At 31.0% G+C, this 144,179-nt stretch overlaps 3 protein-coding genes across 8 annotated transcripts in view; 2 read left to right on the forward strand and 1 right to left on the reverse strand.

Annotated features, from left to right (window-relative positions):
• The first annotated feature begins 9,808 nt into the window (after nt 1–9,808).
• Nucleotides 9,809–65,265, forward strand: LOC111037208 (collagen alpha chain CG42342). Of its 4 annotated transcripts, XM_022319611.1 has the most exons (26): nt 9,809–9,873; nt 11,880–11,915; nt 12,785–12,820; nt 17,896–17,931; nt 30,350–30,421; nt 33,434–33,487; nt 34,131–34,196; nt 35,603–35,641; nt 37,517–37,555; nt 39,337–39,478; nt 42,476–42,552; nt 43,588–43,677; nt 45,319–45,363; nt 45,541–45,573; nt 47,280–47,318; nt 47,411–47,456; nt 47,538–47,590; nt 52,694–52,738; nt 52,882–52,932; nt 57,243–57,269; nt 57,499–57,552; nt 57,725–57,751; nt 60,849–60,884; nt 61,929–62,063; nt 62,245–62,438; nt 64,892–65,265. In XM_022319611.1, the coding sequence occupies exons 6-25, from the start codon at nt 33,479–33,481 to the stop codon at nt 62,407–62,409; spliced, it is 1,218 nt and encodes a 405-aa protein (XP_022175303.1). In that variant the 5' UTR covers nt 9,809–9,873; nt 11,880–11,915; nt 12,785–12,820; nt 17,896–17,931; nt 30,350–30,421; nt 33,434–33,478; the 3' UTR covers nt 62,410–62,438; nt 64,892–65,265. The 4 variants fall into 4 exon arrangements, with proteins under 4 accessions (XP_022175303.1, XP_022175299.1, XP_022175302.1 ...); XM_022319607.1 differs by lacking the exon at nt 11,880–11,915 and having other exon boundaries at nt 9,816–9,873; XM_022319610.1 differs by lacking the exon at nt 11,880–11,915 and having other exon boundaries at nt 9,816–9,873; nt 64,895–65,265.
• A 2,063-nt stretch (nt 65,266–67,328) lies between these two features.
• Nucleotides 67,329–69,711, reverse strand: LOC111037210 (peptidyl-prolyl cis-trans isomerase NIMA-interacting 4). 3 transcript variants are annotated; one of them, XM_022319615.1, is made up of 4 exons: nt 69,562–69,711; nt 69,293–69,470; nt 68,673–68,792; nt 67,329–67,632 (listed from the first exon to the last, which is right to left on the reverse strand). In XM_022319615.1, the coding sequence occupies exons 2-4, from the start codon at nt 69,392–69,394 to the stop codon at nt 67,474–67,476; spliced, it is 381 nt and encodes a 126-aa protein (XP_022175307.1). In that variant the 5' UTR covers nt 69,395–69,470; nt 69,562–69,711; the 3' UTR covers nt 67,329–67,473. The 3 variants fall into 3 exon arrangements, with proteins under 3 accessions (XP_022175307.1, XP_022175305.1, XP_022175306.1); XM_022319613.1 differs by having other exon boundaries at nt 69,293–69,474; XM_022319614.1 differs by having other exon boundaries at nt 69,293–69,488.
• A 29,664-nt stretch (nt 69,712–99,375) lies between these two features.
• Nucleotides 99,376–144,179, forward strand: part of LOC111037206 (cadherin-89D) — a 46,553-nt gene continuing 1,749 nt past the window's right edge. Inside the window, exons 1-19 of the mRNA XM_022319605.1 lie at nt 99,376–99,637; nt 114,712–114,799; nt 137,031–137,161; nt 137,245–137,394; nt 137,588–137,696; nt 137,801–138,138; nt 138,208–138,414; nt 138,582–138,946; nt 139,041–139,167; nt 139,712–139,952; nt 140,018–140,164; nt 140,228–140,402; nt 140,485–140,945; nt 141,351–141,927; nt 142,082–142,897; nt 142,990–143,135; nt 143,210–143,346; nt 143,436–143,654; nt 143,728–143,882. Coding sequence (XP_022175297.1) covers nt 114,727–114,799; nt 137,031–137,161; nt 137,245–137,394; nt 137,588–137,696; nt 137,801–138,138; nt 138,208–138,414; nt 138,582–138,946; nt 139,041–139,167; nt 139,712–139,952; nt 140,018–140,164; nt 140,228–140,402; nt 140,485–140,945; nt 141,351–141,927; nt 142,082–142,897; nt 142,990–143,135; nt 143,210–143,346; nt 143,436–143,654; nt 143,728–143,882 — 4,574 coding nt within the window. The 5' untranslated portion in view covers nt 99,376–99,637; nt 114,712–114,726. The remainder of the gene's footprint in view (nt 99,638–114,711; nt 114,800–137,030; nt 137,162–137,244; nt 137,395–137,587; nt 137,697–137,800; nt 138,139–138,207; nt 138,415–138,581; nt 138,947–139,040; nt 139,168–139,711; nt 139,953–140,017; nt 140,165–140,227; nt 140,403–140,484; nt 140,946–141,350; nt 141,928–142,081; nt 142,898–142,989; nt 143,136–143,209; nt 143,347–143,435; nt 143,655–143,727; nt 143,883–144,179) is intronic.

A 144,179-nucleotide genomic window follows, 5' to 3' on the forward strand; every position in this document is an offset into this window, starting at 1 on the left:
TATGTACGAAGGAGTTTGAAGGGAAACGCCAAGCTTTCACTGCAAATACTGTGGTAAGCGGTTAATCGCGTCTATCATACGCGTATTCTTAACTTCGTGCCGTATAGAAACATACGTATTTGCCGTTATTAGTTGTTCTTATCCTGATCGTATACAATATTAAAAATAACACGTACTTTGTTAACACTGTCCATAACGGCTACTATCTTCTATAATATTGTATTATATTATCCACGGACGGGCCCGCGTAAGACTCCACGATATACGAAGGCGATGAAAAAATTCGTTGCGGATTATACGAATTGTCAATTATTGTTTACACAGTGGATGTATAGGCAAACACGGGGAAGAAATGAGATACATTTATCACAACACCCACTTGAAACAGATTAAATATTCTTTACACCGAAGTAGTATACATTTTTCAATACAAAATCTCCTTATCCGCACTATATAGAATTGGTAAATATATTGATAGGTACTAGTGTACTACTCATCGAAGAAATACGTTATTACATTAACGGTTGTGTACATTTCATTTTTAAATCAAAAGTAATTTGAGTGTTATGCAATTAAGCTTGAGTGAATCGGTTTGATTTCTTATTCTAGATTTATCATCGTTCACATATACCTACATACATTGTAGATCATGTTCAAACTATATACCTAGTTGAGTATTTATATTAGGTGTATCTGATTACATGTTGTCAGCAACAGAAAAATATAAATTATTATTGTTGTTATTTTTACTCTAACTGTAATCTCGTGGTTACGAGAATAAATTGTGGCTCGTACTTAACCTTTCGACCCCTCGATGTTATGTTAGGTAGGTGTCGCGTATATTCGGTGTATTTGCCGAGGTTACCAAACGGCGACCTCCTGGAAAATCGCCAACTGATAACAATAACGCATAATAATACGAACAACTATTATTTAAATATGTTTTATTATTTGAACACGAATGCACGTTGATTTCTTCTATAAAAATCGTCTTTTCGTCTATGTATAAATATAATACTATACAGTGTGTGTACTTAAATATCGTGTATGCGTGTACGTTATTAACGTTCTAAAAAAAATAAAAAATAAAACGCGCTCAGTCATCGTACACCTATTCTATTTTATTGTATGTACTCGGTCTTGTGCTTCGCGTGGTGTGAACCTCATCGGTCACAGAACATCGAGACGATGAATAACGATGAATATAATAATAATATAAAGGTATAGTATTACACTCGGACCTCGATCAATTTCGATACCTCATGCCACTGCATACAAATATTTAGTGTGACCTTTTGCCAACCGATGGTACCTACTGCTGCAGACCATATTGTAATACACACATCTTATTATATACATTATACACCAACAACATTGGAACATACCAGCAAGTATTAGAATATAAGGAATATATATATATATTTACTTTTTGGTGTAGCCGAGTACACAAATAAACGATGTGATCATGCGAGTTGGCCTGAATATTGATACTTTTGAACTTTGACGGTGTTAAAATGTTGTGCACAAATTAAAAACAATTATGCCTACAAAATGTGATCGATATTTTAATATATTTTACCGGCCAGGTTCGAAGAGCTTAACTACTTTTTAAGCTTTTATAGATAATTTGAAACTACTGAACTTACAAATCACCACCAATTTTGTTCATAAATACTTACAAATGACTTAGGTACTCAAAAATTATTCAGAAAACTTGAATTAAAATGTTTGAATTTAGGTGGCTTACATTCAATGATGCAGGTGACGTAACTATAAATAGGTATATTTTCCAGGGGGCGAAATATGTACACTAATCACAATGAGATAAATGAAAACATTTTTATCACTTGAATTATGTACAGCTACGAGTATTTTAAAATAAAAATATTTTTAATAAAACATCTGAAGAGGTTTTCAAGTAGAGCAGAGAAGGCGCACATCCGTATAGTATAATATAATCAGTTAAAGATAAGTTAATCAATTAAACAATAAGGCAAAATAATTTAGTAAAATGAAATATAAATGCTCAATTTGCACCAACGTTGCCTTTGCATGTTCGTATGAACAAGATAATACTTAAAACGAGCTGAATAAGTCATTGATCGTTTCCACCACCAGGAAAACTTTACACAATATATCTTATTTAAAAGGCACCTATACACCAATTTGATGACGTAAATTCGCTTATAACTAGGTAGGTATATTATGTTTAGTATGGATTCGGATTGTAAGTATCACAGTCTTATACACATGCCTGGCGTCTATATTATGACCATGGCGTGACGCCCGTAGACGGCGTCACGACGACGACGGGTAACCCTACCGATCATATATACCGTAGACGCCAATATAATAGGTATATGTATTATTTTATTTTATACCTGCAGTAACGATGACTCACGACGTCGCTGTGGCAATATTAAACGTGGAATGGTACGAAAAAAAAATTATGATATAATGTTAAATATAGTTATGCAAAACTTAAGTTTTATTGGTAATTAGGCCGGTTGATATATATCATTAAGGTATTAATATTTATTACATTATCATTATTTTCATTGGGTCGTTGAATGATCGCCGCTTTTACGTAAATTGAACATTTCTTTTATATTACATCGATATAAATAATTTACTGGACATACAGGGTGTTCGAAATTGTATATCGGCATATCTGCTGTTAAATAAAATTTGGAACACTCTGTATAATATCTCATTGCGATTTTGATTTAGACTACGGTTTCTGTGAAGGCTTAATCCCAAGTTTTATTCTTAGGCTTAATTCGCATGTATGAGTATAATTGTTACTAATTATGATGTAAACCAATCTCAGTGCAGTATGCGACCAAGCCATTTCTGAGATGGGTTCTTATTGATTTCAATGAGCAACGTTATATCATATTATTATACAGGTATATTCCGTATATTACTATGCATATTGCAAAGACACACGATTCGTGAAATCGGGTTTTTTTTTATCAACTATCGCATGCAATTATAATTCTTATTCAGTATTCTATTTTTTTTCGACTTAATTACAGCTCTACGAGGAGACTCACACAGCATATTATTGTAGAAGAGTTTTGTAATTACTTATTAGTTATTATTATAGGAAATATATATTTTCAAACCAAAATACATATAGAAAGTGTATACATAAGGTACAATAAATAGTACAGCTCGCACAAACGGATCCGGACAGAATATGATATATTATTATATATATTCCCGTATATACAACATTATACCTACGTTATAATATAATGATCGGCCCCGCGGTTAACAGGCGCCGGGTTTTTCAGCTAACGAACCGTATCTGTGGCAATTATAATGCGGCCGTGGGTGTGAGAGACAGAGATAGAGGCAGCGATATACGTGACCATTGCAAAGGTCTGACCCTGCACCGGTGTGAGAGTGAGACTGGGTCGCGAAGGAGAATATCGTATACATATATATATATTATTTATACCGGCAGCCGGGTAAAATCTCACTAATGAACGTCTGGTGTAAATTAGAGGAACGCGATTTGGAAAGTAGTGTACGCATGTATATAAACTTCTGGGAAGACTTAAATATAATTCGCACAGATAGAGAGATAGAGAAAGAGAGATATAGACAGAGAAATAGAGAAGAAGATGAAGAGGGACAAGGGGAAGGATGTGGAAAAGGAAACACGTCATCACTGCACCAGCGGTAGCGTGAAGTTTCGAGGGTTTTATACACGTAGTGTATACATGTGTGCGTGCCCGAACAAGCGCATGTATGTGTTTTCGAGGTTTTCAAAAGTGTTTCGAGGCTCGTCACGTTTTGTCAAAAACAAGTCTCCCGCTGGCTATATAATAATATTCAGTGAGGAAACGACGACGACGATGACATCTCGCGGGGGTGAGGTTAAACGTTTTTTGCCTGAGCGTATTTCGGGACTTTCGACCACACACCCACATATACACACACACACACACACGTCTACAAGAGTACAGATATACCGTTTATCGAATCATCTATAGTGACGCGGAATGGGGTATTTCTATACGCGGAACTTTATCGATGATGGAGGAGACGGGAAATTTAATCCGATTTATTGCCGGACAAACTATATAGTACATATATTTATGTATAAAAGAACGAGTGGAGGGGTTGTACAATAACAGAAGTCAGCGAAATAGAAAATAACGCCCAAACTGACTTTAATAATAAAATAACAGAAAAAAAAAACAACAACGAGGGAAAAAACAAACACTGCGGATTTGTCGGGTATTTTTCCGTCATTGCACTAGAGTCGGAGAGGAATCGGATATAGGGCGGGCTTGTCACGCGGAAAGGAGTTTTAGTTTTTAGTTTTTATGTTCATCCGGGGAGGAATGCCGTTGATCCAGACATCTGACGGGCCGTGAGCTCTGCTGTGAGCAATTGATCGGGGGGGTATTTCAATCGGAGAGAACGCATAGAATGTACATAGCTAGCTAGGATGGCTGTTCGAGCTGCAGGGAGACGACGACCCGGCCTGATATATTTTATAAAATATATTACAGTCGTACGAGCATAATACGCACCTATACAGTGTAGTCTAGGTGGTGTCGTCGTGAAGCGCGGGTTATGCGTCTCGTGTTTTATTTTATTCTTCCCACCGAGTGCGGCTCGGATACGACATTATATACTATATACGCGTGTGTGTATATTGCTCCGTTCGGAATTGATGGCAAAACGTCGAGCAGCGAGAGTGTAATATTACAAGCCGTATTATACACCGTTCGTTTAGAAATAGCTTTTTCCCCCTTTTTTTTCCTCCCCTTGACGCGTCGCACACTCGCATATACATACATTTAATGACATAATACGGCGCGCGTATTATAATAAGTATAGTCGTTCACCGTGCAACGCGCAATGCAGGCTGCTGCTGCAGCGTCGTAGATAATGGTATTTTAATAACAAATAGACCACCGTGTGTTCCAGTTTTCTCGTTTGATCAAAGTACCACGAGAAAATGGGAAATCACCCACCCGGCTTATATCAGTGGGCACTGCGTTGCATGATGTGAAAACCACGAAAAGACTAACAACTGATTGCGGTGGTGGTTATGATATGATAATATTTTTGTTGTTGTTTATTGTGTCGAATTATGATCTAAATATTTCGTATAGCGGCGTTCCACCTTACACGCAGTCATGTCTGCTATAATAGACATTATACTAACATGAATCGATATATTATTGATGTACCTACCTACTGTCATAATTTATGGGTTTTGCGATGTTATTTTAATTACATGTACCTATATATCAGTTTTTACCTTGGGCGAAAACCACATGCTTTATGGCCTACGGGACGACATCATTATTATAAATGATCGTAATTCGTATTATTTAAATGTGAATTAATCTTTTTTCTGTTATTTATCAATTTGAATAATTATAGGTATAATTATTAATAAAATAATAGTTTTACTTATAGCATATATATTATTTTATCTCATAACATTTTACTCGAAATATCGTGAATTGTGTTCCATAACAGTCTAAATTAATTTTGTTTAGATTTTATTTTGGGTATTTTTACTGCCAATAATAATTAGATTTTAAATCTATCGAGAATTTTTCCCGTTCTGAATCAATGCTCAACTTGCGATGCGTATGTGCTTGAGAATCATTTTGTAGAGATTGGTAATATTATTACCTTTAACATATTATTATGTTAGGTGTATAATATGTTGGAAGCTTGTCAACAGCAGACTTTGTTCAAACAATGTGGAGTACGTATAATATGTTACAGGCAAAGTAGAAAATTGGGCATCTTATAATATTACTAGACATTTTGCAGATATTTAGACGTATGTCTCGGGTAATATAAAATATGAAGTTATGTTTCGAGTTTTATTCAAAGGTGACTGTAGCTGGCAAAAATGGTTGTATAATCATTATTTATATTATTTTTAAATTAAAAGCTTAAAAAAAATGGTTTTATACTTTATTAAAGATTTTTAATTTTAGCTCGACTCAACATTTAATTTATTTGCACAAATACTTATAATAGGTTTATGATTATATTTTTGAAATTTTGCGGTACCCACGATACATTTTTCAGTCTATTAATAATCGCCAGGTCAATATAGAAAATGTTGAAAACATTTTATTGATCATACTCATAAAAAATGCTTGGGCAATGTATAAAATGATCGGATTTTTTACATTGTCCGTAACATATAATACATTACATTATAGTGTATACGAATAAAAATATAATTATGGAGCTGATGTGGTCACACGACTGAACGGGGTGATCATAATAATGCACACGGAGACTTCAATACGCCCACGATAACTCGAAAAATATGCTTATTTTACCGTCACATCCTCCCCGCCCACGTGGTTTAAATATTATATTTTACCTTCATCCTTGGTCCATGTATTATTTTCTTTTTCAAAAATACGTTATTTATATTTACTTTTACTGCCTGAACAATGTAATATTGTACAAGTGGAACGCGGACAAAAACAGCATACATAGGTATATAAGAGCTATAAATTCAATGCAAAGACCCCTTGTTCGCGTCTGTTTACTCTTAACAGCGGCGTGGAGCGAGCTCGTATTATACGAACAACTCAATTATATCGTATTTTGTACCTTTTATTCTTTTCTCTCCAGTGTGACAATTTATATTATATAATATGTATTTTTTTTTCTTACCCCTATCGGCGGCGGCTGCGTCGCGGGTGTAAAATAAACCAACTTTTACGTAAAGCTCAGGTAATGTCCCTTTTCTCGGTTTCGTATATATATATATATATATTAGATTTCTCAGTAATACGTGTATTGACCTTAGCGAGGCGTAAAAAGAAATCCTATTTCACATCATTTCCACCCCTCTTATCGCGGACCGTGACTAATGTGAAACGATCGTGATGGACGTATATGCTGCGGTCTCCCCACAGAGATTGTGGCAACGATAACACCGGTATAGGTACACATTGTATCGAGATTAGTGGCGAGTATAATATATAACTATACGTGGTGGGATAGCCTGGATCAGTCGTCAGCAAGGTCGAATTACCAACGACCGCCCCAAACCTTGTGTTTTTATAAGCCGCTGGATAAAAAAGATCCCTTAAACGAGAAAATGTCTGTAATTCTCATTTATTTATTTTTTTTTTTTTATGAAAGATTACTTTTCAAGTCGTCTATCAACGAAATAACTGAGTCTGTAAGTAATTTCATTTATTGACCGAGAAACATTCTTTCGTATAAAAAAAACTCTTTGTCTTTGAAACATTCTTATCTATATACGCGCGTATATAGTATAAAGGATGTACTGTGGCATTTTCCCATTTTTCCACGACGTTGAAATAACATTACGCGAGTTATCCACTTGGTGTGGTAAATATTGAAACTCAATATATCGAAATCGTGTAGATAAAAATAATGTATTTACGTATTAACCGGTAAAAGAATATTAAATTTCCAAAGGACCAGCTGCAGATTGAGAGAAGATGATGTTGTTATTATTTGCCCAAAATCGATGGAAAATCTGGTACCCTCGAGCACTTTGGTTGTTCATTAAAATGTGCTTTCGATTATGCGCCAACAACACGATGCTATGGGGTGGTATTTCTAGCGAAGAGTTTAAATTGCTTTTGTATGTATACGTATATATTCTCCACCCCCCTCCCAAACGAGTTAATCGCATATCCCTACTCAGTACTCTCCGATCGTTTAACAGTCCCAATTTAAAAGCCCCGAGGGTAACGGCAGTTTACATACATACACCGCAACTACGCACGGTGCCTCGTCTATATAATATGTATAACCTTTACGCCGAATATGTGTTTGTAGAAAATGGTTTTAATGCCAAAAACACCTAAGATAAACTAAAACTCTATGGAAATGTGTTGCGGTCATAAACGGAAATGCTTTTAGTAAAACACATGTTGACCGTGTTCAGATCTAGCTATATTGAGTGCCTATATATAATAAATACATATCATAACGGTTTGACTACAACAAAATGCATTAGCGAGCTGGTAAGATGACTTCTCTCTCTGCGCATACACACCGTGCTCGGCGGTCAATTCATTGTATAATGACAGGTAAACATCTGGTACGTGATCGACTAGATCTATGACCATATCAAGGGTTAAATGTGTGAATACATACATATATGTTCATGACATATTCTTATACACACTTGCATTTATTATACGTGTATACTATGAAGGCATATAAATTATACATAATATATAATATTTTATTATGTATATTATACTTAATACTTATGTTTTTTTTTTTTATGGAAAGGCTCTTTAAACTTTTGACCACCCGGCGTGAGCATACATCACAATAATATACAGACTTGTAATACCTGTCAAACGTAATATTTTTGTTTTTACACCGTGGTTACAGGTACATCAGAACTATCGGCGAGAGATCGTAAATCTAGAAATGTCGACTTTGAAAAATAATTGAATTATAATGTAATACATAAACACGCATTGAACACTTAGTATCCGAAATGATTCTCTTATCGTGAGCCAGCCAGACAATATTTACAAAATACAACGAATTAATGTACTTTTTTTTATTTCAAGAACATGTTGGTACCGATAGTATTTACTATTTACAATACAATGTGAAATAGTATGTTAATAAACTCGAAAAAATATTTTCTTTAATATTTTATAACCCTGGATATTGCAGTCTAGTTTATGATATAATAATTATTAGTCTGTGTGTTAGTATTTACTATTTAGTAGTTAGGTAGTGTTGGTTCCATGAGATTTCTGTTTATGGTTTGAATATAGTGTAATAAATCGTGTGTATTCTAGAGAAACGTGTTGCGCGTAGTATATTTATATATATATATATATATTATATCATACATATTATGTATACTACACTGTTTAATAGGCATAGGGAAATCGTTTCACAATTCAAAAATATGACAGCCGCGGGGCTAACGCACTCGGACGTGCAACAATATCGACGGTTTCCGGTCGGTGCGTAGTAATCTATTTTATTTTTCATAAACAGACGGTGTTTATAACATTCCGGGATGACAAATTATCCGACGAGAGAAAAAAAGACGGCAGGAAGTAGGCGCAAAAAAAAAATTATAATCGGTTAAACTTTTTTGCACCCTCGTCGCCGGAGATTCTTCTTCTCCAAAACGAATCGCATGTTCACGTGCATTTTGTATATACGTATATAAGAAATAGAGCGAAGACGTAGTTTAATGGTCCTTTGTTCGTTCGGGGTGGGATGAGGAGGAGCAGGAGGAGACTGAGATGTGACTGTTAATGTCGGGCGTCATTGATCATTTGCTACCGACTCCTCCTATACATATACTGATATACATATACACACACACATATATATATATATATATATATTCGGATTACCATATATTTACCATTCATCACTGCAGCGCGACGGACGTCGACAACGAAAGACCACTAGCACGTCACCCCCGGCGCAATTTTTTCCCCTCCGAACCCTCCTCACATCACTATCCGGTCCGGCGGTCGTATCGAGGCAATCCGGAGACTTCGGTAGCAGTGCTATGTAACATTATATTGTGTACATCATTCTCGACCATTATACTTCGAATCCTAATATCCTGAGGTAGTTGGCCGACCGAAGTGCTCGTGGTTATTGAAACGTGCTCACATAATAATATACCTACTGCTGCATTTTGTCGTACCCACAATTATATAATAATACACTATACATCATCTATACCAGTCGACCCATCCGCATTAGATAATATTAATTAATAATTATACGTATACAATATTATACTAATCGGTTGTTAAACGCGTTTCAGGGCCTCCCGGCAAACGGGGCAAACGAGGGAAGAAAGGCGACACCGGTGATCCTGGACCAGCGGTGAGTGATATATGCAATGCTCGTACCGAAACGACCCAAACAACGGACATAATATTTCAATAAAATATCGCGTTGTAAAATATTACACCGAAACCGAAAACCTAGACAGGGGTTTCGTTTTGAACGGAGGAAATTGATTATAACGGCCGGATGACCATGACGACGATTTCGGGTTGCAGTTCACATTATTTAGGGATCCGCGGTCCGGAACGGTCGGCGCGCGCGTTGTCGTAAAAATAGTGCGACGCCGCCGCCGTTGAGTGGCACCGTGCCACTGATGGGATTTTAAGTCGCCGAGTTAATGGCTTAAACACATTTCAAACAATGCAATAATGTGTTTAATTTTAATCACCCGGAGACCAAATTATCTTTTGATTTTGTTTTTTTTTTGTGTCTACAAATTTTAAACCGCCATAGTTAATGTGTTGGACATTATATTATTATTGTAATTATCACACGAGAGAAGAGGTTGTGTAAACATTATGTACCTGCGTACAGCACAGTACATAATGTATGAGTCAGCACAAAACCACTACATTATTATACTTCACGTTCACAAAGCTTGTTATTATAATACATATGTATAGTAATATATTGAAACGAGTGTGTTTGATTGACCTTATCGAGTACAAAGTAGTTAGTAAGGAAGATTACTATTTCGGTCCAATATAATGAATAAAATATAACGCTTCACTGGCTTAGGTGGGTTTTTTTTTCTTCAAATTCTTCGATTATATATATTGGAATACGGAGGACCGCGTCAATTATCAAACATTATTATATATGTTTACATTGTACGTGTGTTTTATAAAAAGTTTCCAGTACAATGCCATGATTCTCAAAATGAATAAACAATTTCAAACGTTATTGTGCATAATTTTTTTAAATGTAAAGTTCAAATGCCGAGAAAAATAATATACCAATTATTACTGTAATATTTTTCTTTTTTTTATCGTGTCACTGTATTTAACAGCATTGCGTATAAATCATGGTGTATTTACTATCCTCACTAATGATTAAAATAATAATTGTGATTTTTTTCACGAAGTAAATAATTGCATTAATATTTTTTATAAAAGGAACTTTTTAAAGACAAAATTATAATTTAAAAGGTTTTTGGAATTCTTTTATACATAATTTTTACTTGGTCGTCGTGAGTATAGGTACTCGTTGACATAAATGTCAAGCTAAATCACCATTAATATTTATAACATTATAGTGTTATTATTTTCAAATTGCGTTCTGATCTGACACCAGCTTCGAAAATAATTCGTGAAACATGTAAATTAATTTAATTTTCTCTAACTGGAAACTCTGTTATCAAAACTATTTATAACAATTATAACTATGTTATAATATATCAAATATTGTTAACAAAATATGTTTGTGACACCAAGCTTGATAGTGACTAGAATATTAGACCACGCTGTATGCTTCCGATGTCTTATTTCGATGAATAATGCGAACAAATTAAACGTTTTAAAGATATGCGCTTTGGATTCAAAACATCTACTAAACATCATTTTTTATCTTACTTACATAATTTTCATATGAATTTTATTTACGTGACACCAACCTCGGCTGCTAAAAGTAGCTTCGCATTACGATGTAATAGAAACTACTCGTAGTGAATGTCAGTTGTTGGTTAGTGCTAACATAAATCGAAACATGGGTAAAGAAATAGAGAAAGAAACTGAAAAAGAAAAATAGGAGTGAGCGAGAAATAAAGATAATTAGGAACTTGACTTACAAATTAACAAGTCTACAAATTTTAAAGATAGTTATAGTTATAGTTATAGCGGGGTCTCCATATTAATAATAATAATATTTAAATAAGGTTTTAAAAGATTATACTGCTGTTACCGAAATTGGTCCTGCTGTTAAAAACAATTTCCACTGTTGTAATAATATAATTTTTTTTTTATTATAATTGTTATTGTCGTTGTTTTCGTTGTTTACAACTTATTAAACTACATGAAAGCAACATAGAAATATATGTTTTACAGGGCCCGGCAGGTCCGCCTGGGAAAAATGGTTTTCCGGTATTTATTCAAGTCAAATTATTATATTTAAAGCATTTTTATATATTATTATTAATTTTATTTTATCATATATTACACATCATATTACTGCATATAATATTATCATATAATTATTAATATTATTTGTTTTGGCACACATAATTTTCAATCACGCTCAAACGACAATCATGCTTGTCAACACGACTATTTTTTTCTTTCATTTTTTTTGGCCCAAAAATCACAAACACACACACACAACCATACACTCAGCACGCACGCACGCATCGAATCCAACAAACAACACGTATAAAACAGCTTTTAGCTTATATTTTATTTTTCATGTATTTCGACATGTCTTTTTGGCAACGTCTATTTTTTCGTAGATATTCCGTTTATTATTTTCGACTCATGCACTCGGCCCACCCAATCAGCACTATGCATCAATTTTTGACAGGTTCATATGTATTATAATATAATATATACAATTAATACGACGTTCACAGTTTCTATGTATTACATAATATTATGTATATTATAGAGTGGAACCCTGCGCGATTTCTTAGTTTTTCGGTGTTAGTTAACTATATGCAACATAATATTTCAATAGGTAATAAATGAAAAACGAAAAACTTTCCAGCTCTTATTATAATATTATTCTTTTGTTATTTTCAAGTATAATGTCACATCCAATACTTACGTATGGCGTGAAAAACTATTTAAAAATTTGACTTTTCCCGCCCCGTATCCACGTATAATAATATACTAGTATTTAGTCCGTTTACTCATCGACTGATTGATTTTGTCATAATAATATACGGTATATTATTCGGTTTTTTTATTGTTTTAATTGTTATTTTTTGTTGTTATGTTTTATTATTTTCCTATTATAGGGCCCGAAAGGAATAAGAGGGACCAGAGGCTCGACGGTAAGATAACCGCCTCCAAATGAGAGTTTATCTTGTAAATTGTTTTGCGCCATATATAACAATATTAATATTTACGCGTCTTCTCTCCGCTAACTAAATTAATGGATTTAATTAATATACTTACGTCTTACATCTATAGATTTGGTGTCGGTAAACTATTTTAACAAAAATAACATAACTTATACAATTGTTAAGCCACACACACCAGCTTTTAAAGAGGATTTGATATGGGTAATTTTAATTAAATTTAAAAAAAAAAAACAATTTATTTTTATGCTTTTTGAAAGGAACTGTTATAAATTATCCACTATTTCTAATTGTTGGTCGTTGTGCAGTTTTACAAAATTGTATAAAAACAATGGTTATAGGTTAGGTAACCTAGCTACTAAAGAGAATCAAAACTCTAGATAAGAAACCACATTTTTACCATACAAAGGAAAACTTTGACTTTGCAATATGTTTTTTATCATTTATACGAAAAAAGTAATTTAAGTTCAAAAAACATGAAAAAAATTGATTTTAAAACAATCATATATTTGCTTGTATTACCGCACTGATGTCGAAAAAACAAAACAGTTTATTACTCAGTCAAAGACCAAAGTGCTCCTTATTTATTGAGAGAATTTGATTTAGTTTGGATTATTATGTAGCCCAAGGTTCAGTCGAAACGATTTTTAACAATCGATTTGTGGACGTTGTTGCTTGAATCTGTCATCTCAAGACTGCATTTCGCAAACTCCATAATGTATTAATCTGTCTGTTTTGAACTGCGTAAGACACGGCGTATTGATTGTGACGTTGGTGACCTAACCTATACGCGGTCAGGTCATAAAAAATGTAAAACTTTAGCTACCTACGCAAACTTATCGTTTCCAAAATTCTTTACTCTCTTTTAAACGCGTGCATGTGTAGCATGAAAAAATAATATAATTTTTACTATTTTATATACTTAATAACTCCCAAATCGGACCCGGACCAAGAGATTATTTTTAGATTGTAATAGGCATAATATTATACTCTCCATGATATTGTATGTATATATTATAAATCAGTGGAGTATATACAGTTCGGTAGTGAAGGGTGGGCCTCATTAAAATTTTTTCCCAGTTGCCTCAAATATTAATCAAGACCTTCAATTTTTTATAATATTTAGGTGGTTATAATATAAATTTTTATTTTTTATGTTATACCATTTTATATTTTGTATTTTATAATTTTTTTTTTTTTAATTGATCTTAACCATCGGAAACTATGACCATCAGCAATTTGTGGTGTGGGGGGGGGGTTGATCGAAGAACACGTTTATTTATTATATACCTATATATACCATATATTAAATCATAAAAATAAACCAAGGTCCAACTCCCTGGAGGGAGGGGAGCAATTTACCCTCATCACCCCACCCTCTTCCACTGGTTTATAGGCATATTATATAGTACTATTATTCGCCTGCTATAGACGCTATACTTACTTACAAGTTACAACTCACTGCGTGCGTACGATATAAATATATAATTTTATTAAAACATTTTCGAAGTGTTTCAAATATTTTCTGATTTTTAGCATGAACTTTAACTTTTCAATTATTAAGTATGTGGTTTCTTACCGACAGAGTTATGTGACGTTCATGAGGAAAATTACGAAAATATGTTTCCAATCTCTAGCTATCCGTGGTCACGACGGCGGCAGAAAATAATACACGACGGAATATTTTGAAAAGAAGACTTTCCGGTTTCGATTAAATGTTCATTCATTCCGTAGGTAATAATATAATATGTTTACTGCTTTGGACAGCCCGGAGATGAAAATTAGAAATCTATAAAGAGCATACCATAACCGAAACACTGTTCAAATGTATTTAAATTTTACTACGTAGGTATTTAATTTTCTTGTGGATTTTAATAATTATTTCGGTGTTATTTAAATATTGACAGGGTTTAATTGTGCTGTATTGCTTCCGATTAAATTCGCCAGTTTAATACATCACAATAATTGAGTTAACTTTAATTTTTGACCATCGCGTGGTTCCACGTTCCTCATTCGTTTTAAATTCGTTTCTCATTAATTTTAAATTCGTTTCTTGGACGTATCATCCAAAAACCAACCTTGTTGTAATAGTTGCGCAAGCCTTGCTGCCTTCGGTTATTGTTATTTCAGATAAAACCACTCGTGCTGTATAAAAATCTAGTGTAAAATAAGTAAAATAAAAATTATATATTATAACATACATTTCTACGTATTATTGCGAATCTTTAATATTATACCACATGGACGCTTAGTAACACTTGCAACGATCAGTTCGTGTTTGGAAGTCGCGTGTCATGGCTATTATGTAATGCTTTGTATATTTTATCGTTGCTCGGTTCGAACGATAAACGTTCAGAGAGGTCCGTTCGTAATCCGTATAATAATATTATATAAGGATAGTTTTGAAACCCTGTTAACCGAATAGTTTTCCGACAGTCCAATTACACGTTGAAATAATATAAAACAACAAAGAACGGGAACTGAACAGATTTGTTCAAGACTTGCATCGTATTTCACTCCTCCGTGTACCAGGTATCTTCTTCTCATACTTTGATTTTTAACCATGTATTTTCATAATAAGACCAAAGAATGCAGTAAAATTACTATTACTAGGTATTGTGGTATTATCCACAGATACTAATATATTAATATCAACGGTTTAAAAACTAAAAAACATTCTTTATCGTGTCTTTGTTATCCTGTTCAGATATATTTTTTTAAAGAAATATTAACATAAATTATTATATTTCAATCATAAAAATAAAATAAAAAATTGATTAAATGAAAAGGCTATGTAAAAACCATAAAATATGTTTTAAATCTTACATTTTCTATGTAAAAAATGAGATGTAGGACGACTTTAATAAATACGATATTCTTTAAGAAAATAGCATCAACATAGGGGAAGTCGTAAACGATAAATGAAAATAATTTTTTTTAATTTGGTCTGATAGAGGAAAGCGCAGGGAAATTGATTATGTAAGTCACGTGAGGCACCATCACAGTTAAAGAGAGTATACAGGTATAATTTAGCAGCATTTGAGCCCCAATTTTAATGAGTGAACAGAAAAAAAGAGAAAGTACATTATGTCGGTAATGCAGCCCATCACAAGTCACAGCTACAAATTAATTTAAAATGTTTTTTTGTTTATAAGGCAGACAGCCGGGTTCTGACGTTCCGCAAGGTTTTCCCACTCTTCTAACTTACAAAGTTTATTTGTGAATTGGCGTGTATACGTTCCCCCGAACATACTACACTCAATAATATACCACTGCACCAATACGCATTATAAGATTCATTCGTTTTTCGCACATGCATCGTTTTCTATGAAGTGGTCGTGGACTGTCTTTATCGCTGTACTCGTAATCTTTCCGAAAACTGTTCATTCTATTGTATGGTCACGAGAATGGTGGGTTTGTGGGTGTATGAGGGCGAGGGCATGGCGATCGCGTACCCGCGGTGCCGACCCCAGTCGATAACAATAATATACCGCAGGGTTGGCCGCGGGGGACGTGACAAATAAACGACCTTATAGGATTTAAGCAATTTTTTCCGAGTAAATCACAGTGGCGTGTAATATTTGCGCGCGATACGCCATAATTTGGGTGCATAATACTCGTTTTCGTTTCGCGCACAGTAGTACATCCAGGCCACTGCAGAGTAAAGATCATGATGCAGGAAATAACAGTATACAGTAATATAATGAGTATAATAATATTATATATAAACGCGACGTCTCACAGCGCATTTGCGACCAGCCGTATTATAATTTATTATTGACGTAGGTGAGCACATGGTACACAGAGCGGTAGTCAAGTCGGTGTTTTTATTCCATTTATTATTATTTTTTTTTTCCTCCGTCCGTAGTTATATTTTATTCGACCGGCACGCGCGTCGTGCATGGGCGTAACAGCGAGCGATATAATATTAAAATAATACGCGCTATTGCAGCGTACGTGCAGTGCAGTTCAGTACCCTATACCTATACTGCACATGGTGCAGACACTCTCGAATGAAATACGCGCGTATAAAAATAAAATATATATTTTGCAGGGTAATTCTTGTATCGCGGACTAAGTGTGAAATGTAAAGGATTTTTATAACGTTCGATAACAAACCGTTATTCGATATTCTGCAGTATTATTAATTTTTCTCGAGATATAGAACTTTTTTTTTACAAATTCCTCGAATTCTCTAGGATATTGCTCGATTTTCGATCAAAAAATCGCTCTGTATATCTCACGAGCTTCAAACCATATTATTCAGCGTCTCGTGCGTGGGTTTCTCGCACGCAGCAATGAGCTGATAACGACGTCTTCGTTCACGAAGTTTAATCCTATACGATATATACCTACATAATATTACATCATGTACATGCGAGAAGAAACGCACCTCCCCACGCGTACTGCAGACCGTTGGCCGTCGCAGTTGCTGTATAAACGTGTTATGCGTATACGCGTGATCGAAACCTCATAATATCTCGATCGCCGTATCATTACACACACACACACACACACACACACACACACACACACACACACACACACCCAAGCTAACTCGTGCATGAGCTTAACGCCAGATTAACCGCATGCGGATCCGACTCTTGGGCCTTTAGCGTTTGTCATGCGCTCGACGTGCACAAACTTTAAGTGTAACACATTAACATTACTGAGGTAACAAGGGCTGAAAGGCGTATATCGTATATTATAATATAGTGAATAATATTATTATTATGATTATTGCATACGATTGCGCCGTCATTTTGTGTACACTGCACCGCGAGTCGTATGTATGCATGCATATTATTATAATATATTGTGCACGTATATTATAAAAACGCCATGTTATTATTGTGATAATTCGTTATAATTTATTGTTGTGACGTTATACACGTGTAACGCGTTTTTCACAGCATTGTCTTTATCAATGTCATGTATTGTTATTATTATAATTATTACTATTTTGATCAAAAATAATAATATGTTGTAAATCGCGTAATCATTTTATTAACTTGTCTTTTTTATGTGTTTGTTACGCATTTTTACAGGGACCCATTGGACTGGACGGCCCGAAAGGCGACGTCGTAAGTAATTTATCATAAAACAATATATATAATATTTATAATAAACACGTTATGCTTACATATATACTTATACAATATACACACATAACGTTGAACGACCTATTTTACCCTATTGGTATTTTTACTGCTGCCAGGTATAAATATTATTATGGCGAGCCAACTGCATGTTAAAAATTACGCAATATTACATTATCTGTGAGGGTAGTAGGCGGGTAATAGGTAGTCTAAACCTAACGGATAATACTTATTAGTGTTATAAATAGTCACAATGACAACGACAACGACCATTATATACTATATGTCTATATGTATAGTATATTTTTATTTTGCTTATGGTTTTATTTTCATTACAGAACTCGACGAAAATTATTATTCTAAAACGAAATTCGGTTCGTCATAGCCTTAACTGATTATTTTTGCCATGATGTTCGTTTGGGATAATTACCTTACGTGTTTTCATGTTAAAAATAACTATAATTTTCCCAAATCGATAATATTATTATTTTGATACAATTTTTCAAAGTGATATAATTATATTATAGTATGGTTGTGTTATAAACCTAACCTACTATTGCAAAATACCTCAACGGCGTGGGCCAGTATTGTTCTATATGCCTAATATAGTCAAGGGGAGATAGGGAACAATTACCCTTTTGAATTGCTAACAAATACATTAATGTTTAACAAAATTTCAAAATAGGGTAAAAATTTCAAAATACACTTGGTCTCTCTCTACCCCCCCCCCCCTGCCACGCACTTGAATATAGTGTGCTATGGCGCTCCTCGTTCTCGTCGGCGCTAACCGAACCATTAGCAAATCAAAGACATCTTTGGATCATTGTCTGCAAAAATTACGTCATTTGCGAGCAACAAGTATTAAACGTGGATTTAATGATTGTGTATGATTATTTACTGTTAAATATTGACCATTATAGTTATGAAAAATCGACAGTGCGTCGTAGCTTCGCACCTACGTTGTCGAGACGTCATACTATTTGATTTCTCCATGACGTGAAATCATTATTTTATTATTATTTTTTTAACAACCAGCCAAATTATATGTTTCACCTTGCCCACGCGCTTATAATGTCTAACGAATATAAATTGATCTGAATATTTTTTTATTAAATAAGATATTATTTAGTTATTACTAGTTAGTTCCTACCTATATATTATACTATCTAGTTAAATGTTCACGTTTCGTACGTAGCATCATGTGCATTGCACACGTTTTTATAATAATATATTTGTAGGTCATAGGTACCATATATAATACCACAGGCTGAGAATAGCACAACCTCCACACCACCGTTAGTAGTTATACCACCTCATAGTCCTATCCGGCGTCTAGATAAATCGTATAATGTATAAAGTGTGTTTCTGACTAATTTGCGGTCGGCTGTACATGTATACATATATAATATAATGGTGACGTGAAAATGGAAGCCGTTAACGAGGGTTTTTTTTTTTACCCCGTGTATATACATATTATATAAGTGAAGGAACCTCCGGTGGCTGATTTAATGTATACCGGCTATTACACGAAGGTAGCGGCAGCACTCGCATCCGGTACAACATCAAAGGATAACCATTTAAACGGACCGATTCGTTTTTAAACCAAACCTTGTTCGCACCCTCGTTTATACGTCGTCGCGCGTACATTATAGCACCTCTATATATATTATACACACGATGTGATAACAATATATATACGTAACAGGTGTGGCCGATCGACGAGTGCAGATATCGAAAGCGAGAACGAATTTATGATCTTTTTGGCACCGTAAGTAACGCGTGTTCCTCGTGTTGCAGATAAGTCGATTTCGTATACATGATTCGTTAGAATATATATATATATATACAATTATATAGTATATATGTATGTATGTATGTATGTACCGTGTATGTATTCAAACGCTTTATAGCACGCGCGTGTAAACGCGTTCGCATAAAAATGTTTTACTAGGTTTTTCCGCGAGGAAAAGTTTGTACGGCGCATACAAAACAGACGACCGCCACACTCATCCCTCCCACTGCAGTATACTATGCCACCCCAACGTGGAAGTACAATATAACTATATGTACAGTGCTCTTCGATCCGAAGTTTTTAAGATTCCATGCGACTTCTGCTGTGAAACACGCGCATATTATAGAGAATTGATTTCACTCGATACCTAATTTATTATCGCCGATAACCCTCGGCCAGATACATACAATGCAATAACTATTATAATAATATGATATGTATGTAGGTAGGTCCACTGGAAACGTGCGTATACAGGGTGTTTCTACAACACATATAATTATCACCGCTATGATGATAAGCATATATAAAGTCATTGAGGTTGTCCTTACAAATTAAATTTTTGGAAATGCATTCTCTCTCCTAATCATGAAATTTTTAAAAAATTTTACTGTTAAATTAATAAGGACTTGAACTAAAAAATAGATATTCCATGATATTCTCTAAAATTTCCGTGTGCAGATAGATATTTCACATATTATTATCAGTTTCTAACTGTCGATAACTGCCGATATTTGATGTTCCGTCATAGATTACTTTTTTTATTACCTATTTGTGATAATATATCGACTTGGTTGTTTATATTATATATTGTGATAAAATATCGTTGTGTAGCTCATTGAAATGTGTAGCTATACCTAATGCACAATTTATCTGGTTATTTTACTACATAAAAACCACATCTGGTGGATTTTTATTCTACCAAATCCTCATTTGAAACCATGGGTCACATAACTATTTTACATTTTAACACCATATGGTTGAAAAATTCGGAGTCTTTTTTAATATACATTGCAGAAAATAAATAAAATTAATTCTGGAAATCTTTTTTTGGACACTTCATTGAAAATGTTAATTTTAATTGATGACATTTGTATTACAAACACCCTGTATGGCTGTATGCGGACGTCATTACGTCAACGAAATACTGACAAGTCCTCGCGCCCACAGACATAATATATACATTTATCCGCATACGGTTACGGCATACACATTTTCCAGCTTATATGTGATATGTCAATATTCAGGGTAAAAAATAAACGGTTTAAATTAAAACTAGTGTTAATTATTACTTTAGTTTTGATTCTTAAATCTGAACCGATTTGTGGGCACGTGTAGGTTTCACGTCCAAACCGCGTCGATCCGTGAGTGAAACCGATCTGCCTTTTTTTTACTGATCTAAGTAGACATATATATATATATAAATCGTTTGAAAAAAAGTAATAAATAGCTTAGGCGAGGACGACATACGCACACCTTGATGTTTTTATTACACACCGGGACGTCCGCCGCTATAATATAATTGTCGCGTTTCCGGCCTTCTCGTGTACGATCACATGATAATAATATAGGAAATATATATTATATCGACAATGGCGCGCTTTTCACTCGGCCGTAACACGACTCATAAGAATTGTTGTCGTCCGCCTACACAATATTCGTATATTTATTATTATACACTATTCCGTTTTCGTTTCGGCGTAAAAAAACAAACTCACATAAAATAAAATATACAAAAAGAATAACTACGTGAGGATGTAGTCGTCAAATAAAGAAGAACGCGACTAATTGACGACTATATTAGTATGCACTATGTCGTAACACAATATGCATACCTATACGGACAGAGACATCTAAACCAGAAGTGTTCGTTATAGGAACTGCGGAGAGTCACAGGGTTCCAACCGTTGATTTCGTACATTTTAAATTATGTTGCACATTAGCTTTTAGTGATCATTAGCTGAGAGTTCACAATATAATATATATTATGCTTAGGCCCTCCAGTGATGTGTACAGTATACTGGGAACCATCATATTATAAGCGGTGTCTGTATCGAACACAACATTAACACTGTTATAATATAGTCAACCTTAAACACACGTGTTTTTATTATTATTACTATACATAATGTACTGTAGTTACCTATAACGTCATCTGTTAAAACTTTATTCGAGTGTTTTAGATTAAAAAAAATGTTCGGTGCATACCACATACCATTTGATATAATACGTATATTGCTGCCGACTACTGTACGCCATTAGTGTGCAGTTGAAACCTGTACTCACTTAATTATGTTTATGTATACGTACACACTATACGCGTTGTCAAATTTTAAAATCGAGTTTTAGCTTTTTTACGCGTAATAATATGATAATAATAATATATCGTTATCATAGGTATAAGCAGAAGAATTTATACTATTATAAGATGGTATGATGTATTCTGACAGGCGAGATAAGCCGTAAGAAATATACAACACTATTTTAATTATTTATTGATAATAATGAGAAATATTAAAATGTATATAGAGACGTTAAACAAGTAGGTTTTCAAAATAATATTTTATAAATTCACACGTAAACTTTAGCGTGCCGAGCATAATAATAGTAAGTATTAGTACGATGAATTCCAGTAATGTGAAAATTTAAAAGTTTTCTCATTATCTTCTACGACCTAATGTATAGTTGAGTTGGTCGGACTCAAAGTTTATAAGTCTGCTTTTGTCTATAAACTACAGAACTATGTGGTATTAAACACCACCAGGCCAAAGTATAAAACCGTAAAATGTATTTTAGTTTAAATATCATGTTATTATTACATAATATTTAATATTTATCCTGTTGTTAATTAGTTGATTTAATCTCCGGAAAGTTGTTTTAAATTAATTATACGCGTCTATACACACATGTGACTAGGTATGTGAGTTGCATTATGTGTGTGTGTGTGTGTGTGTGTGTGTGTGTGTGTGTGTGTGTGTGTGTATCAGGCTTATAAATAACGGCGATTTTGTTTCCACTTTGGTTTATTAAATTACGATTATTATGGGATACCTATACGTTCTCTGTTCAGCCAACCAATTATACCTATACACGTTCCTACGTAAATATAATGCGTGTAAGTGTGTGACTGCGTGTAACAATAACCGTGACGACATTAATAATTTCACTTTTATTTTGAGATAAAAACCCCAAACTTAAAGTTGACCGAAATATAATATTAGGTACATTGTATTGAATTAAAAATTAATTCGTACCGTGTGAAACGAAAACAAACAACGGTCAGCTGCAGTAGAACAAAATAATTATGCTATAAGTTATTATAATATTATTTATTATAATGCTATACTCACACCGAAACCATCATAACAAACGCACTCGTAAACAAACTGCAGTTTTCCGTCCGCAATAATAATAGAACCTATATTATATTATTATTATTATTATTATTATAGGTAGGTTACGTGTGTAATATATAGGTACGTATTATTGTATATACCGCGGAGATGTATCGTCGTACGTCCGCCCCACGTCGGAAAACTAATGCTTCCGTTCGTGTTGCGAATACATTATTATTTATTACTATTATTACCAGGTCGTATCATTATTTTATATATTATATGCGACGATTGTCGCTCCTTATAATATATATTATACAGGATGATTGTTCTACAGTAAATCTTTTTAGGATATCTTGGGAAATATATGACACTTATTATTTCTTTTCCTACTCGTCCAAGGACTTGATTCTTTTGTACACTTCCCTACGATTATAGTACCTGTGATGAGCATTGTTATAGTCCTAAAAAAAATATAAACATTTCTTATATTTTTTCCGAGACATTTCCCGCGGGTTTACGATGAAAGAGTCATCCCTGTATCAGTGTATTATGTATGCTGGGTATCCTGCACCGTACTAGTAGTCCCTGTTATATCTCGGAAGAATGATTGTTGCATCAGATTGCTACAGTTCGTTATAAATATCCAACATCATAATACCTTCTTTTTTCTGTTCTTCAGTAACTTCTTACAGTCGAAGCTGTAAAGATTTAAAAATCCACATGCATCAAAAGTGCTTTATTGCATATGAAAATTGTCAATTTTTGACTACAGTTCTATAGATTGATCACTTAGCAGAGTAGATGTGATACAAAATGGTTTTTTAGAATTTTGACTTTTAACACTGTAAACTACACTTTTCTTATCAGACACTATTATCTCTTTTAAACATATTATATAGATAATCGTTAGAGATACAAATGAAAAGGTTAGACCTCTGTTTTATTTTTAAATTACTTAATGGACAAGTTTATTGTCCAAAGTTACTTTCAAACTTAAACTTTTTGTTTCCTAGTCGATGGTACTAAACAATTATTACTTTTTATGTACCATTCCAGTTTACGAATTACGGTCAAAATACTCCTATGATTAGATGGAATTAACTAAGATATATCTTTCCTACTGATTTATTTTCATGTACGGGACGGTATACAATATACATAATAATATATTTTTTTTCAAAAACTATTTTTATTATAATATTGTTAATGCTGTTGGAGCACCTTATATTTATGTTTATAGGTATATAACTCCAACTCTTCGGTACATGATTACTGTTTTTGATGTACACGAGAATATTAATTTATTTATTTTATAGAGAAGAACCTCTAAATTATGTGTGATAGGAAATATATTTTTTGATTTTTGAATTTAACATGCCATAAAATTAAAATTATTTTTTAAATAATAAATCTTAACAATTTTTCTATTCTATATAATAATACATATTAAGCTGTAGTTGTTAAATATATTCCATACATAACCTACTTAAATGGTAGATGAATACAATTTTTTGATAACATTGAAATCTGATCACTGGTAGTAAGTACTTGAAAAAGCCTTTCTCTTTTAGCAGTTTTCTTTATTAAATTGGGTGGTTTAGTACGGGTAATTTTAAGGAGCATTTAATATATTTTAGAATTTTAAGTGATTTTAGCACTAACGCTCATTACACATTATCATTCCTTATAAAGGTATAAAAAATTGCTATTATTCCAAATTTCCAAATTACCAAATGTTCTGATCCAACAGCATTATCAACTTTTTGCTGACCATTTTGATTGCACATGGTATAGATAAATAGATGATATCAAATCGAAATTCGATGAGTATTTTATGCGTTATTAAAAACTAAAACGTAATTCTTTATACACACCATAGCAATTCAGGTCCAGCATACATCATTTGATCCACGATAATTGGCTTGGAATATAGAAGATCTGTATTATTTCAGGTGAATCGCTCCGTTTAGTTGTACGTGATTTATAGAAGAGTACAGTACAATATTATACATATATATAGACATTTTGAATCGCTTTCACGCGGTGATCGTGGACACGTCTTTGAAATCTGGCCGCGTAAATGGCCTTTGTCTTTTTCGTTTAGTCGGGGTAAATCCAACACGGCGTAGGTATATATTATATAATATAACATTATAAAATATTGTTTATCCGAAATTCCGAAAGATATCAACTGTGTTACGTTTCAAATGCTACCGTTTTTTTTCGATGTCCGAACTCGTATTATTGTCGCAGACCGCAATCGTTGTTTTATTTATATAATATATTATGTTTGTCCCATCGCCCGCCTCCGTGACTTCCGACGATTCGTCTTCGCGACCTTCCGGTAGGTACCTAGGCATACACTCGCAAAACGCCAACCTTTTTTTATTCTAAGCTGCTCGCCACAGACGTCGTATATTATATGACGCGAGGCCAAATCATATTAACTATATACACACAATTCATACACATTTTAATGTATGGCGTATGTATACGAGCCGGAATCTCTGAAAAGATTTTGTCGGCGATTTCCTCGAATTCTATTAGTAGTCGGTGGTAGAGGGGTGAGAGGCGGAAGAGAGCCGGGAAATGCGAAACATTTACTTGCAGAACATCTGGCGCATATTATTTAATAGTTTGTTCGGGACGAATAAATATTATCAAGAGAATCTTATGATGATAATAATGCAACGAAGCAGATTTTACCTACACAGATTTTTTTTTCGTACACAATTTATTCGGCGACATGTGTATAATAAATCGGTTCGGATGTTGAATAATTGTCGTTGTCGCGTGCGATTTATAATATCGATACAATTAATAGTGTTTCGTTTTCGGATTTCGCGCCAAATATTATATTATATACTAAACAGTTCTCGAGTGTACATTATATTTATCAAAATATATAATTTCTATACATTAATATATGTTCAAACCAAAAATAACAGTTTCAATTACATGAAACGTAAACCACGTCTAAAGATATGTCGACCGGTTAAATTTATGTGAAATTTGGTTAATTGTCGGTAATTTGGTTAGTATATTTTGGTTTGATTTTTGATTTTTCAAATAAATTACTATAAAATATGTCAAATTTCTTACCTTATCAAAACTTTTATTAAATGTGTACTCAAAGAATATTTTTTTCCAATTCTACTACCTATCCCTAAATTAACAAAATGGGAAATCTTAAGTAAATATTATTTCGCTGGTGAAAAGTTTAATTATGATGTTCACTTTTGTTTAATATCGGTAAAATTAATTTGGTTAATCCATATAACTATGTCCTTATAATATTATACACGACGAAATAATTTATTTGAAATTTTTATTAAGTGACTGCAAGCGTGGGTACCGAATTTAGGTATAAAATAAAAGTATGACAATGTTCTATAGTTTGTAGAAAGAAATTTCAACACTTTCAACTTGAGTTTTGATTCCAAACGTTTATTATTGCCGAACCTATTCCATTCAATTTATTTAACTGCATGAACGAGCTTATTAAGGAGAAAATATAATCGCCCACGTCGCATTAAAAACGTCGAAATGCTTATTTGATTTATAAACGTTTTATTTTAATTATTATTGCAGTAATAAATTGTCAAGTGCTCTACGTGTGAAAGTCTGAGAATAATAATATCAATTTATTTTAATATTTATTATATTATATTACATACAAGTATAATATAATATATATGTATATATTGCACATTCCGTTAAAAATTAATAATGATTTATACATTTCTGATATTATTTACGATTTTTATAATTAATTATTAGGTACTAATAGGAATAATAGTAATAACAATATAACAATATTGTATATAAATCGATTTAGACGTTCATTCGTTCGTTTCGATTACTACGAGATGTTTATTTAATCATCGCTGGTGGATCGTTTCTGCGTGGGTCGCACGACTCCTTTTTAAGAAATTAAAACCCGTTTTTTTTTTTTGCTTTTTGTCACTGTAGAATTATAATGATATGTAGGTACGGTACCTACACAAAATAACAATAATTATTATTATTACAATACGGACGGTAACGCAGACCATTTACATAATATTATAGTCTATTATTAAACGTTTTATTTTATAAATTATAATATATTATGGCCATTATGATAGGCTTGTATACTAAAAGAAAAAAACGTACATTCTTAATGCCGCCTAAATCTCATAATAATTATAATTCACTCACGCGTGTCGCTGTCGTGTGTTAAACTTTCAAATTAAAATATAATAATATCGATACTGTTGCCTGTAAGATTTGGTGGCCATTGAGTAAATATTAAAATTGTTGAAAAAAAAACTTTAAATATTGGTTAAATTTATCATAATATTATATTAACGTATAAGTTGGCCACCGATGGAGAGTGGTACCCACTACCCAGTGGCGTATTTAGGATTTTGCTGCTCAGGGTACACATTTTTTAATGCTTCTTTTCCCGGAATCGCAAGTTTTTTATGGTGGCAATTTTTCTCACATAAAAAGAAACTTACAACACTCCCTAAACACACCACTGGTAGTACCTATAATAATTTGAACTTCATCAACTGCTAATCTCAAATCATAATCGTACAATAATAGCGATTTTTTACTTTAGAATATTCAGCTATCTAAGTATATGTACCTATGTCTTTTTAACCTTTTAATTTCAGTCTTTCGCCTTTATATCGAATTTCATCTTACTCATACACGTGTAATACAATTTAAAGTTGGGTTTCTACTTTACCTTGTCATGTAGGAAGAGTTGAATATTGTTCAACTTGTGGGTACCGTACTACCAACATTTTGTCATATACGTATTTCATACAATAATAAGATGTAGTATTACGAGAAGCCACACGGAATAAAATATGATATTTAAACATAAACATATTTAATTAAGACGTTTTAGAAACAATGTACTATTTCAAAAATAAACAGTACCCACTTGGTTACTCAACAATTCATGTAACGTTGTTAGTATTTAAATATTACGAGTACATGGGTATAATAGTGCTAATATAATAGTAGTCTGATGAAAATCAAATTGTATTCAAATATTAAATATACATACATGTAAACAGAAGAACTGCCCTTAGAAACCTAAACAAAGTATACAAAAAGGTCTCGATACTTTCTTATATGGAATATTTTGGTTTTTAGGGGTTTGGTTACAAGTTTTTTCTTTTGTAGATCACCCAACAGACAATTTAAAGCGATTTGTCGGTGTTATCCACGAGAGCAGATACTAATATTACTCATGGAAGTATAATATTTTATAATATAAATGCTGAACACCATAACTGATAATAATATAACAATACGGCATGTTGATTCTGTGGAGTATGTCAATTTTAAATAAGACTACTGTTCTGTTTCCAAAAGTGGTGGACAGAGCTTTGTTAATATTTAGTATAACCCCCTCTTTCTCAAAGTCATCGAGTTGACTCTAAAACTGCGCCAAGAACAAATATTTTGCAAATATTTGCGGCTAAAGTTTTATAATTATTTATTTGCCATCCAATATTTTCATCTGAAGTTTTGATGGATGGGGCCTACTTTACTTAACATTAATTTTAATTTATTCTATTTTCATATGTTCTGCAGTGCAATAAAGAACATAAAATCATATTAAAAATTACATAATAAAAATAAATTTTATGTTGAGTGGCTCATGATATAATTTATACATAATATAATATTATAATGAGCATAATAGGCACTTAACAAAATATTAATGTAAAACATTTCCATTTCAATTTATTATTCATTTTATAATTTCCTATCACACTTATTATTTATTTCATAAATTACTCAATCACTTAATTATCCAGATAAGATATTTTTTTAACCTTACTACTTATGTATTATCTCACCTAGAAAATTTTTATTGCAAAATTGAAAATGCATATGCATGATATTAATTTAGATAGCAATTTAATTATCTATGCTTATCACTAAATTAACACTATGTCATCTTTGTCGAGCACTTGAACCAAATAAAAAAGTATCAACAGTTTATTGCAAATAACATGTGTTTATTTTGAACACATTACCTACATTGACACATTGTATATTTGTGTGAAACGGTGAGAGAACAAATAATTAGACATGAATAAAATAATTTATGAGTTTGCCAATAGAAGAGTAAATCAATAATAATTTTCTGATTGAAATTTGTTTGTTGTTACTTTGTTAGTAAGAACTTGTTAATATTAGAAAATGTGTTGGTTTTAATTAAAATGTTGATGAAGTGATTAAAAGTTATTAATGTATGCCTATGTAAACAATAAATAACATTTATTAAAAATTTTTACGGTGATTTTCCCCTATATTGAAATACGCTTGAAAAGTTAAACAATCTTTGATCGTCTATAATAATTGTTTGTCTTACGAAGTTTAGCTACGCGCGACCATATACCAAATAATTGTTTTGAACAAGTGTTTTTAAATCATGTAATTGGGCCTCGCATCTGTTAAAAATTAAAAAAAAATGAAGGGTGCCTATATTGCAGTTATTGATTATTATTATTTTTTTTTTTGAGGGGGGGGGGGGGGTTAATTTTAAGCTGGGGAGTTGAGTTATTTGCACATAGGTATGTCGATGGGGTGAAGGCTTCTGAGTCCTAAGATATTTTCACACCGGAACCTCAAAATTACGGTCATATATATATGGCGTATACGTCGTACGATTTACGCTAAACATATCGTTCGATCATATCGCCGCGATAAAGCTGTCGAGTACGTTTATACGACCGTTTAACGGTCGTAAAAGTACGCCGCCGCTCGAGGGTACCTATCTATCTATATTATTATTATTATTATAATATGTTTACATATGCATATTTTATAATATCGTATACACGCGATGTGTACGATGTGTATAATATGTGTGCTTTTTTGTTGTTTATGATGTACACCCTTTACAAAATAACTTCCACCGCCACCCTCACCGGCCATAATTTTTCCGCCGTTTTCCGCCCGTACGTATATTGTACATTATTATAATATATTATTATAATATTACAACGTTATTTTATCGCGTAATATAATAATAATATTTATGTTTATACATTCACCCGCGGTAATTATTCATTATACCGCGGTTGTGGTTTGTGGCAAAACTGCTCTAAAGCCTAAAGGGTATCGTATAATCTGCAGCCGGAGCGCATGTACCGCGGTATAATATGTGTGTATGTGTGCGTGTATAATGTATGTTGGTATATTCGTGTTTTATTATACCGCAAATCGTTTAACGTCAAACATTTAATGTTTCGTGTGTTTGCAGGGTCATCCGGGCGACAAAGGACAGAAAGGCGATTCCAGCGCGCCGAATTTCGACATATACGCCGCGGTTAAGGTAAAACGAGACACATATACCTGATATTGTGTATTATTTTTCTTTTCGCCTACAATATAATATTATGTTGTTACCTATCACTGTTTTCCTCGATCCTCGCCTCGTTCGCCTCGTGTCTACACGTTTTTCTTTTACATTTTTAACGTCGCGTATCACTGACCCGCAGCGGTCCTCGCATTTATTATCATGTACTTAAAAGTTAATATACGTGTTCGCAACGAAAAAAAAAGGTCGACGTTCCTATATATTATTTACGCTGCACCGAATGCATTTTCGCTTTTCGTAGGTATATAATATGGGGTTTTATTTTGGTTTACGCGATAAAAGCGAGATAGGGTACTGGACCGATGCAGTAATATAGGCAATATAACGCCAGGGTCTCAGAGGGTTTTACCGCGAAAAGCAATATTATACGCATACACAAATACCTATAGAATACTATTATATACGTATATTGAACGACTGGCGTTTCCGGTTATTTTTTTCCTTCGATTCTCTCAATCCGTTTCCGCGTAGCGCCGCGCTAGTTGATTTCAACTCAGTATTATTTTTTTACCTTTCGGCCCGCTACGTTTTTCCGTAAGCCTGTCTACATATTATAAACATAAAAGTCAATTCACCAAACATCCTCATCTCCCATTTTTTCCTACGATAGTTAATTTATACAAATTATGATTTTACGATTTTTTTTAGTAAAAACGACCGTATTTTTAAATCCTTTCAATTTTTTTTTATGCCATTTAACAAGTGTCCCTGGTGGCTGTGTTGGTACAAATTTAATTTTCAAACAAAAATCGGACTTTTTTTACTGTAAAGTGTAAAGCAGTTTATTTTTTATATTGAATTTTTGATGTATATATTAATCGATTACGATATTCGCAAATTTCAGCGGCTAATTTCTGAATTATTTAACTCAAAGTATTATGGAAAATTGTCCATATTTATATTGAGATTTAGAAGATAATAATGAGAAAAAATTATGATTGAAGTTGAAAATGATAGTTAATTATATTGATAAATTAGTAATTTATAATTTTAATTATTTACCGAGGCACTAAGTATACTATAATTAATATTACATAACATTGTATATTTGATTCAAACCCTGCGTTATTAAGGACTAATAATCCTTTGTTCATGAATTTAAATAACTCGGGAAAACAATAATAACTCATTTAAAATTTCGATTTTGATGCATCAACATTTTCAAACAAATAATCTGCTTAACAATTCACAGTAATAAAGATTAGATTTAATTTAAAACAAGAAAGTTTTTATCATCGCATGAGTACAGCTGTATGACACTCTATATAGTATGTATAAATGGTATACAAAATCTAAGTACCTGAACACAATATGGTTTTCAAGTAGACATACTAAAAAATTCCAAAAATCAGAATTTGAATAAATGCATTATTCAAGGATAAAAGGGGGCCATTATGTTTGCTTGAATCACTCTGTATAAACAGCGGCACACGTGAATAACATACCACCAATTATTGCAGGGAACCAGCAGTAAACGATCTGTAACGACGCTGAGAGGAGGTACTCTCGGATACGCAGAAATCGTAGCCGTTAAGGTGAACTATTTCGATATAGGTTTTTTTAAATACTTTTTTTTTTTATTTGGTGTTCTTCGTATATAGACTTCTTTGTTTTTTTGTACTTTTATTATTGTTATTAGTATTATTCTATCGTCATCTCTTTTTCATATTCTATGCAGCAGTAGTCATGTAGTATAATAGCTGACATTATATATTATTATATGTATACATAGATGATTGTACTTATTGTATTATCATATTTTATTGTGTGCGCGTGTGCGAAGATTTTATATTATTATTATTTATATATTTTTGAAACTTTTTCTTTTCCTTTTATTGCGATATTTTGGCTTTTTAGAAAAGTAGTGGTTTGGAAAAAGACGATAACATATTATTATAATGTATACGTATAAAGAGAGAGAGCAATGAAACGTGAGATTTCACGATGTATTCAAAAATGTAATTTTTCAAGCAACAACAACAACAACAAAATAACATCATAAACACTATATAGCTATTCTTTACAAAAACATTCGGAATGGTTGTATCGTATTGCATCCTTGCAACTGAATTTAATTTAATAACACTTTCAAGTTTCAGTTTTCCCGTCTCGTGTAGCCGGATATCATTTTTTTCCTCGTAAGTCCCGCGATTCCCCTGCGACACAGCAGCAAACTTTGATATTAGGTACGATATGCGTTCAAACAACACTCTCATTGATACGCAAATATTGTCGAGTGTTGTATGTTTACGATTTACGAAGTACCTACCTGTTTCCGGACAAAACAGTACACGACACAATATATGTACCCACGTCCCACACGAATAATGTATTTTATGCAATCGTTATGTGGAGTTTTTGTCTTTCGGTCAGTCCGTGTCAGAATGATAATATTATACGTACATCGTACTTGTAAATATTATTGTCACTGCATTCGTCTCGTCGCTTTATTGCCAGGACTTCCTCGAAAATCTCGTACCTACGCCGAAACGTGTTTATCACAAAAGTCATATAATATACGTTTCGGTTTTACTCTACGTCTCGACACCATATACGTTAAAAAAAAAAAAACAAAACAATACGGTCGAAGCGTAAATTTACGACGTATCTATAAATATATACATAATACGCGCGTTCGGGATGTTATATATTATTATATATAGTCGTCGTCATCAAGCTGCGGTGTAAAACGATTTAGGTATACGCCTTGAACGCGTTTTATTTTATTATTTTACCGCGTTCGGACAAACGATTAGGAGGTATATATATAATAATGATACTAATATATACATCATCCCGACGACGGGCATATATAAAACACTCTTCCTTTTATTTTTATTTTTTAAATTTTTTCTCCGTTTCCTCTCGCCTCTCTTTCTCTCTTGTCGTTAGGTCCATTTTGTTTTTATTTCGCATGAAATGCTTTGTTTTTTTATTTACGGTAGTTGGTGGCTGGTTGGTTTATAGGGTCTACAAGATCGTGGACATAACATATCGGCGGAAAGCATAGTCATGGTTAAAGTGAGTACAAATACATACAACGTGCATGTTCGTATTCAGCCACAGTTGAATCTTTTATTTATTATGCTGTCACATTGGTCAGTGGCACTACCTACGTAATTATGGTGGTTTTATTTTTCTTATACTTTGATAAATACACTGCAGAGTGTCCGCAAAGTTCAATAAATTTAATAAGTTAATTTTACTACCGGACACCCTCCGTGTTGCGGGACGATGGACCATATTTGTAAAAAAAAAAATTATAATAATAACGCATGGAAAAGAAACAACGAATAATAATACAAAACGGTAACTGCCGTAGGTACACGATCGTTAGGTTTTTTTTTTTCATAATCTTTCCTGCGATTTACATATTCGCGCAGATCATATTACTACTGACTGGTTATAACGACGGGCGTACCTACAATAGCAGCAGGTAGTCGTCGTTGTATATATTTCTATAATACACTGACAAATCGTTTCCGGTTTATTATTTCCATCGATTTATACATTCGATTTCGTCCGATCGGGTTTATTACTTTTAATATTATTATTTTTTTTTTTACGTATACTTACAAATCTGGTCCCCTACCCTGCTACCCACCCAATCAATGGTCGATTGTCCAATAGCTTTATTTGTGTGCATAACGCGACTTGTTTTTAGGGCGAGCCGGGAGAACCAGGACCGCCAGGACCAATTGGGGCACGAGGACCCGAAGGAGCAATGGGGGTAAGTTCAATGAATCCGTTATTATTACTATTATTATTGCTGTACAATGGGAAATTTGAATATTATTATCGGAACAAACGCTTACGATAATGTGATGTACTATATTATATTATACGAGTATTATACGCGAACTGATACTGGTATCATCGACACGGTTTAGCGGCTCTTTACTCCGCAGGTGATTGGAGGGGGGTTGGGGTTGGTAGTGAGGTGACGGACTTCCACACAATCGACATCTGTTCAAAAAAACCATATGGTCAGTTTAAAAAAAAGTTTTTAAAATACGATTCTTTGTTGTCGCTAAATATATTATATACTTATACAGTGACATAAATGTATATGTTCATACATTTATTATACAAACCCCTTGTAAAAAATAAACACAAGGCCGGCTCAACTTATTTACTGTGGTATATATATGAACCCCTTTGTGAAAAAAAAACACAAGGTTAGTCACTATATAGTATATGCGGGAACGAAACATTTTATTTTTATACGTTTGTCTGTGAAGTACGAAAGGCGAAGGTACCTAAACTATTATTTTCAAATAACGATTGTCTTGTAGATTTACTCTGATTTGTCCGAAAAACAGATGGTGCAATAATTATTCGTTTATGATATTTTTCCGGAATTCGTTAATAGTGAGTATAGATTATTAAATTTTTGTTTCAAAAAACCTACTTGCAATAAAGTATTTTAAATTTACTCATAAAATAATCAGCACCTGACCAACATTGCTCACGTTTAAAAATGTTTTGTTGGTTTCAGTTGTTCATTTTAAATCTCTTATTTCGGAGCTGATTAATATAAAATTGTTTACCACAAAAAATGATACCTCAACAAAACGTTGCTTGCCTGTAATTAAATAGCCTCAAGTAAAATCACTACCTTTTTGGATTTTAAAAGCTTTTTAGTTTTCTCCCCGAAAATTCAAATATTTATAATTCTAAACTCTTATTTGTTAAGCAATATCCGCACGTTATTATACGATTTATCTGAAGTCTGATTTTACTAGTAGGCTGTTATTTTTGTTTGACATTTATACCAAAATGCAAGGAAGTTAATTTACATGCAAACCGCATGTTGTAAACCAAGTTGATTTGAACTCGGGTTAGGTTTGCATATACATTAACTACCACTAATACAGTAATACGTAGGTACCACTCAAAAACCTAGTGGGTACCTACTTACATTTTAATTTTCAAACTGATCTTTTTTGGTAACGTTTTATAATTTATGTTTCACGATTTAATATTAGTTTATCTATTATACTCGACGACTCGACGTATAATTGACACGAGTCAACGTTTGTGTAAATAAATAAATACAAAATACGTTTTGCGTATAACCGCAGCATATAATATATACATGAATTCTGGACATTAATTTATTCTCACTAATTACAGGTGGAAGGTAAACAAGGACCACCCGGCGCTCCAGGATTGGTAAGTACCCCGGTATAATATTATTTTGTATTGTGTTTCCATATACATATACCTAAACACACTCGCGTACAACAGCGTAATACGATACTATTATGATATTGAATTATATTCGTATACCAGGTATAAACCTATATACAGCGCGTCCGTTTTGCTTTCACGAGTCTACTTACACATCAAAAAAAATCGTGTCAAACTCAATGAAATAACACATGCGCGAGCGAGCTCGCTTATCTAGAGTATTATTACTATTTACTTGTATTATTTAATTAATAAAGGTATATATTTAGGTTTTCCAGAATAGTTGTCGATAATCTGTTGTCGAATATTAAACTATTATTTGATATTATTTCGGAAATTTTTCGATCTAGCAGAATGAATGACGGCGGCGGCGATACGAAAATAATTCGATTCCACCCACGCTAGAGATTACTGATTAACCTATTATAGGCGTATACTATTATATTGTACCTACGATTTTTTTTTGTTTACTCGCACAGATCAATATTCTCCGCATACCGTTCTATCCCTGATATTAATTTATTATAATGTTTTCTTATGTACCTACCACATTTGTGCTGCAAGAATATCAATTTATAATTCCCATAGGTTTTTAATTCTCAGAGACATTATTTCTTTCCAAAGACATTTATTGATGTTCACGTTATTAAATAGACTTTATTTAATATAGTAATAATAATATGAGTTACAATTTTCAAACATAGAGTCGACGCTCTGCAGACGCGTACTTTTAATAACACTTTTCACGAACACGGTGAAGTGTAGCAATTTCACTATACACGGTCCATTGCGAGGTAATATTGGACGACGACGTGTTTTTCGATTTTTTTGTTTCGATACAATTTGTATGCGTGTAATAAATACATACGACGAGGCGGCAAATGCGTATTTGTCGTGCACGAGGAGAGATGGTTGTGGTGCAAGTGCAATGGGCTGCACCAGGCGGCTTGAATACCAGCCTGTGAATATAGAAAAAGCAGAGAAATAGCAGAAAAAAGGCCGGATTTAGCGTGACGGTCGTCCGTCGTATAACTATTGTGTAAATGCACCGAAGCCGCCACAAAAAAAAAAGATAGAAAAAATGCATTTTTACAAAGAATTACGTACACATAAATAGTACGATGACGCGTGTGTGTTTGTGTGAGTACTACGGTGCAAGCGAAAGAATATTATAACGTGGGGAGATCGTTGGCGAGTTCTAGATCTGTAGCAGAGGAGGAGGTGGTAGTGGTGGAGAAGAAGGGGAACACAAGAAAATATTTACTCAGTTGTGGTTTACGGGCCGACAAGCACGGACGGGTTGGAAAATAAGGGGTCGTATTATATAATAGTCACATAAATATCACATAGTAAATGTACACCCGTGGCCTATATTATAAACTGTAGGGGGTTCGTTACACGCTCGCGTCTCGTTCACACATTCGAGCAAGACGGACAACGACGCGATATCTAAACCAAATATTATAAGTAGGTAGGTACATCTAATTAATAGTATCTGAGCGGTATAATTATGGTGACCTGATGTAAAAAAATAGTACAGTATTCCTTCGCCGCTGTACGTCTGTATACGCCGACACACAAATGAAATAAATGTAGATTTAATAATCAATAATTATATTGTGTCATGGTATGCGAGTATAAATTTGAATCATTCGCGTTGTGTAAAATAATGTACATATTATACATTTATTTTGTATAGTGAAACGCGTTATATATATCACCACTTCACGTGGTTATGTATATTATAGCTGTAGTATTATATTTTCTAGTTTTGTGGAACATGATATGATAGTACAAACGCATATTATTATATATACATTTGACTAAAAAAACTTGTTTTTTTACCCATTAATATAGGTTGGACCGAAGGGTGACCGAGGAGAACAAGGGCTGCAGGTACGTTTTCATTTACCTACTTCTATTTTAGTTTTTACTAAACTAAAATTTGGTTGATTATTATTATTTTATTTTGATATTTCACTAATGAAAATGAATTGTGGCAGTGAGGAATGAAAACAAACTCGTAAAAAAATGATTTGAGTGTTTGCGTTTGAAAGTGAAGGGTATATCTTCAACAAGACATGTTGGTTTCTAAGATTTTAAAAGTACATGTCAATTATTTCATAATTAAAAAGTTTTTTAGAGATTGTATTTTATTATTTTATTTTTATGACACTTTAATTAATAACTTTACACACACATATTTATCAGAGTAGTGATTTCAAGATATTATACACATATGTACAGGTACCTACGATTTTCATAAAATTGTGGTGTCTATTATTATTTGTTATAATACGGAGTTTTTGATTTTATAATTTAACTGAAAATATAATAAACACTTGTGGGAAAATAAATAGTTGGTATAAACTGTTGGTTTTTTAGTCTGATTTTGTGTTTAAATTAATACAATAATACAAATACGTTTATACTTTTATTTTTAAATAATATATTTAAATTTTAAATGTATTAAATTAAATCATTCTGTTACTATATAGAACCTCAAAGTCAGAATACTATAGCTTAACTGTTAAGATAACTACTTGTCTCTGGACCAATTTATTTCAAGACGATGATGAATGTTTTGAGGTTATGGAAGAGATCACTTGTTATATTAATGAATTGATTTGGGACTTGTAGTGGTTTGATAACTCTGAGTGGAAATGTTCACAATGCTTTTTTGCAAGTTGATTAACTGTTTGACGTTTTTTTGTTAATATTTTTAAAATGTCGAAAGGCAGCCTTTATCACGCACCATGGGACACCTGTAATAGGTGTCTATGGATTTAAAAGCTTATAAAGGAGAACAGGACGGTCTTTTTCCGGATTTCCGGGCGTTATCCGATTGCGTCTCATTTCGATATTTTATACTTCTTCAGCGTTGTTTGGATTTCGTCCCTATAAGTCAGATAAATTAAAAGTATGTAGCGTGTCTTTAATTTGTATTGGCCCGGGGTATTATTCCTATATAAATACGATTAGTCAGAATTTAATACCTATAAAATTCATAGCAATTATTAAAAAACAATAATTTATTGATAATCAAATAAGCAATGTTAAAAACAACAATTATCAAAATTATTTAACTTAAAAGTTAAAACCTATTGATTTTAAAATTAATAAGCATCTAGATTCTAGACTAAATATAATTTTTTACATATTTTATAATAGGACGTAATTAGAACATACAAAATATAAAAAAAATGTCATAACCTGAATTTGATTTGAGACGTAATCGACTGTCTCCAGGTTTTTCAGGCGCCATATTTGGATAACATAATATGACCATACTGGTCTGATGATTGATTTCTAAATAAACATTTCATTTTTGAGACTTGTTTGGTTTTAAAATATGGTGATGTAAATTTACTTGAAAGTTTAGTTGATTTTATTTTTTCTTTGTGTGGTTTGACCTGACTAATCTTTTATCTAGTAAATGCATTAATGCCTAGGTATTTTTTCGATAGCTGTAATGGAATTATGTTGTTGTTTAGTTTTAGCGAAGAACTTAAGTATATTTTGACAGTCAAGTTTACTTTTATTGTTATAATTTATTTTTAATTAATCATAAATTATATTACATACGGATTTTAACAATATTTCTCTATCTTATTTGCTGTTCTGTGAACAAACTGTACTAATCGTAGGGTTGTTTTATTTTTGTTTAATTTTTTCAGGGCACACCTGGTCTACCTGGGCCAATTGGCGAAAAGGGTCTCAGAGGTGACAAGGGTGATCGAGGATTGACGACGACGTTAAAAGGCGATCAATTCCCAACAGGCATCATCGAGGGTCCACCAGGACCACCGGGACCACCTGGTAACGAAATAGTTGTCGATAATATTTACCTAGACATTTTGACGAGACATTATCCAGTATACACTGTTAACGTACTGCAGTAGAGTTTTGTCTTGACTTTTTATCCTTAGCGACTTAGCGTAGTAATACAAATCTTTTATATGTATCTACGGAGTAATGCTCAAGCAGAGTGTGATTCCCAGGTCTACAATTTGCTCTACTGAACTTTCAATTATATTTGAAACAATTTATTTAATGGTGTCGGTATAAAAAAAATGCTTTTGTTGTATACAGTACCACCTAGGTATATTATTTATCCGGAACAAATGTTTAAAAAAACGACCGCCGGGAACACACTTTCTGTAGATATATCTTTCCGTGTTATCGTTTTTATGTCGTTTGCCATTATAGAATCTTATACAATACGAGTATATGTACACTATATAGACCATATACGTTATTCGTTTTGCTATCTGTCGGACCTGCAGCACTCATTATTGAACAGCTGCGGTGTCGTGGAGGTCAGCATGCGAGTAATATTTTATAACTTAAACACAGGACAGTACAATATATTTTATACTTTATAGTCGTAGCGTACTGATGATCACACATGTGTTTTGTTTGTTGCTTGTAATTTTCAAGGTCCGGTCGGTTTGCCTGGCGAAAAAGGCGATCTGGGCCCCGTAGGGCCGCCTGGACCCCCCGGCGAAAAAGGTCGAGGGAAGAGAGGAAAAAGGGTAAAGGAATTTAAAAAAAAACAGACACGATTTATACATTTATATTAAATGATATCGATTGACACTCTATAGCCCGAACTTACATTGGACCCGTGTCGTACACGCACACGGCGACAACGGCCGACATGCATGCGCCGATGACGCATCTAATGTCACAATGCAAATTTTATGAATGTGTACTTGTTTGCACGTTTCCATAGGGTTCTTACCGTTATATATTTTGCGGGTTGGTGGGCGTTTCTCGAAGGTGATCAATGTTTCTGTAAACAATATCGATATTTCGATGTGGCGCGACGGTCCTCGAGGAAATATCACCGGTGCATGCGATGAGCGAAACATGTGAGGGTGGAGATATTAAAATCTGATACGTAGGGCCAGTGATTGTCCACAGCAACGTCTGTGCTACGATATTGACTTGTACTCTCCGTAACAGCTAATTCACAATGTAGAATTTATCCGGCATATATGGAACAGTGTACCAACGTTATATTATATACTTCTTTACACTCGAATTCGTATATTTTGCACATACAGAGCGATTCATCAATCACGATCACCTCAATTTTATAATTTTATACTGCATTTATTCAAAATGTAATAATTGTGGATACTTTTAAGTAGGTAGATGACTTATTTAAGATACCATATTTTCAAAAACATCGGTTTTCGTATATGTCTTTTAAGCAGTTTCTGCTTATACACTCTACTTTATTTTCCCTAATTCTTTTTCACTGCAAACTATTGTCTAGACAATTTTGTTTTTGAACATTGTGATGTAATAGTATAAAATCTAAATCAAAACGTTATGCAGTAAGAAGATAATATTTTTTCACCACAATACTATCTTAAAGGCTAAAACACCATAAGAAATCTAAGTATTTTAAAATTCACTTAGTCTTAAAATATAAACACAAATTATTCAAAAATCAAAATTAGAATGAACGAATAATCAAAAATAAAATGGTGGCAATGCTCGGAGAATCACCCTGGTTGTTAATTATTAATAATCGCCAAATGGGAGCTGCGTAAAATTGGAAAAATAATTAATCGATAACTACTCCCACACACTTCGAACATATAATAAATAATAATAATATAATATATTATTGTGAATTGCCCGAGTAATAATAATTTATTATTCTATTTATAAAATACTACCTATAAATCGTACGATATCACACAATTAGATGATTATAACGATCGTCGTGATCATGATCATCACGACGTTTGTACTTGTGTGTGTGAGCTATATAATATTATGAGCATCGTGCTGAGTGCTGGCGTAGGCTGCGAGAAATGTTTGTGCTGAGAAACTATTCTGAAAACCCTGTGCATGCTTATAAATACATACATATACACTCACATACATGTGCGCGTGTGTACGGGAGCGGATATAGTGGGAAGACAAGACGGTGGGGGTTGAATCTACCTTCTTAAATATACCATTTCAATTACACTTTTCTCGTCTATGAGTTCGTTCACAAAGATATGTAATAATTTATAATTGGTATTTGAAATTAACTATCTACGATATTTTATATGGGGATAATTTGTACTACCTCTTATAATCTTTTAAGATAATTTTAAAATTCAAACATCGGTATAGAAATGTCTGTGCTTTATCCGCTGTAAGACCAAGATTACTATGATGGATTTTTGAACCTCGTCTTGACCCTCCACATCGTGTATCTGGTTTAATTTATACCATGTATAATGTTATATTATATTAGGATTTAGGACAAATTATTTTATAGGGACATATTTTATATTTCACCGCCTAGTTTTTTCATTCCTAGATCCGCTCCCGCGTTTAAATGTATGGTGCAAGTCGTGTAGTTAGTGCGTGTACTCGCCTGCGTATGTTTATGTAGTGACGTATAAATAGTGTAGTAGTTTTTGTTTGTTTTTTTTTGTGCACGTGGTAGAAGATTACGTACTTATAATATTATACCTATTATTATACCTGAACTCGATGTGTTATATACTTATATATATTATTTATTATGATGTTTTATTTATTCTCTGTGTACACAATTTATTACCACGTAGCGAATATTTTATGTGTTTAGATCGATACAAATTTGCGTTGTTCTCACACAGTCGTCTTCCGACTGCTACTTTATATTGTTGTTATTATTTTTATTATTACTATTGTATTGTGTGTAGTAATAATATACCAAGATTTTATTATATTATGATATCGCTTAACGGTTTGTCAAGGAACTGTGTCAAATGGTTATTTGTTTTTTTTTGTTTTCTATAATCACTCGCTATTCTCCAGGATTACCAGGTCACAACGGTACGGACGGTATCTCGGAACCAGGTTTACCGGGACCCCAAGGACCTCCCGGCCTGCCAGTAAGTACACCACACACACAATTCGCACACACCCGCTTGCTCGCGCGATAATACTTAATTTTAATAAAGTCTTTACGAAACTCGTATAATCGACTCAGCGCTCGGTGCTGTCACCCAAGCCGACAATTCGAAACGGTTCGCTTGACTGCGTCGCAATATAATAATATAATAAGTATATTATTATATTTAATATTATTAAGCTCGTTGCGATAACAGTAATGTACGCTTACGAAGCTTTTCGTTTGCTCGCGCGTTTCAACCGTCCCTATTTCGACCCTGCGCTCACTTTTAGCCCGATTACTATATACGCAGACTTGAATCGTTGCTAAAATGGCGTACAAATTCTATCTCTTCCAACTGTATTGTATTCTTATTATTTATAAAATAAATTGTATTATAATGTTATCTACGCTGTACGTTATCCGATAAAGTCCAGACAAATGATACCTATATTTATATTTATATTATAGGTAATCATAATCGCGTCTGACATGCGCAAGTATAACACCAGTTGAATCGCTTCGATGGGTCCATCAATGGTCGATTTAAAAATAACACGTTCCGATCCGCGTTGCCTAATAATAATAAAAAATTCGGATATTCGCATAGATTTCATACTTTTTTCCACGGTTTTTTGACGAACGACTTTTGCTGCGCTGCGGGTATCGAAGAATTCGTTATGCGTTCTAAATTTTTTATTCAAATACTATTCTTAACAAAAATATTATCAAGCTTGACAGTCGCGGTGGCGCCGACTTATGTATACAAACCGTTACCGTGTTCGTGGTTGCGTTTATATTAACAATAATTGTTCGTCCACCGCGTGTTTTTTGAGCACACGAAATGTAGTATCGTTCGGCATGAAATTCGATATTATATACCCTTACCTGCTATAAGTACAATAATAGGCAAAACCGTGCTATTAAAATGATAACATCTCGGTATTAAATATATGCTCGAACTCGGAGTTTGTTGTCTTGAACGCTGCCCGCCATCCAATGTAATCATTAAATATAATATTATTGTTATTCGTAGGGCACGTCGGGTCCTAAAGGTGAAAAGGGAGATTACGGAGACATTGGACCTCCCGGTTTGATGGGACCTCCGGGCTTACCAGGTCCACCTGTAAGTATATATATCTTATCAATATAAATATGAATTAATATTTATTATCACGGTGTATATATTATCATATTATTTTGACGTTGTAAGATGTATTGACTAAAATATGACTATCTTGATTATTTTATTCCATGTAATTTAGAGTACCTAACCCCCGATATATACAGGGCCAGTGACTATTAAGCATGTTCACCCTATTTTTATGCTTATGTCATGCATGTATAACAATTTTAATCTTTTGGCATTTTTCAATAAACTTGGAGATCATATTTTCGAGTCTTTGAGATTTTTTGTACCACTGACACTATGGAATTGTGACAATACAAACTTCTGTTTTTCAAATGGTAGCCACTCTAATTCTATTTTAAAGGGGGTTTCTCATTTTAAAAATAGAGGCTTGTATCAGCACAGGACACTACTTGGGTACAGTGAAACTTCTCTTAACGGACATCTCTAATTAGAGGACACTTCTCAATAACGGACAAAATTTCCGGTCCCGGCATAGTCCCGTTGAAAATAATGGATAATGCTCCTCTAAATAACGGACACCTCTGAATAACGGACGCGGATAGGTTTAGGTAGTTAGAAGTGTTTCAATATATCTACTAACGGACAGCTATTCAAAAAATATGAACTTATTGTACATGCAATAAAATATGTACTATGACAATATTATTATACATGATATTATGATGCAGTTTTATTGTCAATAGTTAACCAACTCCAGTCTAATTTTGAGGAAATTGCAATACAAGAAAAAAAACAAACTTATATTTCAGATTTTTTTTTCAATAAGTAATTTTGTATAATGTATTTTGTTACATCTAAATAATTGTAGTAAATTATGTTATGATAAACCTAAAGTAAGATATTTTTTAAAAAGTCAATACAATTTAAATTTTCAGACTTAAATACATTCATATTATTTTATTAATTTTTCCCAATAGCGGACAATTTTGTCGGTCCCCTGAATGTCCGCTATCTAAACGTTTTACTGTATTATAAGAAATATATAAAAAATTTGAAAATAATACGGTATTTAGGTATACTTAAAAATTCTAAAAGTCAGAATTTAATTAATGTACTTTCAAAGAAAAAATGTGTGAGAGAACATGCTTAATAAATCACCCTGTATACTATTATATAATATAAATAATCCTATACATTTAATTATAATTGTAACGAACGTTTATAGACTGTAATTATATAATACGATCCTCTCGTATTTCATAGCATTTTAAGAGAAGTTGAAAGCTTTTGTTATTGAAAGCCCGCAATTCAAAGAATTTGCCATTATTAATTGTTTATAGCTAGTAAACCCTGCAAGAGACTGGATAATTTATATTAATGTTTAAACAATATTCGTGTAGAATCAAAACAATAATTGTTTTCGAGTAACAGCTCCAAAAAAATATATTATGAGCATCAAAAATAAAATAAAATCCAGATATTATGTTGCACAATAAGTGTCTCCTGTGTTACACATAATGTAACTGAAGAAAATCGGAATCTTGATTTTTTAAGATTAGTTTTAACGACGAAAAGCATAATTGTGTGCAATGTGTCATGTATATAGTCAGTATACTTACAATCATTTTATTCTATCGTTTCGTTAAGTGTGTAATAATGTAAATTGTCTAACAGGGATATCCAGGACAAAAGGGCGACAAAGGTGATAAAGGCGAGTCGGTTAGTATACAAATACGTTTAATCTTTAATAATATGACTATTATTGGCGGATATGTGTAAATGTTTTTTTCTCATCATGGACGATTTTCTGCTAAGAATTTATACTTGCTGAACGTCATAGTCGAAATTAAATTGTTGTATTTTGTACTTAACATTTCGTTTTTGTTTTGTTTTCAGAAATACAACAACAAGAAGATCAGAAGACGGCAAGTGAGTGTTGATTTTTACTCCTTTTTTTTACAATATACTTATTTTTCTTCTAAACGTTTTAAGAAACGGGCGTTCTTGCCGCTATATATAATATGTGTATACAACGTATGTTCGCAAAACGATATTTTTTTCCACTCCTTAGCCAGGGGATTGGGGGGGGGGGGGGTTGTCTACTTTTCTCGTCCAAACTTTGCTCATAACTTCCCGAGTGCGAAACGCGCGTGACTTTTTTTCCTTCCTCGTGTTTATGGTTCCGATCCTGTGACATTTTTTTGGCAACGTCTTGCGCACATATTTCGAACAAACTGCTCGTATTGTACGCGTGACGTGAAAAATTATGAGTTTTTGTCTGTAGGCGTTATCCACAAACATGCTGGCCGTCCACTGATTCTGATCTGCTTTTGAAACTAATTAAAAAACTCATCCCGATCACCGAATTACTTTTTGCGGTCGTAAAAAAAAGTACCTATTCTTTAGTAGATTTACATTATACGGTAATTCCATGTACAGCAAATGTAAAATAAACACATTTTTCTCGGAATTTATATAAAAATGTATATTATGTCATTAAAAAAAAAATAACCGATTTAAATACTGATTTTCCAGAAAAAATGTTATGTTTCAATTTTTTCGTCTTCATGTTGACTAACATATAATTTACTGTAATATCAAATGTCAGTGATAAAATAAATACAGCATCAACCGAAACGCTCTCCAAAGAATTCAGCGACTAATCCTTTTTCATCTTGCGCATAATATTATATATACATCAGACACAATTATTTATAAACTCATAGCCGCTGCAGCCACATGCACTTTTAAAGTGTAGAAAACTCGATTTATAATGATATGTTAAAATAAAATTTCGTAACACTTGACCTTTTGTAAGACACGCACTCGGTCTTTATGACCAATGACATTTATGACACTCGACTTTATGCGATACTTGTGACTGCATGGAACTCGTCAGTTCACATGTACGTAGGTTACTTTGTGGTTACTCTGTATGTGAGTTTGACTGAAAATTTTCCATCTAGCCACGCGTCCTTTTTTTTTAAACCACTGTGATTAGGACTTGGAAGTTGTATTAGAAGTTTCAAATTATTGTTTTATAGGCTTACGTTTTTCAGCGGACCAATCTGAAACTTTATTTTGAACAACGATGATTAAAAAAAAACGATATTAATTGGTGATCGTTTTTTAAATTTTTGAATAGTTTTTTATGCATATTCGGTTTAGCTTCTATAACTTCATATCTCCACAAAACAATATGTGTAATTCAATTTTGTTTTAACAATTTTTTTCTAACTTAAATTTTATTGAAACTTTGATATGAACTATTATTATAAGCGACACTAACCTAAATATATCAATTTATGACGATACTTGTCTGGATTTGGAGTATCTCTGTAGGATCAAAACAATTGAGAATTATAGTATCACTTTTTTTATTATTAGGTACCTATGCGTTAAGTTCTCTCCTCTGCTTCAACTTCCCCTCTAGAGGGTTTCTTTGTTCGACGAAAATAATTTATATTCTGTCACCAAGCTTGTGGAACACAGTTCGTTTATTTTATTTTTTAATTGTCGAACCTTGCGAAACCATAACTCAGTACACGGCTTTCGGAAAACGCGATCTTGGAGAAATATTTATAATAATAATATGCTTTTACAAATATGTGACATTTCGATTCTACTTTTTTCAGTTCCAAGGCGACGGCGCTTTCGAAACGATTAATGAACCGGTAAGTACCATGTTAATGTAAAACATTCTTTTTTTTGAAATTTTAATCCAATTTCGTAAGCATTAATGTGATTTTTTTTTTAATCCGAACAGCAGTTAGTGGGACCTCCCGGACCACCTGGGCCGGCTGGATTGCAAGGTACGTCCACACACATTTTACAAATTTTGTGTAACTTAACAAAGACATTAATAAAATGCTTTATTATTGTTGGATACATAGGTCCTCCCGGCATTAAGGGCGAACGAGGCAAAGATGGCGACAAAGGCGAAATAGTGAGTTATTTCCGTTTTTTAAGTGTAAAATTATGCTGTTGTAACAATTGATTTATTGCGGCCGTGTAGTGTACGTTTGTTAGTATAATACATACACACTGTAAATATTTAGTACCGTTAAATTTCGATCGATATAGAATGGTAACATTTATTTTAACACATTATATACGGTGTTGTAAACAGTTTGAAATTTGCAGCTAATCACAAAGGCTGTAAATTGTACAATATTTTAGGCACCTGCTAATGTATTATTATAATAATTATAAGTTGGAATAGACGTAAACCATGAGCACCTCCTGGGGGTTTGCCCGGGTGGCATGCCCTCCCCTCTATTTTATTTAGTATATTAATTGTTTTATCACTTATAAAGACAAAAAAACTAGTATATACTGTTTTATCGGATATTTTCGACTCCCCCCCCCCCCCAGTTTATGTTTCTGAGAGCTCTTTTGAGTTAACACCGTACAATATAGGTGTGTCATTAAAGATAATTACTATGTATCTAGTTAAGATAAAACTCATGTTTTGATTTGAAATAACTGTGAGAGGTGACTGAAAAACTCGTTACGCCATAAGCATTATATACATACATATGTTTATATGGGGATTGGTAGTATACGTATAGCGTTTAAATTATGTTTCCAATAATAGGCAATTGGCTGACAGTCGACAGGTTATTCGGAAGAAGAAAATTAAATCTTTTTTTTTCATTCGAACCGGATATTAAAATGTCTGGAACAAATTGATTCAGTACCTAGTATTTAGTTACCCAATGTTTGTCAGATATCGACCGAGTCAGACGGACTTTTATACCATAACGTCTCGCACGTAACCACGTTACCTGTAGTATAATGACTATAATATAATACAATAATAATAATCATAATCATAATAATATTATGAGCTCACATCGTCGACGGAGTAGGTACCTACCCACATCGTGTGTACGTGCTACGTGTGTATTATTCATATTATAAAACCTGTATTTAGTTGTTATTGTTTTTATAAGTCAACTTGTAAATTCAAAAAATTAATTATTTATAATTCATTTTTATGTGGGGCAGTTCGCTTTTTTTAGTTTACCGAAAAAACACTTGAGCTATACAATACATAATATTGCACTAATATACTAATGTATTCGCCTGGAATTCGAAATGTTCTTAAAAAACACTAATCGTTTGGTACTCTTCCGGAGAAATATTAAAAATATATTGAATAACGATGCGTGTGTTCAACGTTCTGGGAAGTAGAAATGTTTTCATAAAAGACGGCTGATCGGAGTAAATAATACCTAATAAGTAATAATGCACGCTTGATGTATACAATTATTATCTTCTCCAGAACATAAGACACATAATATTATATTGTTATTATTTCTACGAATGAGATGTGTCGTATAATAATATAATATACCATTCGAATACCTTAATTGATCTTCTGAAGTATATATTATATTATAATATACTGGTGCGCTGCTGCATTCGTTGCGTGTTATCGATACATTGTTTGCGCTTATCAAATTTTAAGGGCGCTTTAAATGTTTGAAAAATTAAAAAGCTTATATTTTATGTGTTTAAAATGTTGTGCACCTTCCACGTCCTGCATTTTAAATGTTCTGTAACGAATTTCACGCGTGTACAGGGCAAGCGAGTCGCCATAATAATATTTCGGAACGTTTATAAGTTTTATATTTTTATTTTACTTCACAACGATTTGTATAAATAGTTATGAATAGTGCGTGTGATTTTTTTGAAAATATGATAAATTTAAAACTCTAAATACACCTTACACGATATAAACACATACCTGTTGAAAAAAAAAAATTATAATACTGATAGGTATACTTAATATCTTATATTAAAAAAAAAGAAAATAGTCCTAATATCTCTGTACACAAACACACACATAAGTCGCGCTTACGGGTATTATAATGTGTATATTATGTATATGAGTGCACGCGTGTTAAAGTTAATGTGTATAATCCGTTATTTTATATATTATATGTACGGAATTTCATATACGTTAACGCTTTAATACCTAAGTCCTGCGGACCATACTTTATACATGAGTGTGTCATATACTCATATTTATACATTAATTATACAGCGTGCGTCGGAAAAAAAATCGGAAATCCTCTCTATTTGTGTAATGTGTAGTTGTGTAAATGTGTTACAATATTAGTTATATATTTAACAATAACTTGTATGGATAATATTATTCGTATTGTTCGTATAATATGGGTTATTATCGTTATTTATCTTTAATCACCCCACGTACCACAGAAAAATATCGATTTTCCTGAATTTCTATACTGAATTATTGACTCGCGTAGTCTTTACAAATGGAGATCAATCGTACCGGAAATAGCATGTAAAAATTTTAAATGAGATAACAGGAAGGATTACGCCGATCGATTTCAAAATATTATCTAAGAGGTAATAATTATTTTACCCATTACACATGTTTGTGTTTGGAAAAGTAGTAATATTCATAATATTTATAGCTTTGAGCGTTATCGAATCAATATAGTTCCTTATAAATCATAATGCTATTGATTTTTATATATTCGATTACTTTTGGCTTTAAAACGTTGTCTGGATAAATGTTTTTCCAAAATACAGTGAAATCTCTCTTAACGAACTCCTCCAAATGTTAGACGTTTTTTGAGGGAACAAAGTACAACCCTTCTACTAATTTAACGCTGTGAATAATGGACACCTCAGACTAGCAGACAAAACTTTCAGTGACTTTGTAGTGTTGTTCCGTTATTATTATCGTATATTCATATTACTCACATTTAGCTGTTGTAATTGTTTTTAAATTCAACCTATAAAATCGACAAATAAATTTATTTTTATTATTTTTTACGTGGCGTAGTTTATGTCCACTTTTTTAGTTTATCAAAAATGCACTTGCTCAATACAATATACAGGTTTTTTAAACTGCAAAACATTCGGTAAAATTTACCAACACAAAATACGTATAATATAATATTATAGGTACATAATATAATATACATAATATTGTGTAACGCCGACGTAGCACAATCAACAACGAATATCTGCAAGCCAAGGTGGTGGTGCTGGGGGGGGGGGGGCGTCGACCGGTATTATTCCACTCACGATTTGCGGAGGGACGACTTATTCTGCGATTGCATATTTTTACCGTCCGATTTCCCAACGGCCAAACGTTGAAACGTCGTGGTGATAATAATATAGTTTCGGACACACGCTGCAGTAATAGTACACAGCTTCCTGGCCGACGAAAAATCGATAGCCACGATAATAATATTATGTATTATAATCTCGCGACGTCCAGTCAGTATGGAGGTACCTTGGTGGCTAGCCTGGGCCATATAATATGGTGTACTTGGAATACTTATAATAAAAATATAATATGCACAACGCACACGTCGTTTTTATGACCGCCAGCAGTAGCTATATCCACGTCGCGGTAATCCCGTCAAACGCTAAATAATATTTAAGGCGATTATTGCATTGCAAAATGAGCAACTCAATTATAATATTCACCGAGAAGTGAGAATATTTATTACATTTCCAAAACCGTTATAAATTTGTTATTCCTTTATGTTTTACGCCTGTAAACATCATGTAGATATTATACCCGTTACCCGTATTCGAAACTACACATAATATAGTGACACGGACCACAGACCTAAATTATATTAATTTATAAGTCGTTTTGTCATACATAACCTACTCAGTACTGATATTATGTAACATTCAATGCGGTCTATCGTGATCGACTTGAAATTTTATTGAGAATTTTATTATAACTTCCAATATGAAATTTAAGTTTATCAAAAATATAAACGAAAATGAATTAAGTTGATTTTACTTCAAGGTCTTTAATACATATTTTGCAATAAAAGTATTATTCGATTAAGAACAAACCAAATACATAACATAATTTTTTGTAAAAAAAAACCTTTTTTCTTCAAAGTATATTTGACTTTGCATGGTCTCTCTCGACGTTATACCATCAGCAGTTTTTGATAATATAATAATATAATATTTTAATCGATATTAATGTTTGTTTAAATTTATTTGCGGTGGTATTGTACCTATTGCACTGACAAATTTGTAGGGGTTAGGTATATTTTATATAACCTGAAATATTTTATAGTCATGGTCAGTCGATACAATCAAACTTGAAATACCAAATAGGCAGTGTCCACTAGTGGCACTGTCCACACCATACATAAATAATTATAAATAAGAGACCGAACAAATATCCTAAAATTCACGATTAATATAATTTGCAAAGTATGTAATATAATATTTCCGTCGTCGTTTTGGGTCCACTTAAGTTTTCGAAAACGGTACTCATTCATTCACAGCTGTTGTCTAGTTTTGATTCTATTGCTCACAATTACTTAGGTACGTACTATAATTTATCAAACATTCAATCACATCATTTAAAAGTTTTACAAATTTATATCGCAACATTGCGTGTTTACAACATTTGTTTTGAAGTGGGTGCGATACATACGTTATAATAGTATATATATTATTAAGCAACAGGTTAGTATATGGTTGATCACTACGATAAAAAAATAATATTTTCTTTTAATTTTCTTTTATAGTCTATGAAATCGTATTACTGTAATGTAGAGTACTATTTTAGACGACTGTTTGAATAATATTATTATTTATTTTATACTTTTATGACACAGGCACCTCATATAAAAATGAGTATGAATAAATAATATGATAATATATTAATATTACTTGAATGAGGGTTTTAATTTTTGTTTTAAATTTTGTATTTGTAAAAATTCAGAGAATCGTAAAGTTATTTATGTTATGCATAATAAGAATTGGTTAAGAATTCAACATGAAAAAGGTTCATTTTTCTTTTTATTATTTATTTAAGAGAAATGTTTACTACATTTTTGGGTATTTTAATTATATTCGTTACGTTCGTTATAATAATATCAACTATTTGGAACAAAATATAGAACCGTTTTAAACGACCAGTGTTAATAATAAATGATATCAAAATGCGTGTTTTGAAATAATTATTGGAAAACAATATACAAAGGCACGTGACGATCGATTTAATCATTTTTAATTTTTATAGGGTGAAAAAGGATCCAAAGGCGATCCCGGTCCGATGGGTTTACCCGTAAGTATATCGTACAGCGGCTGTTGTTGGGCCAATCGCAGCCCCACTGCAATGTCATTATTATTATTATTATTATTATTATTACCATGCGCAGTGTGCTAAAATCGAATTTCTTCTGTTTATTTTATTGTTCATATACGTAGGGCCCGATGGGACCAAGAGGAGATTCGGTCCAAGGAAAGACCGGCCCGACGGTAAGGAATCCGCATTAATCTACATAATAATATTATAATACGAGTCACGTGGTTATATTATATTAGTAGCTGATATACATATAAACTCGTTTATCATATTTTTTTTAGTAATTAACATTACACCTTAACATCTCTAAAGTTGATAAAAAATAAATGCTTTTTCTACAGGTTTAAGGCAGTATTACTTCTTAGACGCGTTCAAAAACACTAACATCCGTCTTATAAATTTAACTACCTTTTAGACTCTAACTATATATACACTTATATTATTATTTTTCAAATCCTTTATTATATATAATAATATAATATATCACCATTAGAGTTTTAACTAACCGTTTTTTTAAACATTTTTTTAATATTTAGTCTTACGCTATACCTACCTATTTTCTTAATGTTATAAATAATGATTAATACGTTTTGTAGTCGTCGTTCCACCACCGTATTTATATACTAACACGCGACATATAATATTAATATAATTTAAGCCGCGATATGTATTTATGATTTTCTTTTTTTTTTTAAGTTATAATATTACATTATAAAAAGATTTGAAAAAGACGTGTAAATATTTGTTTTTCGTCAAAAACAAGTCAACCCGCTGTACATGATAAAATAATATTATTATATTCATTTTTTTTATAGACGCGACATTATTATAATTTACGAAACAGGTCGTAATATGTAACTGAATGTGTTTTTTCCGTCAAAAAAGTTTTTATAAGTTTTTTTTTTTTTTTTTGTATATAGGTACCTAATGTCCAAAATCCACCTAAATGGCAGTGGGGCTAATACCGATACATCTCATATATACACACCAAAAACACACATACACAACACACAAACACACAAACTCGTAATTTTTCGATTTTAATAATAACTTATAATATTTTAAGTGTTATGTTAAACTAAAACGATTTTACAAAACAACAATGATCTTATCCGGACGCCACGGAGAGTGGAAAATATTCGATCGGAAGACGATAAACATAATAGTTAAACCAAAAACCGATATACATTAAGTATTAGCATCATCATAAGTCATCATATTAGTCCCATACACCGATCGTTTTTAAGCCAAACACATATATCGCACCAGCGGGTAACGATTTCGGTCGGTTGTACCAAATGATTTGTTCAACGCGCCGATCGCGTCACTGCAGTGGGTCTACTCGATTTACCTGACCCCCACCCCCGTTCTCAACCCACGCCAAAGTTTTTCTTCCTCAAACTCCATTCGACTTAACCGTATAATTATAGCAGGAGACGGACGCATCTTTTTACCGTAGTTCCGTGCAACACCGACGTGAGGGGGTGTTGCGATTGCGACTTACCTATTATATACTATACTCAAACAATAATATATTACCTACCGATCGCTAGGATTTAATCGATGTACAATATATATTATTGTAATCCGTGTAGTTTTCCGGATCCGGAAGCCGTGTCAATGCGTCATCATTCCCACAACCGATTTTAAAAAAATAATCTTCATGATAATATTTTTCAGTAAAGTCCCACCACGTCCCTAACCTTATCTACGTTGTCCACAATTGTTTCCACCCTCGCCACCTCACAGCCATAATTACTATGATGCACTATGTCATATAAGTTTAAGAAATTTGTATTTTTTTTTTTTTTTACATATACGTGTATATACAATTATAATATATTATATAATACATACAAAATTCTGTGTCATATATTATATATATATGTGTGTATATATATTTACAAATATATGGTATAACACTCACTCTTTCGCGAGATGCCTTACGCGAAAAACGGATATTATGAACAAAAAAAAAAGTTTTTCGTTTGTACATAATTTACAAGTTTACTTATTATACCAAGTATTTACCTATATACGCTCTTAATGCTGTATTATGGTTCAGAATATAATATATATATATATAGTATCATATTTTGGATGAGTACTAAAACAAAATTAAGGAGAAATATTATAAATGTATACCATTATATTATATATATCGATAAATTATTATTATTATTATTATTATTATTATTGTAAACATATTAATTTATATTATATAGCCATCTTTTATTACGACTTTTGCGTGTAAAATTACATTTTTTTTTCAATAATATATTTTATTCGAAATAACGATACTATTTACGATTAAAACTACTATGTATATTATAAGTGTATTGTATTATGTTAAATTTTTACTTATAATAAATTTAATATTAAGCGAATGACCACCACTATTATGTTGATATATAATGACTGTGGTATAATATTATAGTAAGTGCGCTTTCCGCGTGTGTGCATCGTCGAGAATGTCACGAATAATAATTGCAGATCCGTGAGTGCACCGCAATAAAATGCACGTTGTATGTTATTTGACTTCTTTTTATCTGTTTCTCTGCAGGACAAATGCACATTGCATTGCGTGCAGCTGCAGCGTTTCCTTCGGTAATTTTACAATACAGCCATTTCGTAACATTTACAGCTAGAATGGTTTCGGGAAATCGGTAGATCAAAAATTGATTGTGTTTGCTGAATTTAAACAGAATAGTTTACCTATGTATATGTAGGTGAATATAATGGCTCGTCGAGCCATTATACCGTTTGGACGATAACAGTTGAGTTTCGTTAATGATCTATCTCTCTCATACATATTGTGGGTACCTCTGTATTATAATATTATTATAATATCAATCTGTATTCCGTTTCATCATACATTTTAGTATTTCACAATCAATATTTTATTCTATGTTTGGCCGGGAAATAGTCTACCAAACGAAATAATGTTGATTGATCTATGTAGCCTATTAATAGGTACATTTTAAGGGTATAAAATATAAATCGTGTATTGATGTTAGAAGACAGTAAAAATTACTAAACCCAATTGTAGCTTCCAATTTATTCGTTACACAAGCGCCAAAAACGTAAAGTATTTAATACCTATAGGCTATAACCTATATTTAATACAACATCATAAACATATTGATTCGAAGCCAATCCATTTATTTAAATCAATATATAATCAAAAGATTATGTCTTAAACTGCGTTTATATTTGGTAAAAAAATATGATAAATTGTAATTGTTTTCCATCATAAAAATATTGAACACACACAAGTACTGTTTTTTAACATTAAATAATTAGAGATATCTGTTTGAAAACGGTAATAATAATTTTAAACCTAGGTTATATAAAAACGTCTTGAAAATAAATCGCTTGACTTTGTTCTTAATTTATATATTATACATGATATATTTTAGATTATTAATAAATGCATATAGGTGCTATAAGTATTTTTTTTTTAAATGCAATTCGATAATAAAAACATATTTTATCCTTATTTTTTTTTTAAACGTTACTCTAGAGATATTTATTGATATAAATAGTTTTAATAATACCATTATTCAGAATAATATAATGTGAAGTATGAACAAATCGTGTGTTAAATAATTCAGTGTTTATAGTAAATTAAAGTGAAAATTATAATAAATTACCCAAAGTAAATAAATTCATATATATATATATATATATAGATGAACGTTTAGAATAATAATTTAAATAAAATTGATTGAAAAAACAATAATTTAAATACAATTGATTGAAGAAACAATAATTTAAATAAAATTGATTGAAAAAATAATAATAAAATAATAGTATATTCAAATTGGGGGCGCATTAATTAGCCAACTTCAAATATTCAAATATGTATTCATTTCTTTACTAAACCTTTTAAATTATATTGAGAAATGTACACTGTCTACCATGATGTACAATGTATTAACAATGATTAAATTTTGAAACTGATGCATGTGAAACAAAATTAGTTCGTATAAAATCCTGGTGGAATAAAAGGGTACTTATAACAACATGACGTGCTTTTAGAAATCGATTTAATGTTACGGTTATGTGGAAATCTGTAATCATAAACGGTATCCAAGAACAACCTGCAAAGTCCAGAGAATGTCATGCCAGAAAATATATAATATAGTAAACTAATTGTACTAATATGATACGATACATATTATATTACACTATTTCCGGGAGAATTCTAGATATTCGTTAATTCCGGCCGCCCATCATTAATGATGGTGACTATAAAAATATTTGGTTAAAAAAAAAAATTGTGTTGTTTTTTTTAATGAATATCCGACTTGTGGAATGCTGCATGTGTGCCTGCGGGGTGAGTACCTATACCTAATCAACCGTTTTCTTGTGATTTATTTTTACTACCTACCTTCGTTCATCACTAACCATCATTTGCAAAACCTATCCGTATCCCAAATGAGTATACGTGTTAATAAGGCTTTGGTTTTTGTTATTTTAGGGTCCTCCAGGACTGGACGGGATGAAGGTAATTATTATCATACATACATTTTAATACCTTAAATATACCACACGCATATAATATAATGCTCCCATCGGTTGGGCCGTTGTCATATAATAATAATAAAATGTTGTCATATTGGTTTTTTACCGAACAATTGTATTAATATAATTGTGTCTTAAAACAGTGTTACACCTTATACCTACTTACCTATTATGTTTCTGTCTCTCTATCGCTTTATCGCCTATATTTCTAGGGTGGTCAAGGGGAGCCCGGTACCAAAGGGGAACGAGGAGATCCTGGCCTGCCTGTATGTATGTCGCACAATATACGCATAAACGTATATTCTATATGATAATATCTTGTGTACATGTTAATAATAATATGTATCCGTGTTTAAATATCTACGTTTGGTTTTTAATAACTAACGCGATTTTTTCAAGGAGATAAAAATACTTCCAGCTGTTTCTGTTCTGTTTTAGGGTACGGATGGCATTCCTGGTGGTGAGGTATAACATTTCAACTATAAACAATATTAACATTTTTATTTTGCTTCTATACATTATTATAACATTATGTGCCCAGCAGAAACCGTTTACAACGACCTGTAGAGAAAGTGCGACCTGATAATATATCTATTATAATAAACGTTATTGTAGATTCGTAAACAACTTAAACAAAAAATAATTTTCCTTCTTATATTAGATTTTCAATGTTAAACTTAAAACTTAAAACGCAATATACAAATATACATAATACATTATGTATCCATCGTGTGATGTGTATCAGTAAAAACTCGAGATACAGTTTAATGAAATAAAACATTGTTATCTTGCAAGTTTTCATAAAAAAAGCGTTTCTAAATTATCGATATTAAGACGTGTATTTATATAGAGGCAATATTATGCTGCAGCTTTATAGTGGCTTGGAAAACATATACGATATGTGTTTTTTTAACTTGAGACAATTTTTTTTGGTCTTTTTAAAACATTCAATTCGATAAAAACCCGGTTACCATAGTCATCGTTTGCTATAACAGATAACACATTTTAACGTCGATAGTTTGAGTCCTGTTTTATTTTATACGAGGTGGTATTTTATTAGAATACAAGAAACATAGACATCTAATGCTTATGACAAAACGCATTTTTCTCGTTTAAAATAAAAATATTTTTAAATTTACTTCATTGTTACTTAAGTGATGTTATATCATATACCTACCTATGATAACCTAAACAAAATAAAATATTCTTTTTTGTTTTGTTTTGCTTTGGAAGAGTTAAATTAATTTTAATAGCGTATTATAATAATATCAATGAAGTAAATTAATAAAATAATTTAATTAATACCGTTTTTAAATGCAATAAAGTTATTATCATTATTATTGTTCAATTATTTTTTGTAAATATAAACATTAAAAAAAATGATCTAACGAAAATATTGGTGGAACAGCATTGTAGGATATATAGGATTATAGATAATATTATATTGTCGTTGTAATCAGTTAATCGTGTTTAAACGGTTTCTACTGTAAATATTATGTACCACTACTTTAGTATAATGGTGACTCTATTTACATTGTTTTCAAATAATCTCGAGCACTCTAATTCACTAACATTACTATCCAAAATTAGTGACCGTACAAGTCCTATACCATGGTTTTTATACCACAGATAGCTTTTGTACTAGTACTGTAGTGTATAATATCGTACAAAGCTTCAATTAATTAACATCAGCTCACGTCCACTCGTGTACCCTCAATAAACACACCATTTAACCCTTCTAATTTGATTACCCACTTACGTCCCGAAAACCTATGAATATTGAACTTGACCCATATTGAGTTTTGATCTCGGAATTTAGCTACAAATGCGCGTTTGTGTTACGATGAATGCAGATTTCGTCCGGGACGTGCGGTGATAAAAACGACGATATTTTAATATTTATTTATCTATAAATTATAATTATATTAGTATCTACCTATATTATTATTCGTATTTAATCGTGCAGATAATATTTGGCATGTGTATTTTCCGCATACTTACATTCAAATATTTTTTTTTGGATTTTTTAGGGGGTTTCAACCATAATGTGCCGACATAGGTAACGTAATCGGGGGTTATAGGGGTCTGAGCAGTACGACTTATAGCTGAAATAGATAATATGTTCGTTATTTATATCTTTACATCTCATATTATATACCTAACTATAATACATCATCGCGGCACGTGGACGAGAAAAAGAGATCACTGGCAAGCTTTTGAGTCACGATTGCGAAACGAGGGTGGTCAATTATAATAGAACACACAATAGTAGGTATACATATTCTATATAGCATATAATATGTATACGGGGATAGGTATATACACTGTGGGGTAAATGTACTACATATAATGTGTAGTACACGAGACGGAACAAATTAGAAAACAGAATAGCCCTGGAGTACCGGATGAGAGAAAGAAAAGGAACACTAATCACAAAAAGGATCACCGCGCTGCAGATTCGTTGCTGTAACGCAGCTTGAAAATTTAATATTGAAAACAAAAATTGAAGTTAGAGGGAGAAATAAAATCTGCTTTCGTGCACAAAGGACATTATTAACAGGTTTTCGGACGACAAATATTTATAAATTAATTGTTGTCAATCATTAGGTACCTACAACCTTGATGTTATCATATATTCTACCTAATACTTGTGCTATGCTATTATAACCATGACGATGGAAATATTAATTATAAAATAATTTAATGATGGCGTTATTTCACAAGCAACCCCGAAACCCTATACGACTGATGAAAGTCGAAAAGATATCGAATATCAATAGATATTCAAAAAATAAATAAATAATGTACTTAGGTAAATTCCAAGATCAAACTGACCGGCGCGCCAACACCCATTTCTGCATATATTGTTATGCATAAGAATATGTTATAAATAATTAAAAATATATAAAAAAAATTGCCATTTCTATAATATTTATTTACCTGCGAAAGCTTAATATATAATTATACTTCGTGCTCACTCCTCCAGAATGTGCATGCGCCGTCTGTATATGCATTTTTATACGCGGGTCTCATCGGTAAAAAGTTCAGTAAATTTACGTACATTATACTCAGAGGTGTAGTCACTACTCACCAGCCTCTATAGTGATTCAAAACGTTTTGTGTTTTTTTAGGAACAAATGACAACCTGTTTTTTATTATATTAATGTAGTTTTTTTTATTTCTTATACTATGATAAATGATAATAATAGAATAGTTGACGTATTTTAATAATTATAATTTGTTTAATATTTTATTTCGAATTCTACAGTACGTAGGTATAGTTTAACCAAACCTACCTATATAATATTATTTATTGAGAAATATCCTTTGATGTAAGTAATATTATAATATTTTGGATACAAACATATTATTGTATAATATTTTTAACGTGAAAAAAATTATTAATAAGACAAATACTTGTATTCATATCTACCGGTAAAATGTACGTAAATTTTCTGAGTGGAATTTATCGGACTCGCATTCTTCTACATTTATATAATAAGCGTTTGCGGATATACTGTAGAAGCAGCATTTTAATACCGTCGTGGCATTTGATTTTCAGGGTCCCAAAGGAGACAAAGGTTACAAAGGTGAACCTGTGAGTATATATAATATTATATTCTACCTGTACAATATATAGGTTAAGTTATGGGGAGGATTTTTTGACGAGTATCGTTGGCTATGCCAGCTCATAATATATTTTTATTCAGGCGAAAATTCTCGAACTTCAAGCGCTTCCGCGAATTGCCTTTTACTTGCCCAATATAAAAACAATGTATTTGGGCCAGTTTCTAATACCGTGTTTGGACTGGTGTGACACGATTTAAAAGACAAAAGATACAATTATAAAAAAGAAGAACAAATATTAAATAAACCTTAACTTAATAATTATGGCACACATTTTTGTTTTGTTCGGACATTCTGGAAACGTAAATTTGTAATAGTTGTAGTACTAGTGTAAGCTATAATTTATTACTAAGTAATGCAGGATAATAATAATATTGATAAGATACTTCCCAAACGCACCATAGGATATCAAAGTATAAGGTTGCCCCATGCCCAAACACATTGCAATTTTTACAAACTCACACTAATCCCCCAAAATTGAATGCTCTAAGTATAGGCGTTATTATAATTTAATGAATGGTATATGATTTAGTGAAAAAATTAAAAAGTTAATTATTTATTTTAACTTATCCGATAATTGTCTAATAATCCTAATAACAGAGGTTAATTAAGTTAATTTCTTAAATAATATGTAAAAACAAGTTAATACAATATATATCCATAACTGTAGTCAAAACTAATTAATTATCTTATTTAATTACACTTTAAACAATGATTTCAAATAAAATTTCTCTTTTATTTAAAAATATGATCGACACTAAATCACTACAACTAAATACCTAGAGTGTAATTACTGCTCGTAAGTAATTACCCCTCGAGAGTCGGCGGCCAATTATAACAATTTTACAAAACCAGGTGGTGACCCATAGGTTGGAAAACACTATAGTCTAGAGTCCGATCGCCCATCCATCTATTGCTCTGCTCGTCCATGGTCCCCTAACCCGCTCGCAACATTACACAATATACGTATAGGCACCTATAGACTATAATGCTAACGCGCATGCGTCCGTTTCAGGGTCCGGTAGGTAAAAAAGGCAGGAAGGGCGACAGAGGCGACAAGGGCGATCAAGGAGTGCCAGGACTGGACGCTCCGTGTCCCATCGGACTAGACGGACTGCCGCTGCCCGGATGCGGCTGGAGGCCGCAAAAGGTACGTTTCGGAAATTTTTTTTTTCGCGCCAACTCGTCACCAGGAAATTAACTTCCGTTGTCTTTTTTTCGTCTGGTGTGCGCTTTTGCTGCATGACCCTCACATACCCAAAATAATATTATAATGCCCATGATGCCGATCATAATAATAACATACGACTGTGTCCGATGACGTCCGAAAGGAACCGACGACCACAACGAAATCTTACCGGTCGCAGACCACCGCAGAACCGCCGGCGGACGATTACGACGAGGGCGGTGGAGGCGGCGGCGACGAGGAGACTGGTGGCGATTACGGTGACGAGTACACCGACGAGACGAACAGTTATGACCCGACCGTGAAATAATAACACCGCTTGCGTTTGTCGTGCCAAAGGTGTGATTCGTATTGTTTTTATTAATATTATTATAATAATTAATTATTACTCACGTTATTGATATTTGTTTCCAGTAGGTATAAAATGATAATACTGGCTGTATAGGTGATTTCGATTTTTTTGCCGTAGGTTTGTTTAATTGATGTTTGATTTTCCAACTGTCGTAATTCTCGCTTTGGGGCGGAAAACGAAAAATTGTCTTGTGTCTTCTGCAGTAGTGTCGGAAACCCGTAAAATTTGATTTATGATTCTAACTACATCATTTTTCTATTTTTCTTTTATTTGAACGTTGTAAGCTATATATGTATGACATAAATAGTGACAAACGTTTAAAGCTACATCGATATGTGTTATAAGAATTATTATCCCCAACATTACCATCAAAGGACATTTTTAGTTGATCCCTTTCAGGACACCTTAACATTTTTTTGGCTATATCGATTTTTTCCCTTTATAAAAAATAGGATATGAAAGAAAAATCTATTATTTTTGATAACAAATTTGATTGAAAATGTGTTTGTTATTATAGTAACTGACATTTTTTCTTTCATGATAATTTTTTCTGGTAGAATATGAGACATAAAAGTAGAGTCAGGCAATAATAACTGTTGCATACTAGTTTGTAATTATATACAAATTTATTTTGAAGCGGAACTTAAAGTGATCACAAAGGGTTATATCACATTTAAAACGTTTCAAATTCAAATATAAAGGTGGGCAATTAGGTATCGGTGTGTTGCACAATAGGTATCATGTGGGTCACTGTAAAGGGTGTATTACATTTGAATTCAATAATAGATTATTGTAAAAAGGATTCTGAGAGGAGATAGTCCATCAGCCAATATTATCAATATTATTCTTCTATGATATTACTAAGTATATTTTATTATATAAGACAGACTATTTCCATTAGTAATTTAATTTAATATTAGTATTAACTATTAGGAATGGTTGGTTGATTTAATTTTTACCAAAAACATTGCATACGATTATAATTTGTAATAAATAAATAAATAAATAAATACAATATTTATATTTATACTTTTGGTTCTAGTATGAACTACTTTGAGAAACATTTTATTAATTTTTCAAGTGTGTACTACACAAATTGAACATTTCATAAATATTAAATACAAATTATTTGTATCGTAAACATTGAAATTGAAATGCGTATACTCCTTATTAGTGTGTAATATTTTTAAATACTAAATACTAAAAACTATTTTTTTATACCAATAAAAAAATAATGACTTAATCATAATCGAATTAACTAAAACGCTTTACCAGAAAAGGGCGATCCATCACGGCCCCCTTGTCTGATTTATTTTGACGTGTTTAAATTTTATAACTAACGTTTTTCTAATGCTTATATTTTACATTCTGTAATATTTACGAAATCTCTTAATCAAGATGTTAAAAACATGATTGAACAAATTAAAATCATTGTAAGAAATAAGAATTTAATATGATATTATAATTCTGGGCGTAGTACACGCGTCAATAAAATATAATATACCCATTAAAAGATAATATTTGTAGGAGTGTCGTAATATCTGCGTAGTGCAATAATATTGTATAATATTGAATAATAGACCTATTATATTATTTTGACGGTAACAATAATTTTTGCTTTGCAATGTACCCATATTGCCTATACATCACGCCGTCTTACAAAATATTTCTTAACATAATACATATTATTATTAAAATATTATATATATTTGGGATGGATCCAAGATTTTGTTTGCTATTGACCGATTTTCCGTAAGGTTTTTGGTAACACGGTTAATTATTAGAAAAAACATATTTATGAATTATGATTAATAGATTTTCTTTGTAAAGAAAATATATCGAGTATCGGTGCTATGAGTTTTTTCCAATAATGGGTTGAATAATATTATGTGGCTGAAATAGTCTTTTGGTGTCTGTATATTCATAAGACTATTTTTTGACATACTTTTTAGTATGGTGACTCAATTTGTTACTTTAATAGACGTGATTCAAAAGATACGTTTATGATCCAATGTATGTATTTCCTAACAAAGATAAATCTTTATAACCTCTGGTGATTAAAATATAATATTTTTGAAAAACATACGTAAAACTCCCAAAAACCGTAGGGTGGGGGGGAGTTGTAATTATACAACTCCTTCGCATAAACAATATTTAAATGTATATTGCTATACATACATAGTAGTAAAAAGTAACTCGTCAAGAATTAACAAAAATATTAATAATCACTATGAAAACAATTTACTCTCCAAAGTTATTCGTAATAATATGTTATAATTCCCAGTCTCGATTTTAGTCGTTATTCGTCTGCAGGAAACTTGATGAAATTTGTTTTCACATATTTTATAGTAACCATACACAATAATTGGACTTGGTTAATGTCATGTTTTACAAAAAAAAATTGATAATATTATTGTTTCATGATTATTATTATTTCCAGAAGTTCAACGACGACGACAACAAACTGTTTTGAACCAAAGTTCGGTGTACATATTATCATAACATTATCGATCAACATCGATTTACGACGGGATCGTTGTGCACTGCAGTTATTACGTCATTATGTTAATTATATATAATATTATAAACTAGGTAAATGTAAATACATTTTATATTAAGGCCTATTTTGTAAGTCAGCACAGCTGATGTAATAGGAACCATGACTTATACAAACGAATGGATTTATTATTATTTTTTTTTACATGTTGTGTACAATAATAATAATTATATGTGACATTATATTATGTATTATGAATCCAAATCCCATCGTTTGACGACCCTCCCCGCTCAAAATCAACTCAGTTCCTTGTTGGGTAACCATTAATCCTGATGACCATTCATTAACATCCGTTTGATATTAATCTGTGTGTACTATATTATTATACTTAGGAGTTTTATATTATGTTAAAACAATAATAGTTTGAGTAACAGATTTTATTTTTGTATTCATGACAATTTGCTATTAAACATTTAAATTACAAAAAAAGGGTAATAAACCGTAATAGGTACATACATTATATATTTTGTTACTGAACTATAATTTTACCTCACAATCCTCAAAATTTGGGTATTTTGGTTTTTACCTAAATTATTTATTTATTAAATAAATGTGTAATAACTTTAAACTTAAGACATAAGTACCTAAAATGTGAAATATGTTTCATTAAAAAAAAAAAATTAATTTGTAATTATGCATGGATTTTAAACACATAAATTGTTAAGTTAAATTAGCAAAATAATTCTTATTTTAATCAAAATTGTGTTCATTTCATTAGAATAAGACAAAGAAACATGAATAAATTGTTATTGGAAAATATGGGTATGAATACTAAATTATATTATATAAGAAAAATGTAATTATAGGTACCTACCTACTATTTATACAAAACAAATACTGTAAGAATGCTAATAAATTATACATTTATACTAATAAAACTATTTAATAATATTTGGGTTGACTTATCTTATAACTTCATTTCAAACTTCACTCATTCAGTAACTGATTAAAATGTCTATAGAAGAAAAATTCATAGAAATCAATTAAATTAATAATTTTGTACACACATTTCATGTAGGTACAGAAAATGTTACCAACAATATGCTTTAGTATTTAAGAACAATAAAAGATATAAAAGTTCCAATACTAGATCACACAAATAAAAACATTTACATGTTTAAGACTTAGAAAATTATGTCAAATAAAACCCTCTTGGTCAATGACTTCCAACCCGAGATACACAAACACAATTCAGATGATATGTTACATAGTATTAGGTATATTTAAGAAAAAATTAAGATTTCTTTTACACATCTAATTTATATATTAGTACTGGGTTACCGAGCTTAACTTGGCTTCAGTTTTTTAAAAATTATATTGTTATTGTTTGTTCATGTTAAAACTTATTATTATAATTTGGTTATTAAACTCAAATTAAGTGAGCATTACATTATGTGATGGCATTACCCAAAGATTCTTAGCCGATGTATTGTACAAAAAAAATAACACAGTTTTAGATTAAAGGGTTAGAAAAAACTCTCAATAAGATCATACAGTTAAATAGAAGTAAATTCACTTATAATTATCTTTACAAAAAAATAATGTTGTTTGCTCAACAACATACAGTACTTTGCTTTGGTCATCAACACAATAATCCTAATGATTCTATTTGTTTTCGTTATGTATTACTATTTTTTTCAAAAACGAAGTCTTATTCAAGAAAATATTAAAATGTTGCCACAATGTCCGAGTTATGCTCCTACCAGTCCTAACTATGAACATAACCAAAAACTTAAATTTTTTGGAGAGTTGAGACCTTCAGCAATGAATTCTTTACATCAAAAAACCCTTAGGTACGAAACTCTGACTTAATATTTTTAGTTGTTTTCAAGAAAAGATTTATAAGCACAAGCACTTAATTAGTTGTCAGTTGATACTATAGGATAACTTTTTACTTTTATACAATGCAATTTAATTCTATGAATTAGTTAAGAGAAGACATATTTTAAGTGTATTCATTTATAGTCCTCATTTAACTTATAATGTGTGCCGTACACCTCTATGGGTAATACAAATGTCAGTCAAGTAGTACTTGGTAATAAAAAGGTTAGAAACCGCTTTTCTATGTAATTTATAGTCATACAGAATGTGAAAAACTGATTCTTAAACACAATTATTAATGCAAAAATATTTTAATAGGTACATAATAATATAATATGTTTAACAAATTATCGAATACTTAAATTATTCAATTATTTTTTAATCCTATAGTATCATTAATATATTTTTCAGTAGCATTGTGTTTTATGATTTTCTTTTAATCTATGAATTGATTTTAATTTTAACATTAATTGTATTAGCAATAAAAAAAACACCAATATATTGTTGATAAGAATTAGTTTATTGCACCTACATAGTGACACATTTTGTAAATACATGGTTTATACAGTTTTTACTCAATCAGTAATGCAAATGAAAAAAGTATACTTTGTTCATGAACATAATGTAACAAACAACAAAAATTATCATTTTTTCCCTTCAATCATAATAATGTGGTAACCAAATTTAGTTTTGACAGGTGGATCGGTATAAACAGGACTGGCAAGGCTCGACACAGGTAGAGCAAATGCAGCATCTTGAAATGGACCAACCATTGAGCCACGAATCATCCAGCCCAAATCACCCTGAAATTAATTAATACAATTACTAATTATTTAGGTATGAAATACTGTTCTATCATGGGTATTATGGGTATTTTGTTGTATTAGTAAATTAAATAGATGAAAATTAATTGAATACATACTATCAACAATTTAAACAAATAAAAGCACTGATTATGGTATTGCTTAAGCTATTGACCATGAAAATAATTGTTTATAGATAAATAATTCATTTGTCAATATCATATCAATTATATGCATTTATTCATCTAGTCAAAATGGAAATAAGAAACATTTTGCAAGTTATACTTCAAAGGAGATTCATTAGAAATGATTTTAGATATTATTATGCAAATTAGAAACTTTCTTACGAGTAAAATATAAAATTATGGATTTTTGGTTGGTTTCAACAGTTACTTAAGAAAGAATTACATTATTATTATTGTATTTCAGTGCAAGTAATTTATACAAATCAAAAAAGCAAGCCAAAATAATCTGAATAATGTTAAATAAAAAAATTAAGTAAAACTATATATTTTGTCTATGATATGGCAGATATGAAAGTATAAATGAATTAATTGGCTACAATAGAATTATTAAATAAAATTCTATGGAATAGAAATTCTATAGGTATAATATTACTAAAATTATTCAAACCAGCCAAAATAAATCTAATGTAGGCATATATTAAAATAATATAATTGAGAATAAATTGATTGTTAATGTTTTTACCTAGGTATGTTTAACATAATATAATTAACGTTTTAAAATATTATAATATTATGAATCAGAAATTGAATTTCAATTGTACTAACAGTATGACATGAGAAAAAAATGTGTCTTAAATTTATATTTTAATACAGTAAATTAAGATTCACAGATTTTAATAAATCATACATAATATAACAAACAACTACAAATATTGGCTTATATTTTTGTAATCAAAGCAGCAAACATTTAAATTGTTGTTCAGTATTCCTGATATTTTTTTTTATTGACAATCAGTGGTAAAAATATAAGCTCATCGATAATGACGTCAATCTTATACTCAATTGTTAACTTACACCTTGCCTAGCCTTGTCTTCGCTGTATAGTGTAGCAACTTCATTAAATTTCACACCGGCCTTGAGTTTTTCCATAGCATCCAACACTTTAGACTGCTTTTCACATAGAATATGTCTCACCTGAAATAATATATCATGTATAAGGTAATGTAGACAAAATAATACATAATAAATAAAGTATAAATTTGCTCTTTTTAAAAATGTCATAAGATGCATTGGGATCTAGATTCTAGACTAAGCAGTGCTTTTATTTTTATTTCTGAGAGTTTATCTTATCCATATAACACGACACAAACATTTGGATATGCTAATATAGCTAATATTAGGGCCATGACTACTTTATTTGGATGTGAATCAGAATGAAATATTGATCGACTACCTAACAACATACTTACTATTAAATAAAAAATATAATTGCTATCACACTTGAAATAAAATGATTTATAAAATCTTTAACTTTGGTATATGGGTATTCAAATAAGTAGACTTGTTGATATCATAGAACAAAAGAATAATGAAAATGTAATGTAACATTTGTGACATAACTATTAGTGTCCAATCATTTACATTAGAGTTCAGTGCATAAACTATGTACAAATGATTTATTTTGCAAATCTTACTTTTACAGCTGAGCCTCCTTTTTTCTCCTTTCCTTTGCTATCATCGTCTGTTTTGGCACTGCTCTTGGGACCCTTGGCATTGGCATTTTTTTTTGGTGGCATGACAATGATATTGTAAAAATCAGACTTTAAAAGTTTAAATTATTATGTGGTTAATTTTATTTGTTGGCTGCTATACCTAACTGGAAACATACAACTTTAGAAATTAATAATTACTATATAAATATCAAAATTGAAAATTATAATATAACTAAATGATTGATACTTACAATAAACTTAAAAAATAAATACAGAATTACAATATTTTCATTCAAAAGAAAGTTTGAAGTTTTAGTCTTCAAGATGAAATAATAATAAAACTTGTAAAAAGTATATTACAAACTAATAAGTACAAATTCTAACTGTTTAACAGACTATTATCACATATTTGTTATCCGAAAAATTGATAACAATTTAACAGTGATAAGTATTCATGATGTTAACTGTAAGATGCCGCCACAGTATAATTTTTCAATTGAAAATTGAATACATTTCTAATGAATTATCACTGCTATTTGGAAAATAATTAATAACTTAGCTATCCAATATCCAGCCCCTTAGATTTTGACTATTAATGTGATAGGTATCTAAAAATTATAATTTTTTTTCTTTAACACAAAACCATTTTGTTTCAAGAACTAAAAAACATGGAAAATGCAGGGAATTTAGTTGTTATTTACTCATACGAATTAGGAGTATTTTTACCTGCCCAGTGTAGTTAGTACCTCCCTACTATTCTTGCCACCAACAAAAATAATAGTTTGTATAGAATTGTAATGTACAGTAAGTATACAGGTAAATTTTTAATTTTATTGTATATTTGTACAGCCTACGTTATAGAAAAGAATGTAGCCACTTTAGTTAAACGAGATAGATAAGAATACTATTATTCAGTGGCATGTATGATAAAAAAAAATAGGTGTTGCTCAAATAATTTTAGGTGACCTACTCCTCATTATACTATTATACCGACCTATAAAATGTCCTATTTTTCTTTTATCAATACCCACCAACCCATATTTAAGGTGTTTCCTGAGCAACACTTGGACAATATGTTATAGGCCATTGCTATTATTAATATTATTACCATTTATTACACTTAATTTTATAAAAATTCAAGATGTAGGTACAGTTTAAAATTTTAATGACCATTGACCAATAGTAAATATTCCAATCTCTAGTGTCGTTATATTAATCAGCATAGTTATGACCTAGAGGTAAATAATAAAACTTAAATACTTTTCGAAATAATTAGTGTGTTTGCAATCAAAAGTCTCATAATCAGGGCTCGATTAACCATTAGGCTTTTATTTAGACACAATAAATAGCACTGTAAGAAATTATCTAAGTAATAGTTTTGTCTATAAAATATATCAATCCCGACATCATTATTCAATTTTTTTTATGGTCAACTTTAATAGTTATAATAGTTTGAGTAACATCCATTACTTATCTACATCAATGTAAGTACCTACTGTATTGGGATGTCATTTGCATCCATTGTCGTTATATTAATCGGTGTAGACATAATACCACCTATGTTATAACCTAACTTAACTCATAATGTTATGTTAAGAATGTTGTCGGAAATTGCTCGATGTGCGAACAGTAGCTTTACGATAAATTATTAGGATACTAAATCTTTGACTTTAAGTGTATCTCTCCTTATAAAATATAATTTGGCCCTATAAACATAGAACTCGTCACATCTTATATGTGTCAAAAATTTGTTATTTTTTAAACAATCTTCTGCTAAAGTTAAGGCAGTATGATTACTGCGCTACTCTATAGAATTATTTCACTCACAAACTGGTAAAAACCACAACTACCTACCTTAAAAAAACACAAGTGGTATGACCCGTGAATGTAGAGTTCGTTAAAATCGTGGAAGTTTCTGGAATACCAGATACCTACATAAATATTGCAGCAACCTCATTTACATAGAACGGAACATTTACCAAAAATCCAATTTAAACATTTGCAGAAAAGTAATTTTCGTAAGAAATACTGACACGACTATTACATACCCTCATAATGTATTCACTATTGAGATTTCACTATTTCGGAGATTCATATTAAAATAGTCGTTTGGTGCATAGTCGGGAACATAATAATATTATAATATTATATTATAGTAGCGTAACCGCCCTGAACTAACGCGTGTGCACAGAGTTACACAATCGTAAATCTCGTCACGGATAAAATATGTAAAAAAATAAAAAATAAAAAATTCCAAGACCAAAATATATTCTAATAGCTTGTGTGGTTTTAACGTTTTGCAGTAGATATTTCTGAACAAAACGACATTTTTGAATGTAGGTACTTACTTAATAATATTAAATATTAATTCGGAAAATGCGGGAATTCTCGAAAATACCGAAAAATACAGGCCAACCAATAATTACCATTTATTAATCATTATGTGATCTAATGGCACATCTCAGTATTTGGTATTCAAATTTTTGATAAAAATATAATTACAACCCTAATTGACTTATGAGTGAAAAATCTAATAAGTAATATTAATTAAGAGTATAATCTTCAAATGTACATAGTTATTGATAACAATCAAAATAATAAATCAATTACATTGAGAAGGAGTCAAAGAATATGGAATAGGTGCATGTATACCAACTTAAGATTTTAATTAAAAATATTCAGTTAAAATGAGTAATAAAACAGAAATTAGTATAGTTAATTACCTACATAAAAAACTGTTAATTAAAATATAAATGCGGTGTTTATCACAGCGGCGAATAACAGTTATTTTGTGGTTACACCCCTTGGTACCTATACCTACCTACAAATAAATAAATTACATTGTACTAAGACGTTTAATCAAGGCCGTAGCTGGGGGGGGGTCAACTCTCCCCCCGATTTTATTTTTGAAATAAAGATTAATTTAATATAAAATAATATTTTTATATTTTCATATTTTATTGTATAATATAACATATTTATAAATCCCCCCCCCCTAAATATTTTTCTGGCTACGGCCTTACGTGTAATAATTTAACAATTTACAATATATGTACCTACCTACTTTATTATATTGTAATATAATGTATTTAATGATACATTTTATTTTTATAAATAATGTAATAAAACCATTTATACTTAAGCACGCATACATAGTAAAATAGAAAAATGGTTTTTTTTTGTACAAAATTATAATTATTTGTATTATCAACTATTTCAACTCTATACGACATATTATTATCGTATTATTACAATGAAAAACACAGTATTAACTATTGAGTGTGGAATTATATAACTTTATCATATCTTTTGTACACCCAATGGCCCATATAGCCGAAAAATATAACTTTACAAAGCAGAAATATTATAATATTATTAAAATATATGTATAGCTGCAATTTATAAGAAAAGAAAATAAAGATTTTGATTGAAAAAAGTTGTTGTCGTATAGTATATTAAAGTGATAATTAATAATATATCAATTTGCGGATAAAATATAAATGTATAATAGTAATTAATATATCGATCGAAAATAAAAGTGAATATTACACGGTACAAGGATATCGCCGGCAGTCTAATGATATAGGTACACTGTTGATCTATCCATTTACGGCGTATAATGTATGATATTATGTATATGCGAACGTTGTAATGTCAAATGTGAAAATCTATATCGGTGAAATTATTTCTATTTCGGTTTAATCTGTATCCGATATTTGTTGGAGTTTCCAATACGCGAAATAGTAGGATATCCGGAGTAGAAAATGTAATTAACTATTAGCCAAGGGTTATATTATTATTGTATACCTATATATATTATAATTGCATTTGTGTCGACGAGTGATACAGCTCATAATCGTGTTTGAAAAGAAAACCATCGACAGTTGTTATAATATTATACAGATGTATTATCTATCGATTGCTCTAATCGATTGGACATCAGTTGTAAACATTGTATAAAATATTATACATATATACTACAAATGAAAAGCTGTCCGCTGGTAATCGTATTTGCAAGTGATAACGGTGGTCGGTTAGGTTAGGTTTGGTACATTTTTTTTAGTCAAAAGTTCGTGATGTTCCAGATCAGGATTTTACGTTAAGACAAGTTGGAAAAGTTTCAAGGAAAATAAGGACGATTATTTTTTACATGTACTTGTCCACCTTTTTTGTCTGTATTCAAAATGTATTTTTATATTAACAAGAAATATGAACACTAATCAAATCAACCGAAGGAGGATTGGGCCATTAGGGCTAGGCTGAAGCAGTATTTACCCTTTAATTTTAAGGAAATGTGTTTTATTTTAATACTATTGGACATTATATAAATAAATTATTAATCATAAACATTAAATAACATTAACAAAAATATTGACTCTTTTTGATTAAATTACTATATTAATAAACTGCATTAAACTGCAACAAATTGTATTAAAAGAACTCAAAGAAGTCTAAATTAATTACTTTTATTATGTAGTTGGAAAAATTATTATTTTTCTTATTTTTCTTATTTTTCTAATTTCAACAGTCTATTAATTCAAAATTAAGTAGGTACTTTAAACCTATATAATATGAGAAAATATTCGGTTGCTCTTGTATTACATTTTCCAGTCTCTTGGATGAGAAATGTGAAGACGTGCGAGGGTTTTGAATTTCAAATTCACATATATTCAGTTTTCGTGATAATTTATTTTCCAAGAATATTGTTATACTCACGTATTATTAATAACGACCTAAAATACATATAATATTATGTTTTTTTGTTTATTTCTTAACTGCAGATTTAAGATTTTCCACGGCAATATGTTTACGCCTATAATAGTTAGTTGCTGTAGCTGTTTGTGTGATCAAGGACGACGACGAGTGGGAACAAATGCAGTTCGTAAGTCTCCACATGTGGTCCGCCAAGCTCAAGCTGTCCCGTCGGACACCCATAGATAATACAAATTAGTAAATATAATCTATGGCCACACTAGGCCGTATTATTTCACATCGTTCGTGGTCGACGTCCACTCAAGGCGTGGACCGTGGCCACACTGTATACGCTGCGCTCTGAAGACGTTCACGTAAATATTTTGTTTTTAGTGCGTTTATTTGTGGTTTAAAAAACAAACGTCTTTCGTGATAAATACACGTTTATATTATTCCTACATGATATAAAAATGAATGTTTTTTGTTGTTGTTGTTGTAATCTGTATACTCAAAAACTGCTGGGTGTATTCAATAAAAGTTACCAAAATATTAAGAGGACGCTACATCCGCATGACGCGTTGTCTCTGTCTTACAAACGTACAACGTAGCAAAATATGCTTGTCTCGGAAGTCGGAATAGAACCACCCAGTTTTTAGGCCTAGTAGAGACACAAAAAACTTACACATTGTAGAAGATAATATTTTCTGTGTCGTAGAGTTATTATTTGTTTGATATCATTGATAAAAAAACAGTTATTACAATACTTTTAAAAATCTGATATTTTTACGTTTTTCAAACTTGAATAACTTTTGATATCTTGGTCTTATCAAAAAAATTCGGCACAGTTAAAATTCTCCTCTACTCGATGAAAATATTGTTTCTTAGTTATAACTGTAAACGTCTCTGTTCTTTCCAGCAAAAAACAGTTTTTTCCATATTTTACATTTTTAAGACGGAGAACACACATGCGGGCGGGAGTCCTTTTAAGAGGTTTATTATTTGATAGCATACAATTATACAAATAATATTCTAAATTTTAAAATAAACCAAATTAGTATTTTTCAAATAGGTAAATTGAATAAAAGAAAATAGAGGAGTAGACAAATATTATAGACAAATTTAAATATTTTTTTTATATTTCTCTTTAAACTGAAACGATAATACATACATCAGGAATAAATATTTCAAACTTTTCTTATAAACTTAATATCACATTAAATAAAATGATAGAATGTAGAATATAAAAAGTTATAAAATAAGAACCCTTTAAAGAATTTGTCACATTTGTGACTATAGGTACTTACTGATTAATTTATCCAAGACAGTAAAATATTTTTTGCATGAAATATACGTAATCGTAATGCATATATAATTGCTGAACATAGTAGATTACTTGTCTCAGTTTAATACTACTTTTTTTCCATGATACAATTGTGGGTATATAAGCCGATTTTTATAGCTAGGTTATTACACTAGTACTTTATATTCCGTGCACTAATATTGTTCGCGTTTGAGTTTAATAATTATGACAAACTCAAGTATTTTTTTTATCATATTAAAAATATATTAACTCTCCCAAAGTGGTATATATAAAATTAAATTCTCACGAAAAAAAAAATAATAAAACAAATGAAAAACAATTATTTTTTCCGATAATTACACTATTGTATAATACGATAATGTACATTATAATCACATCATAATATAGTTCAGTATAAAATTATTATGCTCTAAGAAACAAACGTTATTTTATTGGCGATAAAGTAGTAGAAGCATACACGTTTTACAATTTTTAGTGAATTAAGTAATGGCGGTTGGGTGTTCGGTCAAATATCAATTTCACCTAAAACATTTCATTTGAACATAATTTTATTAAATCTTCGTGCTGAGTAAATAACTACGACAGTTCATTATAATATTATTATGTCAGAGTTATTGTCCGGCTTATGTATCGTTGAAGTTAACACGACAACGTCGACAACGACCAAAGTTGAAGATTTCCAACCTTCGGGGGACAATCTATGCTTAGCTGGTGATCCTTGACACGGGATCCCATCCCGGGTACGACCCGAAAGGACCTCGGGATCATGTTCTGAAATGTCCTTAAATAGGTTGCAACGCTTGCCAGCGTATTTTCACCTACACAAATGAAAATAATTTATTATTCTGTTGCCTGCGTTCAAAGCGCGCAAGCGTTTCCTAAATTAATTTAGCATTATTTATAGTTTAGTCTAGCTGTATTTCCCAGTTTGACGTCCTATATATTAATATTGTTTAAAATGCAAATTTTTTTACTTTTTAATTTGGTTAATAATCGCAATTGTCACAAATTTTATTTTGAGTCGAAGTTAATAATATGTTAACTATACTGACATTTTCATATTAATTGAGGAATTTTTTTAAATCACATCACAACCAACCTCGGAGTCAGTGCAATATTAAAATATGAATTTATAATAATATAATGAATACTATGACAATTTCAACGTGAAGTATATTTTAGAATAATAATAACAATAATAATTTGTGGTCTTTTATATCAATATATTATATAGGGTTGTCTATTTTATTATCAGTGAATGAACTCAAAGACGCGATTTATTTGCACGATATATTCAAGGGCGCAGTATATTGATCTATGATAAATATTTATGAAGTTATGATTGATATAATAATTATGGACATTGGCCGCATTCGAGTTAAGAGAAAAAAATATAATATCTAATATGAAAGTGAATGCACTATAAACTTTGACTCCAGTGACTTGAGCTACGAAAGAGGTATAATTTTGATTATCGGATTCTGCGTTCTTAAAAACATTCGCGCGGCCATTTTATTAATTTCAATTTATACTAAATATCGGTGTGTAATATTATATAGTGATTAGACGAATCTTATATTTAGGTAACGTATAGGTAATAAATTAAATTGGAAACTCATAACAAGGTTACTCGACTATGGGTACCTGTAACACCTACCTATAATTTATTTGCTATAGTATTGTCAAATAACAAACGTATAACACAATGCTCTACTAAAAACTAATTTAAAAGTTTTAACTTTTAAACTATTGTACAACTATCTGTGCTAATAACCACAGTCTACAACGACAAAAGTTAACATACCTACTTTCGTGAATAATACATATAAGTTTATTTAATATTATGTTGTTAGGTTTTATATTAATTTATACATTTTTTTAATCGCATTTCAACCAAACTCGGAGTCAGGCAATATTAAAATACAAATATATTATGTATAGTACATTAGTACCTAATATAATGAGTTATGAGTTATGAGTTATGAGTTATTTATATAACATACTAATCTATGGTTATGACAATATTTCAAGGTGTAATATTATTACGTTTTAGTATACAACACCATTCGTGGTCTTTTATATTGCTATATTATATTAAACAGGTACATGGTTGGCTATTTTATTATCCATAAATGAACTTTAAAAGTTAAAACACGATTTATTTGAACTCTATATTCACGGACGCAGTATACCAAGATATGGAAAATATTTATGAATCAAAATATAATTTAAAATATTGAAAATTGATTTAGTATTCAAACCAAAGGTTTTTAAAAGTACTAAATTTTGTTGTCGACATTATATTATAATTTGCCGCATTGGATACAATAATGAAAATTGATTTGTTGATATTGATTATTGTTCAATAAAGTATATTTGTATATTTATTTTATTCTTGTATATATTCTATGATTGTGTAGGTACCCAGTACGTATTTTGTACATACCTACGATTTATTGTACATATTAAATTATAATTAAAAATCATTGGAGAATAATTTGTTAGGTCTTTCGTCGTAGGCTGTATGTATCAATTAATACGAAAACCGTTTCTTGACGATCAATAATATCTGCAAGAGCTTGAACTTTTACAATATTCTACTCTTATAACGTATAAGTAAACCAAAAAAAAGCAGTGGATTTTCAATTATTGTTTAGATTTTCTACTTCCATGTATCCCCCGAGCATTTTACACTTCGATCTCACATTCTTTACTCAGCTTGAATGTAAAATACACCAATGCTATATTATTTATATAAAATACTATAATATATAGACAGTAGTCGATAATATATAGTAGTTAGCAGTATATCTGACTACAAGATCCGGCCGCATACCGGACGTCGTGCACATATACATACAGGTACGAGGGAAACGATATGCGAGGGCGTTTTCGAGAGGATACCACACACACACACACACACACACACACACACACACACACACACACACACACACACACGCGCGCGCACACACACACACACACTTTTGCATATAATATTATAGTCATACAATTTGGTAGAGTTTAATAGGTCAAGAGGATGCCGGCATACCGCGGATCGTTTTATACATATTATACATCTCGTAGTTTTGTAATCGAATAATAATATTATAATCCCATAGACTATAGGTACCTAAACCTAAATAATATAATATAATATTATGGGCTTACACGGTTTTACCGACATCGCCGCGATAATGCGTACAGATAATGCTTTTCACTTGATGTATAAATGTAGTAATATTATTATTATACCTACATGCATGTTATATTATTATACGCGCGATGGAACCGGACACGTGGAATTATGTGTACTTGTACTTGCACAAAATCCATTAATCAACACAACTTCTACAATATAATGCGATGAACAACGGCCCTCTTCGAAGTAAGAAAAAATAATTCACCGTACCGCAATAAACATTATTAAACGTTATTCCTATTTCTCGCACGATTCCAGCCATCGTTTTTACAACGAAATAATGAACTATGCTTAACACCATGGTGGTTTGTATATTGCCCCTATACTGATATTTACAAAAAAACCAATCATTTGAAGTTAACATAATCAAATTAAACAGTAATAAGTCATAATTGTTACTTTGCAACTTGTAAGTACCGACCCTCCACGGTATATTAAATATTAATTTATTTATTTGATAATTATACGCCCCGGAGGTCATTGATTAATTAGTAATTGATTTAACAATGTAAATCCATATAATGATAACTTTTCTAGAAAAAATGTCGTAATTATAGAAAAAGAAGTTTCAAAAAGTCTCATTAGACCTATAGGATACAGTTGATTTATTAACAAGATAATGCTAATAATATGACCTATTTAATATATTCGCTTATTATTGATATTATATCTTTTTCATAATCTCATTTCAACTTTTTCTTCACCTTTTAAATTGTGCAATTTGTAATGCATTTCAAATGTCCGGTTAACAAATAATCATCTATAAAACAAAAGTATAGATAGGTATAATACTTACATAAAAAATTTCTGATTTTAATTTTGTATTATATTAAACTAGCAATAGGATTGTAAAAAAGTGAAAAAGAAGTGAAAAAATTGGAGTCTTTGGCTAGTAACGTTTGATTTACAGAAAATGGAATAAAACTAAGGTTTATAGAATTTTAGATTTTATGTTAAATGTGCGTTGTGTAAAAAATAAAAATAAATAGTTTTCTTTAACAAATAGTTGGAATATTAAATATTGTTGTTAACAAGTATATAAATATAAAAGTAAAATATCTCGCCGAAGCCCTCCAGCCAGCCAACATTCAAAACACGATATCATTTATAATCAATTCTAATTTAATTAACCTTCTGTAAAATAATTTGTATATTAATATTAAGCAATTACCTTCCTTTGTAAACCCATAAATTTGTAGTAGCCAATGGCCCTAGATGCCGAGGCTTTTATTAATAAAAAAAAAAAAAAAAAATAAAATAGATTATCAACCAAATATAAAATATTTATCTATATCTAAAATTATTACCCAATAACGTAAAAATAAATAGATTGCTAAAGTCTGATAACCCAAATTGTCTATTGTGCACTTTTGTTTGAAAACTAAAATTAATTGCATTTTTTCTTCGATAGTTTTTATGCTCTGCATCATGGGTACGATGCTGTTTGCATTCTCAAATAACATTAGGAAGTATTCAGTAATGTAAAATTAGTTGTATAAATTATTGAAGCAATCATTGTAAAATGAAAGGATAATAATAAATGTACTTAAGTTATTACTTATTTAATAGTTAGTTTGCGTCATTCAAACATTAATAAGGTCAAGTGCTGAAAACAGCTGTACATAACATATTTTCTTTGGTGAAAAATTTAATTACAGTAGAGCCTCGATAATCCGGACCCCCGATAATCCGGAGAACGCAGTAATCCGGACGGCAAAATTCCATTTGTTGAAAATTAAAAGTATTGTTCAGAAAAAAATTACCGATTACTATATACTTAAGTTCTACATACATATTATTATAGACATTTTTTTTTTTTTTTGTAATTCATTAGTTTAGTTTTAATTTAATTATTATTCTTGTAATTTAAAATGCAATAAATATAAAGATGGTGAAATTAAAGTTAAATCTTAGTCATTTGAGTAGATAATTTTGAAAAACCTCCGGTAATCCGGAAAATCGATAATCCGGACGATGCTCGGTCTGAATTCGTCCGGACTATCGAGGCTCTACTGTAAGAATTTGATATTTTAATTTCTTGATATAATAATAATTTGTTTTGATATAAAAATGTAAGAAAAAAAGTGTGAAAAAATTATCGAAATTTGTGGGTTATGTTTTTTAGTGTTGATCTTTCAGTGTCAGTATGGCCTTCTGACATCAAAAGGGCTGAGTCAAGACGGACGAATCAAATGGAGTTTTTTCGACTCGTCTCGTTATAGGTAGACGAATTTAAATAGTAATCTATAGTTATCAAAATAGGCGGGTACTGCATCAATACTAATTTAAAGAAAATATATGATCACACTGTGATTATTACTTATAATTGGTATTTTAGTACAACCAAACTACGGATGATATAGGCCGACGACGCAGCTACTATCACTACTATCACCACTCTTGTAGTGTTCACCGATTTCTACTTGCCGTCGGTGCATATATTAAATATTGATGTTTTGTTTTGGACATATTTTTTTTTTCTCTGACACTATACTCTTTTATTTGTATTTTATTAATGTGCATATATTTGTTTTTAATCACATGATTAATATTGTTTAATTTATTGTACTAGGCACATTGTTATTAATGATGATCGATGATAGGATGTGAACAATATTCCAACAAATCATAACACAGTCTCTGCTTTAAAACAACTATGGACCAGCTGATCAAAATCGTTTGTATTAATTAATTATATAATATAATGTATGCTGTTCACGTCTAATTAAGCCCGAAGCATAATCATTCGTATTTGATCAATGGTCGTGCATATTAGTTCAATAGCTTAAAGTTTATCGATAATTATTCTTACAAATTGCAAAAACTCAAATATACCGACATCCGTGACTTGTAAAGGCTCATCGTTAAATGCTTAATAAGCTCTTAAATCATTAACGGTCCTTTTAACACCAAATAGTTGTTACCCGTGATCGGACCATTAAGTCTTCATGAACTCTTAAATTTCCAAATGTTATACACGCGATGAGACGTTATAGTAAGTTGTCTGACATTAATACGGTTATAGCCGTTGGTAATAATTGCATATTAAAATACATGTTCTCGATGTATCATAAGTACTCAGACGATTACAACTATAACATATTACGAAATTTACGTCATCAAATTAAATGGATGACAACATTTTAGTTTAATACACAAGGAAACAGATACGGTGGTATTGAAAAAAAATGTTGCTATCCACTTTTGTATTAAGTGTACAGCAAAATATTTGCAAACATCTTTGTTTTTAAAACACATTGTTTTTGAGTTAAAATCTCAAACAACGTATTTGTTATTTGTTTAATATTTAAGTAACAATCTTAAATCGAATGAACAAAATTACGTTTCTACAATCAATGATTTTTGTGTTGAAAAATTAATAATGATACAAAATATGGACAGTAATATTGGTAATATTACAAATTAATAATTATTGAAATAAAATACTTTAACACGAAAGCTCAATATTATTTTTTTTTTTATAAAATTATTTTTTATAATTATAGTATAAAAATACACCTTATGATATTATGTATTGCAAAAACAAATAATATAACGGGGGAAAAGAAATTATACGATTTAAGTGTTATTTGTAAATATTATGAAAAATAAACAGTTAATTATAGCAGTGTGTGAGAATTAAACATATTATTTTGTTTTCATTACTTTCTCTTGAATTTGATAACAGTTGCTTACATTTTATAACATCATTATTATTTATTATCAATTCAAAATGTTAGTATTATGTTTCCGAATAATTTGACGGGAAACAGAAATCGGACGTTCGGACTCTCCACGTCTCAGAATAGTGCCGATGGTACATATCATAGTGTCACATATATATGAATAAGCTACACAGTAATGATAAACAATCACATAAAAAAACGATTTCAAGTAAAGCCGGATTTCTACGATTGTGGCTTAAAGACATGTATTTTTTAAAGCCCCGTTGATCGGTATTAACAATAATTGAATAATAGATTTCAATAGCTCATGCGCACTCTCGCAGCCGAGTTTGGTATAGGCTGTTGAAATAAGAAGCATTAAGACTAAAACACCTCGTTAATTTTTTTCATTTTGTTAATTCTGTTGTACTATAGATGTAAGCTTAAAGCTATAAATAAACCTCATAATTTAAACTTTAAATATACATAATACATATATTATAATAGATTAAATACATAATAATAATCAACTTTTTAACAGACGTCAGACAATATTAGTTAATCCATAGATATTTGATTACATTAAATAAAAATTGAATGAAAGTAGGTATAAGGTTATATCTACGAGAAATTTATTTTTTAAAAAATGTTTAAAAAACGAGAGTCATTCAATCGTTCGAGAGCTCTCACGTGTGAACTTGAGTTATCAACTACTACAAATCGCTACCATATAATATATTTAAGACACAGAAAAATTGATTATGCAATGTCGAGGAAACTGTTCTTTTTTACCACGTGTAGATCATTAATGTAATTATTTTTAAATGATTACTTTCTGAGATATGCTTTTGCTGTCGATATTCGTAATGAGTATCGGGTACGAAATACTTGTATGATTTCTTCTTATGATAACTTAGAAACTTAGAACTTTTATTTTGTATTAATATAAAATATAAGACCATTCCACAAAGACAAATATGAAATGTAATATTTTCTGAACTATTGTTTCAGAGTATCTTTTTATTTATATGAAAAAAAATATACAGAGGTACAAAAGTGGTCGAAAAAATCTCTGTTTTTTGTGTTCATACTGGTGTAGATGCGATGTATCTACCAGTTTATAATAAATTTTAATGATATCTACTAAACTCTATAGTGAAATGTAATATAAAACACTATTGTATCCTATAGGTATACTCGTATTATGATATTATAATGATACACTTAAACGTTTAGTTTCCAAACGAGACTTTTTGGGAAGAAATGTATTCGACTAACAACAAAGTATCAAAAGGTTTTATGTACATCCTCATTCTACCCTTTAATAATGCATTTATTTAAATTCTGACTTTTGAAATATCAAAATATAAAAACTTAAATATTATATTTTAATTACTTACAGATGTTCTACGATTTATAGAGTATATCTTGTGAGTTGTGGCGACACAGATAAACTTATTTTTCTTCATAAGTTCATAACCTATTATAGTAATAAATAATAGAGTAATTCATTGATGACAATTTTAAAATTCTTAAAAACTATTTAAGTAATACATTAAGTACAATGATGCGCCATTCAAATATATTTTACGTTATGTATATTTTTCTTTGTGTGTTCTTACATAAAGTTAAATAACTCAGAAACTAATCGTTCGCATTTTGATATAGATTCATAAACATTAATTTGAAAAAAATCATTTGACTAACAATGTTTATGAAAATTTAAGGTGGTTATTATTCACATAAAATAGTTTAAGTCACTACTGGTTACTTATTAAATAATCTCTGTAAACATTTTTATAAAAATGATCTCTAGTGTTTGAAAATATGGTATTTTTTTATTTAAAAAAAATATTAACAGATATTATTATGTATAAATAATATGGTCGTAAATAAATACGAAACAAAAATAATCACGTTGTTTTGTAGTAACTTAAAATTATCTAAAAAATACATTTCCAAAACCGTAAGAACTTTTCAAGAAAATTAGGGTTTAGCATTAAAATGACCACATTGTATAGGTACTAATATGCATATTTATTTATTTTATTATTTATTTATTTATTTATTATGCATATAATGGCTAAATAATATTTATTTATTCTCTCATTAATAACTGAGATGTGTTGCACATTGAATAATGTATTACGAACAATAACAATGCGTCATCATTTTTTGATTATATTTGCGTTTCGGCCGCAAGCCGGCTGCGGTCAACAATAAATTATCATTTCCGATATAACATCACAAACCGCTAAATCCACAACGGAAACATTTGAACAGTCCGCATAAAACGTTTAATATGCAAACAATGAACGGCGGCGAATGTATGGTGCTGTAGTATATTATGAATTATGATAGTTATTAGGTATATATAATATAAATTATATTATTATATTATATATTTATGTGGGTATAGATATTGCACGAGCTAGTAGATGAAACAATAGATTTTTAGATACCAATCATATTTTCCTCGTTCGATGCACTTTACTGTTGGCTTGCAGTGGTTAACCACGGTCTGTGCTCTAATTTTGTATGATATTTTATTCGTAATAGGACCGCTAAAATCGTAATAACATTACCCTTTATCGAAGACGTAATATTATAATTATGAACAAAAATGCAAACAGTTGTTTTTAGTTTTACCGATTATCTAATGATAATTATATTATAATATCGTTATAATAATTTCGAAAAACGTAATAAGGTACTGATTACATATTATTGTATACTTGTTGAACCGATTTGATTAAATATTTATGTAATTAATGTGCGGTCGCCGGTCGTAACGAATATAATATCATATTCATTTTGAAAGGTAATACGCTCGGAATCAGATTAATAGCTGTATATAAGCGGCAGGCTTAATACTACCTACCTGGTATAATAAATAAGTAAAATAGTTACCAATTAAATTATATACATCACAAAGTCAAAAAAACGTTGGATTTTTTTCGCCTTTTTTTGTTGTATTCCCTGTGAATCACAAAAGTATTATGTTTGATAAACCTACTGAAAAAAATGCGTTTTCTCGTAAAAACTGAACGGACGAAAAAACGGTCAAACGAACCACAGCTACAGATGCCGAGTCGAATACGATAAACAGTAATAATAATAAACAGTTTGTGTGTATATGATACGGATTAATGATATGTATTATTTTAAAAATTAAGTGTATCGTAGCGGTATATTTTATTCTTATTTCTTACATCTGTATAACAGGAGATTTCGTGAAATTCCACTTCGCTAAATCAAAATTGTGATTTAAAAAAATTAATCAGCGATAAACACATGCGAGGAGAAGAATATTGTAGCATTATATGTTTTTTTGAAAAATATTGTGTTACCAAGAATTATAAATAATATACGTAATAGGTAATAGTAAGCGCGTAAAACGTTGCAATTTATTTGTAAGACTTTATTTTATAATAGTGATACACTGATACAGTATTATCTCTAAAATTTTGTCAATTTAAAATTTAGCATACCCAATGGGATTTAAAAATTATAATCAGTGGTGTGTCCAAGGGGGAATATAAGGGCCATGTTCCACCTCATCGTCTCTAAAAGTCCCTTATTTGTGGCTTTGGTACTACAACCACAATTAATTTAAATATATTTATAAGTTATAACCTCCCCTCATTGAAAATCTACTGACTTTATAATATTAAGTTATATTAGTGTGGCTCGATCAAATGAATGTAACGCAAGATTAAAGAAAATATACATTTAAGCTGTTGGAAAAAATCACGCCCTATAGAATCGCGTTTAGTCGAAATCCATGAGCCGGCGATCCGATTCCAATATACCAATAATAGTGTCTATACTTCATCCAGATACAGTGCGCGGGAAATGTAAACGGTGTGAAGTAAAAAAAAAACAATCACTGCCGATGATCCGTGGACCCGATCGAGGTATTTATTAAATCTATGACTTAAATTTAATAAAAATAATGCTAATAATATTATTATACAAATTGTGTTGTTCGATGCCTGCAGTTAATACGGTATAAACCATAGCTGGTATGCTTAATCGAATAATACGACACAGCGTACGAAATCGAAGTGAACGGTCCGAACGTATTGGCCTAATAATATTATTATAATGTTATTTAGGTCCTACGCATTATATTTTATATTATTATAGATTATGATCAATAGGTACTTTAAGTACCTTCATACCTTCAGAGGGCTGGCCAGACTTTTTTATTTGACGGATGTAGCATACAAAATATAAGACTCGAAACTATCTGGTACGAGTTTTTCTTTGGCTTAATGTGGCATATTTTTCTATATACCTACTGTTGTATGGATACGAAAAATAGAAAGCATAATGTAAGTATATAGTACGTACTATAGCACTATTATTACTATATAGTGTCTTCAAATTATATTGTCACAGTTTTCCCGCGAATCGACATAATATTATTATGTTTATATTCTTGTCGTCGATGTACTTATTTCGTTTGATGGCTATGCGGGCGAGTACGATTATTGGAATACCTCGCGGTATTTTAAACGGTCACAACGATCACGCCGTGGCCGGCCTCGAGCGGTGAAAAGTAAAAGCCTACAGGTATATACTCGCATATAGGTACCTACCACGTTTACACGCGCCGACGACCGTAAAGTCTCACTGCCGAGCACGAAACCGAACGAAGTGTGAACGGCGTAGATGTAACAATAATGATATGCACAGTCGTAGGTACTATATACTATACCCTTAATATTCGCATAGTATGAACCATGGTTGAAATACATAAGGTTATTGCATATTTGCATATATACCCCCCTCTCGATTAAATATTCGATGATAAAAACAAATATAGGAGTGTGAAGGGGGCCAACGAATTTTTCATGATAAAAAAATTGATATATTTTTTAATTTGCGTTACCTCTTTATGCAGCCATTTTGTATCTGCTGATAAAAATCCTTGTCGATATGCAATAACCTGTATATTTCAACAACAGTAATAAGTAATAACTAATAACCATAAATAGTGCTTTATCGAAGATCTTAATTAATATCAGTCTTATGGTTTTATTCAACACGCGGCAGACGATTTTTATTTAAAACCTTTTTTTTTTTATTATTTTCATTCCTATTGGTATCAGATTTATAATGTTTTTTACTTCTACTACCAAGGCGATTGGCATTACATTTGTATATACTTTTTCATTTCTATATCATGAGTAGGAAAGTGTAAAAAAAACCATTGGAGCAAACGATTTCGATAGTTGAAATAAGTTGAATCCAACCTCACCTCACTCAGATTAAGTACACCGCACGCGCGCCGTAACAACAATAATAATATTATGATATTACCCGTCGTCCCCTGCTATACCGCTGTTAGTACCTGCACATCGATGAGCGTACCGGAAGAAATAACCTACTTATTACTGCGCTCCGGTCGCCGGAGCTATACGGCCATTATAAAAGTCGTCTTCACACACACACTGCACACCGGCGCGGGCGCGCTACTTATGATGAATTTCTACCGCACGAGTTTTTCACGTATAAAATTGTTTTTTTTTCCTGCGACAACGACTATGACTCTTGACCTTCGGGCACACACACAATTATAAACGGCCGGCGAATGCACACCGGTCACGACAGTCGTCCCGCAGGTACGTGAGTGTACGACGTATAGTGTATAATATTATGTATGTATATGCGCGCAAGTCTCATTGTAATAATATTATGCTGCCGTACGCGCACCGACTCCTCCGGCTACAACCATATATACCTCGGTAGGTAGGTAATGGTATGTGCGTATGGCGTAGGCAGTCGTGTCTGTTTGGAGCTCGCGGCGGCAGTGGAGTCGTCGTCACTCGCGGGAGATTTCACCGCGATCCGGGGAAACGATAGTGCTACGACGACGACGGCGGCGAAGACGATAGAGACGAAAACGAAGACGGGGAGAAAACGTGGGAATGACTTACTGTAGTATTATAGTGGCATGCCGGTGTATAATGCGCAGACGACGACGGTTCGACATCATAAACATATAATAATAATAAATCACAACTGTGACGGTATATATAGACTATAATAACACCAGTTCATGTTATTGACCATATATTATTTTATAGATTATAATATGAAGACGGTCGCTACAAAAAAAAAAAAAAACATCGATAACCTGTCTATATACCAATAAGCCACCGATCGTAGATATTTCATATCTGTCCGAATTGAGAAGTGTCGACGACAACAAATCAAATGGAATCAATACAAATTGATAAACTATTATACTTGTTGAGGAAGCTGACTATTCCATATTATTTCCACCAGTCATCAATAATTAAGAGTGCGTAAACCCATCCACATCTCAGACGAGATTTGAACTCTGCCATCACGAGCGTTGGACTTTTGAAATTGAATGTATATAGGCATGATTTATCTTGGATGCAAGTACTACATACTAATTTTCCAGCATTGCAACCCAATCACGAATTTTTCCGTTACAAAAAATAGACTATAATACATCATTCGATTCTCAATACGCACAGTTCCAATCCCGAATTGCCCACTGTTGTGTGTCAGTATGTGTGATGAAAATAACAATAAAGCACCAATAAATAAGTTCAGTCAAAAGACGGACGGCACATCTCCCGGGTCGACGATATTTGCATTTTTTTATTTGCGAATCGTTTGAGTCGTATTCACAACATTACGCATCAGCGAATTTCCGACTAAATCCACAGCCCTACCAAGAACCAAAACAAAACTACGTGATGATCTCCGAAATGACCGAAATCCATCAAACCAATAAAATATAAATAAATTGTGTTATTTGCCTGGTCGTCTTTACGGATACATCGATTTTTGAAATCATTATTCTGCGGTTATATTAGATCAGAATATAATCACACCATATTATTTAAAATTAGAGGCTTTCAAATAGTTTCTTATCATACTTCGTAAATAACAAATAAAAAAAATTGTTACAGGTTATTGCGGTGTTTAGGGGAAGTAATGCTAACGCGGTCCCCCCTCTGGTCCTCGATACCACACACAAAAAAAAAAAAGATTATTGCGGTGTATTTGCAATATTATGCTCATATAATTATTTAGATATGGTTTCAGCACCGCGTTTACGGAACGAAGGAAATTTATTATGTCATGTGTGAATTATAAATTATAATATAAACGTTAGCAGATTAGTTTTATAAATTCAAGCTAAAATATTTCAATCAAATCACTTAGGTATTAAATTTTTTTAAGCACTTTTATTATAGTATTATAAAATAAAAGTTTTAGTCACTATGGAACACCGTTATTATAATACCTTTTATTATTTTGTATCTAAATTTAATTTTTTTCACATGACTAGTAAGTTTTTATTGTTATTTTTAGAACGTTATTTTTTTATATTATGTAATATTGACAAGACAAAGCGACAGCTATAATTTTTTCTACTACGAAAAAAAAAATGGAAACATCTGCTAAAAAAAAAAAAACTATAATCGTTTGTATACAAACTTGACAAGTGTAATTATTAGCCGCATGTCTAATATCAATATCTTTCAACAACATGAGATGTGAAAATTTTTTTTTTAACTGAGAAATAGTGCTGTTTTGTTTTAAAATGTAAAAGAAATTCTCGATGAAATACTGAAACGATGTTAAAGGTTTTTGGAAGCACCCTCGATACACACCACAAGCGCCAGTCGTTAATAACAAATTGGCTTCGATAAAAGCGTTTACTCGTTCGATCGTCTACCGGTTCAGTGACCACAAGTTACACAATATATCCGCTGGAAAGTTTTCAATGTTATTTGTAAGCGTCGCGCCGCCACTCGTCCGAAATGTTGAAAAATAGCTTCCTATTAAGTAAAGTACCTATAATAAACTTTTCAACTGTTTTTCGTTACTATATATACAGTATTAAAGTACCACGCAAAATCGTATTATAACAGCTTGTTTTTACGAAATAATTCAATAGGGTCGCGACAATAATTTAAAGCTTGTTTTCAAACAAATTAAGTGCGTTATGTCAACAGTCAACACTTCGATAAACATAGCGAATAAAAGTTAATTTTACTTTATTGGAAAATAATATGACAAAATAAAAATTATGACAGCATTTTATCGTCTATATTTCTCTTCAAAACGTCTTATAATGGTTCTTGAAGTTAAGAGTAGATTTGTATACGTTTTATCCTTACACCCTGCAATCAACAGCGTACCGAAAAACAATATTGGGTCAAGGTGAGCCGTGCATTGAGATAATTAAGTACATATTTGTTTATTCAATTTCGTTTTTTATAATATAAAATATTTATACTGGTCACAGAATATACAACTCGACAGGTATCATACATCAATATAGAAGGTGAAAAATTACCTCTTCCTTTTTACAATATTTTAAATCGGCAACATACAAACGCACAACTTTCCCGGAGTTTGATTTTACTTATTTGATATATTTGAATGATATGATTAATTGCAGATATTACAATATTTTATGAATACATATATTTTGAACAGAAAATATAAAAACTAATTTATCATTATTTGACGATTAAAAAAAGTTGATTTTTTTAAATAATTTTATTCTGTATATAATACGAAGTTGTTTGTGCAGCATTATTATAATATTTTTTTAAAACAAAAATTAATGAAAACCAATAGCTATCGAATCAATATAGGTGTTATTTTTTATTATGTTGTTATATTATGCTATAAGTTATGTTATACACTTAATAATTTGGATTTGAAAACTATGTAAAATGGCGATTTGTAATTATAAATAAAATGCCAGATACGCAGCAACTGCAGGTTTCTGATAATATACCCCAATGCAATTTGTTGGCTATTAGAACTCATTGTTATTGATTTAAAATAATTATAATAATTTAGTTCTTATATAGTCTTCAGAGATTAAATATCAATAACGCACACGTATAATTTTTTGGTGATTTGCTAGTTTGTGAGGGTTTAAATTCTGAAATTACTGTTAATAATTTATATGAAATATTATAATATAATAGTATAATGTGGTAGAAATAAGACATGAGGAAATATCAATATACTAGTACGAGTGTATTATGCACTATTTATGGAATCAAAATTTGTTTTAAGTATTATTAAAATCAGATTACAATTATGATGAATACAATATTAATATAAAACGAAATCAATTTTTAAAGACTTAAAAAAGCATATTAAATTATTAAAAATGTATTTAAAATCGTCTTATTGATTATGATAATCTACAACTTTCAGGAAAAATTCATCTATTCAAGAAAGTGGACCAATTTATAATTATGATAATGAGTAAATCGTTCATTATTTAGAGCACATTTAAATAAATAATTTTAATGTATTCAATTTATTACATTTTCTATTTACTTGATGATTTAGCATATTTTAGTCCACTGGATACGAGCTGAAATATTAAATAAGTACCTATACTATTCCCCATCTTACCCTACTGATGTTATAATTAAATACTAAAACTTAAAGAAGGTACTATAGTTAAAAATAATATATGAAATAATCATATAAATTGATTTATTTACACTTGATAGTTGATAACTATCAACAGTAGTGGTGAGAGTTATATTTTAGATTAATTAGCCGTAAAGGATGAATCAATCAAACAATTCTATAATAAAGCAAAAAACTTTATGAGGTTTTCATGTTACCTATGTTATCACGAATCTGAAAATACACCTAATGATATTTCAATATTGGAAAAGAAAGTTTGATTTTATATGTATAAGTTCGTTAATGTATTTATTTGTTTATTATAGGTTTTAAGGAGTTTAATTTTACTTAATTGTGCCTATACACTGGACATCATTAATTATAAGTTATAATCATTATTTAGTACCTACGGTTATCAATGTCATAGGTTAAAATTGGTTTAGTTTGTAAATAATTGTTGGAAACCACATAACGAATTGATGTTCGATTTCTCCACGAATTTCAATTGAATATTGCTCAAAGTTTACGGTATATTCCATTATGTCATGGTACCGAGTCCTGACCCTCTATCCATATGGATTTAGGACTTAAGGCCAAAATATTATTATAATAATAACAATGTCACAAGTAGACGGGTGAAGTTTATTGCAAACAATGATTCATTAGTGTATATAATATAATAACATTATGCTAACTAAGTTTTGTGATAACATTATAAATTATAATTATTACGTTGGATGGGTACGAATAGTGTTAAATAATTCCTCTTGTTTACATTATAAATTTATAACTATTGATAATGCAATGAGTACAAAGTTGTTGATTACAATAAAATATGTTTAAAGAAAGGAAACATTTCGTGTCAATATATTATTATAATCGTTCATTGAGCAAAATTATCAAATATTTAAAAATTTGTTTTTATTAGTTATAATGTTGGAAGAAAATCATAATAGTTATACATATTATATTTTGTGATTGGTAGACGTTTATTATTTTAAGAATATTAATATTATAAATAATTTACACTTCACATTCGTTTTATTTAAATTATTAAACAGAATAACAATATTATTTATTTAGACTACGGCGCAGCCTTTCCCTGTGTATTTTCTTTCTATTTTGTCTCCAAAGATTGGAAACTATGCATTTTGTCGTCATGCATTTCTTGAAAGGGTCTTTCCGATCCAGTTCCAGGGTCAAAATTCAAAACATAGCTGAAATTCCTTCTGTTACTCTACGATGGCAAGAATTTCTTTACTTGTAGCCAAAACCTCAAAGACTCATCAAAAAATGTCTTCATCTCTAAAATTAATTTTCAAAATTCTTTATGAAAAGTACAAACTAGATCTCATATATTATCTAAGAGAGTCAAAATCGTTCGAATAATATTGTAACTTCAATGAGGTAACAGAAATCAACGTTTCTTTAAAATAAAAATAAATTATTTATTTAATATTTTATGATAAAACAAAAAGTATTTTAATCTTTTCTCAAAAAATAAAGATAAGATGTACGGAACACATTTCCTAGCACATGAAGTTGTCGCTATAAAGTTCTTAAGTTAATTAGTAATTTAGTTGATGGTTTGATAAAATTATACCATGGTTCGTCAATCTTATAAAAAAGCTTACAATAAAGACCTACAACAAATTTAAGAATTTTGACATATTAATATAATATTATTATTATTATTATTATTACTATGTTTTTATTAAATAATAAATTAATTAGGTGATAGATTGTTAACGAATAGGTCATACATTTCTTATGGTATTACAGACGATGTGTGAGATACTACTTACTCTCTCTCAAAAAAAAAATATTTTAAGAACATTTTTTTCACTTAGGTATGTACTTGTAATAAATGTATAATGGTTATAATGAATATTATAATTATAAATCTCCTCCAAATTTTTTTTTGTATTCTTTCTTAGGTTAGATAGTCTAGTAGCGAAGTCAATTAAATACATCGGGAAACAAGGATAAAACCACTCAAGTTCGTATAAACTTTCTTTGATTGATATACACCATGTATCTTGACCGTTCAACACCAAATTATTTGAATTATAAATTAGCATACATATATATTGGATTAACATATTATTATATTGATTATAAATTATTTGTTTTTAAAACTAGAAGTCTTAGTTGAAAGTGCAATTATTATCATGGTATGGCTGAATCTTCTATCTACGGGCAACATTTCAAAAAACCTGTTTGAATAATATACATTAATTATTCACTTCTATGTACATATACCTATTTATAGTACCTATACGAATATTTTTCATAATTTTTATTCATATGCTTGGAACCAATTTTACGTTTAATTTATAAAATGAAAGTAAACTACTATTATCATGTTAATTATAATCATGCGTAATAATAGAAAAATATATTCTCATTTACGTCCGATTACATTAAAATATTATAGCTGTAGCCTGTTTTACCGTTATGTATATAAAAAAAACATTACCGTACACATATTTAATTGAAATTATTTTAAAATGTTTAAAGTAAGATTTTATTTACAAATAATAGAACATTAAGTCTTTAAACAATGACTACAATTATTGTATTCTATTTTTCAACTGTTGTCAAAAATATTATACAGTATTAATAAGCATTACGCGTTATAATCATGGTATATTGGTATTATATATTTATATTATACGAGTGTAATATTATATCCCATCTCTAAGATCGTAAAATTTTCCTGAACAAGTTGTACATTTTGTCCCTTTAATTATAAGTAATTCTTAGTTCATTATTATTATTTTTTTTTTTTATTTGAAATAAGCCTTGGCAACTATGGCCATTGGCAATAAAGAGTTTATATTGTTTACATGTTACATATTATTAAATATTATTTATTAGTTTGGATTTAAAAATAAATGTTATAACGTGTCCTATATTGTCCGGGTGTAGGGCTTTCGATAAAATGCTTGAGATGCCCGTTTCTTGTCACTCCGTCTCGAACGATCAGTTCATTATTCTGGAGTTTTGAAATTAGCAGTTCTCGTATGGGGATTCGTCGAAGTTTGGATCACGAAAGATTTTCCTGCAACACCTCCTTACGAGGATCAGCTTACAAACTTTATAAATTAAATCAAAATTTCTTTGAAAAAGAATTACCAATCACTAGCGTTGTTTTGGGAAAATTGGTCATGGGGGGAGGGGAGTGGCGCAATTCTCATCTTCACAGGTCAATATTATGACATTATAAAATCAACTAAAATTATGTAATATTTGTTGATTATATTGATATTGTGTGTTTCATACATTCTAAATGATTATTGGTAGAAATCTATACATATAAAATCTAAATACCACGCAGTCACTGATCGCTGTCACTCAAAAACTAAGCAACGTACGAACTTGAAATTTGGAATAGAGGTTCTTCTCATATTTCCACGTGCAATAAGAAAAGATTTTTTAAAGTGTTGCGTTTTAGTGGAGTAATTAACAATTATAATTATTCATTGCCAGTACGTATTGTGCTGCATGTTACGGGCTCATAGGTTAGGTTAGGTTTCCGCTACCCGCTTCCCGCGGGTTTCCTGCTACCTGCAACTTGTCCTTTCCTATCCTATAAGAATTGTTCCGAGAAGTTTATAGATAAAAGTAATCTCGTGCATCGCCCGTGCACCAATATATACTTAATATACCAATATAATATTATACTCCTACTATATAATAATCGTCGAACGATAAAATGCACACCGATAACATAAACCAATACACATAAAAATTCTATTTATGAGTTATCTCTCTATTATTGCCTTTGCACGGTGTCTATACAATATACATTCTTATGTGCACGCAAACAAATATTCATTTCATTTGCTCGCCGTACTACCAGCAGTTCGGAGTGTTCGGACACGCGTGACAATTTCCAACATGGCACACGACTTCGGGTTAAGACTTTACATAAAAATCTAATTGAAGCAACTATCTTTACTGGCTGCGGTATGGGAGAAATAGTTTTTCTACCAAGAATACCTTTGATTCCATCTGACTACCACTTTCAATCCAAGGGGCTACAGTTTCCCGTTAAGGTATGTTTTGCCATGACAATCAACAAAGCGCAAGGACAGTCTTTGAAAGTGGCAGTAGTGGATTTAAGGAATGACTGATTCAATTATACGATGCCTGTTCACGTGTAAGCTCTTCTGATAGTCTGGTAATATTGCTTCCTGAATGAAGAACCAAAAATATTGTATACATGGAGGTACTATATATTATATTCTATATATTCTAAAATAATATTGTAAATATGAAAAAAACAAAAATACACATTAAAAAATGGTATAATTTATACTTAAAAAGATTTTGCTTCCACCGTGTCTTACACCTAAAAAGAGTTTTTCCAGGCAATGCCGGGTAATTCAGCTAGTTGTTATATATAGGTTGCTTCCACTCTTCACACATTTAAAAATAGAAAAAATATTGGTAGTTATTATTTAAAAATAATTAAATATGCTTGTTGTAGACAAAACAAAATATTTCAATATCTCTGAAGAAGAGACTTTGACGCTGGATGGTTTAGGTACTAGAAAATATATAATATTATATACCTACATTTATACGTAATAATATATGAAATTCGTTCGCTTTATTTTATGATATGTTTGTATTATCCTTAGGGGCATCGGAGCCGGATTTCCAAAATTATGATTATAAAACCTAAAACAGATAAATACAAATAACTTTCTAGAATTTGAAAGAAAAGTCTTAAAGAAAATATTTGGTCCTTGCTTGGATATTAACACCTGAGAGAGGAGAATTAGAAAAAAAATCGATAAAATAATTTATATATAGCCAAATAGGTACTCTAAATTCTAATATGGTAAGTGATATAAAAAAGGAAGAATGAGTCGGTCATGGTTGGCTCAAAGAAGAATCTTATATACAAATGGAACTGTGTAATAGTCCAACAGAAAAAATACCACTATAGGATCCCTCAGGCTGAGATTCGGGAAGATGAAGTAAGTCGAGCCTAGACTTGAAGCTGTTGGATACTGATACAAATTGGCCAGCTTTGGCAAGAGGTATAAAAACGAATGGTGAGAATTTTGTTTGTCAGTTTGGTCTAAAAGGTCGATAAAAAAAAAATTGGTGTATCAAAAACTACTTCTTACACACTTAAATATTTCAGTATAATCAATAATAATACAATGAATTAATAAACCAAAATAGTATTATCATAAAAAATTCTGGATACGAATTTTCGAGGGTTTATCTATAGTTTATCAATGGTATTTATTATACCATAATAAGCATAAATTTCAAATTTGAAAAAAAATTGTAATACTTAGGTACTATGCTTAACTGCATGCATCTGCAGATGTTGTTTTAAAGTATTGCACGTTAAAAAAAGTGAAACTATAATATTTTCCAGATTTCTGTGTTACGTAGAGCTACACTGTGGAACACCTGTATACCTACCTTAAATTCACATTGTGTCGAATGTCAATCAGTGATTTTCGTGGCCTTGGTTACAATAAATAATACCGTTGTTAATCTTGTAAAAATAGTTCTCAAGCAGTCAAGCGTATTATATATATACGTATCAAATCAACGTCTTCAATTTCATTTCATCGTCTGGGTTTCCATTAAATCAATACAATTTTCTACTTTATTATGTCACAAAATTGTATTATATACTTACTGTTATTTTCCATATTGCAGCTATATAATATTATGAAGTATTAATCACGTACTATTTCGATGTGATGATGACCGAACAATGATAAGACAACTATTAATATCGATTTCGGTGATTAGTCAATAACGATAATAAATAATAATATTAGATTATTCTAGTACTTATAGCTACATAATAATATTTTATTTATTGTTAGGATAATATCGTGGAAGGTTTATCATAAATTGCTGATTTTCACTCTCATGGGATAAATGTATATAAAATATGAACACAATTTTATACCACTATTTGATTTATTCATGAAATTAAAAAAAGAAGATTTCGAAGTTTTTAAGATAATTATTAATATGAAAATTATTATTGTTCATCTGTAGACGCTGTTTGTACCATAGTTCGTATAACATAGGTACACGCGATTTAACTATATTATTATGATAAACGACGAGAAACTTGTTAAGCACACTTGTTTGCACGGATAGTGTGCATCAGCCGTAAGCGAGACGAGCCGCACCACAATTTCCCGACCAGAAACTTTGCGCCGCCGGGAACAGGGAACCTACTTTAATACCTATATTGTTGGACAAACGTACCTATACGGGCGGGTGTCGTGTACATAATTATCATATAAAATTAATGACGACGGTCACTTCACGCACAGCGGTCCGTATTATTATTATTATTATTATTATCATCTTTTTTATCATCATCATCGACATTATTATAAACTGCTATCAAGCATCATCATCATCGTCGATATTTATGTTTATTAACTCAGCGTCCGCGACCGGAAGCGACGGCGGCGGCGGCGGCGGCGGCGACGCGTTCGGTGTCGTCCTTCCGGAAATTATTCACCGTTTTCACCAGGCAACGGCGGACGATTTCCAAAATCTATGCGGTGACAATAATGATATTAATAATAATAATAATAATAATAATAATAATAATAATACAATAACGATAATATTATCCGAAACCGCTCCACAGCCGCCGCGAGTATAATCTTATAGAGCACAGATGCGGATTGTATTTTACACGCATAAGCGGCGAAAGGAATATTTTATGCCTAGGCTATAGGACGCGACCGACAGAAATACGATGGAGAGAGAGTGAGACGGTAAATACAATAATACACAATATAATACAGGAATACAGGATGATCCAGTTACATATGGCTACACTGATTTTCTAAGTCAATCCTTGTATATGTGAAGAATAAAATATGTTTAGTGCTTCTACTTATTAGTTTGAATAGCTAGTACGTAATGTATATTATAATTACTCAAGGTTCTAACAAAGAGTACAAAATATAATTTAAAAATAGTTTTTTATAGTTGTCTCAACATTTTAAATTGAATAAATTACCTATTATGTTTATAATTTTAGTTGTAGAATACTTTTCTTAAAATCTGTATTAATATTCGATATTATCATATACATCAAAATATTAGGGGAAAGCATTATATGTTCCTGTTCGTAAAATCAAATAAATTTAAATAATATTAAATAGGTTATTATTTAAATAGTAAAAATAATATTATTTTGTAAAAATGTAACATTCTTAAACTATTAATATTATATACATTATACTTGAAACCGTGTAGGTAAACATATTTTTCTCTTTTCAAAAACACAAAATCGATTCAGAAAATAATAGGTTTATAATGTAGTCAGATAAATGGATCACTCCGTACATAAATTATTGAAAACATTTCGAGGCGAGATTACCAACAATAATCGATTGGTTTAAAAAAAAAAAAAAAAAAATGAAACAACAATAAGATCGAGGAGGAGAGTAAAATAGTATTGCACCGAGAGACAGCCACCGACACCGCTGCAGTCGTCGTTGCGGTAGTCTTCTTTCTTTCGGATGTTCGCTGCCGTCGTCTCGGAACAATTTATGGTAAATATACCTACAAGACGTCGTCGTCATTATAATAATCTGAGAGTCGGACGTCTAGCTGAACGTCTTATCGGCGGGCCCCCTCTACACTCTCACCTTCGAGGAACGAACCGTCGCCCGGCGGTTACGGCCGCGGTAGAACTGGTATAAACCCGGTACAATATCCGCGGAAAATGCGTCTCCGCGGAACGTGACAGCAGTCCGCAGCAGTCGTCGATCGCGTCTGCACGAGTGTTACCGACCGCGATCGCCGGGCATGATCATGACGTGAGAAACGCGTACGGCGGTGGCTTACATATTATTATTATTTTCGTTGTTCGGTGTGTTAGTATATTATGTTATGATAAGATATTGTTTTTCTTCGGCATAGAAAAAACTTGATCTAAGTTTCGAGCAGAGGTCTCGAACGTCCGTTTTTCGACGTTTTACAGAATCCCCGTGAGTACAACATTTATACTTAAAACCCATAATATATAATAAATTTACTATATTTTGACGGTAGGCCTGTTATATATCATCGTTCATTACTATACTATTGCTTCCCGAAATTGCATTAAATTTGTATAAAATTCTAATAATATTACGGCACATGACGCCTAACATCCAGTGATTCTAACGCAAGTCAAATGTCACATTTATCGATATAACGTAAGTAGTTGCTTGCTTTCGTTCCTAATATTAATGCTTTATGATTGAGTAACTCGCTCGATGCGTCGCTGACGCCTGACAGATAGAAACTGGGATGATATTAGTTATTAATTTATTGATGTTTATGAATAATTTTACTTTTTTGAAACATAACTATACACAAAAAGGAATGGCTAAGAAGCAAAATCTTAAATTAATGAAAATCAACATTAAAAATACAAATATATTATAGTTGTTGGTACATTATTTGTGGTGTTATAGCCTATAGAGTATAGGCATTACCCAAATAGTCTTGTGTATCTATCTTGTCGATACTGACTGATTTATAATTGTATACTATTTACTAATTGTATAATAGATATACCTATGTACAAGCAAAAACTCATTAAAAAATATTTTATTAGCAATTTTAAATTATTTAAAAAAAGTGATGAGTACATCAAGTAATTTTTATCTAAAATCAACTCGAATAAGTATAATTATTTTGTTGAAGCCCAGCCATGGAAAGTTTAAAAAAATTACAACGCAAAAAAATGTAACTGCAATTTTTCATTCAGTAAATAATGCTAGTACACGGTCAAGCTGCGATCAAGTTCTTATACATTTTTTTACTCGAGAATTATACAGCGCGCTATCGCACTATTATTATAGCGGCTATATAATAATCGTACCTGTACGAGGGAACCGCGTGCGTGGAGACGAGCACGTGCCTCGTAAAGCCACAATAATGTAATAATTTAGTATTATAATTAATTACGTCTTACGATATGATAATAATATAATACCATTTAAATCACATTATCATCGATCGTCAAAAATTGCTGTAGCTAATTTTTATTTTATTTATGAAAAAAATACTGACAGTCTTCTAAAAATTACAAATTTAAATGTTTGATCTTCAAAGTTTAATGAGAAAGAAAGTTATCACTTTTTATTGTCTATTCGTGCCATTAAATATCCTGGTTTAAATGTATAATGATTAGGTATATTGCTCCGTATTGGTATAGATCGTTCCATTATCTAACTATTTAGTCAGAGTTTAACAAAGTTGCTCCACATCTTTTGAAATGTAATCTAAATATATTGAGTAGGTACGTATTTCGTATTCTTAAAAGTCTATATTCTAAAATTGAAAACAAACATTGGATAGGCTAGTGTGATCACTTAGGGTGATTTGATATTCAGATTTGACAACCAGAATTTTTAGTACAAATATATCTATTAAACAAATAAACAAAAATATAAGAGAGAACTTTTACCTTTTATGAATAAATGCATCAAATCTTAAAGAAAAAGGATAAATAGGATAAATTAACATTTATACACTTAACTATACAAAACTCGTAGCAATATTATGAGAATCTTACGGTTAGTAACAATATGAATTAATTTTTCTTCTAATCGAACATTTTTTTGGGAATATTACTCAACTGCAAATGCTAAGTGTGTATACATAATTATATACATTTTGGGGGGGGGGGGAGAGGGTAACAAGGTTTAAAAATATTATAATATGACTGTACTTTTAAACTCATAAATATAATTGCAATTTATTTTGTCTAATGAATTTGTGTCTTGTGGTATTTTTAAATATTCTGATCAATATTTATTATATTATGCTCATGGTTAATATATTGCGTGTGGATGTAATAACGTGATTTTGATTTCTCAAAACTTAACTTACATAATACGCTCTTTCCTAACTTGTGTGTTTTGAAGTTATAACTTAAAGGACTTTTGTAATAAAATAATATTATTTTATATTATGTATAAGAAGTATACATTTACAAGAAATCGCTAATTTTCCGATACATTAACTATACGTAATTGAAGCCAAATTTTTGATATTCGTGCGAATCATTTTCTAGTCTAGCTATTTTGCTATTACAGTTTTGACAAATTGCCACTTAAACCGACAAGTCACTACATTAGTATCTGTACAGTGTACACAATTATTGATAAAATAGGTTTGGCATTTTTTCTCTTGGAAATGTTTTTGATTTACTTACTTCTGTTTTTTTCGGCCATGATAGTTTTTACTATTGTTTCACTTCGTCTGATGGACTAATTATTGATAAAAGGCGCACCGCTCCTTGACGGCGAAGTTATTGTTTACCTATATACCCGTAGCAGCGTACATATACCTCGCTCATTAGAGTAGCACAGGTCTATAGCTGCAACGCGTTTCGTGGACCAATCATAATATGGCATTCGGTATGATTTCCTAGTTATTTTATTACACTAAAAGCATGGCTTAAATTAAAAACGTACAAAAGTACGCAAAGCATAATATAACGAACAACAATAATGCTCTCGATCGTTATTTATGTCGCCGATTGTTGTTATTGTTTTATATTTTGAGCACATTGTATTGTATACGTATATAACCGCTTATCGCATTCGAATATAGTTTCATATCTATAGGATTATTACATTTGCAAAAGTAATAAAATTGGCATGGAAAATTGGATTTTTTCTTAAAGTTTTTAATCTCGTTACATTTCCACCCACAAAAAATAAAAATAAACGTTATGCCGATCTATAAAACTGTATCTACAATTAGAACGCGTCGTTATATTATTATAACTCAAATAGCTGCTATACTACTATTATACTACTGTTATTATTACTATTTCAACACACAGTTTGTGTACGTAGATGTATTTAATTATGCATGTACTCGACGATTCAAATTACTTAAAATACCTATCGTCGGTTTGATCACGGCTTGAATAAATCGCAAACACCTGAAATCACGTTGTGTTTGAATAATGAACATCAGAACGAGCACTTACATCAAAAGTTCCAGATTGGGTTGATAATATAGTATTATAATATTATTATGTAGCGTTGGATTGTTCCGGAAGAACAGACGCGAAACGAACTCCAACACTCAATATTTGTAGCACACAGGCACTGCGTGTTCTTTTTGCACGTATACGTTATACGAACTTTGTCTCTACACACAGGTTGAGGAAAGCGTAATACATCTGTTATGATTTTGAAAAATGGTTTTCGGTTTAATATTGTGTTACATTATTATTAATGTTGTTACATTTTATTCCGTATATAAAACGTTCGTTCCAAAAAGATATACGTTTTAAGTGTAGGTAAATTATACATAGGTATATTTACATTTTATTATTTCGTAAGAATATGCAATTTAACCAAAAACTAAATGAATCGAAATTGTTTAGTTTAAAAATTAATTAAAAATCAAAGCATTAGGTATATTATAATGTTTCCATTATAAAATAGTATATTAAGATATAGGTATTTTGAACTTGTTTAAAAACCACATTTTACCTTCGATATAATTTTAAATTATATTCCTTTATTGAGTATTAAGTTAATATAATACAATTTGAATACGTGGGTTATTATCGTTTTATTAGAGAAAAAAAACTGCTTACAGTTTTTGTGAATTAAATGTAGAACATAATAGGTAATAGGTACCTATGTGGTTAATATTTTATATCAATTATTGTATATAATACGGATATCTTAGGATTAAATTAATTTTTTGACAATGGTTGACATTTCAATCCATTGTAAAATGTAACAAAATTTAACGCCGTAATCACTTCTGTCAAAGTATAATATTTAAATATTTCGTTATACAAATGAGTGTCATTTAAACTATGTCAGTTGCATTCTAGGTCATTTTTCCTGTAAGTTTATTATACAAAAAACATTATTATGAATTATCTTGTGTTCTTGGACTTAGTGGACATTATGATTTATGACATAATTATTAAACGTGAAAAAAATCATAACTCATGTTAGAGATCTCATGGATCATGTTCATATTATATGATATATATAATATGTTTTATACATTTTAATAAATGTAATAATGTTATAATTGCTTTACAAATATTACTATATTAGTATGGTTTGAGTTAAACGTCTATCCGTACAATCAAATAGCTTATTGAATAATAATAATATTATGTGTTACGGTCTAGTGACTTGTACTCAGCAGCGTGTATATGGGATTATTTTTTTATTTTTTCACTTAGTTTGACATCTTTAAAACTATTTTTTCACAAGTAATTTAAACACTTTAATTTGACGATTATTGTATCGACCTAGTGCAGTTTGAGAGGATGTGCTACTTATCGCAATTCACTATATCGCGGAAAAATATATGACGCCACATTAAAAACAGTAATCGTCGTTGGTCGTTGTCGTCAATTATTCTTTTTATTCAGTTTGGCGTCGCGTACAGTTGGATAATCAAATAAACCGTGATATTTTATGTGGGTTCAATAAAATATTACCTATTAACGTTTTATCAACTCTGCGTGATGCGACGGACAGCGTCGCGAGCGTACGAAAACCGCAGAAAATCGAGAAAAAAAATCCTGCCTTCGACGTGATTTGTGATCGTTGATCGTTTAATTTATATGTAATAATAATAATAACAATAAATAAAATAATAATGTAACGTCATTTCTCCGGATAATAGCCGCACACACGCATCGGCATGGGAAAAACGAGGATGCACCGAATGGAGAAAGCGTACCTGCGACTAAACGCCGCAAGAGCCTGTCATGTAATGTACGTTCGTACCGTTTCGGTACGAAGTTTTAAATATTATTTTATATTTTACATTGTATCTACGAGATTCACTATCGTCCAGCGGCGACCGACTTTAATCTAACGCACGCGTATCGTTATGGGTATATAGGTACCTGCTGCATCGGCGTCTTCGGCATTCATCCGGCACACGACGTTAGAACTCGAATTGATAAATAATATTATATTTCGATGTGTCTTACGACTCGAACTCGGCGACCGTGAAAAGAAAAGAAAAGCTAAAACTAGTATTTCAAAGCGACGACACACACACACACACACACACACACACACACACACACACACACACACGCCTATAAGTACGATCGCGTTCCTAAACTTTTATTGATGGACTCACGATCTTCCGTATCGAACACCACTGCAGGTGACGATGATATTATTATTGTGCCGTTGTACTAATATTGTGTTTGTCCACTGCACCGTCGTCCGTATATAAATGCAATTAGTGTAATACGATTTCGACTAGGAGCCACACATATCCGCTAACGTGAACGCACGTTGTGGTTGTGTTATTATTGTTGCTGTTATTATTGTCGATAAATCGTATCAAAGCCCATTTGTACAGAATACAATAATTGTATAGATTGGCGATCTCAGTGGGTTGTCAGCAGATCCGAAACCGACCAAATAACTTTTAGGTTTGAATATTGATACAATGATACCACAACTAATTCTTCGTATTATCAACCGCATGCTAATCAATATTATGGAGACGATCCAACGCACTGAAAAATAGTTTTATCACTGCAGAGTGCATAATATAACTATAGCACAGAAAACTAGTTGTTTATATTAGGTATATATTTACTACATTGTTTTTTCAATATTTTTTTCGAAATCAACTTTTTGAGTCGCACATTTCGTGAATTGACACTTGCACTCATCTTATCTAAACGTATAATATAACGAAAGTATACTTCTTGTCAATAAAAAAAATTTATTTCGTTCAATATTTGATGTTCAAACCAGTCGATTCTAAGAACTAAAAATGTTGTTTAAAATTTAAAAATATAAAAGTTCTGAACTTTAAAAGCGCATCTACATATACGAAGGTGAAAAAATAAGGACAATATAAACTGTCCAACCCACACTCACATTAATTTTTAAACAGATAATATTTGGATTAAATTAATACTTTTCGAAAAAAAAAAAATATTGTCTACTGCTGCAGTTTAATGCATCATTACGACTTATGAAAGGTAGATATTAACGTATGTTAGTGAGAAGACAATTAATAATAAACTAGACGAGTATAATTTAATAAAAACGTTACATAAACATTTAAACATTTGTTCATGACACTTCTACCAGTTCTAACACTTCATTCACTTCAACCGATGATTAATAAATATTATGTTTAACCCGGCATAGCATGTTCTTAAGTAAAAATAGCTCGTAAGCTCCAGCTCTACCAATACTAATCATATAATAATATTTTTATTAGGGGTATTATATTATATTATAATTTGCTAATAGTAGATAGCAAATTAGTATTTTATTTTCTATACAAATGATTGCAACATAATTCATAATACTATATAAATGGTTACATATAATATAGTTGATAGGATATAATAATTTTGATATTTGATCCCTGTATTAACATGCATTTGTGTTTGAACCATTTTTTGTAAGACTTTTGTTGTCATGGTTACTTATTAATAAAAGCATAATTATGATTCATGTATTTTCCTCGAAGAAGAAAAATATTGAGTAGCTATGGCTATGGTTTTTTTTAACCTGCGTTGGCTTATTGAAAGTTAAAGGACTCAAAAACTACAAGACCGTTTTCAATAAAAGTTACATAAATAGATTCCTCAAGACTTGGAGGGTGTTAATAGTTTATTTTTTCAAATCCTAGGCATAGGTAGGCAGCTAAAAGATAGTTAAAAAATGAAATTATTTTCAGCTTACGAAAAAAATAATATTTTGATTGCATATTATATTACTATTGTAATAGTAAGTTAGAAGAAGTATGGTACATTTTTTTACAAATATATTTAAATTTAAAAAAAACAACAAATCTTTTGCAACGCCGGGCGGGACAGTTAGTAAATATAAAATACGTATTTATTCTTCTAGCGAAAGGAAGAAAGTTCGATTCGACTTCTTCCACACATATTATATTATAGATAGCGTTATATGCAAGCACGTTTCGATGGTTTCGAATGGTCTTGACGGATGTAAAATAAATATAGCATAGAAGAATAAAAGAGTGTCATCGCTACGATAATTAATAACGTATTAGGTTTTATATTTATACACATATATACGCCTACAACAATACCGATGAATAGACTTTATTGTCCGAGTGTCCGAGTAATAAAATGTCAGAACGTGATCCTATTGTGGGCTAATGTATCTACGACTGTTGTATCATTGCAGTATTATAGTTAATTCGATATTGTGAAATAATAATTTGTACCTACTCTTGCAATGTCATTGTTTTCTTTTATTCCATTTTCGAGGAACAGATCGACTTTTTTGTTGAACAAACCGAGCGTCCCAAAAGGTAGGTACACGATTTTGTTTCCGCTACCTTAGGTTTATGACGAATAGGTAATATATATATATTAAATAACTATAGACTAATAATAGCTCTAAGTATTACCAGAGTATGATAAATGCAACAAAAAATGACATAATATTCACCAAAAAAAATGACGACAACTGTTTATATATTACAGAAATATATTAAATATTGCTAATTTATCATTCGCATGCACAAATACAACGTCATATACCTAGTCGTATTAAATAATAAAAAAAGGAAAATTTTATTTTTGAAATGGGTGTACATAAAAAAATATCTAATATAAAATATATGCGTACAAATATAATCCTATTGTAAAAACAGTAAATACATTTTATATTTTATTCTGACCAAATAGACACGACGCAGGAAAGTGTTCTGTTTAAATTATTTAACGATATTAAGACCACCTTAGAATACACATCAATTCCGTTAAAAATGATATAATTGATAAATATGTGTAGATGGTGTATGATGTTGTAGGTACCTATATTCATCGGCACACTCGACGTTACTGTTGTAATAGTATTATAGTAATAATAATTATTATTATACTTGTTATTACCTGTTGTAGGTATATATCTACTTTTAAGAATAAAAAAAAAATCACATAATTATTTTCTCTCGTAAAACCATAATATGGGAATTATAACAATGTAACAATAATGAATGCTCGTGAAATATGAAGTAATAATAATTAACTGGGAACATTGGATTTTCTCTCATATCCATCGTATTGGATTATGTCGATAAAACTATATAATAATATAAACTTTCAATCTCGTGAATTACTACTTACGAAGATCGAGCGGTCAAACCTTTGTTGTAGGACGATAACACGCGAAAAACGCCGAGTTGATATTTTCGGGAGTAAGAGACGATGATTGATCGCAGAGTGAAAAGAATTAATTTTATCACTTCGATTATTAGACTATATGGCGTTGTTGACTACCGCTTGATGGATACGAGTTTCGGTTCGGCGTTTGAGGGATTTGAAGATATTATATAGAAGCTATATAGGAATGAAAAAATGTGTAATTTATATATGTACACTGTCTTGATGAAATTCTATTGTTTCTTTATTCTGTTATCGTATTTTAAGTAACACTACTAAGCTTAGATGACATAGTATCTGGGGAACTTAAATAAATAATAAAAAAAAGGAACAGTAAATACGGTTGTTGTAACAAACTTCATAAAATTTACTCGTAGCTACTATCACTACACTATTGCTATACTGATGATAAATCAACCCTATTACAATCAAATTTTAAAATGGGGTAAATAATTAAAAATATATTTTGTTGCCCCCTTACCCTTGATCAAATTTGGATATAAATTTATGGCGTGTCTTTAAAATATTATAATTTTATGAATTTTTAATTAGTTAACAATAAATATTTTGTGTAGCTATAGTCAAATGATTTTGAGCGCGGAATTTACATATCTAGATTTGTGTTTAAGAAAATTACTGAGAAAAAATCATTTATTCTCTATGACATTTTAAATCAATAAACGGAATTCTTTGAAATTATTGGAAGAGTTTTACCACCCAAAAATGGGATCACAATAAAACATTTATCACCTTAAGAACAGGAAAATCTTATTATTTCGTTCAAAATATTTAGAACACAATTTCAATTACTATTTATTGTACAATTATTGCGATGGATTCTGGGCGTAAGTAGCGAGAAACCCATTAATCGCATGTTTTATGGTGATGTCTATTATTTTTGGGACAGTAAAAAGCTGAAAAATTGTACGCAATACGGTTTTTATAGGTTTGATGTTGATCCCAGATGGTATATTATACTTAATGGAAGTCATTTTATTCATTTAATATATTTTTTTTTTTTTGAAGCCTACACGAAGTTAGATTTTTGTTCGGAAAATAAATACTTATAAGTTATAAGTATTACACATTCTGCCGTAAATGATATAATTTATTAATTTTAATATAAACTTATCAATGTTGCAATTTTGAAGTTGCGTTATTAGTTTCGTAGAAAACATCGAACTGCGATGGTTGAATCTGGTGGAAATGTTTGTGAAAAGTTGGTCTAGCGGAATGAAAAGAAATCGATGTCATCACAATATGAGCTCAACCCCAACGACATTAATCGTATTTAGCCATATCATCGAAGTAATTGTTGTCAATGTGTACGGATGATATTTATTTATCTTGGAATATAATGGTTTGCAGTGTGAGAAAATAATATAAAAAGAAGAATTTAGAACATGCGTGTACAGAATGTAAATGCAAACCCGAAAATGAGCTTATCACAGCATATCATTATAGTATAATTAGACATTTACCTTTATACTATGGAATTTGATGGGATTTGCACCGAACGTCATTTACTCATATAGTCGTTGTTGTATTCAAACGAATTATGTATGTAAATCGCATTGTGTACCGTGCATTGTGATTAGATATATGTGTATACTTACGTATATCAAGCTATTCGGACCGCTTATCAAATTGTTGTGTAAAAAACACCGCTACATGTATTCAGATCTAGAAAATGGTCTTTACTTTCGAACAAACACATTAGACTCGTTAAAAAAAAAAAATGATGCATAAACCAATAAGTTTATAATGAATATATATATAGGTATATTGTATTGTTACATTTTATACACTTTAATCCAGTAATCGGATTATATGACAATATCCAGGCAAAAACGTCAATCAGTTACATAAAAACGCAGTCGATATGGTAAACATCTATCACCCGATATCATATAATGTGTGTATAGGTACAACGCGCATACTCATCGTCATGTTATTATATCGATAATTTTTCTCGATATATTCCAGACGGATCGGATGAAAAAAAACCAATCATAATAATGCGTTATCGTGTGTGTATCGTGAAAATATTATGTTACACGCCGTACCTGTACCTATTATTACAATATAGGTATATACGGTATATGGGTGGTTGCTTTTGTTGCTTGCTCAGTTGCTCGTATATTACGATTCGAGTGTCAAAAAAAAAAAAATTGTTTTTTTTCTTATCATATGTTGTCGTTGTATAACGTTGGAATAAATTGCGTTTGGATAACGTAGGCTGTCCATGCTGTGGTGGTTGGAAGTCACTATTTTGATGTAGACGTGTAATGCGCTAACACTGCATAATAAATAGATCATGTTCGAGGTGCAATCATCGCTATACTGTTATGCAAATGTATTATGTTGGACGCTTTATAATGCTATACTTTTTTTTCTGGCTACAAAAATAATATTAATAATATGTCTGGAAAGGAAACTCTCTAGCGAGACTGTTAAATAATCGGCAGCCATTGTCCAGAAAATGCAATTAAAATTGTTTGAAGTATACATTTTTCAATTTAAAACGAACCCTATCTATTTCAGTTCAAGATACATTAGGAATATTTCATTATTAGAAACTGCAAAAAATTGTAAAAACTATGATTACTTATGATACTTGAGTGAAAAATTATTGTGTCGCACTTGGTAATAAGGCTAATATCAAACAAATTACTCTAAATAAAAGTACTGTGCTGCTTCCGATCCTAGAAAATGTTTTAGTTTTCGTTTCCAAATAATTTAAATTCATCATTTGTGAGTTCACCTGTCCTAATATAAATATATCATAGATCAAAAAAGTTTTTATCGGTCTCCAATTATGTGTTAATTTTAAATAAGCATATATGTTTCAATTGCACACTTACGTTATTAGAAAAAAAATAATAACCAGTAATGTTGTATTGGTTTTTTTATATAACAGTATAATAATGTACCTATTTTAGGGCTGTAGAATACGCCTGTAATATTCCCGTAAGAAGAAGTTGTGTAATTTTAAATTGATTTTATTTAATAATTTTTATGGAGCATTTCAAACAACTTTTGTTATACTATTTCTAAATATTAAAGATAATTATTTTGGTATAGGTATCTCCATTGGACGTATAAATATATTGGATATTTTGTTATTTATATTTAAATTCAATGAGCACTTTTTATCGTGGACGAATATAAGAGGTATATGCTGTAGAGTGTAGGTGCTTCTGTAGATAGATTAGTTTAAATTCGGTGTTCTTTTTTCTGACGTTGAATGTTTGTAAGTGTGTTCTGAGTATCTGACGTACTATGTTTGATTTATATTTTCTCAGGCACGTCATTTTTTTTCTTTTTGTTGTGGAAATGGGTTGTATGGGTATGACCAATACTTAGGTTATTATCTTCACAGTTCTTTATTTCTGTTGAATATTTTTGAGATAAGTTTTTTTGTAAGCAATCAAAGTTTTACTGTTAGCTGATATGAAAATGATAATTTAATATCGAATAAAATTTAAGTTTTTTGCTAATGCGATGATCATTACTTTTTTTTAGACTTTCAAAAATAATTTTCAGATAGTTTCTCTATTTATTGTTGGTGCTTTTAAATTTGTTCACGTTTTCTTGGGATCCATCATGTTATATTACAACTTATAAGATATATTTATAATACTTACATTTTTCCAACGAAATGTTCTTCAATAATATAGTATTAAAGGCCATAATGTAATGCGGTTGGAAGTACCTTGCAATTTTAATATTCATTATAAAATATATCACAGTAGTCAATAATATTCATATTGTAATAATGTAACATTTTTAAACAATACCAAATATATTCAAGTATAATTTGCATTTTGTTATTCACACTATAATGACGTAAACAACTATGTTTACAAAATGACGGAATTAGTGTAATATACTATATTACACTCAATCGGTACGCACAGGAAAGAATTCGTTCAATGATAGCAATAATAACCTTTAGTAAGAACGCACAGAGTCCAGTGAGAAATGTTTATTTGCCCAACACCACTGAAATACATTAAAAATTTTACGTTTCGAACGTTTTAAAATTATCAAAATTCGTTATGGTATTATTTCGACTGCATTCAAATAAGATATATAACCAATATCAAAACATGTTTTGAAAAATAATGTGTAGAACTATATTTTCTATTCACTATTCCATAGAACCTACGTTGGGGATTTATTATTATTTATTTATTTATTTAAAACATCCGGGTAAAAATAAAGAGCATAGTTTCAAATTTCAAATTAATTATACAAATTAACTAAATTACATAATTCTTAACATAATTGTACTTTAAAGATACAACACAAATACGCAATAGATTACAATTTAAGATAATATTATTTTTACTATTTTTATTTCTATAGAACGTATTATAATACTCTATATTTAATGACAGTAGAGAATTCAGTGACACAAATTGAAGTTATTAACAGTGTTGTTAGAGTTTAACTATATGCATTTGTATAGGTCTATTTAATATAACATAATTATGAGCGTTAAAAGTCTGATGAAAGGTACAGATACTCTAGCATCAAATACTTGCTTTTCATTTAATTGTTTCTAATAATTCTGGATGTATGTTTGCCTCCATTCTTTTGTTAAGTTTATATTATATTCACATAAACATTTTACATCAGCTATAATGCGCCAGTAAAATTTTTGAGAGTCTTAATTCCACATCCAATAGTTCCCAATTCACTAAGTTTACAGTTTAGAAAATTTGTTGTATAAGCATACGAAGGTTATTATCATCTTTTTTGAATTTTTTGAATTTTTTTTATGAACCTAACCTGACTGATGTTTCAAATTATTAATCCAAAATCTAATAACGAAGCAACTTAAAAGTATAAAACTTTTAAATAGCTAATAACTGAGATTATAATATGATATAGTTTATGAATATATAATATTGAACCAAAAACCATTGCTACAATAATTTAATTTTGTAAAATATGTAGTATACGGATTATGCATACTTATGTGCTATAAGTAAATAAATTGTATAAGAGTTAGCCTATAACCTCAAAACTATTAGTCATTCAAATACAAAAAACAACCATCCATAACGTTAAATGCAAGTTGGATTGTTTTAATATAATATAGGTAAACATTATATTAATTCTTATTATTTTATATGTATGTGATGAATGAATAAGTTAAAATGTACGATCCTACATCACGCATATACACCATACGAATGACGTAATTAAAAAATATAATTATTAAATTACAAATAATCATACTATTGGTGATTGAATATTATAGATGGTCGAGCAAAGCAATCTAATATAAGACTTAGACAAGCCTCCCAAGTAGTCTGTATGTCTCAGACAAATAACTGAAGCTTCTTGGTATATTACCAAGAATATAATCCATAAGAACTTACAAATATTGACAGTATGAAATTGAACTAGCAACCAGAAACCAGAGACAATTTCATTCCAAACTCAAACTAAACCAAAATCCTCTAATCTCTCGCATGCCATCTATCACTGTTCACCACCCCTAACAATCCACCGAGAGAAGTCTCAAACGAAGAAGGCCACGTTTGACACTTTCAAATTATAATTTTCTGATGCAAATATAAACATTAAAAAAACTTGCTAAAAACATTCCGTTTTAATGAATTGTTTCCCTACTCACGCCCATCAAGCCAACGCAAAATATATATTATTACTTACTGTCCTTGTTTGTATAAATTGCAAATAAAGTTTAAATTAATAAAAGTAAAAAAGTATAAAATCATTTAGTTGTACAGTAGTAATTAGCTGGTATAATATTTTGTTTCTTGAACAATTTGGCTGGACTATATTTTAAAATTAAAATGTTTTTTTAGCTCGGTTTTATTATAATATAATACTTAGTAACCTATCGTACATTATTACATAATAACATCATTATAACTGAAGCACATCCTTGAAATTATACGTCTCGTAGGAAGGGTTTTGGTATAATAATAACTGATAAGAGTGATTTTTGTTATGAGCAAGTGTACCTACTTTGTATTTTAGTAATCCTGTAAATGCCGGTGATTAGGGTACGATAGGAAATTGACGACGTTAGTTTAAAGCTTTAACTAATTTAATATGAAACAATATTTTTACAAGCAAATACGATTTTAAATTGTAAAGGCAGTGTTTGAATAATAATGAAATCGTTTTGGAAAATTGTTACGAGATCGATGATACAATACAACGGTCATTTTTCGTGTTCACGTAGACAAAAGAAAAAAAACAGCATTAAATTACCAAAGAAAATACATCATTGTCATTCTGCATTCAATGTCTGTTGTAGCAGACACCAGTACCATGGGTACCTGTGTAATAATAACAATTAATGATAATATAGTAATTATAATACCTAACGAGTAACGGTTGAGCATCATATAATCAGGTACCGAAAATGTGCGAAAACGGTCCCACGTCGGATGGGAACAAATATAATATTTTTCAAATTTTCACTTTTTTCCTCCCACCTTTGACAGATGATCGGACACTCGTGCCGCCGGGTCGTAAAAATCCGCACTGCGGACATTAAAGCGTCTGCAGATTGTTTGAAAATGAAATAAATTATGTACAAAATAAAAACTCTAATCTATTCCCACTTTCTCTGTTGAGCGGCCACTTTTGTTTTTGCCACTTCCTTCGCCTCGGATGCGCTCGATTGATAATAATATGGAAATACATACCTAAATGTTATAAATTCAGAATATATATGTACAATGACCGGAAAAATTGGCAACATTGCAATTAAATCGTGTTAATTGGTTATTATGGTTTCAACCTGCACTACTTTGAAAATAAAATAACTAAATTACGAAAAAATATTATATTGTACTCGCTCTATAACCTGCAATAAGTGTCTGATCGATTGTATTTTGTTTTTAGATCGGATTTCCAAGGATGGGACCAAACGTCGTCTCCTTATCAGCCATAATCATCATCATCGCCATCACGTATGTTGCCACAACCAATGGTGAGTAAAGTTAACTACGTATCATCAAATATAAACGGGATAATGGAAAAAAATAAAATTAGGTTTCGTTTTGTAGCGAAAAAAATCTAATTTTTGTTTCAAATGCTTTTACCGAAACATGTTGTATACGATCTCGTATTTATAGTAATAATATATTCTGAACAGCAAACCGCCGAAAGTGCACATTGTCGAGGAAAACATATAAATATATAGCGTCTCATTATTCTTCGTCCCATCCGTTCTGTGGGGTTATTTGTATCCTTGTCGGCCGTGTAATGCTGACTGATCTAAATCGAGAGCGATCACACGGGCTGCGAACATGCATTTTGACGAATTCATTAAATTTTGCGATTCTACCTATATAAAATCATATTATGTATAATTTCGTACCTGCAGCTGGCATATAAATTATGTAGAGTTCTCTTTTTTTTTCGAAATAAGTAGGTATTTTGAAGAAGATCGAAAACAGTTTAATTATTTATTCGCTGCAACTGCAGAATAAGTAATAATATTATGTATATTATATATTAAGATTGTCGACAGGCTGTTATATACCTGATGTGCAATGGGTCTAATTGCGGACTCAACTTATTAGAGACTTACGTAACTTATATTATCAGATTAATCGTATGGTAAACCATCATTAGTGTGCATGAAACACCTTATCATAACCAGCAATAAGAATTTTATCAAAAAAATGTTGGTAAATTTACCTAAATAAATATTTTGAACTTCAGGTTTATTAGTATCAAATATAAACACTAAACACGGTAGACAGTAGTCAGTATAAGGTATTATATTTATATAAATCGATACCACTAGATAGTATCGGCACGCTTAATGTTCCAATATTGTATTATATATGAACAGTGTAAACGTATATATATATATTATATTATATTAGGGAAGTTTCAATGTAAAAATATGGACAACTTAATCTCAATACCTTTCTTAAAAGTTTTTATTCATTTATTTTTTGTATATATGTATATCCATTCATAATATATAATATATATGTTACCTATTATTATTATGAGTACTTATTATAAGACTCGTATAACTAGTGCTATATTTAAAATATATTATATACATATTAAATTTATGTATATTTCCCATTGCTATAATATTAAATTGTGTATTTATATTATCTATCTACTTATGTGTGTTTCAAAATTCAACAGAATCAAAATTGATAAAATAATATTATATTTTTAATCAACTGGAAGAGCTCACTTCTTTAATTAGAGACAAATGGGAACTATAGGAAAGTAGGACAGTTAAAAAAATTTTTCAAAATAAAGTCACAATTTTGCCATTCATCTTAAATAAAATCAGAAATGACGTCACACTTACATCGTAACATATTGACATGAAATCTATGCAAACTGCAAATAATAATATAGAACGATGTTTCGTATAATAGAACGGTGGTATGCGTAATACGCCCAGGAAAATTCGCCTACGTAATATTAGTTTTATGGTTTATATGAACCCGGCCCTGGTCTGCCGCAATGTATGTTTTCCGGTTATAAACAGATATTGTTATACATTAATTACGTGGCGATATAATCATCCTATTCTTTGGTTTTAATTTATACAAATTATGGGTATAAGAAATGCCGTGAACGATTATTACGGTGGCATTAAATTTAATTGCAAAGTTAAATTTGAATAATATAATTTTATTATTATACACGCGCCGTTTATTCTTTCTATAAGCATAACAAGTCGAAACGCAATGATTTGGCTTTGTTGGTATGAATATGTACTGTTGTGTTGTGTTATCTAAACTTACTTGTTATAATGTTATGACTTAATATTTTTTTTATTGGACCGTCATTGCTGATCAATGATGACAATTTTGTTTGCTTGAATTTAAAATACTTTCCTTTGATGTATTTCAGATGATTGCACAAAGTTTTTTTTAATGAATTTTGACATATTATATTGTATACATGGTATACTATACATAATATATAATCATGTACGTGGAATTTCAATAATAAACAAATAAGAAAAGTATTTTCGTTATTAAAATATGCCACAGTGTATTATGGTTTATTACTACTGTGAATTTTTTCATTAAAATTAAACTATAGTGAAGTTTTGTAATTTATTTAAGAGACCCGAACAACCATTTTTAATCAAGCATAATATTAAATGTTTCATAAAATATCGTTAAAACTTAAAACTATATTTACTGAATTTACTAATTCGCAATTGATTAATAATTAGTATAAAGTATAACTAATATATTACGGAACTTAAATGTCTTAAATTAATCGATTTTAATATTTTTAAATAATTAAAGAGTTCTGTGAATATTATAATCGAAACTACATTTTCGAATACTGCGAGCATTGTATTTTATGTTGTTATGACAGTGGACTGCGTGAAAGGTAAACCAAGACCGGATACAGTGAATTTAGAAACAAAATAATATCTACAAGCGTTTTCAACCCAACGTTCGCCATTTCATACAATATTTTACATTTTTTACATATTAATAAGAAAATTTAAGGTACTTAACGGATCAATTAAAATCGTAAAATTATCTATTTAAATAATAAAAAAAAAAATTAATTTGCATCCTGAGTTGAATGTAAATAATTAGACAAATGACGATTTTGTTAATTTTATTTTAAGTCCAGTTTGGGGAATTTTGCGGATGGTTTGAATAATTGTTTAAAGCATTAAAAAAATAGCAATAATCACCCATCGATGTATATAATTATATAGACCTGAATAACTGAATCATTAAAATAAAATATATAACGATAACGACTACATTAGGATAATTGGAAAAATTTGTCTTTCGATTCAAACTAACCTGCACTACAGTGGTGTGAATTCTGCATAATACCAGATAGTATGACAAGACTATTTTTTCGTCGTAATATATAGTAGGCACCTATTTATAAAGTATGAAAAACAAAGACTCATGCGTATAGTGCGGTTTTATTTCTAATTTAAAAACAAATCCGATGGCTTAACATTATGTAGGCAATAGGCATACATCAGCTGCACATAGTATATATTATTACTATGCGATTCCTCTGCGAACTTATGCGATACGCGCTCGAGGTAAAGCAAATTCATTTTGACGGATTACTTTTAGATTTGAAATAAAGTCGATATCGATCGAGAATTATTATTACTGTCGATTTTCTTCGAGCAATCGGATAATCCTGCGCGGAATAAGTACATCCGCCGTAGCAAGAATTTAATTAACGTTTTATAAAGCTTCATTGGAAAGTGTGTCATTTTTGTACACTGCAGAAAACAGTGAATTACATTTTCGTACGCATTCTCTTGTGCATGTTATAATTTGTTTTACATGGTTTTTGTCAGACGTTTCTCATTAAATAATCTGTATTATATATTATATAAAAAAAAATTAACGTTCTCTGGAAATTCAATATATTTTTTCATCGTTCAATTATGACGGAGAATAGATCACTACGGGTGGTGGGACTATACTTATTTTATATCTGTATAGTTAATCCTGACGGAAATCGTATCGCTTATACCCGTGGAGATTAAATCGCTTTAACGATTTTAAACGGACCTCGATGTAGACGTTAATTATTTTGTGAGTTAACATATTGTAATAAAATATGTGTATAATAAACGCGTTTCGAAATAATGACATTCCATTTTTAACTAAAATAATTTCGACGACAATTATTTCAACTCCAAATTATTATTGTATCTTGTATCCAGTTTGACGTTAAATATTTTTATATTTCAACCTTCGGAGATGGTACTTATAAAATAACTCATAGCTAGTATATATTTCACTGTCATCTAGATTTCGGTTGATCAACACAGAGCTCGGAGTTATTTTTCGGATTGTTTGTCAAACAATAAGCGAATGCCTGCATGCGTCTCGCCCGTGTTAAAAAATGCGTTATTGTTTAGAAGTGTTGAAACAATTTTTTTATTATAATATATAATAATAAATCTCATTAGCTATGCAACACATTTGGAAACGCAGGAAAGTTAAATCTACCATCATTATAATAATATGAACACAGGGTCACTCGAAACACTCGTCACACGTTACAAAATATTGGAAATTTCGTAAAAAAACGGCAACTAATTCATTGCTCTTGTATTGTTGCACAAAATTGAACGACCCCGGCGTATTAGTAGGTACATTATAATATAATGCGTGTGTATATATTAACATGTAGAAGTAATTCATCTGCAAGTCTGCGGGAATTTATACATGTACCTTATTTAACTGTTATAAAAATGAATCAAGATTTTATAAATAATACTCATTCTATAGGTTGACATAAGCGAAAATCGGAAGTGCTAGAGAGGTTAGGCAATCCAAAAATACGAATATCTTCACCAAAAATTTTAGAAGTTCGAACGAGTATAATTAATTATAAGTTTTTATATTTTGAATGAGTGGAATTAAAGTAGGTACTAACATTTTGTGGGGTACTCCTGTACCTACCACTCCACTCCGCTAATGACTGAAATCAATTAGTGTAAATCGAACTTCTCAAAAAATATTTTGAATAGAAATATGAAATTATTAAATTAAAAATGTGTGCAGTCACTGAAAAGTAAAAAGTAAAAAAAAAAAATGTTAACCATCAAACATTTTTTATTTTATTTTCAAAAATATAATTTCTTTTGAAAATTTTGTTTTATAATGTACCTATTGATATTATTTAAACAATACTCCCGAGGAGTATACAACTATACACGTTAATATGTTTTCAGGAAATGTTTTGAGGAAAAAGAATCACCTTGCATATTGTTGTATACTTGTATAAATTATTAATTAAAATGGTTCAGTTTTGTTCATATAGTAAACAGTTCACTTCAAAAAATACAATGACAGGGATTTACGAGGACGTAAGGTAAAAACAACCCTATGCGTCAATGTTCTTACAAATCGATTTAGGGAGACTCCCAAAATATATTTTGGTTCTGATCGCCACCAATGTATTACGAGTAACGACCGACTATAATAGAAGATAATATATAATTTAAAGACGAATATATATCAAAAATAAAAATACTATTCCTATTATTATAGTATAGTGCAGGACATGATGTATTATTTTGTTACCATACCAATAAACGTAATCGTTAAATGTCCACAATAATAGTAATAATAATAACTAATAAGGTAAGATAATATGTAGACCACTTTCGACGTTTGAACTCGTGTAGAATATAAAATCGTCAAATCGACAATAAATAACATTACACGTTTAAGAAACCGTGGATGACAGGTACCACTCTTACTATTATCGCCGTATGAAAAATCAATCAGGCGCAGGGCCGAACAATATAATGGGACGTGCAGGCCAATGTACATACCTATATATATTTATTCGTATACACGAGTCTAATGGTCATTTGCGACGAAAACGTTCCGGTTCCGATACCAGACAAAAGTGTTTAAACGTCCATCTCGGGTCGCGGTGCTGTTTTTAACCGTCGAAAATCGTCTGCGCACGAAGGTTTAATTGTCCGATGATGTTTATACATCGGGCCGGAGCCTGCGGGCGGCGTTGTATGCATGCCTCCTATCCGACCCAGATAACGTAGGTATACTTGGTATAATTTCTAGGTTACCGGTACGCGGGAGACGGTATGCTTATCAACCCGTAACCAGGTGACCGGGTGGTTACTTTGCGTTGCGGATATGTATAAATAAACTGGTGTGTACATTATGGTAATCGATTCCACCGTGGCTAATGGCGGATCTGGATGGGAAATCGGTCAGACCGTACTATATTACACTGTGTGCAGGGTACTAATATATGGATCGTAATGCGAGGTGTGTATTGGAAAAGAAAATTCGAAACAATGATGACATTGAATTATAAATGCAGATTTTCAGCTATTGAAAATTGGACCTGAACAGACGGCGTTTATTCAATTACGACTCGCGTCTGTTGTAAATCATCGATCGAATTGTGCGGACAAAATAATAGATCATTTGCGGATAACTACTATAATAATATTATAATGACATCGTATAATAATAATAATAATAATAATAAAAAAAATAATAAAATAAAATAATAATCATAGTAATAATAATAGAATAATATGTTTTGCGTTCGTCCCTGAATTATATATTATTTTATTTTGATCAATGGAGTTAGAATTTTCGTTCACCTAATAGTATTATGGCAAGAGTAAAAAATGTGGTGATGTTGCAAACACGAGAAAAGTTTCATTCCATTAAAAATACATTGAAACGTTTCACACATTTCATTTCGTATTATTTTATAACCTATAATAGATACCCTTTACATGAAAATTACTGTTACAAACCCCGTGCTGCAAGTCTTTCCAATTATATTGTTACATATGTACTAGTGACGAGTCTCTATAACATAATATAATTATCAGTTTTATTGTAAGTTTCGTGGTCCAGCACGTTCCGACGACAAACAAAATAACAATATTGAATAGGTACATAGAATATGATACACGGAGTATCATCTTTTAATGAAAACTATTCATTTTTTCAGTGTCTTATTTCGTACTTCACACACAATGTAATAATATATGTACGTTTGTGTTTGTGCGTGTTTGCTTTCCAAACACTTTACTTTCGATTTCAGTGGACATTCATACAGTAGGTATTCATTCGTTTCATGTGTTTTCGTTTGTCTCATTAGACGATTGAGTCGTGTTTCCATATGGAATATACCGAAGACCAGTTTTATTTCTATTTGGCGTAAGAAACACAATGCGAACCAATTAAATGCCACATAATAATATTAAAATAGTTATGGCCATATAGGTGTATAATATATAATGTCAATCGAAATTGATAAAAAACATAGTTGCGTACAGTAGAAAAAAAATTATTATTAGATGTTTCATTCAAACGTCGATGAATTTCCGCGCTTGATGAATATAATATCTGTAGTAGTCTATTAAAAATATATTATGTGTCCGAAAAGCATTTTACTTTTTTTTTTAACATATTATTATGTGCACTGCATAATTTATTTACGCATCAAACTGTTTGTAATAATATACAGCTATAATATTAGTATACACATAGCTGCAGTATAGATGCACTAACGACACAAACTAAATTAAAAATACATTTTATTATAATATAAAAGTGTATAATATGCAAATGGAAATTTAAACGAGACTTAATGACTACGTTTTTCTCTTAGTGAATTCTGAATGCATAGCTAAATGCAAACACATAGCTATTCTGTTCACGATTGCCGTTATTTTCAATTTATTTACCTATGTATGTTTTATATTGTATATTTGTAAAGTAAACACGAAACATCAATGATAGAATTTTATTTATTTTTCAAACTTTTTAGATGCTTTCTGTCAAAACACATAATACACATAATAATATACTGGCTAATTATCCCCCCTCACGTTTTTTATATTACTTATTTAAATTTAAAGATCGCCTGTTTAATAATTTACAGTAAAATAGGGTGGTTTTCATATTTTGTGTTATAAGGTTGTATTGGCACAGAATATTTCTTAAATGGAATTCTCATATTTAAGTTTATTAGTAGAGGCCTACTCCCTATAATATAAAATGTACTAGAGCGATCTACTATCGTAAGAAACTCATAATTTCAGAAAACAATAAAGTTTTTGAAAATATTTAATTTAAGTAATTTAAAGTCGTTACAATATCTTTAGAAAAAACAAACTATAATTTTTACTATTTTTTTATCGCTATCAATTATACTTGATTTTTACTGTTTTGATTTTTTGAATGATAACATACATTATTACAACATATCATTTACTAAAACAAACTATTATTCAGAGTGTTTTGATCTAAATATTTGACTAATAGTTTATTAGTTATTGTTATTTAAAGTTTTGATGAGTTTATTGTCATTATTATTTATTAAGTAAAAAAAATATAGTTTATAGAATGATTGTCGTATGTTAAATAGATCACCTGGTACTTATTCGCATGGTTAAATTTTAGTAATATATGTTTCACAGTTGGTTCTTTAAAATTAATTAAGCGGAAAAACTTTTTAAACTTCTTTACGTACTTTAATGGTCATAATGATAAACGCACGTCGTGTGGTCATTAATGTCACTAAAGCTTATAATAAAACTTACTAAAAACTTATTGAACTTAAATGGTTATGTATGTTTTAAGTTAAGAATTATAATATAGAGCTATAATAGCTTAACTACTTAAATGAAAACTATCTATAGTTTTTGTTCGATTATTAAAGAACACATATATTTTTTTGTAAACCTGATTGTTTTAGTTTTATTAGTTATTCTAGGCATTCATTAAAAAATAGGTGTACCTATTTAACCGGTTTAATCATTTTAGAGATTAACATGGTCATTGATCATACAGTTTCTGATTTCAATTTAGTACTCTAAGAAATCAATTAATTTATAAAGATGCATGAGTTCTTTAATTTCGAGTATTAATTTATATATTATTTAAGTTTTTTTTTTAAATTTAGGTTTACATAATTTATTAGACTTATTATTAAAAATTAAAAAAAAAATCCGAGTATTAGTGGTAATTGTTTTCTTTAAAAACAAAATATCATGATTTATCTAGATAATTGATGTCTATATAAGAATAAATATATGTTTGACGTTGAGCTTGTATAAATTACTTTGTTGTTTTAAGACATTTTATGATTTATACTTATCGAAACTTTTGTTTATACATTATACATAATTTTGTTAAACATGGTAATTTCACATGAATTTCACGGAGGAAAAACCAGATTAATCTGTCAAATCATCTGACGAATAATGCGCGTTTAAAATTCGCTCAGTAATTCATGGGACGTGTTTGACTTAAATAGGTACTAATCTTCATACTATCGTTTCTTCGTGTGTTCCTGTTTAAAAACTTATTTAAGGTATATTATATTAATTAATTTAAAGTAATGTAGTCATTAAGATGGACATTTATAATTTGTGCACAACATTTTATTTTAAATTAATTTCAATTTTATTTTACTTAAGTTATCTAGTATTTGAGGAGAAGCAATGTCAATAGTTCCTCTTTTGATTTTCTTTAAATACCACATTTAAAAAAGTTACCCACCAAGTATTAGATTTCGGTTAAATTCATTACGGTACATAATAATATTAATCACATTATAATATTGTGGTATTTCCGCATAGGAATTTTCAATCGGAATATAAATGAACTCGTCGACGACGCGGGCAGAGAATGTGACTTTCGTTTGCGTGGTTTTCGAGAATACCCGTTTTGCCCCCTTTGATTGTCGAAGAAATTTGTACTTAGCTACTGCCGTAACAAAATTATAACAATAATTATAGTGAACGACCAGTCGACGGGCGTAATCACAATAATAATAACATATACTTACCATCTTTGGTCTGGTCATCACTCGTCGTGCATGACCAAGTGAAGTATTTTTATGTACATAATAATAATGAACATTATGATTTATGGTGTTATAATTATAATACAGGGTGTAACAGAAAGACCTGAAAAATGAAATACATTTTGTTTTAGTTAATATTTTTTTTAAAAAATCTTTTCAGACGTTTCCGGTACACATATTATAGTATGATATTTTAGTACTGAAACTCAAACATTTTAAATTAGATATTTTCTTTTTGAATCCGACGTAGCCAGTTCGTAAGTCTGGTTTTTAGGAAAATTGAAATTGAAATTGTATAAATATTTATTCAAGACGTGTAGTTTATTTTTTAAATTTTATCGTTTTTGTTAAATAAAGTTGATATAGTCGTAATAACATTTTAAATTCAAAAGTTTTAACTTTTTTGAAAAGTCTTATGATAATTTTTATATAGGAACTTTTTAAAATTTAAATATATTTTCAAAAATTTAGTACTTTCAAATGTGATGAGTTACTTCAAAAATTTTAAATTTAAAAATAAATCACTCGACTTAATTAAATATTTTTACAATCAAATATTTTCTAAAAACTAGATTAAAAATTTGGGTGTTTTTAAATTTTCAAAAAAAATTATCATCAGATGTACGTACCAACAATATTGTACCATACGAAATCACAATTAAAATAATAGCTTTTATGTGTAATTATATACAGCTTAAAATTAAAAATTTTAAATGCATGTTCAAAATTGGCCTAAATAGTTAATAGGCATGCAATAATGCCCTTCAAATATGCACTTTTTATACATTGAAAATTACTATTATAAGTTAATTCAAAATGTTATGTTTAAGAGGGTATATTTTATTTTAAATTACATATTATGATATTATTATGGCATCTACAATCAATTTACTAAAGATACCTAAGTAGAGTATTTCAACCAATTATTACGGTGTTTTGAGTACAAATCTCTAAAGGATTCATGAGACGATGATGTAATTAAAACATTAAATAAATTTGTTTATTATTTATAATTTATTCACGAAGCTATTAATTACATTAAATTATATAACCATTCAAAGTTGTATTATTCGTAAAAATATGTAAAACATCTTCATATTATTTGCTCTGAAGGAAAAAAATACGAATAATAAAAGAAAAAATATGCACTAAAACTTTCGATACTTTGTTCGTAAAATCGTTAAACTATTATATTGCTTACCTAGTGGCTAGTATTAAGTCTATAATGAACACGAAAACACCAACTTCGAGCCCTAATGATAGATAATAATACATATATATATATATAGGACACATTGCACACTAAAGTTTTAACGATATCAAGGGAAAATAGAAAACTTAACAAAGGCTACTACAGCAGCTGAGCTGATCCCTGCACCCACACCGTCCGTGTAAGGGTTTGATCTCATTAAACCGTGAAACATTTCAAAGCAAACCCTGTACTACAATGGTATTGAAAGTTGTGAATTGGAAATTCCGACCAAACTGCGTTATAGTATCATAAATATATCTGTATTATATTACACACGTATAACTACGTTTCTCGGTTTCCGCCATTAATTCGACGACAAAGTGTTATATATCTATGCAAAGAAAACGTTTACGTAACTTTTTTAAATAATAAAAAAATTAAACGGTCTTATAGAACATAATATATGCTTAGTTCCCACGTGAAGTTCTAGACTAACATTTCGGTTTCGAACAATATAATTATTATGATTTCTTTTAAGTTTTATTACGCGTTGCAATGCACATATAGGTAACAATATTTTCGTTGGAAATAACATAATAATTAATGATAAAATGTACGTTTTCTTTTACATCCGTTTTTTCCACGTGAGCGGATACGACTGTGAATAATGCAGCAATGTCGGAAGGAATCGTGTACCGATGTTTTACAATAATTTTTAGAATGGTTTTATCTAAGGGCACGACAAGTCCTCATTTGCATACTATCCGTCTTACAAGTGTGTGGTGATGAAGTCAATTTATTTTCATAATTTCACGTTTAGTTTCATTAGATTCAATATTATTTATTTACCAAACATTAAATTTAAAGTATCATTAGTGTTTTTTTTCGGTACCACAATTTTAATGTGACCTGTATTATAGCAGTTCAATTTAAAATTGTTATGACTCACTTTAAAATTAAAATATTGCAAAACCCATGGAGAGAACACTTAGCGTGGTCACCTTTCAGTTAGTTGATGTATTATTATCTATTACATGATTTGCAAACATTAGCACATTTTTCTAATTGATCAGACGTAGTGAATCGACGTTCTGGGCGCTGAGTGAAGTTGGTGTCCTGAAATAGTTTTTAGCTTATAATATTTTAACAATATAAATTTGAAAATTCAAAAATCTATTTGTAAAATACTGGCACATATTTTGAATCGATCGGATAATGTCGGGGGCTAATACTACACGCGCAGATCAACCGAGAGTTCCTCTTGTGAGTTCTAAAGCTTGCGGTATTCGAACTGGGGACTAAGCTTGAAATAAAAACGGATGAAGAAAATATCATAACAATTTTATATCTTTTTACCATTACACGTATCAGACCGGGAAAAGCTTTTATCATATTATTATAATAGCACCCAATACAGTCGGTAAATACCGAGCCGGGTCGTAACGCTCCCGTACGGTGGATAAAATGTCAATACGATTGTAAAATACATTTTAAAAGCGACAACAACGACAATTAATGCATCACGCTCCGCGACGGGTTTGACGTAATAACCGGTCGGCGACGGTAAATCACATTTTTAAACGTACACAAATACGACGCATAATAATATTATATACATTATACATAACACGATCGTATTATACCTACGACAGCGACCGCATTTGTCAGAAAAGCGATTTGTAGTTTAGTTCAGCCTCACAGTTGTATCGACGGGGACAATAACACTGTAAAAGTGTCTATGCGACGTACAATAATACAGTCTCGGGACACGCGAATTTTCCGATCGATCGCGTGCACCAAATATATATATATAAATGCAATACAAATAACTGTGTGCCTGCGACCGAACACGGGAAATACGGTTCAAGTGTTCGGCTCGCGACTCGCCGAGTTTTCATACCCGTAAGACACACGACACGCGCTCACACTTTTACTCTCGTTGGTATAATACACACGAACACCACAGCCCTCGTATATTATATAATATCGTTCGATTTTCTTGTGGATATAACTGCACATAGAGCTGGGAAGTTTTCGCGGTTAAAAAATGCGTATACAATTTATCGCGATATTGCTGTAAAAAGAGGGTCATCAAAATTGCATCGCTGTAATGTCACAACAACTTTGTTTTGGACGTTTTGACGAAAAAAACGAACAAGTGACGAGACTGAAGACACTATATTATATAATATGATGTTATATGTTATATACTGTCATATTGCGGTACTACACGTCGAGATATCGAATTTGATGGCACGTGCGTGGTATTTTGAGTTTTAATCTGTTGAGTGTATTATAACACAATTTACTAATTGCACACGCCATCACTAAAACCTCATAAAACTGAATTAGAACCTTACTTATGATATATTTTAAAATATTTGTGACTATATTTGTGCATAATATAGTAGTATAATTTAAGGGTAGCCCCCTTCACGAGCCGAAGTACTGCACAATCACCCTCAATCCGTAGCCAACATCATTAAATTCATCACACCCACCTATCTTCAACCCAAAATTTAAAATTAATGTTTAGAATATGTACACATAATAATATGTTTTAGATTTAAATTATTTGTAAATCCAATTGCCCACATCGCCAAGAGTATTGATTCAATAATTAAAAAAAAAAAAATTAAGGGTACCTACGTATAAGTTCTGGGATTAATATTTTATGTCGAGAATGAGGATCTGAAAATTGTAATAACAATTTAACATAACCAGAATTCATTGATTTTTTTTAAAACGCCAAAGTCATATAGGACAGGAAAGGCGTGTCACTCAAAAAGATAAAAAAATCCACTCCGCAATAACCACCTATTTACCTGTAAGCGAGAGAAAATATTTCTAAGATAACTGAAGTGACCGATGAATCTGTTAGACGGGTGAAAGCAACAAAGCCCAGGACGATATAATATGTTCGGATTTGATGTGTATGTATGTACACAAAGTACCTATATAATATGATTCGGTGTGTGCTCGCGCGATCGGATTTTTTTCATCTTTTTTTTTTATAGCTATGTGCATACAGAGCGATCTATTTAAACGGCTCGGAATTTTCCGAGTGAATTTTTGCGTTTTTGAAAAATGTGTTTCCAGTTCGAAGTACCGTATATTAATAATTATGACACTACATTTTTACAAAAAATCTGGATCGCGGTTGATCAGGGTTTTCAGTTTTTAGTAAAGTTTTCTGCTTCTGAAATTTAAAATAATATGGATTGTAGTTGAAAAAATGATTTGTATAGAAAATGTTTTGGATCCGTAGCGTGATAAATATTTGAAAACACACAGAAAAATAAATGTATTATATTTATATACCTATTTCAAATGCACAGACATAGACTTGGAACATGAGAGTAGCCATTAACTAGAATCACTCTGTATACGGAACAGTTATACTGCGAGGAGTGGAGTGGGGGGGGGGGGAACTCTGAAATCGGTCACACCCTGCACGGGTTAAATTGCGTAACACACGTCGCACCAATATCCAACAACAATATTATATTGTCTACAAAACAACCTGGCTGGAGGGAGGGCCCGGAAAATAATAACAAACAAATTGACAATGATAACGCGTGACACAACTCAGCCAGAACTGATATCGCTTCAAACGCACACATGACACATACTACACACGTACAACCGATTATGCCATGTGCGTATATTGTTTATTTTATTATTACAATATATATTTATATTTAGGTGCAGTCATAAATGGTTTATCAGAAGCTACGAGTTCAATTAACTGCAGAACACAGTTTTTTATTTATTTTTATACTAAATAATATTTAACAATTTTTCCGTATCTTGGAGTCATTTTAACCACATCGAAGTCTCAATGTTTAATCATTCCTCAGAGTTATTCAGACTTCATTTTAGCATCGATTTGCAATCAACTAAATACTCAATATTTTACAATGCTAAGAAAGTTATTCATACTACGTTATAATATATCTTAAAATATCATTTTGCATTTGCGTTTGTTTTAACAATAAATTTGGAGACATTTTAATTACGACGAATAGAAGAAAAATCAACATTTGTTTTATTAAGTCAAAATCAGAGTTCATGTATTGGACATTAACTACAATTGGAGTTAAAACAATTAACGATTTTTATGTGTGTGCCAATGCGAACGAAAGAGATGGAAATTCTGTTGCGTAATATTATTATAAGAAAAACATCTCCAGAAACTTTAAATGAAAAAAAAACAGTGTTGTAGGTACGCGCCGCCGCTTAGTTCGCCTACTTTCTACCTAACTTTTATAGTTAAAATGACTGTTATTTATGCACACCACGAACAGACGCGGGTAATAAGGGATGTGACTCGAGGCGCATTTTGGGGGGGAAGAGGTGATGGGTGATCGCTCCGGGTGGCACTTAAGCGTAGGACACACTTTTTTTGTAATGTGATAGTCCAGATTTGCATATTTTATAGTTATTCTAATTTTCCTTTTTCGGTACTTCAATGCAAAACTATCGCAAAAATGTTGATGTTTTAAAATTAATTGATAATTTATGAATATTAAACCCCGCATTAAATCAATTTTATACTTAATGAATTATTTTATATAGCCCAAAGCTACTCAACCACCGCTTCGCCCTATAAAATATTATGGACATTGACATACCTACTGCAAAATAATCACATGGGACCTGGTAAAAATGAAAAAATTATAACATCCAAACCATTCAAGCTTTTCACTTCATTATTTGTCTACTCATCATCTCTAAAGCGACTTGGTACATAACATAATATAAATCAGTTCGTGATAATAACTTCCCAGTCAAAACTACCAATGAATAAGTGGCTGTACAACCGTTACGAAAGATTTCATTGGAAACAGCAATCAAATATCAATCTTATGATCTCCCAAATATGTTTCATAAAACTTCCAAACAATCGGACTATTAAATATGTCTCAAGTCACTAACGTGATGTAAGGTTAAAATCTAAACAATTTAACGGTGTAAATAAGATGATCAATCTGTTTCCTATATAGGTGGGTCCATATATCCCTCCAAAAATGAAATACTGTTTTCCTCCACTATAACCATTTTCCTCCAAACATTTTTTCGGACTAAATTGATCTCCATTTTACTAACAAATTGTTCTCTTTTGTCTAATATTTCTTTTCTGTAACAGGAATTCGCATTCATTGCAGAAATATCGTTTAGAAATTATAAAAAAAACATAGGTACCTCAATTAGATATTCAATTCAATTATTTCTAATAAATAATTTAATAATCATTATACATTTTGTGTTAAAAAATAAACAATATTTGTATTTATAACTTTCTTATAGGGNAAAAATAAACAATATTTGTATTTATAACTTTCTTTTGGAGGAAAATTGCTTTTATTCAATAAACGGTTTTTCTAAACAATAGTAATTATCAAAAGCCACGACGATAAACATAATATAATATATTATAATTAGATATTAATGTGTGGAACGCTGAATAATCCGAATATGGTGTGTATTTTGTTGTTGATAATTTCAAGTGCATAATCCTACTGGGTCTCGATCTCTAAGGACTCTACTGCTCCAGCGTGAAAGCAATGAGTATAAATTATAGTAATAATAATAAAATAATAATGTATAATAATTTAATACCCACTATAATATAGTATCGTTCTATATTATTATCCTCTCGCCTGCTGACATGTGGTGGTGGTCACCGACAATGGAAACGATTGTTTGCGTGGACCAACACGACACACAATATTATACACAGGTAACATAAACATAATAAAATATTATCAATGCATGCGTATACAATATACATAATAAATGAATAATTGATCAGCTTGCGTGTGCCTTTGGCGCCAGGGAAATTCGCACGACCGTGTGCGTTACGCGATATTATTGATTTACAAAACAAAATGTCGCCGACACCTCCACCACCGTCTCCACCATCACCTCCACAGCGACTCGTCGAATAGTTAAGAAATTTTTTTTTCCGAATGCGTCTCGCAAGCTCTCCTCCACCACCGTACACCGAGCGCGTTCCGTTGACCGTGGTTTATATTATATTTATATACATAGCAGGTGCCGCATTCGAATATTATTTGAAGTTTATACGGTTAGGTGGTTGATGGATTTTGCATATTTTTTTTCTTTTAGTCATACACATCGAAGACTAAATTATAAATGCTACGTAAGTTATAAATATACGACTTTATGATGTCATATTTTATCGTTTTACGGGCATACTTATATTTTTTTGACATAATTCACAGAATCGTCTAACGTTGAAACTCGTAATAAACACTTTACGTCTATATTATGTTCAATGTTCGACGTATATTTCGAGCATCGAAATTCTTTGCTTTTTAAGTATTCTGTTTCGTATACTATTATGATATTAAAAATAAGCACATGTCGAGAAATATAGCACCTGATTAACCAGAAAACACATTATTATAAAAGGATGAAGAAACAAAAGTAATTATTTAATATAAAATATTAGAATTGTATTGTACTTAACTTGGAATTTCAAAAATTCAACATCTATTTTTTGAAATAATAAGTGCTTAAAATATTTTTAAATATATTATTGATGATTGTTTTCCTAATAAAACAGATGGTATGAACTATAATAGTAATAATGTTATTTTTTTTTAATTTGTATACTATTAACGTACGTGTACCTACCGAAGTCGATTGAGGTCAGAATTATGTGCGTAAATGTATTAGTACATAGTATCAAATAAACTTTGTGAAAATTGAATTAGACGAGATTATGACGTGGGTGGAAAACAAAATATTCTCTAAGACATACTCTTGTACATATAGAATAAAAAAATATGTATAAATAATATGGCACAAGATTTTGAAGGCGTTTCTTGCAATATATTTGAGGGTCACGAGAACTCACGTAGAAATGTGATTAATCGAAAAACGCCGGTGGCTGTAAATAAGCAATATAAATTTAAAGTAAAAACGACCCATATTTGGGGAAAGGTACTTTAATATTATATTAAAGTACTCAATTTATAATAATAAAAGCAAATGTAACCATTCCTCCCCCCCCCCCAAAAAAAAAACATAGTAAAGTGTGAACATTTATATGTTATAGTTTTTTTTAAGATTTTAAAGTTATTTTACAATTTTTAACTATTCCTCCCGCTCTCATGAGCTCACATCATACGCATACATAATTAGTAATTGTACATAGTTTTTTTTTATAAAAATATTTAATCAAATAATTTAATTATATACCTATGTAATTATTAATTAATAATACATATTTTATATCAGGGGAAAGTAAGTAACCAATAACCATATTGCTTTAACTGTTGTAGAGCTATTTATGGACACTTTCAACTTTCAATTCTTTAGTTTTTTTTTCTACAATTGTCAGTAAAAAAATTATTAGACACGTAAAAACTACCTAATATAGTAATATCAATACAATAGGTCTCTCATACGTTGTTATTTATTTGTATAGTAATTTAAAATTATTTAAGATAAGTAGTCACACTCAAGTATTTTTTATGCACTTTTATGTATTATTATAATATTTTATACACACAGTAACATTTTTGAAACGATAAGATTAATTTTGCACTTGGAACCTGAATATTTGTAATAAATAAAATATATGATATAAAATTAGATCAACTTTTTAATATTATGGGGATACTTTTATTTATTCATTTTAACATAAATGTAGTATATCGATGGCCCGGGCACTAGATTTTTTGTTTCTGACCGATTTTTCGTAAGATTTTTGTTGTCATGGTTACTTATCAGTAAAACTTATTATCCAGAATTTGTACCAAATTTATACGTTTTAATTACAATTAAAATAAAATATATGTAACTTGTTTTAGAATTATTTTCTTAAAAGTAGATATATTTTTGAAATTATGAGTTCTAATACTTGTCACCAAAAAGCGTTTAGAGAACTATACGATTTAATAAGTTTAAACAAATTGAATTTGATGAATTTACAATCAATAATTAAGATTATGTTTTATTTGACTCAACATTTGAATTATTTCTAATTTAATAAAAAAATTAACTAATAACCTAGCACGGTACTCTTTATTTTTCAAATTACGTTAAAAACCGTATATTTTTACTAAAGTAGAAAATATGAAGTTAGTAGGTTACTTAGTTTCTTATTTTTTTGTTTTTTTATTGTTTGTATATCATTTATATACCTTGACATTACATCATAATATCTAAATGACAAGTGATGGATTCGATACTTATATAATATATTTAAAAATGTATAATATTTAATAATGTACAAGATAATTTATTATTATAGGGTGTTTCAGGAGTCGGTAAGAATTTAAAACCAACATAAAGTATCTCCCATTTATGTATGAAAAATAACCCCCAGAATATTTCTAAAATCGAAGAGCCAATGCTACCAACCACCATTAGGAAAATTCCAATTCGTACCGATTTTTGAAACATCCCATATTATACGCGTTTCTTACATTTTACCCATGCGTGTAGTCAGAGAACATGATATTATAAAAACATGGTCTGTATTAAGAGTTGCAGTTTAATCCAATTTGAGTTTTTATGCTTGAAAGAGGTAATAAAAGTATTATTACCACACATACAGCGTGCAGCTCTTAGGCTATTTAGCTTAAAGTAACAGAAAATATAAATTGTTTATTACTTTATTACTTTATTAGTTTATTAAGTGAATTTCGTTGTTTTGCCTTTGACGTAGTAACTGGAGTGAAATGGTTTTACTGTTCAGATGCCCGACGAATGACATAGGGATGAAAAGGGACTCAATATATTACATATATATATATATAATATATATATAGGTACTCACCTACTTACATCAGAGTTGATGAACACCCCAGATGTCATATTAGTATATTACTTTATCTTTGAGTGACCAGTTGCATACTTAATCTAGATCAGCGGTTCTCAAACTTTTTTTTTCTAACCACTCATATGTATTATTGATCTGTCGCGTACCACTTATGTCTATTTCCATGTGATCGTGTTCAAACACAATTTAAAATATTCATTTATTAACTCTCCGTTCTATCACTTTGTGGCCTTTCGCGTACCGACATGTAGTCTTTCGCATACCACTACTTTGAGAACCTCTGATCTATTTAGATCAATAAAACTAGCAATAATGTATCCACAGAATACTTCATACATTTTAATGGAAAATAATATTATCTAATCAATTAAAGGCTGAACTTTTAAACATCAATACAATAAGTGAACATTTGGGTTTTTACTGAAATCAGACAATGACGTTTCATGCCTCATTCACAATTCATGTTCAATAGTTATATCAAGCAGTTAGTTCACTATTACAAATGACTAATTTAAAACAAAAATTTTTACAAATATATTTTTAAAAAACTGTCGAGGATCCAATTAAAATTCCACGTAACCTACGTTCCTATACTCGACGCTCTGCTTATTTGAATACAATACCATATACTATCATAATGACTTAAGTATGTGAATTAATCAAACACGCATTAGTTATGACTAAAATGCAGTGGTTGTTAATTAGGATCTAAATTAACGTTTAATTAAGATTGTCTATTGTTAACCAAACGATTATTTAAGTATTTATAATATAATATTTTATTAAAACGGGAAGCGATTTACTTCTCGTATATTAAAATAAATATAACATGTCCCGAATCATACATTACACAAACAATAACAATAAAGTGATTGTACAATTGAACAAAAATAATAAAAATTGAAAATGGGTATGGTTTTTTTGGTGACTATCACTTCAACAGACTGTGCCCCGGTTACAAAAACCATCGTGTTCGTACATTTCAAGCTCACTTGATAGACACGTATTTTTTCTAGCCAGTGTGTGTGTGTGTGAAGTGTGATGGCGAAACGACTTTTTGCAAACTGTCCGCTCTCCAGTGTGAATTCGAAAATGAACTTTTATGTATCATGTCTCTTGTATAGCCGAACTACTTGTCACTCAGATAACATCAAAACGGTTTTTCAGCCATGTGTGATGCTAATTTCCTACCACGGCCAAACGACTTTTCATCGTTTATTTTTCTTAACCTGAACATGGATAGTATTTAGTTGTGTATAGGTCTCAGAGACCCCAACATAATACTACTTATTCAAACAATTATTTTAGTTTACCATTCACAATAGTTAATATATATTTTTTTTAGCATTTTTTTATATTGATCTAAAGCCTGGCAATTATGGTCATTAGCTGTTTGTAGGGAGAAATTGTTAACTTGAAACACGTATTTGTATGTGTGGCAAGGGTGTGTTGCTAAAAACCCTGGTGGTCATCCATCCGAGTCCTAGCAACGACGGCCGGTAAGCACGTTCAGAGTTTTGCCGCAGATTGAGCGTACGACCACGCCTCACCAAGCCACATAATTAGTATATATTTACAACAAATATGTATTTATCATTTATGGTTTTAATATAATATCTTGTTTTTGATGGATATTTTCTTACGTATTTAAAAAAAAAATGTTTCTAGCGATCGTAGTTACATCGGATACCATGCCACTAGTTTCTTACAGATTTATTTATATATTTGAATGTATTGTTATCGTTTGCTCCCATAAATTTTCACCCAAACTTATAAGAGTAATCGCTTTTTAACAATGTAAAAATAAGCTTAATTTGAAAAACACATTTAATTATATTTCGTAGTGTCGGGGTTTCGATTACTTGTGAAATATAATTATTTAATACAACTTATTCATTATTAAATATCAATACTTATTGTACCTTAGGTACTGCATGAAAATTACATTTTTTATGACTATACACAGTGATATAGTATACGCCTATATAAATAATGAGAAGTAATATCAATACACATAATCAAATTAAAATTATGAAAATATATTATGTTACGAACATTATTATTATTGACACCGATATTATACAAAAGAAACGATTGGTTTTTAAACATAATTGAATTATCACACTTTTCAACATGAACCTTCTGATTAGCGTCATTAATCGATTGCTATTCTATATTATATATTATTACACATATGTGAATGTGATGAATTTTTTACCTAGTTTATTCTGTTGATTATTGTCTGCGTGATAGATTGGAAACTATTATATAATAATAAATGTAATATAATTCTGAATTGTTATAGCTCAATGGAATTGTACGATGTAATACATCTATTCAATGTCAGAAGAAAAACAATGTTCTATTTTCTTTGAGCTGATCTATATAGAAATTTTATTTTGCCTCATGTTACCGTGCCTAAATTTATTTAGACCGAAACCACACTCTATCGCTTCACATCGACTTTAACTAAGTTATTAACTGCGCTCACACTAGGTACCTATACCTATATTTTTTCTCAGACTTCGGCGTCAGAACTATATTATTTATCAATTAAGTTAGGTATGATAACTCACAAAGGTATGTCGTATGTAGTTTTCGTTTAGATTACATTTTTTTTAATTGGCGTTGGCCCCTCAAATGTGTGGCGGTTCTGGGTCTTTAAGGGGACTGCATCTCCCTTGAAATACCTGGAGCCATTTTAAAAAAATAATACGATACGGATAAGTAATATCCATATAACTCAATAATATTTATTGGGTTTGAGTAATTGTGTTTACAATTTTAAACCTTTAAACGGAAACATATTTTATACTAAACAAATTATTTGTTATGTCATAATAGGTTGCCAATTTTATCCCATCGACAATCACTTCAGATTTATCAGGTTGTCGGAAACCACACCAGTTGGTTCTGAGGTGATGCAGATCGAAGTGCATCCAAGGAGAAACCTCAGTTTGCAACCAATCGATAATGTAAGTATTGCATATAGTTATCTCGAAAATACTAACAACGTCAACACTAAAATTATTATTTGTATTAAATATTTATTCAACAGCACGATGACGTGGCATATTTTAAATTCCGTACAATTAATCGGACAACGATTTCATTAAGACTAGCTCGATCACTAGATGATTTAGTCGACCGACCAAATCCCATTGAATTATTGAAAGTAAAATTAGTGTGTGGAGTTGAAGATGTTTCGGTGATTATTATTTTCTCGCTTATCTTAATACATGAAACCATTAGTTTTACGATTTATGAAATTTTATAAATTTTTATTTATATAAATTATATATATTGTTTTTATTTAACAATCGATATATCAGTTAAACAAATGTAATAATTGAATATTAAACACAATATTTATAACACATGGTTTGATGATTTGACTGCAGGTTAGCTCATCAGTTGTCATTACTACATTCGTGGACGATGTGAATGACAACAGTCCCTATTTCGTGAATGCACCTTACGGTGCCGACATTTCCGAATCCACACCTATCGGTAATTATATGTTTTATTATAAAAAAAAAAATGTAATAATTTATGACTGTATAAAATAACATTTTTAATATAAGCAAGAACTAAGTGTTAATTCTTTACCACAGGGACAACTGTTGTACGGGGAATAAAGGCATTAGACGCCGACAAGCCGTCTACACCAAATTCAGAAATACGATATTTAATCGCTGCTTCCAAGTCGCAAGCCAAGTTTTCGTTGGTAATGGACGCCAATGGTTCTGCGGCGGTGGTACTAAAAGAGTCACTCAATTTCGACGGAGGAGACGAACAATTTTTGTTGGAAGTATATGCCAAAGACGAAGGATCTCCTTCCAGGAACGCCAGTACGGTAGTTGACGTACGAGTGAAACGTGATGAATCTAGAGTGCTGAAATTTACGAGTGAAGTGTATCACAGCCAATTTAAGGAGCATTTCCCAATAACGGTTAGTGATCGTAGAATATTTTTTCATTGTTTTTGAAATGCATTTTAAAATAAAATGGGTAACACACAGGGCAGACGAATACTCCAAGAAATCCCGTTCAACCCACCGATTCACGCATTTTACGATAACAACGCTCTCAATGCTTCGATCAGGTATTCTATGACGTCGCCGGACTTCGATGACGACGTATTTCACATAGACCAGTTGTCTGGCAGAGTATTCCTCGATAAGGAAATTGACGCAGATTTGCTCCCATCAAATATATTTTTGCTCAAAGTAAATTTGTAGTTGTTTTTATATTTAGTTACATTTTGGTTAGATAATATAATTAATGCACGATAATCAAATAGCAAACAAAAACATTAATACCCGATGTTTTTGCAATATTTTATTATTATTATTCGTCACATTGGTAACATTGTCTGTTTTGAAAATGTGTGTAGATTCAAGCGACCGACATGAACAACCCTTCTAAAAATGCACTGGCTGAAGTGGAAATTGAAGCGATCGACGTGAACGATAACCAGCCAAAGTTTGAAGTCGATTCGTACAACGTTAGTGTATACGAAAACATCCCGAACGGCTATAACGTGTTGAGGGTGGTTGCGACAGATCTTGACCAAGGGGACAATGGTGAATTCGTCTATCATCTAGTGGATCCCAGTCAAGCGTTTACCATTGATGGCAAGACTGGTTGGATAACGGTGCGAAACCACACGAAATTGGATAGAGAACAGAAGTCTAGCTTCTCTCTGCGAGTATACGCCCGGGAAAAAATACCGTTTGTAATGCAACAAAAGGAAACTGGGTAAGTGGTGATGATAGAACAGACCTATCATAGAGTATAGAAATAATTAGTAAATAATATAATGTATTTTGCTTGTGCATACTCGTATTTTCAGAGACGCGTTCGTTAGCGTTGAAGTAACTTTGCTCGATATTAACGACAATAGTCCAACGTTTGTGCCAAATAACCAATATTCTTTCAAGACAAGAGTGGACAGTCCAATTGGAGTAACGATTGGAAAGGTATACTTATTTCATTCAATCATTTATTATTTTTTAAATTTTTTCTGGGGGTATTGGGGTATTCTATGCAGTAATATACCCTATTCTGGTAGAGGCTTCTATGGTCATCGCGACATAAATCCTGCGTTCCATCTATATTGGTCAGTTGCTCGCACCTTCCAATTAGTACCTCCTCTAAGCTTTTCCACATTATTCTTCACTTCATCTTCACATTTTATTCTTGGTCTAAAGATGAGTATTTTTCCTGTTGAGTTCTTTTCTAGAACTATACGAAGTAATGGATATTGGTTTTCCCAAGGGTACCTTGTCCATCGGAGTCTCTCATTTCTGTTTGCTTTAACAATGTCCAGGTGGAAAGATATATTACGAAATAATGATAGATATATAGTACTTAGTCATCTATAAACTCGGTATAATGAGTTTATGTGTTTATTTTAGTACCTACGCAACTCTAGTCCCTAAATATTTTCAAAACAATTTTTGTTATATATTATATTGTATATTTTATGAGAATAAATAAATAATCCGGTTGTTTTAAACTTAGGTTGAAGCTGTAGACCCGGACGATGGAGATAACGGACGCGTGGTTTACAGGATATCGTATTCGCCGAACAATGAATCGGAACTTTTCACAATCAATCCTGACACCGGTGAAGTGTTTGCTAACGAAGCACCGATAAATCCAGGCAAACATACGATAATCGTGAACGCATCTGACCAACCAATCGATCCAAAAGAAATGAAATATTCTTTAGCTGTCGTTACAATCACAATCGTTACAGAAGGTAACCTTTTCACATATATTTTACATTTTTTCTCAAATATAAAATAAATATTTTACCACTTACAGAAGTGATCAATCCTGATTTTGTTAATGCTCCGTACGAATTTTGGGTTGGAAGTGATGTGCCTATCGGCACGAGCGTAGGCCAAGTCCGAATAGTTTCAGAAAACCCAAGTATCGATTACGATTTACTTCACACATATCAAGAAGGAGGTAAGTGAGCATCAAAGTTCCTTTATGTGCATTGTTTTTATGTGCAACTTCTTAAACTTTTAGTTCCGTTCGCTGTGGAAGAGAAAACTGGCACGATATCGGTCGTTGAGGTGATTTCGAATTTTGATCGGACCGATTATGAATTCGAAGCGGTTGCAACAGATAATCGAAATTTAATTATTTCGACGAATGTCACCATTCATATAGTTTACTCGGATTCTAGTCAAACATTAACAAAGTAACGTATCGTTTAATTTTATTTACAAAATAAATATGTGTATTATAAGTATAATATGTGTATACATTTAAATTATTTATAGAACCGTAGATCCAATAAGTCTAGTGTTCCGAGTTCGTGAGAATCTCCCGGGTGTTGCCATTGGAAGACTATGGAATATTGATTTCTCGAACTCATCAACCATGTCTAAGCCTAATTTTATAGTTGCCGACCCGGATGACGGAGAGTTATTTACCGTATCCGAAGATGGCGTTTTATACACTAAATCTGGCTTGGATAGAGAAACCAAAGAAAGTTTCAAGTTGACGGTCATTGCGGATCGGAAAACAAAAACTGGTATCCACCATGCGACAATTTTCCAGATACGTATTATAGTCGATGACGAAAACGATAATGCACCCGAATTTCAAAAAACTCACTACGAAGGTTCAGTGTTGGAAAATTGTGACGTCGGTACACTCGTAGAGTTAAATGCACCTGTTAGAACAATCGATCGAGACATGGGTTCTAACGCTATATTTTCATTGACACTGAATGGAGAAGGTAAATCTTTTTTCTTATGTTTCATGCTTTGCTTTTTTAAAAACTGATAAGTTGTTTAAAAAGTTGTTTGATAATAATGTTTCTATAAAATAAAATACCTCATTTTTAATAATTTAAACTGATTCAGTTATTAGCTAATTTCTAGGCAGATAATTAAAATCAATAAATTAATAAATTTCGATAATTTATAAAATGCAATGAATAAAAATATGCACCTTACATTATTTAATCTACAAAAATAAAAAATAAATCTTACAGTAGTATTATTATAATTCATATGAAAAATAAATAATTTCACTTATATTATTTTTTTGTACATATATTAATAGAAAAACAAAAGGTTTTAAAATATGATCATTGTCAGTGCAAAGAATAGTATATATTTATAATACATTTTAATTGTAGGTAGTGAAATGTTTACCATCAATAAAGAATCTGGAGACGTAGTTGTTTCGGAATCTATGATCGATAGAGAAGTTAAGGATACGTATAATCTCAAGATCATTGCCACAGACCGAGGAAATCTGTCGTCTGAAGCTTATCTTACAATACGCGTTATCGATCTAAACGACAACGTTCCCGTTTTTAAACGTATAAACGTATACACCAAAGACAAACTGAGAGTTGCAGCCAGTACCAAATCGAATATATCGGTCACATTGGGTGACTATTCAATACCACATCGATTGGACAACGCCACTACCACCGCTGTCGTGTGGCTCCCCGAAACGATACAACCGGGTACGCCGATATTGGCAGTGAACGCCGAAGATGCTGATTCCACTGGATCAACTATCACGTATAAACTGGCAAGAAGTGGCATGGAGTTTGCTATTCATCCGATTTCAGGTCAGCTATCCGTGGTGGGTCAGTTGAAAATAGGCGAACAAGAATTAAACGTCACCGCGGAAGACCAAGGTGGTCTGATGACTTGGATATTGATAATAGTATTCGTCGAAGAAGATATTTTATTCGAAAAAAAGTGAGTGTTGATATAATATTGTATAATGTAGGTATATCTACTAAATATTGTAACATTTTTTGTTTGCATGAACTCATATATATATAAATAAATACTTAATATTGTTATTACTTATCATCATCATCATTATCCCGCTGTATTTTTGCATATTTAGATCGTATGAATTTTGGGTACCCGAAGGTGCGTATAAACATCACGAAATTGGTTGCATCACTACGGAAGAAACTTCGGTTGTATACTCGTTAACCAAAAAAAGTTATCGGAATCCCACGTTCGTTATGACTGACGTCGGTTGTTTGTTGGTGTCCGGTGATCTAGACAGGGAAACCAGAGAATCGTTTGACCTGCGGTTGACGGGCAAAAGAAAGTCGGGTGGAACTCCGTCGACGGTGGATATCGTCGTCAAACTGTTAGACGTAAACGACAACGCACCGCAGTTCCGAAATCATCATCGAGTGCGAAAGTTGTCCGCCGACGAAATCGGACTGAAAGGATTTGAAGGAGACCTCACAGTGCCCGTTTACGAAGCTACGTTATCCGAAGCAGGTACCGTAGGAACCATGATCACGAGAATCGTGGCCGAAGACCCCGATGGACCTGAAGACGGAAATTCTCTAGTTACGTACAGTCTATTCGGACCGGGTTCAGCATTTTTCGACATAGATCACGTAACTGGAGTGGTTACATCAAAAATTCCACTGCAAGGGGGTATTTACAATGTTACCGTGGTTGCATCGGATTCAGGTTTCTCTAGGAAAGATAACGCCGCGTTATTAATCGTCAGCGTTGCTGACAAGAACTCAGGAGTCGAAGAACCGTTGCTCGAACTTCGTTATTTCGAAGTGGAAGTCGAAGAAAACTGTTTGGTGCCCTTAGAAATTCTCAAACTTAATGTGACATCGCGGTTTAGACGGTCCGCTTCTTCCGTAACTTATTCAATAATCCCCTCGGAAAACAACGAGAGTTTTGAGTGAGTCAGCGCTGCGTGTCAAATTTTTATTATTATTATTATTATTATTATTAAGTGTTACACCAATCATAAAATTACATTTTTTTCATCAGGATTGACTCAAAAAACGGCAATGTTTATCTTATCGAAAGTCCTGATCGAGAGTCTACTCCGACTCTCACTGTAATGGTTCGTGTTGAAGTGACAGGGAGGAAAGGAAAATCTACTTATATGGTTCATCCGGTCGCACACGACATAGGTACGAGGTTTTAGCATATAGCAATATTGCGGTTGTAGTTAAATTATCAAACATAATGGTGTTTATTGGTTTAGCTCTCAACGAAGCTCGAATCGTACTCAGAATAATCGATCAAAACGATAAATCTCCGATTTTCACAAACGATAGTATGCCAGTGATCGCTGCCGTGTCTCCGTTGACAGGTTATGGAACTCCGGTGGCAACAGTTCAAGTATGTTTTTTTTAGTGTATTTAATGTTAAAATATAATATGAAACTATTATTTTGAACCCTCACTAAATAAACTCGTATATGACTTCAGGCAATAGACCCAGATCTGGACATCAACTCGGCCATTAGGTATACGATCGTCGGAGATCCCGTCGAAAAAAGATATTTCAATGTTGACGAGCACACGGGTCTAATACGAACAGTCGGAGGATTTAACCAACTTATAAACAATACCGTTTTTGGATTTGACATACGAGCAACCGACAAAGCCGGCGCTCCCAACGGGAGATCGGCCATTACAAATGTCTTTGTAAGTATTACATTTTGATAAAATTGTCTATTATAAGTTCTCTGAGTAACATACATCCCTATGTTTTGCAAAGGTTTACGTTTTGGACGATCAGAAAATAATAACATTAGCGTTGGGAAAACAACCGTCAGTCGTTGAGAAAAACACAGATGTCATAACGAGTTCAATGACTAATATTACTGGATGTATGGTTAAAATATGGAGGATAGATTCAAATACAAATAACATGTAAGTTATAAGTTATAACTATCTACCAATTAATAAGCGGCATAAGATTAATAGACAATCGGTTCAGTTAAAAATTAAATTGTTAAAATATTTTGTACCTATAATCTTAGGCAATAATATTACACATGTTTTGTTATTTTAAATTGCTAAAAAAATGTATTTTCAACTTTTATTGATTTTCAATAAAATATAATTTTACTATTAAACAGTAAAATGTATTAGTATTATTGAAAAAAAAACAATAATATATTCTAAATAAGTATCGTTATACTAACCGAGAGGACTCTAATTTTAAAT

This window comes from Myzus persicae, unplaced genomic scaffold (assembly GCF_001856785.1).
Source record: "Myzus persicae strain clone G006 unplaced genomic scaffold, MPER_G0061.0, whole genome shotgun sequence".
Lineage (NCBI taxonomy): Eukaryota > Metazoa > Arthropoda > Insecta > Hemiptera > Aphididae > Myzus > Myzus persicae.

Bases quoted from the DNA above. Each gene is read 5' to 3' on its own strand.
- LOC111037210 (XM_022319615.1), bottom strand. From the start codon at position 69,394: ATGCCACCAAAAAAAAATGCCAATGCCAAGGGTCCCAAGAGCAGTGCC. The intron at 68,793-69,292 runs GTAAGATTTGCA...ATATTATTTCAG, and splicing joins AAGGAGGCTCAGCTGTAAAA to GTGAGACATATTCTATGTGA. The intron at 67,633-68,672 runs GTAAGTTAACAA...AATTAATTTCAG, and splicing joins AAGACAAGGCTAGGCAAGGT to GGTGATTTGGGCTGGATGAT.
- LOC111037208 (XM_022319611.1), top strand. The intron at 43,678-45,318 runs GTAAGTATATAT...ATTGTCTAACAG, and splicing joins CGGGCTTACCAGGTCCACCT to GGATATCCAGGACAAAAGGG. The intron at 45,364-45,540 runs GTTAGTATACAA...TTTTGTTTTCAG, and splicing joins AAGGTGATAAAGGCGAGTCG to AAATACAACAACAAGAAGAT.